The 127,112-nt window shown below is 46.1% G+C and overlaps 1 protein-coding gene across 5 annotated transcripts; it reads left to right on the top strand.

Moving 5' to 3' along the window:
- The first annotated feature begins 5,425 nt into the window (after window positions 1-5,425).
- On the top strand, window positions 5,426-81,468 carry SLCO2B1 (solute carrier organic anion transporter family member 2B1). 5 transcript variants are annotated; one of them, XM_069969472.1, is made up of 15 exons: window positions 5,426-5,500; window positions 30,329-30,423; window positions 30,992-31,129; window positions 33,723-33,885; window positions 34,296-34,517; window positions 37,671-37,769; window positions 40,375-40,505; window positions 46,575-46,677; window positions 54,263-54,427; window positions 55,166-55,364; window positions 59,084-59,243; window positions 63,744-63,913; window positions 64,208-64,272; window positions 65,976-66,096; window positions 76,329-80,075. In XM_069969472.1, the coding sequence occupies exons 2-15, from the start codon at window positions 30,352-30,354 to the stop codon at window positions 76,513-76,515; spliced, it is 1,995 nt and encodes a 664-aa protein (XP_069825573.1). In that variant the 5' UTR covers window positions 5,426-5,500; window positions 30,329-30,351; the 3' UTR covers window positions 76,516-80,075. The 5 variants fall into 5 exon arrangements, with proteins under 5 accessions (XP_069825573.1, XP_069825572.1, XP_069825575.1 ...); XM_069969471.1 differs by lacking the exon at window positions 5,426-5,500 and adding an exon at window positions 16,762-16,925; XM_069969474.1 differs by lacking the exons at window positions 5,426-5,500; window positions 76,329-80,075 and adding exons at window positions 23,707-23,945; window positions 81,023-81,468.
- The last annotated feature ends 45,644 nt before the right edge of the window (window positions 81,469-127,112 follow it).

Raw genomic sequence — 127,112 nt, 5'->3', positions numbered from 1 at the left:
GGCTATGTGGGGGAGGGGATGCACAATACTGCGGGCTATGTGGGGAAGGGGATGCACAACACTGCGGGCTATGTGGGGAAGGGGATGCACAATACTGGGGGCTATGTGGGGGCTGGAGATGCACAATACTGGGGGCTATGTGGGGAAGGGGATGCACAATACTGGGGGCTATATGGGGAAGGGGATGCACAACACTGCGGGCTATGTGGGGAAGGGGATGCACAACACTGCGGGCTATGTGGGGAAGGGGATGCACAACACTGCGGGCTATGTGGGGGCTGGGGATGCACAATACTGGGGGCTATGTGGGGAAGGGGATGCACAATACTGGGGGCTATGTGGGGAAGGGGATGGACAATACTGGGGGCTATGTGGGGGCTGGGGATGCACAATACTGGGGGCTATGTGGGGGAGGGGATGCACAATACTGCGGGCTATGTGGGGGAGGGGATGCACAATACTGGGGGCTATGTGGGGAAGGGGATGCACAATACTGGGGGCTATGTGGGGGCTGGGGATGCACAATACTGCGGGCTATGTGGGGAAGGGGATGCACAATACTGGGGGCTATGTGGGGGCTGGGGATGCACAACACTGGGGGCTATGTGGGGGAGGGGATGCACAATACTGGGGGCTATGTGGGGGCTGGGGATGCACAATACTGGGGGCTATGTGGGGGCTGGGGATGCACAATACTGGGGGCTATGTGGGGGAGGGGATGCACAATACTGGGGGCTATGTGGGGAAGGGGATGCACAATACTGGGGGCTATGTGGGGAAGGGGATGCACAATACTGGGGGCTATGTGGGGAAGGGGATGCACAATACTGGGGGCTATGTGGGGAAGGGGATGCACAACACTGCGGGCTATGTGGGGAAGGGGATGCACAATACTGGGGGCTATGTGGGGGCTGGGGATGCACAATACTGGGGGCTATGCGTGGGAGGGGATGCACAATACTGGGGGCTATGTGGGGGCTGGGGATGCACAATACTGGGGGCTATGTGGGGGAGGGGATGCACAATACTGGGGGCTATGTGGGGAAGGGGATGCACAATACTGGGGGCTATGTGGGGAAGGGGATGCACAATACTGGGGGCTATGTGGGGAAGGGGATGCACAATACTGGGGGCTATGTGGGGAAGGGGATGCACAATACTGGGGGCTATGTGGGGGAGGGGATGCACAATACTGGGGGCTATGCGTGGGAGGGGATGCACAATACTGGGGGCTATGTGGGGAAGGGGATGCACAATACTGGGGGCTATGTGGGGAAGGGGATGCACAATACTGGGGGCTATGTGGGGAAGGGGATGCACAATACTGGGGGCTAAGGATGGACAACACTGGGGGCTATATGGGGGATGCACAATACTGGGGGCTAAGGATAGACAACACTGGGGGCTAAGGATGGACAACACTGGGGGCTACATGGGGGATGCACAATACTGGGGGCTATATGGGGGATGCGCAATACTGGGGGCTATATGGGGGGATGCACAATACTGGGGGCTATATGGGGGATGGGAATGCACAACCCTGGAGGCTACCTATATGGGGGATGGACAACACTGGGGGCTACCTATATGCAGGACGGGGATGGACAACACTGGGGGCTACCTATATGCGGGACGGGGATGGACAACACTGGGGGCTACTTTTATGGGGAATGTGGGCCATCTAAAAGGGGAACTACACAGAGGGGCCATTTATGAAGGGGACTAGGGGGCATCTATAAGGGGAACTACACTGGGGGGGTTGACACAGAGGGGTCATCTAAGAGGACTACACAGAGGGGACCATATACTGTAGGGCAGGGATAGGGAACCTTGGCTCTCCAGCTATTGCAAAACTACAGCTTTATTTTTGACTGTCCATACATGATGGGAGTTGTAGTTTTGCAGAAGCTGGAGAGCAGAGATTCCCTACCTCTGATATAGGTGATGCACAGAGGGTGTCATCTACTATAAATGGATTACACAGAGGGGGATCTCTACTATAGTAGATGCACATGGGGCCATCTATATGGAGGACTGAACAAGGGGCAATCTATAAGCTGTCTACACAGAGCCTAATTTGTCTGTCTGGCAGATTCTGTGGATTCGTGGCTCGGAGTTCTTATAATGGCCCAGGACAGATGGAGAAGAAAATGAAAAGGAAACAACTCTGAGAGAAGGCGTCCCCTGTGAGTCACTTAATATAACTGCAGTGTAATTTATATGGTGTATAGAACCTGTGTAGAGCTGGGTGTGTTGATGGCATAGTGGTTGGTCGAGGAGGGGGGGGCCCCAATCAAAAGTTTGCTGTGGGGCCAAGCCATTTCTAGTTACGCCCCTGCCTGTATATACTATGTGTTCTCCCTGTATATACTATGTCTCTCTCTCTCTCTCTCTCTCTCTCTCTATATATATACTGTATGTGTATACACTGTGTGTGTGTTCTCCTTCCCCAGGTTCGGCCTCCTCCCATCCTCTCCCTGTATATACTATGTGTTTCTCTCTCTCTCTCTCTCTCTCTCTTTTTTTCTACATGATTGTTGGGGGATATAGCCGTACCCCGGGAGGACTGTACATCTAGTGGTGTGTTTTCCGCGGACCCAGCCCTCTTTTGGTTGCATATATATATATATATATATATATATATATATATATATATATATATATACCGTATATATACTGTATGTGTATACACTGTGTGTGTGTTCTCTCTCCCTCTCTCACACACATACACACACTCTCTCTCTCTCTCTCTCTCTCTCTCTTTATATATATATATATATATATATATATATATATATACATATATATGTATATATATATATATATATATATATATATATACTGTATGTGTATACACTGTGTGTGTGTGTGTGTTCTCTCTCTCTCCCCTGTATATACTATGTGTTCTCCCTGTATATACTGTGTGTGTTCTCTCTCTATCTCCTGTATGTGTATACACTGTGTGTGTGTGTATTCTCCCTGTATGTACTATGTAATCTCTCTCTTTATATATATATATATATATATATATATATATATATATATATATATATACTGTATGTGTATACACTGTGTGTGTGTTCTCCTGTATGTACTATGTAATCTCTCTCTTTATCTCTCTCTCTCTCTCTCCCCTATATATACTATGTGTTCTCTCTCTCTCTCTCTCTCTCTCTCTCTCTCTCTCTCTCTCTCTCTCTCTCTCTCTCTCTCTCTCTCTCTCTCTATATATATATATATATATATATATATATATATATATATATATACTGTATGTGTATACACTGTGTGTGTGTTCTCCTGTATGTACTATGTAATCTCTCTCTTTATCTCTCTCTCTCTCTCTCTCTCTCTCCCCCCTATATATACTATGTGTTCTCTCTCTCTCTCCCCTGTATATACTATGTGTTCTCTCTCTCTCTCTCTCTCTCTCTCTCTCTCTCTCTCCCCCCTATATATACTATGTGTTCTCTCTCTCTCCCCTGTATATACTATGTGTTCTCTCTCTCTCTCTCTCTCTCTCCCCCCTGTATATACTATGTGTTCTCTCTCTCTCTCCCCTGTATATACTATGTGTTCTCCCTGTATATACTATGTGTTCTCTCTCTCTCTCTCTCTCTCTCTCTCTCTCTCCCCTGTATATACTATGTGTTCTCCCTGTATATACTATGTGTTCTCTCTCTCTCTCCCCCCTGTATATACTATGTGTTCTCTCTCTCTCCCCCCTGTATATACTATGTGTTCTCTCTCTCTCTCTCTCTCTCTCTCTCTCTCTCTCCCCCCTGTATGTACTATGTGTTCTCTCTCTCTCCCCCCTGTATATACTATGTGTTCTCTCTCTCTCCCCCCTGTATATACTATGTGTTCTCTCTCTCTCCCCCCTGTATATACTATGTGTTCTCTCTCTCTCTCTCTCTCTCTCTCTCCCCCCCCCCTGTATATACTATGTGTTCTCTCTCTCTCTCTCCCCCCTGTATATACTATGTGTTCTCTCTCACTCTCTCTCACTCCCCCCTGTATATACTATGTGTTCTCTCTCTCTCTCTCTCTCTCTCTCTCTCTCTCTCTCTCTCTCTCCCCTGTATATACTATGTGTTCTCTCTCTCTCTCTCTCCTCTGTATATACTATGTGTTCTCTCTCTCACTCCCCCCTGTATATACTATGTGTTCTCTCTCTCTCTCTCTCTCCCCCCTGTATATACTATGTGTTCTCTCTCTCTCTCCCCTGTATATACTATGTGTTCTCTCTCTCTCTCTCTCTCCCCCCTGTATATACTATGTGTTCTCTCTCTCTCTCCCCTGTATATACTATGTGTTCTCTCTCTCACTCCCCCTGTATATACTATGTGTTCTCTCTCACTCCCCCCTGTATATACTATGTGTTCTCTCTCTCTCTCTCTCTCTCTCTCTCCCCTGTATATACTATGTGTTCTCTCTCTCTCTCCCCTGTATATACTATGTGTTCTCTCTCTCTCCCCTGTATATACTATGTGTTCTCCCTGTATATACTATGTGTTCTCTCTCTCTTCCCCCCCCTGTATATACTATGTGTTCTCTCTCTCTCTCTCTCTCTCTCTCTCCCCTGTATATACTATGGGAGGCATTTATTAAGTCCGGCGTTTTTTACGCCGGACGTAAAAATGCCCCCGCAGCTCCGGCGGTACGGGGATTTATGTAGAGGCGGACTGCCTCTACATAAATCCCGTGCGCGCCGTTGCGCACCGCCGAAAACCTACGCCAGCTGAGGACTGGAGTAGGTTTTCGGCGTACATTTTGGCGGAACGGATGGTGAATCGCGCGGACTCTGAGTCCGCGCCCTCCGTTCCGCCCCTTTTCCGCCCCCTTTTACTCGGCGGAAAGTGCCGATTTGCGAATATTTTATTCGCAAATCGGCCATTTGCGTATAAAAAAATACGCAAATCGGCACTTTCCGCCAAAAATCATCCGTTCGCTGGATGATACATGTGGCCCTATGTGTTCTCTCTCCCCCCTGTATATACTATGTGTTCTCCCTGTATATACTATGTGTTCTCTCTCTCTCCCCCCTGTATATACTATGTGTTCTCTCTCTCTCTCCCCCCTGTATATACTATGTGTTCTCTCTCTCTCCCCTGTATATACTATGTGTTCTCCCTGTATATACTATGTGTTCTCTCTCTCTCTCTCTCTCTCTCTCTCTCTCTCTCTCTCTCTCTCTCTCTCTCTCTCTATATATATATATATATATATATATATATATATACACTGTGTGTGTTCTCCTGCCCCGTGTTCGGCCTCACATCCTCTCCCTCAGCCACAAGTTCCTATATTCAGAATCCCGAATTATAAGGCGGTAAGAGGAGCGGCCGCCTGGATCCAACCCTGCAGCCCGATCACATCAGGGATCCTCCTCCTCCTCCTCATCCTCCTCCTCCTCCTCATCCTCCTCCAGGGAAGGAGACTTTCACTTTCTGTGGATTGTTACAGATGTGCAGCTCTCCTGCGGTCCCATGACGGGACGGTGAGTATACAGCGTATACTCCTCTGCTTACTGTGGGGGTGCCTGATGTAATGTCCCTCGCTATCTGGGCTACAGCCGGTCATACAGGGGGCTATAGTGGAGCCCCCCAGATGTGCAGCCATCAGCAGGGTTGGGAAACTTTTTACTTCTTGGAGATTTTCAATGTTTTAACAAGTTAGGAAATATTATATCCTGCTGGGGGTCTATGGGCTGGGGGGAAGGGGGGTGGGCATGAGCTTGGGGGGGTGTCTATCGGCTTGGGGGTAGGGGAAGGGGGTGGGCATGAGCTGTGGGGGGGGGGGGGGACAGTAATAAGATGTTCTATGGAGGCAGAGCATGCAGCTGCTGGGGGTCCAATGCGGAATAATTTACTTTAATTATTATTATTTCTGTAGTTATTACTTTAGTCCCTTTTGTTCCCTTTGGGACATTTATAGGGGAACCTCATTGATTTAAATCACCTGGTGTGAGAAAGTTATACAGATGTGTAAACTCCTGCTAACCTCCAGGCTTCCAGTACTCCACAGAGGTTTTCTATGGGGATTTGCTGCTGCTCTGGACAGTTCCTGACATGGACAGAGGTGGCAGCAGAGAGCACTGTGTCAGACTGGAGAGAATACACCACTTCCTGCAGGACATACAGCAGCTGATAAGTACTGGAAGAGTGGAGATTTTTAAATATAATTAATTTATAAGGCTATGTTCACACAACGTATCTTTTCGTAAAAGTACGGCCATTGTTGCAATCTGCAACCCGGATGGAGCGTATACACGTAGTACATATATACATACACAAAGAATACAGGATCTCTTGCGGCGCCGTACACAACTGACATGTCAGTTCAGGGAATAGCGGCCACAGAAAACCCTGTCAGTGTAGACTATGGAGCGGGCGACTCCGGCCGTACACTCCATAGAGTGCAGTGGAGAGTACCCGCACGGATGCGCCCGCTTCAGAATTCTGCGGCTGCTAAGATCATCTAGCCGGTACTGCCGGATGAGCTTTTCAGAGACTGGCCGGGTCACAGAACGTCCGGTCTCTTACGATGTGTGAACATAGCCTAAAACTGTATGATTTTCTTACCTTTCTTCAGAGTACCCCTTTATTTATATCCATACACAGTACATAGGTTGTATGGCAAGGGGCAGAGTACATGGGGGGCAGCAGACACTATACATGGGGGACAGCAGATACTATACATGGGGGGCAGGGGGCACAGTACATGGGGCAGCAGACACTATACATGGGGGGCAGGGGCACAGTACATGGGGCAGCAGACACTATACATGGGGGGCAGGGGGCACAGTACATGGGGCAGCAGACATTATACATGGGGGGCAGGGGGCACAGTACATGGGGCAGCAGACACTATACATGGGGGGCAGGGGCACAGTACATGGGGCAGCAGACACTATACATGGGGGGCAGGGGGCACAGTACATGGGGCAGCAGACATTATACATGGGGGGCAGGGGGCACAGTACATGGGGCAGCAGATACTATACATGGAGGGCAGGAGGCACAGTACATGGGGGCAGTAGACACTATACATGGGGGCAGGAGGCACAGTACATGGGGGGCAGCAGGCACTATACATGGAGGGCAGGAGGCACAGTACATGGGGCAGCAGACATTATACATGGGGGCAGCAGACACTATACATGGGGGGCAGGGGGCACAGTACATGGGGGGCAGCAGATACTATACATGGAGGGCAGGAGGCACAGTACATGGGGCAGCAGACATTATACATGGGGGCAGCAGACACTATACATGGGGGACAGGGGGCACAGTGCATGGGGGCAGCAGACACTATACATGGGGGGCAGGGGGCACAGTACATAGGGGGCAGCAGATACTATACATGGGGGGCAGGGGGCACAGTACATGGGGGGCAGCAGATACTATACATGGGGGGCAGGGGGCACAGTACATGGGGCAGCAGACACTATACATGGGGGGCAGGAGGCACAGTACATGGAGGGAAGGAGGCACAGTACATGGGAGGCAGGAGGCACAGTACATGGGGGCAGGAGGCACAGTACATGAGAGGCAGGAGGCACTATACATGGGGGCAGGAGGCACAGTACATGGGAGGCAGGAGTCACAGTACATGGGGCAGCAGACACTATACATGGAGGGCAGGAGGCACAGAACATGGGGCAGCAGACACTATACATGGAGGGCAGGAGGCACAGTACATGGGAGGCAGGAGGCACAGTACATGGGGGAGAGGAGGCACAGTACATGGGGGCAGCAGACACTATACATAGAGGGCAGGAGACACTATACATGGGGGGCAGGAGGCACAGTACATGGGGGAGAGGAGGCACAGTACATGGGGGAGAGGAGGCACAGTACATGGGGGAGAGGAGGCACAGTACATGGGGGGCAGGAGGCACAGTACATGGGGGAGAGGAGGCACAGTACATGGGGGAGAGGAGGCACAGTACATGGGGGAGAGGAGGCACAGTACATGGGGGCAGCAGACACTATACATAGAGGGCAGCAGACACTATACATAGAGGGCAGCAGACGCTATACATAGAGGGCAGGAGGCAAAGTACATGGGGGCAGCAGGCACAGTACATGGGGCAGCAGACACTATACAGTACATGGGAGGCAGGAGGCACAGTACATGGCAGGCAGCAGGCACAGTACATGGGGCAGCAGACACTATACAGTACATGGGAGGCAGGAGGCACAGTACATGGCGGGCAGCAGGCACAGTACATGGTGGGCAGCAGGCACTATACATGAAGGGCAGGAGGCACAGTACATGGGGAGAGGAGGCACAGTACATGGGGGGCAGGAGGCACAGTACATGGTACAGCAGGTACTATACATGGGGGGAAGGAGGCACAGTACATGGTACAGCAGGTACTATACATGGGGGCAGGAGGCACAGTACATGGAGGAGAGGAGGCACAGTACATGGGGGGCAGCAGACACTATACATGGAGGGCAGGAGGCACAGTACATGGGGGAGAGGAGGCATAGTACACGGGGGCAGCAGACACTATACATGGAGGGCAGGAGACACAGTACATGGGGCAGCAGGCACAGTACATGGGGGGCAGGAGACACAGTACATGGAGGGCAGGAGGCACAGTACATGGGGTACAGGAGGCACAGTACATAGGGGGCAGGAGGCACAGTACATGGGGGGCAGGAGACACAGTACATGGGTGGCAGGAGACACTATACATGGGTGGCAGGAGACACTATACATGGGGGGCAGCAGGCACTATACATGGGGGGCAGCAGACACTATACATGGGGGGCAGGAGGCACAGTACATGGGGCAGCAGACACTATACATGGAGGGCAGGAGGCACAGTACATGGGGGGCAGGAGACACAGTACATGGGGGGCAGGAGACACAGTACAGGGGGGGCAGCAGACACTATACATGGGGGGCAGGAGACACTATACATGGGGGGCAGCAGGCACTATACATGGAGGGCAGGAGGCACAGTACATGGGGCAGCAGGCACAGTACATGGGGGGCAGGAGACACAGTACATGGGGGACAGGAGACACAGTACATGGGGGGCAGGAGACACAGTACAGGGGGGACAGGAGACACAGTACAGGGGGGGCAGCAGACACTATACATGGAGGGCAGGAGACACAGTACAGGGGGGGCAGGAGACACAGTACAGGGGGGGGGCAGCAGACACTATACATGGAGGGCAGGAGACACAGTACAGGGGGGGCAGGAGACACAGTACAGGGGGGGCAGCAGACACTATACATGGGGGGCAGGAGGAGCAGCTGGCCAGCACCTGGGACAGCACAGCAGGCACAATACTGGATGAGACATCACTATATAGATGACATTACACTGAAAATAACCTGCACTTCCTCCCGGCCACCAGCAGGTGTCCCCCTGTGCAGCCTTAGCCAAGCTGTCCTGACTGGATCGGGCAATAGATGTCTGATCTCTGGGTTCTGATCCCTCGGTGCCCGCCCTGCTGGTATCTATTAACAAAATGCGCAAATTATCAGTGTAGATGAGAAATTGTCACCAGGGCAGTAACAGCGGAGCTGGGGTGGTAATACTCTCCCCAGCCTGGTGGCTGATACCAGAGAGCAGCAGATGCTCTCTAAGCTGTATAAGTAATGGAGGGGAGTGTAGAGTGTACATGGTTTTCCCTCCATCCTGTATAATTATTTCTGATGATATGTTATTGCTGTGTTTAGTCTCACATATAAATTACAGGAGAGTGACCTATAAATGGCGGGTTACCTGGGGGGTGGGGGGCCTATAAATGGCAGATTACATGTATCCTGGGGGGTGGGGGGCATATAAATGGCGGGTTATGTGTATCCTGGGGGGTGGGGGGCATATAAATGGCAGATTACATGTATCCTGGGGGGTGGGGGGGGCCTATAAATGGCGGGTTACGTGTATCCTGTGGGAGGGGGGGCTATAAATGGCGGGTTACGTGTATCCTGTGGGAGGGGGGGCTATAAATGGCGGGTTACGTGTATCCTGTGGGAGGGGGGGGCTATAAATGGCGGGTTACGTGTATCCTGTGGGAGGGGGGGCTATAAATGGCGGGTTACGTGTATCCTGTGGGAGGGGGGGCTATAAATGGCAGGTTATGTGTATCCTGGGGGTGGGGGGCCTATAAATGGTGGATTATGTGTATCCTGGGGGGGGCATATAGATGGCGGGTTATGTGTATCCTGGGGGTGGGGGGGCCTATAAATGGTGGATTATGTGTATCCTTGGGGGGGCATATAGATGGCGGGTTATGTGTATCCTGGGGGGGGGGGGGGCATATAAATGGCGGGTTATGTGTATCCTGGGGAGTGGGGACATATAAATGGCGGGTTATGTGTATCCTGGGGGGGGCATATAGATGGCGGGTTATGTGTATCCTGGGGGTGGGGGGGCCTATAAATGGCAGATTACATGTATCCTGGGGGGTGGGGGGCATATAAATGGCAGATTACATGTATCCTGGAGGGTGGGGGGCTATAAATGGTGGGTTATGTGTATCCTGGGGGGTGGGGGGCCTATAAATGGCAGATTACATGTATCCTGGGGGGGGGGGGGCTATAAATGGCGGGTTATGTGTATCCTGGGGGGTGGGGGGCATATAAATGGCAGATTACATGTATCCTGGGGGGTGGGGGGCATATAAATGGCAGATTACATGTATCCTGGGGGGTGGGGGGGCCTATAAATGGTGGGTTATGTGTATCCTGGGGTTGGGGGCCTATAAATGGTGGGTTATGTGTATCCTGGGGGGTGGGCGGCATATAAATGGCAGATTACATGTATCCTGGAGGGTGGGGGGCTATAAATGGCGGGTTATGTGTATCCTGGGGGGGTGGGAGGCATATAAATGGCGGGTTACGTGTATCCTGGGGGGGGGGGTTATAAATGGTGGGTTATGTGTATCCTGGGAGGTGGGGGGCATATAAATGGTGGGTTATGTGTATCCTGGGGGGGGGGGGGGCATATAAATGGTGGGGGGGGCATATAAATGGCGGGTTATGTGTATCCTGGGGGGGGGGGCTATAAATGGTGGGTTATGTGTATCCTGGGGGGGGGGGGGCATATAAATGGTGGGGGGGGGGGCATATAAATGGCGGGTTATGTGTATCCTGGGGGAGGGGGCTATAAATGGTGGGTTATGTGTATCCTGGGAGGTGGGGGGCATATAAATGGTGGGTTATGTGTATCCTGGGGGGGCATATAAATGGTGGGTTATGTGTATCCTGGGGGGGCATATAAATGGTGGGTTATGTGTATCCTGGGGGGTGGGGGCATATAAATGGTGGGTTATGTGTATCCTGGGGGGGGGCTATAAATGGTGGGTTATGTGTATCCTGGGGGGTAGGGGGCATATAAATGGTGGGTTATGTGTATCCTGGGGGGGGGCTATAAATGGTGGGTTATGTGTATCCTGGGGGGGGGGGGGCTATAAATGGTGGGTTATGTGTATCCTGGGGGTGGGGGGGCATATAAATGGTGGGTTATGTGTATCCTGGGAAATATAAATCACAGAAGCTTGGTGGCTGCAGTTCCCTCTAGGTGGCGCTAAACACATCCAGAATAGAAACTGGTCTATCTATCCCATAGGTGTAACTGTCCGTCAGGTCACTGTTACCTTCACAGAGACCTCAGATCCATGTTCACTGTAAACAGACCCCAGACAGTGACAGCTTCATAACTAATCACCCACAGCTTCATTACTGATCACCCACAGCTTCATTACTGATCACCCACAGCTTCATAACTAATCACCCACAGCTTCATTACTGATCACCCACAGCTTCATAACTGATCACCCACAGCTTCATAACTGATCACCCCACTTTTATAACTGAACCCCCCCAATTTCATAACTGATCACCCACAGCTATCTATCTCCTATCTATCTATCTATCTATCTATCTATCTATTTATCTATCTATCTATCTCCTATCTATCATCTATCTATCTATCTATCTATCTATCTATCTATCTATCTATCTATCTATCTATCTATCTATCTCCTATCTATCTATCTATCTCCTATCTATCTCCTATCTATCATCTATCTATCTATCTATCTATCTATCTATCTATCTATCTATCTATCTATCTATCTATCTCCTATCTATCTATCTTTATATCTATCTCCTATCTATCATCTATCTATCTATCTATCTATCTATCTATCTATCTCCTATCTATCTATCTTTATATCTATCTATCTATCTATCTATCTCCTATCTATCTATCTCCTATCTATCTATCTATCTATCTATCTATCTATCTATCTATCTATCTATCTATCTCCTATCTATCATCTATCTATCTATCTATCTATCTATCTCCTATCTATCTATCTATCTATCTATCTCCTATCTATCTATCTATCTATCTATCTATCTATCTCCTATCTATCTATCTCCTATCTATCTATCTCCTATCTATCTATCATCTATCTCCTATCTATCTATCTATCTCCTATCTATCTATCTATCTATCTATCTATCTATCTATCTATCTCCTATCTATCTATCTATCTATCTATCTATCTCCTATCTCCTATCTATCTATCTATCTATCTATCTATCTATAAAGTAACGATGATCAGCGGCACACCAGTAACGTGAAAAAACCGAAGTAATTTATTGTTCAAACTTCAGAACATTCAAAATATGCAGCACAGCAAAGCACTGTGCTTTGCTGTGCTGCATATTTTGAATGTTCTGAAGTTTGAACAATAAATTACTTCGGTTTTTTCACGTTACTGGTGTGCCGCTGATCATCGTTACTTTATTGATAGAAGTTCGTGGTCGGAACCATATCGGCTGGCACCCGCCGCGTTGTGACTTGGAGTGCCACTCGTTTCCTTATTCTATCTATCTATCTATCTATCTCCTATCTATCTATCTCCTATCTATCTATCTATCTCCTATCTATCTATCTATCTATCTATCTATCTATCTATCTATCTATCTATCTATCTATCTATCTATCTATCTCCTATCTATCTATCTATCTCCTATCTATCTATCTATCTATCTCCTATCTATCTATCTCCTATCTATCTATCTATCTCCTATCTATCTATCTATCTATCTCCTATCTATCTATCTATCTATCTATCTATCTATCTCCTATCTCTCTCTCTCTCTCTCTCTCTCTCTCTCTCTCTTCTATCTCTCTCTCTCTCTCTCTCTCTCTCTCCCAGTACTTTATCTCTCACACCTATGTGTCGGCCATGTTCCCCGGTATCCTCTATCTCAGCCCCCCACATGTGCTGCAGGCGCAGGGTATAATTCATCACATCTTGCTGGGGTGGGATATGAGATTTCCTGGAACGCGTCTGTTCCGTTGCGTGACCGCTGTGACTCGCTCGCTGTATAATTATCACTCACAGATCTCCTCTTCTCTCTCTGTTTTTTCCTACTTAAAGGGGAATTTGGAGGTGATTTTATGCTTGGCCCCTAGCACCCATATGTTCCCTTACTGTACCTGCTGCCTGTATATCAATGTTTTTACAGCATTGCAGAATATTATTTAACTGTGTCCCTATGACAACTCTTCCTGCCTTTAGAATTAGCGCTGTCCATCCATATCAGTGGTTTACTACAGTCATGATGTGAGAGTACAGGACTAGAAGTGTTGTCATGAGGACATAGAGAACATTCTGTAGTAATAATAGAGCACAATGTTTGTGCTATAAACCCGTTATTCTGGATCCACACTTGGCACTCGGCTTCCAGGGAATGTTGTAAGGAATTCTTCCCACAGACGAGGAGGAGCAGGCAGCGGCTTGTCTCCTCTGGCTTCTCTGCTGATCACTTTCTGGTCTTAGTTGCACAATAAGCTCATTATAATAATGTAGAATAGAAGAGAATATTTCCCAAGATTATAGAACCGCAATGGTGTCCACATAAATGTACCCGCCATAGAGAGCTCACAATAGTACTGCCAGACAGTGCATTAATACCATCTATATACCCTGACCTCTAGAGATGTGATGATAGGATCAGCCATTGTATCATCATGCCACATAATAATACCGTCAGCCGTTGTGGTATCATCTATAGATCCCATATAGTAGTGCCAGTCTGATATAGTGTCAGTCATGCCACATAATAATACCGTCAGCCGTTGTGGTATCATCTATAGATCCCATATAGCAGTGCCAGCCTGTAATAGCGCCAGTCATGGCACATAATAATACCGTCAGCCGTTGTGGTATCATCTATAGATCCCATATAGCAGTGCCAGTCTGATATAGTGTCAGTCATGCCACATAATAATACTGTCAGCCGTTGTGGTATCATCTATAGATCCCATATAGCAGTGCCAGTCTGTAATAGAGCCAGTCATACCACATAATAATACCGTCAGTCATTGTGATATCATCTATAGATCTCATATAGCAGTGTCCGTCTGATATAGTGTCAGTCATGCCACATAATAATACCGTCAGCCATTGTGGTATCATCTATAGATCCCATATAGCAGTGTCAGTCTGATATAGTGTCAGTCATGCCACATAATAATACCGTCAGCCGTTATATTATCATCTATAGATCCCATATAGCAGTGTCTGTCTGATATAGTGTCAGTCATGCTACATAATAATACCGTCAGCTATTATTTTACCATCTATAGATCCCATATAATAGTGACATATATAATGCTCCATCTACTGAATAATAGCACTATTTTCCACTACAATAGTATCATTATAGTGCCCAGACAGAGGGTCCACATAAATGTACCAGATATTAAAGGGGTATTCCCCTCAAACATAACCTTTGATATGTTGCTGCCCATGGTGAGACTAACAATTCCTTCAATTCCTTCCATGCTTCTGAGACGGCTGATGTAAACAAGTCTCTGGCATGCTGTATCTGCAACATTGTAGCTTCTTAGTAATGCTGGGAGGATTAACCACAGTTAGTTGATTAGGAGCTTGACCTCAGAATAACCCTCCCAGTATTACAATGTTGCAGATAAAGCCTGCCAGGGACTTGTTTACATCAGCTGTCTCAGAAGGGAGGGGGGAGGAGGGGAGACAGAGAGAAAAGCTCATGCACAGATTTTTGTGTCTTCAGCAGAAAGCAGCAACTAAGAAATGGGGGAAGGAGACTGAATAGATAATAACAAGTATGGAAGGAATTGTTAGTCTCATCATGGGCAGCAACATATCAAAGTTATGTGTGAGTGGAATACCCCTTTAATGTACTAGATACATACCCTTAGACTATGACCAACCAGTTTCTGTATTAGTGTGCCACCTATAGAAACCATCTAATAGTACCATATTCCCAGCCATTGTCCTCTATAGATATATAACAGTGTACATAGAGATTACACGTGACAGTACCAGCTGCAGAACCATCATGTAGGAGGATAGCCTCTATAGTAATATATATACTGTAACTACTTATATACTGGTATACATTCTCATGGAGCAGTTCCCATATACTCCTATATATTTCCTATAGAAGGGATACAGCTACATTACACATAGAGAAGTATGTACTATACATAACATACAGTATTTAAAGGGGAAATGCGCAATATATTTATTGTTGCAAACTATTTAACCCTTCCTCCCCCACCATTGTTGTCTGCTTTCCCTTCATCTCTCGCTCTGTTTCCCGGGGACGCCGCTCCTGCCGAGATCTGGATAATATTCAAAGGAAAAATGTACGAAAAATAATCGTCAGTCTCAGGCAACATGTTGTGTTCCAGGAAACCCCAGGTATCGCCCATTGTAGATTGTATTGTACCTCTTCTCTCTGTTATTACAGGTGTGTGTGTGTGTGTGGGGGGGAGGGGGGGGGGTTCCTGCCGGACCGACTTCTGGTAAAACCGCGACTTCGGTCAAGGTCATGACCGCAGCTTGTCTATGTCAATAAATCTCCCCCTTTTTGTATACTGTATGTTACCTGGAGTGACTTAAAGGGAACTTGACACATAAAAACCACACTTTAACCTGATGGTGCCATGTTATAGAGCAGGAGGAGCTGAGCAGATTGATATATAGTTTTATGGGAAAAACTTTAGGATAACTCGTCATTTATTCATGTAAATCTCTGCTCATTCTAGGCTTAGTAGTCATGTGGGCGGTCCTATTCACTGATCATCATCAAATCACATGTTTTACTGAATATTTTCCCATAAAACCATATATCAATCTGCTCAGCTCCTCCTGCTCTATAACATGGCGGCTACAGATTGAGCTGAGATTTCAATGTGAGAGGATCCCTTTAAGAATTGCATCATTTTAGTGGGAAACCAGTAAAGGAAAACCAGATAACCTAATGCAACAAGCAGCCGTAACCGTGTAGGACATGTTGTATATAGTTACCTAAATGTAGGGGCCCATTGATATCACTGGGATCTTATGTAATGCTGCTGAGGCATTGAGGGCCACTTTACCCTACAGGGGCCCCAGCTGAGGTTCCTATTAATAATTCACATTGTGTGTCATAGGACGACTTCCCTTTGTCTAATAAGAACCATTGGCACAGATGTAGTCATTGTGGACATCTGCAGGGATGGGTGTGAATACTTCTTCAAAGCCATATGTTCTGGAGGTCCCAGTAACCTGCAGAGGACGGTCAGCCCTCCCCGCAGGATACTCCCCCCTTCCCCCGTAGGCTTAGGCTGTGGTCCCGGCTGCTGACCAATAAAGCTTCCTGTATTTCCGGACGTCTGTCATTGAAAAGAGTCAGCAGAATAAATGGGAAATAGAAGAACAAAGAATAGTGAGGAAGAAGCCAGATCTGTGTTCTGTATCCGAGCGAGCTGGACGTTCTCTATGTGTCCGTGACTGAGGGGATACAGGAGGCCCCCCCTGACCCTGGCTGCCAATGTGGAGTTCAGCTCCGGCGCCTCAGATCTTCCACCCCCTGGGTCCTCCTGTGTGGATCCTGCCCGCCTGAGTGAGTGCCTCCATTCTTTACATTACTTCACTGTATAACCGGGTGGATTTACTATTCAGGGTTCTAGGAAAGCTGGGTGGCAACTTGCTGGAATGATGTTTATATTTGGGACAAGAGGGGCAAAAGTAGCAGTTGCCCCCGGGGCCTGGTGTCTGAGGGGGAACATGGGCCCCGATGCTACATGAGTCCTATAGTAATTGGGGACACCAAGTTATGTATCGGGACTGGCAACCAGGGGGCGACGCTGAGCAGCCGCCACAGAGACTCATTCTGCAGGAAACGAGGAGGAGGAGGGGCCAAACTTTGTTGTTTTACCCCATGTAGCGACTCTCAGAGGTGATGTATAGTTGCTGGATCCATTATCTGGACCCTTCTCTGGTCTCCTTCTTCAGGTCTCACGTTTATCCTTAGATCGATAGATCACAACCAGACGTGACGCTGGACAAAAAACTTTTCTGAACTTTTGAAAACTTTTTCTTGATCTTTTGCCCATTTTATAAGAAAAACCGTGAAGTCTGAAGGGAATAAGGAAGCGACCGGGGGCCGATGCTGCAGGCACAGTCTCCTTGTGTTCTATACTACAGGTCCGTATAATGAGTCTTTGATAAGGGGTTGTATTCCCAGGTGCTATGCAGGTGCAGAAATGTCCAATCACTGGTCACCAGAACCCTAAACTATGGTGTTAGATTATTCCACCTACTCCAGTACTTATCAGCTGCTGTATGCCCTGCAGGAAGTGGTGTATTCTCTCCAGTGTGACACAGTGCTCTCTGCTGCCACCTCTGTCCATGTCAGGAACTGTCCAGAGCAGGAGAGGTTTTCTATGGGGATTTGCAGCTGCTCTGGACAGTTCCTGACATGGAGAGAGGTGGCAGCAGAAGAGGAGAGAATACACCACTTCCTGCAAGACTTACAGCAGCTGATAAGTACTGGAATACTGGAGCGAATACATCACTTCCTGCAGATCTGTAAATGACTTCTGACACCAGTTGATCTGAAAACAATTTGTTTTCTCCGGAGTACCCTTTTAATTTAATGGTCCCGCTATATGGACTCTATATCTGGTACATCTATGTGGACCCCATGTCTGGACACTATTATGTAGTTGTATAGATGATAATATTATAGTGGACGATAGTACTGCTAGTCTTGTAGATGGAGAGAATACACCACTTCCTGCAGGACATACAGCAGCTGATAAGTACTGGAAGACTGGAGATTTTTTTTTTTTCCAAAAAATAAATAATTTTCTAATCTTTATAATTTGAAGGGGGTGGGTACTATGCTCCCCATCAGTCACCTGCTGTCACACAGAGCGCTGTCCTGCTGTCACACAGAGCGATGTCCTGCTGTCACACAGAGCGCTGTCCTGCTGTCATACAGACCTCTGACCGTCTCCCTCTCTCTTTATTTATCTTCCGCTTCATTGAGTTCATTGACCCCCTTAAAGGGACAGTCATGTTTCTTTGACCCTGTTAGAGGGGCAGTCACATTTCTTTCACCCTCTTAGAGGGACAGTCAGTTACATTTTATTGACCCTCTTAGAGGGACAGTCACATTTCTTTCACCCTCTTAGAGGGACAGTCAGTCGTGTTTCATTGACCCTCTTAGAGGGACAGTCAGTCGTGTTTCATTGACCCTCTTAGAGGGACAGTCAGTCGTGTTTCATTGACCCTCTTAAAGGGACAGTCATGTGTCTTTGGCCGGTAATGTAGTGTGAGACAGGCGCTGTGATCACAGACAGTCATTAGACCCTTGCAGCTTGTCTCCTTTGTTTTCTTAGCACAATGGCGGCCATTGTGTGGAGTTCATTGTTTGTGGCTCGTATTGATCTTGGTGCGAGGGGTCGGGGGGCTTCAGGTGAGAGTTTTTCTTCTTCTCTGCATATGATGAATGGTTTCTGGGCAGGGTGAGAGTCCGCACCATCATTATCATCACAATGGCCGCCTCTATTCCCACACTGTCTGCAGAGATGGGAGATGCACCCGCTTCAGGATGAGATTTTAGCCATTTTATGGAAAGATTCAACCACAGACAATGACAGATTATACAAAGAGCCGAGAGTGTGCGAGGATCAGTAACTACTGCGGAAGGATCAGGGATCTACACCGATGGCCGATACCTATATAATACATAGCATTGGTCAATAATGTATGATGGGGGGCTGAGGTAAATGGGGTGAGATAGAAAAAACTGAGGTAAAGAAAGGGAGATTGGAAGGGAAGTAGAGAGAAGCTGAGGTAAATGGAGTGAGACAGAGAGAGACTGAGGTTAACAAAGAGAGGCAGAGAGAGACTGAGGTAAATGGAGTGAGAGAGAATGAGGTAAAGAAAGTGGAATAGAGAGAGACTGAGGTAAATGGAGTGAGACAGAGAGAGACTGAGGTTAACAAAGAGAGGCAGAGAGAGACTGAGGTAAATGGAGTGAGAGAGAAACTGGGGTAAAGAAAGGCATGTGGAGAGAAGCTGAGGTAAATGAAGTGAGACAGAGAGAGACTGAGGTAAACAGAGAGACTGAGGTAAATGGAGTGAGACAGAGAGAATGAGGTAAATAAAAGTAAAATAGAGAGAGACTGGGGTAAAGAAAGGGAGGTAGAAGGAAGCTGAAGTAAATGGAGTGAGACAGTGACTGAGGTAAAGAAATTGAGGTAGACAGAAGCTGAGGTAAATGGGGTGAGATAGAGGCTGAGGTAAATGGAGTGAGATAGAGGCCAGGGTAAATGGAGTGAGATAGAGGCCAGGGTAAATGGAGTGAGACAATGAGATCAGCGAGTGAGTTTGAGAGAGGCTGAGGTAAAGCAAGGAGGTAGATACAGGCTGAGATAGAGACTGAGGTACAGAGAGACTTTCAGTGCCCATACCCCTGTAATGGCAAATGACTACGCCTGTAGTGCCCATACGCCTGTCAGGTGAGCACATTTGGCCGGCAGCTATGTCACCAATTGCCCCCATACATATGAACGTTGTTCTTTTCCTCAGAATCTGGAGAGGGGGATGAGCTGCTTCCAGACACCTGTAGCAGAAGGTTCTGTCATAAATAGGGAGTTGGGCATTTGAAATCCAATGATAGGGAGAGTATGAGGTAAATAGAGTGTGATGAGGAGAGTATGAGGTAAATAGAGTGTGATGAGGAGAGTATGAGGTAAATAGAGTGTGATGAGGAGAGTATGAGGTAAATAAAGTGTGATGAGGAGAGTATGAGGTAAACAGAGTGATTGGGAGAGTATGAGGTAAAAGTGCAATAGAGAGATGCTTAGGTAAGGAGAGTGTGATAGAGAGAGGCTGAGGAAAATAGAGTGTGATAGAGAGAGGCTGAGGTAAATAGAGTGTGATAGAGAGAGGCTGAGGTAAATAGAGTGTGATAGAGAGATGATGAGGTAGGGGGAGTGAGATAGAGAGATTCTGAAGTAAAGAGAGAGTGATGGAAAGATGCTGAGGTAAAGAGAGTGTGAAAGTTACTGAGGTAAAGAGGATAAGGTGGGCAGCGCCTGGGGTAAAGAGAGTGAGGGTTAGAAATAATAAGGTAAAGAGAGTGTAATAGAGAGAGGCTGAGGTAAGGAGAGTGTAATAGAGAGAGGCTGAGGTAAGGAGAGTGTAATAGAGAGAGAGGCTGAGGTAAGGAGAGTGTAATAGAGAGAGACTGAGGTAAGGAGAGTGTGGTGAAGAGAGTCTGAGGTAAGGAGAGTGTAATAGAGAGAGGCTGAGGTAAGGAGAGTGTAATAGAGAGAGAGGCTGAGGTAAGGAGAGTGTAATAGAGAGAGACTGAGGTAAGGAGAGTGTGGTGAAGAGAGGCTGAGGTAAAGAGGTTGTAGTAGGGAGGATATGAGGTAAAGAGGTTGTAGTAGGGAGGATATGAGGTAAAGAGAATAAGATTGATGTAGTCTGAGGTGAAGTGAGTGTGACAGGACGTCCTCGGGTCATATCAGCCGCACACCGGGAATTCCATGACTTTATGGTCCTGCGGGCGGATTCCCGACCTCCAAACCTTCTTGTTATCAGTTGGATTTTCCTTAATATGAAACCTCTAAGGAGCCGGGACTACAAATGTCTCCCCTAAAATATCCAGTGAATGGGGATTATATAGTATGGAGTGTATGTGTGATATCTATGTGACAGGATTGTTTGTAGTCTGGAGGGAGGAGACTTTATCACTGACTCCTCCCCCACTGGTCATCCCTGACCTACTGACCTCACATGCAGGGTAGTAACATCATCTATATCCTGTATTGTAGTGTTTGCTATCAATGGTCAAATCTATTATTCATCTGCATTGTGTATATATGTGACTGTTTATGTGGTCGGTCAGCGACCTGCAGCTGCCGTGAGGCCACAAGTCCCAGCATGCCTGATGGGTAACTGCACAGCTGTAGTGCCCCGGGCTGATGGATTCCTATACATGGGCTCCTATATTGAGCCCACACCCTGGACCATTCAGAATGAGGGACACACACACACACATATATATATATATATATATATATATATATATATATATATATATATACAGTAAGCGGGGGATACCAGGGTTTTCTGGTTTCCAGGAAGAACTATCAGAGGAAACTAGAGGAAAACAATAGAGGTGAAAAGGGAAACTTTCCCCCAAGAGTTTTTATAGTTGAGAGGAAGTAGCTGCTTCTTGTTGTGTCAGGATCTCAGTGAAGCCGCCTATAACATTAGATAAGTTAGTCTAAGCTGCCAACCACCCAATGTGTATGGGGGCCTCCTGTGTATGGGGGCCTCCTGTGTATGGGGGCCTCCTGTGTATGGGGGTCTCCTGTGTATGGGGGCCTCCTGTGTATGGGGGCCTCCTGTGTATGGGGGTCTCCTGTGTATGGGGGTCTCCTGTGTATGGGGGTCTCCTGTGTATGGGGGTCTCCTGTGTATGGGGGCCTCCTGTGTATGGGGGCCTCCTGTGTATGGGGGTCTCCTGTGTATGGGGGCCTCCTGTGTATGGGGGCCTCCTGTGTATGGGGGTCTCCTGTGTATGGGGGTCTCCTGTGTATGGGGGCCTCCTGTGTATGGGGGCCTCCTGTGTATGGGGGCCTCCTGAATCCCCCCCAGTGTAAAATTTTTGGGAAAGTCAGGCTTGCTGAATTTAAACATGGAGAATCCTTTTGTTCCTAAAGAGGTAAGAAGTGTCTGGCAGCGGCTTTCTCCCCATTTAGAATACTTATAGGCTTGCCTGAGTGTATACATGTGTATTCGGGGATCAGGGGAGATAGCAGTCCGCTTCAGGTGGGAATCAGGGATCACAAGTGAGCTGCTGTCACAGATAACCTCATCTCTGGCTCCTAGTGGGCGGTCACAGGCTTGAGACCCCTCCCCCGCTGTTTATTATCCCTTATATGGTAAGTGATACTACACAACCCCCTACAGTGGATTAGGGATGGGTGGAGTCAGTGTACTCCTGGTGATCGTGCAGCTGTGTGTACCGGACCTCTCTCTCCATGAGAAGTGGAATGAATAAAACACGATAAAAATTATGTCCGACCGACTTAAAATATCTTCCTGCTGAAAAATGATTCAAGGAGCGACAGAAGTTAATTGGATTTTCTAATTAATCCTAGACGTCTCCACAGATCCAGCGACAGATGTAGATGGATACTGATGTCATTGATATAGGGACTTTGTTCTGTGTCCTCCCACACGTCTATGTCAGGGAGGGGACAGGCATGTGCTCATCTCCCGGTTCATTATTAGTATACCAGGCTTATGATGATTATATCATTAATATTATTATTATTATTATTATTATTATTATTATTATTATTATATATCATCTCTGATTTCTCTAGAGTAGCTAATATATACATACATATAACATTCCTGGTGATCTGGAGTAGTTTATATGTTCATCAATAATATTCCTAATGATCTAGAGTCGTTTACATATTAATCAAAACTATACTCCTGGTGGTTTAGGGTGGTACACATGTAAGTAAAATCTCTGGTGATTTAGAGTGGTGGATAAGCTAATCAATAATATCCCTGGTGGTCTAGAGTGATTTACAGTACATGTTAGCCAATTATATTCCTGGTGGTCTAGAGTTTTTCACAGGTTTATCAGAAATATCCCTGGTGGGCTAGATTGGTTCACAGGTAATCAATAATATCCCTGGTGGTTTAGAGTGGTTCACAGGTTAGTCAATAAAAGTCCTGGTTATCTAGAGTGGTTCACAGATTTTCAGTAATATCCCCGGTGGGCTAGATTGGTTCACAGGTAATTAATAATATTCCTGGTGGTCTAGAGTGGTTCACATGTTCATCAATAATATTATTATTATTATTATTATTATTATTATTATTATTTATTTGATATATCGGATACATTTCTGTCCTTCCCACATGGCCACACCCCTGGATTAGTACCACCCCCATTATTATTATTATTATTATTATTTTGTTGTTATTTTTATTATTATTATTATTATTATTATTATTATTATTATTATTATTATTATTTGATATATCGGATACATTTCTGTCCTGCCCACATAGCCACACCCCTGGATTAGTACCACCCCCATCATAATAATAATAATAATAATAATAATAGTTGTTGTTGTTGTTGTTGTTGTTGTTGTTGTTGTTGTTGTTGTTATTATTATTTATTTTGTTCTTATTATTTTCTTGTTATTATTATTATTATTATTATTATTTGATATATCGGATACATTTCTGTCCTGCCCACATGGCCACACCCCAGGGTTAGTACCACGCCCCCTCAGGATCAGTGCTGGCCGGGATTTGGCTATACTTCATGCTTCTCCAGCCACAGTACTAGGGTGACAGAGTGTAACAGGATCCCGTCCAGGAATTTATTGATACATTGAATCCAGTGAGCAGGCAGCGGCCTATGGGCACTCTGCAGCCCTGGGCTATGATCCCTGCATGAATGTGGCAGGTCTGGTTACACAACCTCTGGCTATAAGAGAGAGCTGACTGAGTGAGGCTGGAGAGCGGACAGGTCCTGTGTGATGATCTATGGACTGCCAGGAAAGTGCTGACAACTCGGATCAAGGTAACAACTCCGACTCATGACTTTAGTATTGATCGCAGCAACTTCCATAGGAAGTGACTATAACTGAGCCTAAAGCGACGGTCAGCGACCTGTGACTGCAGCTGTGGTCAAACATCAGCGTCCCATCAATATTCACATGTATCATTACTCGGCTTGGTATACATTTACCTGTTTATGGGGTTGTTGTTTTTTTTTTTTTTAATAAGTATACATCAGTGATCTGCAACCTCTGATCTTCTAGCATGTCCTATCAATGTTCACATATTATTTATTTGGGGTTTGTATACATTTACCTGTTTGTGGGGTTGATAATATACATGTTCGTCAGCGATCTTCAACCTGTGACTCCGCAGTCTATCTGGCTATTGTAAAGCTACAAGTCCCAGCATGTCTTCAGTGTTTATGTGTGTTATCTGTGGCCTTTGTATACATGTTACTATTGATTGAGTTGGTTTACGTATTAGTATCAGTGATCTATAATCTATAGTTATTCCATTCTTTCTATATTAGGCTATGTTCAGACGCTGTATGAGACTGGCCGTTCCGTGACCCGGCTGGGTCAAGGAACGGCCGGTCACAGAAAAGATCATCCTGGCTGGTACTGCAGTACTGGGCCAGACGATTTCAAGCACCGTTGAGTTCTGCCCGCATCAGTACTCCCCACTGCACACAATGGAGCGTGCGGCTGGAGCCGCGCGCTCCATTGTGTGCACTGACAGGGTTTTCTGCTGCCGCTATTCAATGAATAGCGGGCGCTAAAAACTGACATGTCCGTTTTCTACGTCGCCGCTAGGCATCCTGGCCGGAGTGTATATACCCTGTGTATACACTCCGGCCGGGATTCCCTTGGCCTGCACCACAATGTAGGTGCCGTACCAATCACGGCCGTTGCAACAACGGCCGTGTTTAGTACGGAACTTACGTTGTGTGAACAATGGCTTTAGAATGTATACAATTAACTAGCTGTCGTTACCACTTCTTATAACCCCTCCAGGTATTATTACTGTGCATTGTATATACTTACCTGCTGGTGGGGATGGTTGTTTTACCTGTACACATTCAGTTATTCATAACTTGAGGCTAAAAGTACCGGCACTGATGGGGCTACACCTCCATGCTCGCGTGTAGTAGCTATGTGCTGTGTATACATGTAACTGTTTATGGGGGGGATTTTACACATACACACCAATAGTCTTTAACCCTTGCCTCTCCAGCTCCCAGCATGCCCTGACTAGGAACACACAGCCTGAATAGTACATGATAGTTGTTATTTCCAGATTCCCATGTATTATTTCTGTGCCTTGTATATATGTAACTGTTTATAGAGTTGATTTTATTTGTATCGGTGTCTCTAAACTTAGAGCCGTATTACACGGGGCGATTAGAAAATCGTTAGATCGTTCAGATTTAAGCCATAATTGTAATAGCAGACAATGATAAAACGACCAACGAGAAATCGTTGGTTGTTTGATAGAATTCGGACCTATTTTTAGGTTGCACATTGTTCGGCGTAATCTGAACTCGTAGCTGAAACATACGCAATAGCAACGACAAAACGACTACAAGAACGATCATAAGTAATGTTCATCGTTCCTTGTAATTGGGTGAAAGATTTCGGGTCGTTTGAAATCGATTATCGTTAATCGTTAGTCGTCAAAAAATCGCTTGGTGTAACAGTACCTTTAGACAGTAGAGATGTTGAGATACAAGCTGCAACAAGTCATAGCAGGCTTCATAGCATGCTGGGACTTGTAGTTTTCACAACAATTCGAGGGTTACAGGTTGTATTAGGGGTTGTTCTAAAGAACGGACAGCTCCATATACCAAGCGGCGTGGTCAGGTAATAAATCCAGCGTGGTACATAACTTTGTATGCAGCCAAGGAGAGTTATTAGATTTAATATGAATTTTTTCTATTGTAAAAAACAGAAAGAAGGGCAAGAAAAAAAAAAAAAAACAGCGCCACCCTTGTGAATGGTTATGTTTGGTATTGCAGCTCATCCCCATTAACCACTATAGCACCTAGACCGGGCTATAGTGGTTGTCGCCCAGTTACCCCAGGAACAGTAATAGCTAAGAGGTTGATAAGCCAAGCGGAAAATACTAGAATGTGATAGAAGAAGAAGGAGGAGAGCCAGGAGGGATTGATTGGTGATGACACAATGTAATAGAGTATATAGATGAAGCCGGGAAATCATCACCGGCACCGCGGCTTCATCTGTTACCTGATACAGGACGAGATGCTTCACGTGTTCCTCTAAATCACGTCTGACATCTTCATTCATCAAGATTCCTACACAACTTCCTCCGGGCGATGTAACCGGGGACTGGAGGATGGAAAGAGGAGCAAGAGAGGACCATATATACTGCCATATACTGCAATGTAACACATATATATATATATATATATATATATATATATATATATATATATATCCCCTATCAGACATCTGTAGCTGTAGCTTATATATCACCAGATCAAAGGATAAGGAATGAAGACAATCAGCGAGTCCTATCCTGTCATCAGGGGGAAGATAGAAGTTTCCAATACTTATAGATAATGTACCATAATGTAGCAGCAGTATTATAGTAGTTATATCACTGTATATAGGGGCAGTATTATAGTAGTTATATCCCTGTATATAGGAGCAGTATTATAGTAGTTATATTACTGTATATAGGAGCAGTATTATAGTAGTTATATTCCTGTATATAGGGGCAGTATTATAGTAGTTATATTCTTGTATATAGGAGCAGTATTATAGTAGTTATATCCCTGTATATAGGGGCAGTATTATAGTAGTTATATTCTTGTATATAGGAGCAGTATTATAGTAGTTATATTCTTGTATATAGGGGCAGTATTATAGTAGTTATATTCCTGTATATAGGAGCAGTATTATAGTAGTTATATTCTTGTATATAGGAGCAGTATTATAGTAGTTATATCCCTGTATATAGGAGCAGTATTATAGTAGTTATATTCCTGTATATAGGAGCAGTATTATAGTAGTTATATCCCTGTATATAGGGGCAGTATTATAGTAGTTATATCCCTGTATATAGGAGCAGTATTATAGTAGTTATATTCCTGTATATAGGAGCAGTATTATAGTAGTTATATTCCTGTATATAGGAACAGTATTATAGTAGTTATATTCCTGTATATAGGAGCAGTATTATAATAGTTATATTCCTGTATATAGGAGAAGTATTATAGTAGTTATATTCCTGTATATAGGAGCAGTATTATAGTAGTTATATCCCTGTATATAGGGGCAGTATTATAGTAGTTATATCCCTGTATATAGGAGCAGTATTATAGTAGTTATATCCCTGTATATAGGAGCAGTATTATAGTAGTTATATTCCTGTATATAGGAGCAGTATTATAGTAGTTATATTCCTGTATATAGGGGGCAGTATTATAGTAGTTATATTCCTGTGTATAGGGAGCAGTATTATAGTGGTTATATTCTTGTATATAGGAGCAGTATTATAGTAGTTATATTCCTGTATATAGGGAGCAGTATTATAGTAGTTATATCCCTGTATATAGGAGCAGTATTATAGTAGTTATATTCCTGTATATAGGAGCAGTATTATAGTAGTTATATTCCTGTATATAGGAGCAGTATTATAGTAGTTATATTCCTGTGTATAGGGAGCAGTATTATAGTAGTTATATCCCTGTATATAGGAGCAGTATTATAGTAGTTATATTCCTGTATATAGGGAGCAGTATTATAGTAGTTATATCCCTGTATATAGGAGCTGTATTATAGTAGTTATATTCCTGTATATAGGGGGCAGTATTATAGTAGTTATATTCTTGTATATAGGAGCAGTATTATAGTAGTTATATTCCTGTATATAGGAGCAGTATTATAGTAGTTATACTTTGGTATATGGGGGGGGGGGGGATTATAGAAAGTATTTTATACCCAGGTTATTGCAGTTTTTTGTTTCAGTAAGAAAACATTGTGATGGTATCTCGCCATTGTAGATATGTGTGGACCTTCTTCCTGTTTTCTTTCTGGTGTAGATCTTTATGGTCTCTGTACTTTGGTCCGTGTGATTGATCTAGTTTCCTGTTATATTACTCTTTGTTGTTCCTCTGCGGTGCGGTAATAAAAGGAATATCAGGTTAGGAGGAGATTCTCCATCGTTCCTCCAGTACAGGTATATATAGTGACTCATTACTCATGTTGTGCGGGTTAGGCTATGTTTACATCACACTCTGTGAGCACATTTGGCCTATGGCTATACAATCTTTAACTTACCTTGAATCTATACATCGGGGAATACTACTGGCGTTCACCTTGAGCATATCATTTCAGGCAGAGATTTTTATTGAGAATATAAAGGGTATGATGTAATAATCCAACCTGTTCCATCCTGGTTTGCCCAATATTCAGAGTTTGGAGACCTCCTGGTGTTCACCATTGATTCTATATTGTTTATTGAACCAACCGGAAACATTATGATGTCTATAGGGTTAGAATGGTGCTATGTTTTCAGACCTTCTTCAAGGGAAAATGTAGACTTCTTTCCTACCATCTCTTTACTGTATCTGGTGATCTTTGACTATGGATGGTCATATAATCTTCTGACATCATCCTTACTTGTGTCTTTAGATCAACTTCTCGACCACTGTATATGTCCTCCATTGATCCAAGACTCTTTTAATAGAGGAATCATTGGGAGAAACCATTTGTTCTCCTTGACACTTCATGGAAAAAGTATTTTCTATATTAGAAGATCCTATGACATTTGCCATGATCTGTGGTCAGTCATCTCCCTATGGCTCTTGAGATGCCCTCAGCCTTTATAGATGCTCAAATATCTGTTAAGAAATGAGCCTCTAAGACAGCATTCACGTCAAGTTTTGACCTTCTTTTCCACACGCACCTTGGCAGTATCGGCTGCGTAGATGTGCACAGAGAGAAATGGGCCCCAGTGACTTTAGGGACCTAAATGTAGTCAGCTATTGACAATTTTAGGGTCATTCTTGTAGCATCTACTGTATGTGTTTAGGCCTAGATGTTTGAACTTGAAGAAACCACTCTATTGGATCCAAGCATAAACATGTTCATGTTGACTCCGTTTGCCATGGCTGACTACGTTTGGGTCAGCCATGGGGCCCATGCCTGTCTGCTCAGGTATACCAGGAACCTCAGGCCAAGTCTTGATTAGAGATGATCGAACATCGGAAAATCTTTGGTTCTTTAGAACTCGAGCCTTGTCGAACTTTCCGCATTTGATTCCAGATGCCTTCCCGGTCCGTGGGGAAGGAGGAGACAGCCCGGGTACCGCCTGGAGTTCCGGGATTAAGACTATTACCTAGGCTGAATCCCAGAATTCCAGGCGGTAACCGCGCTGTCTCCTCCTTCCCCACGGACCAGGAAGGCATCGGGAATCAAATGCGGAAAGTTCAACAAGGTTCGAGTTCTATAGAACCTAAGATTTTCCGATGTTCGAACATCTCTAGTCTTGAGGTGACTGCAGCCTTATGTTTCTAGTCAGGTTTATGTCAAGTTTTATCTCTTACATAAAGTTGGAGGTTTGGGAGACCAAGATAGAAGAAACCAGAATTGGACAAGTTAAAGTTTTGCTTGCGCAGTTTTTTTTCCTTGTGACTGGTAGTGATGAGTGAACTTCCCGAAATGTTCAGGTTCAGAAGAGATTGTCAGAACCGGAACTCTCTGCATTTGACTCTTGGTGGCTGCAGTAGTTGTATGCCACCCAAGGAAGTCCTGGAATACATGGATTCAGCCATAGGCCATAGGCTGTATTCATGTTTTCTTGGCAGCATCCAACTTCTGCAGCCACCGGGAGTCAAATACCGAGTGTTCAGGTTCTGACAATCCCACCGAACGTTCGTCAAATTTACTCATCACTACTCTAGAGGAGGGTCTTCTGACCATGTAAAGTTATTAAGAAGACTATGATCCCGACTATCTATTTCTACCAGTCTATTGCAATGACTTTTTCTACATGGAGATGTAACCTAGAAGGAAGACCTTCACATGGTCAGGATCCGATCATTTTTTTCAGGTTTCTTTGCCATTGGCGATCTTCTCAACAATCCCCACCACCAGCATCCAAGTTCAAAGGCGTCAAAACTTTTCAGGTTCTTTTACATTCCATCCTTTATACCCACGAGGAATCCCCCAAACATCAGTGACTTTCCTAGAAATCTCAGGACTTTGTAAGATTGTTAACCTGAGGAGCAGAGTCCACGAGATTCCACAATGTGAACCTGTTCCGTCACGTTTTCTATGTTGTAAAACACATTTACAGTCTTGCTGTTTTTAAGATGAAGTCGAAAGGACAACAAGACGTCTGGCGGGAGATTCTTACACGTTCTCCATCTTTCTGCAGGAGAGTAAGGTTTTATCGGGACGATGACGGCCACAAATCAGAGCAAGTATGGTGAGAATCCGACAAGAGGAAGGAACCCGTTCAACAGCATCAAGGTAAAGGAGGAGGATGGACAGGCGGATGGATGATAATCTCTATGTTTTCTTACATAGGACTGCCGGAAACCTTAACATAAAAAAAAAAACTGTAAAAGCAACATATTCAGCTCTGCTACATCTCTTATATAACAATCTATTATATAACCTGATATTGAATAATGGGGTATCGGTTTCAGTAGATACGGTGAGAATGTAGGAGACCAGGACAGTCCGGTTTTGCAGGTCATGTAGCAGAGTTAAAGTGCGCGCAGTGACGTAGCTGCCATTGACCGTGAACTTGTAGCTGTGGGGTCAGGTATGTGGAGTTATTTGCACACTATCCTTGTATAACACAGCACTTTGTATAACATTTCATCTTCTCTACCTTGTGGGGCATGCTTCCCATTCTCACGGGTTCCCAGAGACTCCATTCATAGCCGTCACCTCTCACTATAACTAGGGTCACGTTCACACCACAGAATAGTGCAGTATAATCCTACCTGTGTTACTGTGATCTCTGGGGGCTCCTCGGGGGTGGGGACATTGGAGGAATGAATAAGTCACACATAAACTTTTACTGTTTCAGGTCTTTGTGGTTTGTCATGGACTCCTGCAGCTCTCGCAGCTTCTCCTCTCCGGTTACCTCAAGAGCTCCATCTCCACCATTGAGAAGCGATTTGGATTGTCCAGTCAGACGTCCGGGATCCTGGCGTCCTTTAATGAGGTGACTGCCCCTTTCACTACTCCACCCTCTTGGGGGTTCATTGGACAGTCCTTACAGCCAGGGTCCATCCTGCTCCTCTATATCTAGTTAGATGTGTGTCTTATGGAGGAGATTCATGAAGCAATGCTCTGAAGCCATCCCATCCCATTGTACTACCTGCAAGTGATTGCCTTAGTGTCACCACCACATGAGGTGGAACCAAAGTCTGGAACCACTGTAGTATCCCAGACCATCCCTGATAGTCATGACACCATTGAGGTGGAGGAACTCTTTGGGTTTTAGCAATAATTTTCTCTCCTGGCCCCTGATCTATGGAGGCTGCAGGTAAATGAACGTCTATGGGACTGGCCATTGCCCAATGGGATAGTCCAACCCCAGAGGACCAGTCCATTATTCTGCTGACCTCAGATTAGGGTGGGTTTTGCTTGACTGATCCCAAACCCTGATGGTTTTTCTCCAGAGTCAGAGGGGTGTTCCCGAACTCATGAAGTGCTGAGGGCTGTAATGCCTCCTCTCTCCCCCTCCCATTCCAATTCCTGCTTTATTGACAGTCACCTTGAAGTTGAGTCCCAAGCGGGAATAGAGGAGTGAGGAGGCGTTTCGGCCATCAAAACTTTGACGCTTTGCATTGGCAACTAGAAGAATTTTTTTGTTAGACGCAAAGCTCTGGAAGCACAGACAGATATATGAAAAGCACCAGGTGTCTCCTTGACCTTTAAGCTATCTAACATTGTCTGCAGTCTAGAACATGAATTACAGCTGACAGATTCCCTTTAAGGTTAAGCTCCTTGACTTTGGTTTCCTTAGATGACAGCACACTCCACATTGTGCGCAGGTGGTAATTGTATGGGGGGAGGGGTAACTGTATGGAGAGCGATTGTACCGAGGTTGTGGGGGGTGACTGGGTGACTGTATAAGGGCGGGGGGGGGGGGTTACTGTACAAGGGGTTAATTGTATGTAGGGTGACTGCACAGGGGGAGTATCTGTGTATGGGGGGTGACTGTATTGGAAGTGACTGTATTGGGAATGACTGTATATGGGGGGTGAGGGGGAGTAACTGTACGGGGGGTGACTGTATGAGAAGTGACTCTATGGGGGTGACTGTATATTGGGGTGACTGTTTGGGGTTGACTGTATGAGGGTGACTGTATATAGGGGTGACTGTATGGAGGGTGATTGTATTAGGGCGTGACTGTACTAGGCGAGTAACTGTATAGGGGTGACTGTACTGTATGGGAGTGACTGTATATGGGGGTGACTGTACGGGGGTGACTGTATGTGGGGTGACTGTACAGGGGGTGACTGTATTGGAGGAGTACGGGGTTCGCTCTGTGCACAGTGTGGGGTCACTAGTTGCTGTGTTTCGGGCGTTGCTCCTTCATACGTTGCTCAGCTGAGCTAATCTTTCCCTTTCACATTAATTCCACTGATTCATCTACTGGAAACAGCAGAGAGAGACGTCACTCAGGGCAGCGAGCCGGGCCGCCATCTCACACCCTGCCTGTATGGAACGTGCCAATGCTCTGCAGTTAACCATGAACAGACTGGATTAAAGGGATTTTCGGGAATACAAGATTACAGATCTATTATTATCAGAGAAAACGGGGAGACGTCCATATGGCCGTGTTTGGCACTACAGCTCACTTTTATTCACTGGAATGGGTCTGATATGCAGTACCACACACAGCCTCATGGACTTTGGCGGACTACAACTTTCTAATACACCTCTTCCTTTTGGGCTTCTGGTATACATGGGGCCATTGGTGATCACATGGGGCTTCTGGTATACATGGGGCCATTGGTGATCGCATGGGGCTTCTGGTATACATGGGGCCATAGGTGATCCTATAGGGCTTCCGGTATACATGAGGCCATAGGTGATCCTATAGGGCTTCCGGTATACATGGGGCCATAGGTGATCCTATAGGGCTTTTGGTATACATAGGGCCATAGGTGATCCTATAGGGCTTTTGGTATACATAGGGCCATAGGTGATCCTATAGGGCTTTTGGTATACATAGGGCCATAGGTGATCCTATAGGGCTTTTGGTATACATGGGGCCATAGGTGATCCTATAGGGCTTTTGGTATACATGGGGCCATAGGTGATCCTATAGGGCTTCCGGTATACATGGGGCCATAGGTGATCCTTTAGGGCTTCCAGTATACATGGGGCCATAGGTGATCCTATAGGGCTTCCGGTATACATGGGGCCATAGGTGATCCTATAGGACTTTTGGTATACATGGGGCCATAGGTGATCCTATAGGGCTTCCGGTATACATGGGGCCATAGGTGATCCTATAGGGCTTCCGTTATACATGAGGCCATAGGTGATCCTATAGGGTTTCCGGTATACATGAGGCCATAGGTGATCCTATAGGGTTTCTGGTATACATGAGCCCATAGGTGATCCTATAGGGCTTCCAGTATACATAATCTTTGGATCTACCGGCTGCCCCTCGCCCTCAGGGGTCGTACGGAGGGTAAAACTTCTCTTCCAGTTGATGAATGGTCAGACTAGAAGAGTCCAGATGACAATACAGGTCTCATGTAGTGGTGACTTCTCATATACCTTCTCTGTTACTCCAGATTGGGAACACCGTGCTCATCGTCTTTGTCAGCTACTTTGGGAGCCGAGTCCACCGGCCGCGGTTCATCGCCTGCGGAGCTCTGATCGTCTGCGCTGCCGGATTTATCATGTGCCTACCTCACTTTATTATGGGGCCGTATGAATACGACCAATCTATCGCCAGTAAGTAACGTCATGGCGAAGCTTCTGTATGTGTCCGCCAAGTGGACGGTGTAAAGTGTTCAGGTAGCTGGACGGACATGTGACCATCCAATATGCCCTGGTGGTCTGGGGTAGAGGAGGGTTAATGCCAGAATCTTAGATGATCTGAGGTAGCCCAGAGGTTTATTGTGGCTTCTAGTGTTGAGCGAACTTGCCCAAAACGTAGCGTTTCGCAATGTTCTCTGAACCTGAACGCGTGACATCGTGACATCTCTCCCCCCCCCCCCAAAAAAAAAGTTCTCGAAAACATGGATACAGCCATAGGCCATAGGCCCTGTAATAATACAACATGTCTTATAGCAGGTGTGGTCGGGGAATGAGGAAATGCCCAACAGTAATGTGCTGCTCATTCTTCTCCAATCTCCCACCAGGCATCCACAGCAACACAACCGATATATGTCAGCCCGACTCATTGAACCAAAGTCCCAGCAGTGACCCGTGTGTGACAAAGACTCAGAAAGGAAACAAGGATGTTCTGTCCATTCTGTTCCTGGGTCAGATCCTGCTCGGGATCGGCGGCGTCCCCATCCAGCCATTCGGAATTTCTTACATTGATGACTTCGCCAGTAAAAGAAACTCTCCTCTCTACATAGGTGAGATATTTATCTATTATCTATCTATCTATCTATCTATCTATCTATCTATCTATCTATCTCCTATCTATCTATCTATCTATCTATCTATCTATCTATCTATCTATCTATCTATAATCTATCTATCTATCTATCTACTATCTATCATCTATCTATCTATCTATCTATCTATCTATCTATCTGTCTATCTATCTTCTATCTATCTATCTATCTATCTATCTACCTATCTATCTATCTATCTATCTATCATCTATCTATCTATCTCCTATCTATCTATCTATCTATCTATCTATCTATCTATCTATCTATCTCCTATCTATCTATCTATCTACTATCTATCATCTATCTATCTATCTATCTATCTATCTGTCTGTCTGTCTATCTATCTTCTATCTATCTATCTATCTATCTATCTATCTATCTCCTATCTATCGATCTATCTATCATCTATCTATCTATCTCCTATCTATCTATCTATCTATCTATCTATCTATCTATCTATCTCCTATCTATCTATCTATCTATCTATCTATCTTCTATCTATCTATCTATCTATCTATCTATCTCCTATCTCTCTCCTATCTATCTATCATCTATCTATCTATCTCCTATCTATCTATCTATCTATCTATCTATCTATCTATCTATCTATCTATCTATTCTCTCTCTCTCTCTCTCTCTCTCTCTCTCTCTCTCTCTCTCTGGGCAGTAGGTGTGTATTTCCAGTAATATATACAGATGATAATAGATTCCGTTCCTCCGCCGCTCATCATTATAATGTATTCCATCTCGGTGGAGTCGGCGCTATGCTCGGCAGGATCCGCAGTTTATAATTTGCAGGATCAAATATTTGTCCATAAATTATATTTTCCCGAGCGACTTTTGTGATTGGGATAATCCCCAGATAACAAGAGGCGTCCTGCATAATGTGAGCGCCGCCGCCATAGATCACAGACAGCGAGTACAGAGGCTGGAGGACGATCGCTACCATCCTGTATGAGATGCTTCTTATCTGGTATATTATTGAAGGATTTTTTGATGTTCTTTTAGTTTTACCTTGTTGGACTTTTCATAGATACTTAGAATTATCACATGACTTATGGGAGGAATATCTAAGTTTTACCTTTGTGAGAACAGCAAAGAAATGGTGGCCTCCAATGATGTGAACGTGACCAGTGACTGTGACGGATAGGTGTAGATAGGAAATAACCTTCTATAACTCAATCATTGTCCTTCTATGGCTCCATCCCTGCCCTTATTTGACTTCATCATGGTCCTTCTATGGTTCCATCCATCTCCTTCTGTGGTTCCATCCATGTCTTTCTATGGTTCCATCCATGTCCTTCTATGGTTCCATCCTTGTCCTTCTATGGCTCCATCCATATCCTTCTATGGTTCCATCACTGTCCTTCTATGGCTCCATCACTGTTCTTCTATGGCTCCATCCATGTCCTTCTATGGTTCCATCCATGTCCTTCTATGGCTCCATCCATGTCCTTCTATGGTTTCATACCTGTCCTTTTATGGTTTCATCCATGTCCTTCTATGGTTCCATTCATGTCCTTCTATGGTTCCATCCATGTCCTTCTATGGCTTCATCAATCACTGTCCTTCTATGGTTCCATCCATGTCTTTCTATGGTTCCATCCATGTCCTTCTATGGTTCCATCCATGTCCTTCTATGGTTCCATCCATGTCCTTCTATGGCTCCATCCATATCCTTCTATGGTTCCATCCATGTCCTTCTATGGCTCCATCCATGTCCTTCTATGGTTCCATCCCTGTCCTTTTATGGTTCCATCCCTGTCCTTTTATGGTTCCATCCATGTCCTTCTATGGCTTCATCAATCACTGTCCTTCTATGGTTCCATCCATCTCCTTCTATGGTTCCATCCATGTCTTTCTATGGTTCCATCCATTTCCTTCTATGGTTCCATCCATGTCCTTCTATGGTTCCATCCATGTCCTTCTATGGCTCCATCCATATCCTTCTATGGTTCCATCACTGTCCTTCTATGGTTCCATCACTGTCCTTCTATGGCTCCATCACTGTCCTTCTATGGCTCCATCCATGTCCTTCTATGGCTCCATCCATGTCCTTCTATGGCTCCATCCATGTCCTTCTATGGTTCCATCCCTGTCCTCTTATGGTTCCATCCATGTCCTTCTATGGCTCCATCCATGTCCTTCTATGGTTCCATCCCTGTCCTTTTATGGTTTCATCCATGTCCTTTTATGGTTTCATCCATGTCCTTCTATGGTTCCATTCATGTCCTTCTATGGCTTCATCAATCACTGTCCTTCTATGGCTTCATCCATATCCTTCTATGGCTCCATCCATGTCCTTCTATGGCTCCATCCATGTCCTTCTATGGCTCCATCCATGTCCTTCTGTGGTTCCACCTATGTCCTTCTGTGGTTTCACCTATGTCCTTCTATGGCTCCATCAATGTGCTTCTATGGCTCCATCACTGTCCTTCTATGGTTCCATCCATGTCCTTCTATGGTTCCATCCATATCCTTCTATGGCTCCATCAATGTGCTTCTATGGCTCCACACATGTCCTTTTATGGTTTCATCCATGTCCTTCTATGGCTCCATCCATGTCCTTCTATGGTTCCGTCCATATCCTTCTATGGCTCCATCAATGTGCTTCTATGGCTCCATACATGTCCTTCTATGGCTCTATCCATGTCCTTCTGTGGTTCCACCTATGTCTTTCTATGGTTCCATCACGATCCTCAAATATACCCCTATCCTGCCTCACATCCTTCCCTATCCAGCTATTCATTTAATCCCTGATCTCTTGTAAGTTCCAATTCCGTCCCTGTCCTGACCTCACTCCCGCCATGTCTTACTCCTGCTCCAGTCTGTTGCCTCTATATTTTCCTCAGTTCACTTCATGTCCCCCTACTATATTTCACCTCTGCCTCAATGCAATCCCAGTCAGTGAGGCCGAACAGCGCTGCCAGTCACTCCTCATGGTCAGGTTTGTTACATTGTCCGTATTTTGTAACCGCGGGCAACTACTGTGACTAAATAACTCTGTATACGTTTGCCACAGCTCCTCCCACTTGTATCTCTTTCTATAAGTGTCAGTTAGAACCATTACAACCATTCAGGACTCATAGTCTTCCTCTTTTTTCTCCTCAGGCATCCTGTTTGCGGTGACGGTGATGGGTCCCGGTGTCGCCTTCATCCTGGGTTCCGCCATGTTACGTTACTATGTTGACATTGACAAACTGCCAGCTGGTGAGTGTGAGTGGTGAGCGGACATTGGGGAAGCCGCCATCTCCGCAGCCGCCATCTCTGCAGCCGCCATGACAAGGTGTAACGTAGAGCAAACATTGAGCCGCCATCTCTGCAGCCGCCATGACACAGCGTAACGTGGAGCAGCCATTGTGCTGAGCCGCCATCTCCGCAGCCGCCATGACAGGGTGTAACATGGAGAAAAGACTGGGCTGAGCTGCCATCTCTGCAGCCGCCATGACAGGTGTAATGTGGAGCAGCCATTGTGCTGAGCCGCCATCTCTGCAGCCGCCATGACACAGTGTAACGTGGACTAAACATTGAGCCGCCATCTCTGCAGACGCCATGACAGGGTGTAACGTGGAGAAAAGACTGGGCTGAGCTGCCATCTCTGCAGCCGCCATGACAGTTGTAACGTGGAGCAGCCATTGTGCTGAGCTGCCATCTCTGCAGCCGCCATGACAGGTGTAACGTGGAGCAGCCATTGTGCTGAGCCGCCATCTCTGCAGCCGCCATGACAGGTGTAACATGGAGCAGACATTGGCCGCCATCTCCACAGCTGCTGCTGATTCATACATTGTCTATGATGGGCCCGGCCGGCTCTCTATGTGGCATAAACCGCCGCCTCAGCATGAGAGACCTTTACCGTACAATGTGTTCAGTATCCGAGCCGCAAACTGCAGGATAGACGTATCCAAGTATCTAGACGTATCTAGGTCAGACAGAGACTCCTCATCCTCTGCGTGCTGAAATATATATTACCTCTCTTATCCACCATAGAAGGAGAGAGCCCCAGGAATAGTGATATATACCGTATTGAGAACAGGAATACCACCACTGCCACTACATTTAAAGGGACAGTACACATCCATATTAATATTGGTGCCGTTTATAACAGAACATTTCTTCGATCTCTTAAAACAGTGTTTCCAAACCTGCTGTTCTCCCATGGTTACACAACTACAACTCCCATCAGGCATGATAGCCTTAATCTGTGGAGATAGTGATTTATAACCTGCAGCCCTCCAGCTGTTGTAATCCTACAACTCCCATCATGCCTTTGGGGGAATCCTTTTAGCTGTGAGATTAATGTTGTCCAACCGGAAAATCTCTAACTGTTGCAAAACTACATATCCCATCATTCTTGGGCCATCAATGGTTGTCAGTGCATGATGGGGGTTGCAGTTGTAGCATAAGCTGGAAGCAGGGAACATCTATAAGGATTAAAGGGCAACTCTGGGGAAAATCTGTTTTCAAACCAACTGGTTTCAAAAAGTTACACAGATTTGTAATTTAGTAATATTTAATAATTTCTAGTCTTCCAGTACTTATTAGCTGCTGTATGTCCTGCGGGTAGTAGTGTATTATTCCCAGTCTGACACAGTGCTCTCTGCTGCCACCTCTGTCCATGTCAGGAACTGTGAAGAGCAGGAGCAAATCCCCATAGAAATCCTCTGCTGCTCTGGACAGTTCCTGACATGGACAGAGGTGGCAGCAGAGAGCGCTGTGTCAGACTGGAAAGAATACATAACTTCCTGCAGGACATACAGCAGCTGATAAGTACTAGAAGAGTGGAGATTTTTAAAAAGAAGTAAATTACAAATATGTATAACTTTCTGAAACCAATTGATTCAAAAACTCTTTCTTTTCTCTGGAGCACCCCTTTAATCTGGAATAGGCTCCTCTTTCGAGGGCCTCATAGTAGCTTCCAGGCCGGTGCATCTGTCTCATGAGCAGAGATCAGTCCTATTAAAATAAATAAAGCCAGAATAAATTCACATCAAATAAATCATTAGTAAAAAAAATAAACATAAATAATTCAACAAAAAGAAATATCCATCAAAAGATAAATAAGTCTAAATATAAATAAATGATCATAAAAGATGTAAATAATTCAGTTAAAACGACATCGACAGATTATAATTTCTTAATAAAACTTTATTTTCCTTCTTTTGGGCCTCCTCACAAATACAAGAAAACAAATACAGGAAATAAACGAATACTATAAAAAAACCAACAAATAAATACAAGAAATAAACAAATATAAGAAACAAACAAATATAAGAAAACAAACACGAGACAAACAAATATAAGAAACAAATACAAGAAACAAATATAAGAAAACAAATACAAGAAATAAATACTAAAAAAACAAATACAAGAAATAAACAAATATAAGAAACAAACGAATATAAGAAACTAAATACAAAATCAAATACAAGAAACAAATATAAGAAACAAACAAATATAAGAAACTAAATACAAAATCAAATACAAGACAAATATAAGAAAACAAATAAAAGAAACAAATACAAGAAACAAATATAGGAAAACAAACAAATATAAGAAAACAAATACAAGAAATAAACAAATACAAGAAACAAACAAATATAGAAAAACAAATACAAGAAAAACAAACAAATATAAGAAAACAAATACAAGTAACAAATAAATACAAGACAAAAACAAGAAAACAAACAAAAACAAGAAAACAAACAAATACAAGAAACAAACAAATATAAGAAAACAACCTAAATAAAATAACTGCATAAAAAATGTGCAGGGATGTGTAGACTTCCCATAGTTTATACTTTCTATGTCTCCCCAGATGAAATCGTCCTGACCCCCAGTGACCCTCGCTGGATCGGAGCCTGGTGGCTGGGCTTCCTAGTGGCCGCCAGTGTCGTGGCCGTGGCCTCCATCCCGTACTTCTTCTTCCCCCGAGAAATGTCAAAGGAGGTAAGTACTGTGTAATACCAGAGGACTGACTGATGCCGGTTTGTTGTGGTTCTGTCCCTTCCTTCCCAAGGTTTAGAACAGGAAAACTTACTGAGATAGAGCGCCCCCTATAGTGTGGCCTTTAAATTGCCTTTCCTTTATAATATGCTACAAGGTCCATTGTATTGTTTCTATACAATTTCATACACAATGGGGGGAGATTTATCAAAGTGTGTAAAGTAGAATTGTCTTAGTCACCCCCGGCAACCAATCAGATTCCACCTTTCATTTTTCAAAGAATCTGTGTGGAAAGAAAGGTGGAATCTGATTGGTTGCTAGGGGCAACTGAGCCAGTCTCACTTTACACCATGTTTGATAAATCTCCCCCAATATGTAGCCAGAGTTGTTGGAGAGGATCAGGTTGGGGATCACTGCGTGAGGAGGGGGCTGATACTAATGCTGCTCTGTAGTCCTGTCCTGGGGGGAAAGGAAGCGACTACCAGAGATCGGTGTACCCCACACCCCTCCAGTCCAGGTAAATCTCAGGACCCCCGGACTTCGGCCATCACTGTAAGCTCAATGTTTTTTCCACTGTCTGATCATTCAGAATGTTTACGTCTGGCTTCTTGCATAACGGAGTCCCGTGAAGAGACGCTGGAGTTCCTGAATCTTTCTGCAGTGTTAGGAGTCCGAGCAGATTGTGGTTTGTCTTTTTTGCTGAGTGAGATACAATAAACTATTGCTGAGCCAAGTAAATATCCAGAAGAAAGGGGCTACGAGGGTGCACAGACTTGCAGAACCCATAGAGCCTTGGCACACAATATATATGGATATGGAGAGGGTGGGATGGTGTCCGTTGGAGTACCCTCTATGGCGCCCAACTAATAAAACTATACAGTGCACACATAACACTGCCCTATCAATAACCATACAGTGCACACATAACAACGCCCCATCAATAACCATACAGTGCACAGATAACACCGCCCCATCAATAACCATACAGTGCACACATAACAACGCCCCATCAATAACCATACAGTGCACACATAACAACGCCCCATCAATAACCATACAGTGCACACATAACACTGCCCTATCAATAACCATACAGTGCACACATAACAACGCCCCATCAATAACCATACAGTGCACACATAACACTGCCCTATCAATAACCATACAGTGCACACATAACACTGCCCTATCAATAACCATACAGTGCACACATAACACCGCCCCATCAATAACCATACAGTGCACACATAACACCGCCCCATCAATAACCATACAGTGCACACATAACACCGCTCCATCAATAACCATACAGTGCACACATAACACCGCCCTATCAATAACCATCCCATACAGTGCACATATAACACCGCCCCATCAATAACCATACAGTGCACACATAAAATCGCCCCATCAATAACCATACAGTGCACAAATAACACTGCTCCATCAATAACCATACAGTGCACATATAACACCGCTCCATCAATAATCATACAGTGCACACATAACACCGCCCCATCAATAATCATACAGGGCACAGATAACACCGCTCCATCAATAACCATACAGTGCACACATAACACCGCCCTATCAATAACCATCCCATACAGTGCACATATAACACCGCCCCATCAATAACCATACAGTGCACACATAAAATCGCCCCATCAATAACCATACAGTGCACACATAACACTGCTCCATCAATAACCATACAGTGCACATATAACACCGCTCCATCAATAATCATACAGTGCACACATAACACCGCCCCATCAATAATCATACAGGGCACAGATAACATTGCTCCATCAATAATCATACAGGGCACAGATAACACCGCCCCATCAATAACAATACAGTGCACAGATAACACCGCCCCATCAATAACCATACAGTGCACACATAACACTGCTCCATCAATAAGTAGGGTCATGTGATCAGCAGACAGTGTTACAGTAGTTCTGACCTTACATAGGACTGCACATGTGTATTTAGACATGTGATGACGGCTATAGCCCTGCTCTATCTATATACGGCCGTCCCCTTCTTGTCAGTAACCACGGTTACACAATCCTTCATGGCAGCCGCTCTGGGCGGAGGGGAAGTGGCGGCACAGACACACTTCTGACTTCTTTATTTTAGTCAGATGATGGTAAGATCTCCTAGAAGTCTGCACAGAGCGGGAGGGTAAAGCTGCAGGGTGATGCAGGGGAGAAGCTGACGCAACCTTTACCCCAGACTAAATAAGGAAGAGCCCCGACAGATCACAGACTATACTGATCAGCAGGTCACACGGCCACTGATCCGGTCACTCCGCACATAAGAGATAACTCCAGCAACAACAAAACAGGTCAGAAAGTTATATAGATGTCTAATTTACTTCAATTTAAAAATCTTCAGTCTTCCAGTACTTATCATCTGCTGTGTGTCGTGCAGGAAGTGATGTATTCTTTCCAGTCTGACACAGGGCTCTCTGCTGCCACCTCTGTCCATGTCAGGAACTGTCCAGAGCAGGAGAGGTTTTCTATGGGGATTTGCTGCTGCTCTGGACAGTTCCTGACATGGACAGAGGTGGCAGCAGAGAGCACAGTGTCAGACTGGAAAGTATACACCACTTCCTGCAGAACATACAGCAGCTGATAAGTACTGGAAGACTGGAGATTTTTAAACAGAAGTAAATTACAGATCTATAGATATTTTTGAAAACAGTTGATTTTAAAGTAAAAGATTTTTGCAGGAGTTCCCCTTTAATCTTGGGGTTACCCCCAAAGTACATGCTGTAGAATGTGTGTCCATCCATAGACGGGGTCATCTGTATTATCAGTGTAGGATGAAGGACCTAGAGCCGTGTTCACACTGAGCCTGCTGGACTATCAATGAGAGTGTAATGGAATGAGATGCTGGAAAGGGTTAAAGGGGTAATCCGGCCCGGCCGTATTTTTCAGATAGCCCCGCCTCGGCCGCTGAATGGCTGAGCTGCCTTGAGACGTCACGTCTCGTGCAGCAGCTCAGACCAGGAAGCGGCCGCAGGACGGTGGTACGGGGCACCGCGATCCGGGACTCGGTGCTGGAACCGGGGAGGTAAGTGACCTCCGCCATCCATAACCACCCCCTCCCCGGCCATATCTGAAAAATACGGCTGGGCCGGAGTACCCCTTTAACGCACATTGCTGGTAAAGCTGTACATGAAGCCTGAGATGGTTTACAGTCACCGCCTGAGAGATCAGGTTACACTATGCTACAAACAAGAAGCTGTGCTGGCGTCCAACAGTACCGGACTCTGCAAACCTCTGATGCAGAAAATACTCGGAGAGATATCACTGTGTTATCTGTGGTGTTACATAGGACTGCAGGTGACATATACTTCATTATCTGTACTCAGAGATATCACTGTGTTATCTGTGGTGTTACATAGGACTGCAGGTGACTACTACATTATCTGTACTTAGAGATATCACTGTGTTATCTGTGGTGTTACATAGGACTGCAGGTGACATCTACTACATTATCTGTACTCAGAGATATCACTGCGTTATCTGTGCTGTTACATAGGACTGCAGGTGACGTCTACTACATTATCTGTACTCAGAGATACCACTGTGTTATCTGTGGTGTTACATAGGACTGCAGGTGACACCTACTACATTATCTGTACTCAGAGATATCACTGTGTTATCTGTGGTGTTACATAGGACTGCAGGTGACACCTACTACATTATCTGTACTCAGAGATATCACTGTGTTATCTGTGGTGTTACATAGGACTGCAGGTGACTACTACATTATCTGTACTCAGAGATATCACTGTGTTATCTGTGGTGTTACATAGGACTGCAGGTGACTACTACATTATCTGTACTCAGAGATATCACTGTGTTATCTGTGGTGTTACATAGGACTGCAGGTGACAGTTACTACATTATCTGTACTCAGAGATATCACTGCGTTATCTGTGCTGTTACATAGGACTGCAGGTGACTACTACATTATCTGTACTCAGAGATATCACTGTGTTATCTGTGCTGTTACATAGGACTGCAGGTGACTACTACATTATCTGTACTCAGAGATATCACTGTGTTATCTGTGCTGTTACATAGGACTGCAGGTGACATCTACATTATCTGTACTCAGAGATATCACTGTGATATCTGTGCTGTTACATAGGACTGCAGGTGACATCTACATTATCTGTACTCAGAGATATCACTGTGTTATCTGTGGTGTTACATAGGACTGCAGGTGACATCTACTACATTATCTGTACTCAGAGATATCACTATGTTATCTGTGCTGTTACATAGGACTGCAGGTGGCATCTACTACATTATCTGTACTCAGAGATATCACTGTGTTATCTGAGGTGTTACATAGGACTGCAGGTGACATCTACTACATTACCTGTACTCAGAGATATCACTGTGTTATCTGTGCTGTTACATAGGACTGCAGGTGACATCTACTACATTATCTGTACTCAGAGATATCACTGTGTTATCTGTGGTGTTACATAGGACTGCAGGTGACTACTACATTATCTTTACTCAGAGATATCACTGTGTTATCTGTGGTGTTACATAGGACTGCAGGTGACATACACTACATTATCTGTACTCAGAGATATCACTGTGTTATTTGTGCTGTTACATAGGACTGCAGGTGACTACTACATTATCTGTACACAGAGATATCACTGTTATCTGTGGTGTTACATAGGACTGCAGGTGACATATACTACATTATTTGTACTCAGAGATATCACTGTGTTATCTGTGGTGTTACATAGGACTGCAGGTGACATCTACTACATTATCTGTACTCAGAGATATCACTGTGTTATCTGTGCTGTTACATAGGACTGCAGGTGACATCTACTACATTATCTGTACTCAGAGATATCACTGTGTTATCTGTGGTGTTACATAGGACTGCAGGTGACATCTACTACATTATCTGTACTCAGAGATATCGCTGTGTTATCTGTGGTGTTACATAGGACTGCAGGTGACTACTACATTATCTGTACTCAGAGATATCACTGTGTTATCTGTGCTGTTACATAGGACTGCAGGTGACTACTACATTATCTGTACTCAGAGATATCACTGTGTTATCTGTGCTGTTACATAGGACTGCAGGTGACATCTACTACATAATCTGTACTCAGAGATATCACTGTGTTATCTGTGCTGTTACATAGGACTGCAGGTGACATCTACTACATTATCTGTACTCAGAAATATCACTGTGTTATCTGTGGTGTTACATAGGACTGCAGGTGGCATCTACTACATTATCTGTACTCAGAGATATCGCTGTGTTATCTGTGGTGTTACATAGGACTGCAGGTGACTACTACATTATCTGTACTCAGAGATATCACTGTGTTATCTGTGCTGTTACATAGGACTGCAGGTGACATCTACTACATTATCTGTACTCAGAGATATCACTGTGTTATCTGTGCTGTTACATAGGACTGCAGGTGACAGTTACTACATTATCTGTACTCAGAGATATCACTGTGTTATCTGTGCTGTTACATAGGACTGCAGGTGACTACTACATTATCTGTACTCAGAGATATCACTGTGTTATCTGTGGTGTTACATAGGACTGCAGGTGACAGCTATAAACTTATCTGTACTCAGAGGTATCACTGTGTTATCTGTGCTGTTACATAGGACTGCAGGTGACATCTACTACATTATCTGTACTCAGAGATATCACTGTGTTATCTGTGGTGTTACATAGGACTGCAGGTGACTACTACATTATCTGTACTCAGATATATCACTGTGTTATCTGGGCTGTTACATAGGACTGCAGGTGACATCTACTACATTATCTGTACTCAGAGATATCACTGTGTTATCTGTGGTGTTACATAGGACTGCAGATGACAGCTACTACATTATCTGTCTCAGGTATCTGGTCTCCTGGCTCAGGCCTTGGTTATGATGAATAGCTGTGCATTCTCCGCCTCCTATTAGCTCGGCTCTGCTGTGCGGCGGACACTACCCCATTTCTCTCTCTCTCTGAGACTTTTCCCTCTTTGTTTCCCGGCAGGTGACAGGTGAGAGCGGGGAGGAGAAGACCCCGGGCCTGATGGACGCCTTCACCAGTAACGCTGACACCAGTGACCCCCTGTCCTTGGCACAGTTCATTAGAGGTACGGACCCTCACTACACCCCTGAGGTCACTCCAGGGGGCGCTATTAACCCCTGCTCGCTGGGTTCATATGAAGGACATGAGGGTCAGGTATACAATCTGAGGATAGTCATTGGATCCAGGATTATAGTTAGAGGGAAGCCATAATCTCTTGTGTATAACCCCTTCTCCTTCTCCTCCCCGACCTTTGTGTCTCCTTTCCCTTTCACGTCCCGGACGTCTTACACCTCCCAGCATCTTCTATTCTCTGGGGTTTTCCCATCTCTCTTACTCTTCTTTCTCTTTCATGCTCTATTGTCCCTGCCTTTTCCCTTTCATTCTCTTCCTGATTACCCTCTCTCCTTCCTCCGTCCCTGTCCTCTCCCTCTCTCCTTACTCCGTCCCTGTCCTCTCCCCCTCTCCTTTCTCCGTCCATGTCCTCTCCCTCTCTCCTTCTGCGATGCCCGGGCCCCTAGGGGCCACTCCGCTGAGAGGATGTTGTTGCGGGCAGGAACCGGGGCAGCTGTAGGATATAGGGTTGTCACGGTTTTGGCACGAGGGTGATACAGCTGGAAACCGGGCTCCTGACCCTGCGGGAATACTGGGCATGCGATTCTTCGTTGTCCTTAGTCAGGGCACCAATTATCACACCAATGCCAAGGTTCAGAAACAACGGTAGTTTTATATTTATTGTAACGGTGGTAACTAGTAGCAACAGCCTCTCCGGATGCAACCGGGAATAAGGCAATCCTGGATAAAGCAGAATAATGGGTGATGCTGCAATAGGCTGTGAGAGTAGCGTGCTGAATGATGGGAGTAGTAGTGATACTGAGGTTGAGATTCTGGGCGGAATAAGACTGAGATGAATTCTTGCTGTTGATGATTAGAGAAGATAATGAGAGGAATGACTGATGAATCGGCACCCAGATCTTGTGGTTAGGATGAGAATCTTGAGGACTTGGGAACAGCACACAGCCAGGAACACTTCTTGTGGAACTGGAGCAGCAGAGCACACGTACCTCTCTCCTGGCAGGGGAGAGAGATCACACACAGAACCTGTCCCCCTGATGGTGGAGGAGAAGACAGAGGCAGAGAGGAAGTCACATGGTATCCTCAGCCAAAGCTCGATGGCCATTGGAGTTACCATGGAAGCAGGGGCAGTCACGTGACATCCAGCCATTGCATCATCACACCATTAGGCATATAGGACTAAATATACATGAGAAGTACCATACTTGAACACTGGGGGCGACATAATACCCTTAGGCACTGATAACTGAATATGCATACAAGAAATGAATGAAATAGCAGACCTGAACAGTGGACCATAGCTTTCCAGAACAGGAGTGGTTATAACAAAGATGTAGAAATAAAGTGACAGACAAATGCTCTATTCTGGGACACTGCACTTCCTCCATCCATGTCCTTTCCCCCTTTTCCTTCCTCCGTCCATGTCCTCTCCCCCTCTCCTTCCTCCGTCCATGTCCTCTCCCCCTCTCCTTCCTCCGTCCATGTCTTCTCCCCCTCTCCTTCCTCCATCCATGTCCTCTCCCCCTCTCCTTCCTCCGTCCATGTCCTCTCCCCCTCTCCTTCCTCCGTCCATGTCCTCTCCCCCTCTCCTTCCTCCGTCCATGACCTCTCCTTCCTCCGTCCATGTCCTCTCCCCCTCTCCTTCCTCCGTCCATGTCCTCTCCCCCTCTCCTTCCTCCGTCCATGTCCTTTCTCCTTTTCTCTTCTCCCTCTCATATCTTTTCCTTCTTCCCTTTTCCCTCCTGCTCCTCTTCCACTTTTATTCTCCCTCTTCCTTTCCCGTCCTCCTCCCTCTTCCTTTTCCCCTTCTTATCTTCTCCCTCTCTTATCTCTTCATCTTCCCTTTCCCGCCTCACCCATTCGGTTTTCACTTCTTCTCTTTTCCTACTTCTCTTCTTTAACCTTTTTACTTCCCTTCTTTTCTGTCCCTTCTTCCCTTTTCCCATCCTCCTCCCTTTACTTGCCTCTTCTCCATTTCTTACACTGTCCATTTCCTCCTCCCTTCCATTTCCCTTCCTTATTCTGCTTCTCCTGCTCCTCTCTTCCTCTTCTCCCTTCTTTTCCATCCCTCTCTTTCCTCTTCTCCTTTACTTTTCTTCCCTTCCTCTTTTCCTTCTCTGCTTTTTCCCTCCTCTTCCTCACATTATTCCTTCCCTGGGCCGCTCCATCTTCTCTTCTGTTACTCCTCTCTGCCTCTCTCACTCCTGGTCTCCTCCTCCTCCTGTCCTGCACCCTGTCATTTATTGGGTAAATATATAACGGCACGGCCGACACCGGCCGCTGGCTCCATCATACAGCTGGCCTAATATAACTATGTGAATTATTAATGGCCAGTCCCATCTGGCAGAGGAAGCGGGCCAGACCTCTCTTCCCCTAGGTCGGGGTGTCAGTGGTCGCTTCCTCCTTCCTGATACATATCACTGATACATTTACTCTATTTGTATATAAATTCATAGTTTGCTTCATTTCCTGTGTAATAATCAGACAGCAGCCCCTCCCCCTCCCTGCTGTATAGCGGAGGTCGTCTCCACCAAGGTTATCACATTAACCATCTCTCAGCCAATCTAAGAGGAAACCAGGAGGAAACGACACATAACAATAATAATCATCATCATCATCCTCATCATGTGACCCTCAGGCTCGGCACACCTCAGTGATCCTGCAGAGGGTTCCGTAAATTATTACTGATTTTACATTAAGTTAAAGGTTAAAAATTTACGTAAACAAAAAACCCCAATATACTATAATTAGATTAATGGGATTCAGAAATTTCCATGCTAGTTGTAAAGTTTCTCTAATGCCCTGTCACACAGAGTATATACAGGAGCAGGGACACCTGTCAGAGGTGAGGGGAGTCCCTGCTCCTGTACAGTGCACTGAGCACCCAGCCCAGCAGTGTAGTGGGTGTAAGTGATGTGTGACACAGGTGGGTTGGCTTTCTGTATCGTCCGGTCCTGGATCCTCCTCTAACATGGTCCCTGTGTAGTCTGTCCATGGTGGCGGTGTCCACCTGTCTCCTTGTTCCTCCTGGCCTGTGCTTTACCCGCCACTCCTGCAGTTCCACCTCTGTCCAGTAGGGTGTGCACAAGGCTTTTGGACTCCAGGGGCCGATGTGTCTCTCCCTCTTCTCCCTCCACTTATCCTTTGTCCTAATCACAAAAACTTTGGTTCCCAACTTTTTTGTAAAACTCAGAAGCAATCTAATTGTATGTCGTCTGTAATCCTGACCTTTACAATGAGGGCCGCTCCTGCGGTGATCACTCTCCTGTGACACTCAGCTACAACATCCATCAGGGATGTGTCCGCCATAGTTATTAGCTGGGGACGCCCCTCTCCGCTCTCCAGCAACCTCCTTCATCTTCCACTCTTTTCTCCGCTTTTTCTTTTTGTTCAAGTGATTTTAAGCATTTAATAATAGATTTGCAATTTACTGTACTTATCAGCTGCTGTATGTGTAGCTTTCTATTGCACCTGGGCAAAGTAACTCGTTCCAGGTGCTCACAGTGGGATATAGTCTGAGTGCATTCTGTCAGGGACCAAAAAAAACCTTTATTTCCTATGCAAGTAATGTCAGCTAACATGCAGTGCTAAGCTCCTAGGAGGAAGGACGTCCTCTGAGGATCACCTTGTCCTCACCAGAGATACTAGCCACAGAGTACAGGGCAGTGACCCATATCCAGTTAGCCACTGACCCCAGTAGAACAAAGCTGCAGCTCTTCTGCTTTTGGGAAGTCTGCTTCACCCAGCGCAGGGACCAGGGGCTTCGTACTTCCCTTATAGGACAGGTAACCCAACACTATAGGGCATTAGGCGGTACGTGAGTACAAGTTTTTCTTCTTCTTCTCTTCTCAACTACATTATCCAGGCAGAGTACAGGGCTAAATTAAACAGGGCCCTCAAGATGCTCCACTACTCTCACTTTTGTTGCTCCAGCTTCTTCTACCTCTCACCTGCACCTGCAGTTACTAAACCTTGTTTTGTATTTGCACTGAAAAAGTACCTTAGTAAACGAACGTTATTCTGGTTAAGCTACTGGACTTTGTCTATCCTTCTGCACCTACATACCAGGTTACACTTGGGTTATCCAAACCTGCGTGCGCAGTGCCTGTCTGACCAGGGGTAAGTACCAATGCCACTCCAGGCTACCGTGAGAAGTGCCTAAGTGAGCCTACACCCATCTAGCAGCCCCAACAACGCCAGAACTACCCCGACCAACAGGCCCCATGCTGCACCTGCCATATGTGTCCTGCAGGAAGTGGTGTATTCTCTCCAGTCTGACACAGTGCTCTCTGCTGCCACCTCTGTCCATGTCAGGAACTGTTCATGGACAGAGATTTTCTATGGGGATTTGCTGCTCTGGAAAGTTCCTGACATGGACAGAGGTGGCAGCAGAGAGCGCTGTTTCAAACTGGAGAGAATACAACACTTTTCTGTATTTTTGGTATTTCCTTTATATACTCAGTATATTTTTGTTATTTCCTCTATATAGTCATTATATTTTTGGTATTCCCTCTATATACTCAGTATATTTTTATTCCCTCTATATACTCAGTATATTTTTGTTATTTCCTCTATATACTCAGTATATTTTTATTCCCTCTATATACTCGGTATATTTTTATTCCCTCTATATAGTCACTATATTTTTGTTATTCCCTCTATATACTCAGTATATTTTTGTTATTCCCTCTATATACTCAGTATATTTTTGTTATTCCCTCTATATACTCAGTATATTTTTATTTCCTCTATATACTCAGTATATTTTTATTTCCTCTATATACTCAGTATATTTTTATTTCCTCCATATACTCACTATATTTTTGTTATTCCCTCTATATACTCAGTATATTTTTGTTATTCCCTCTATATACTCAGTATATTTTTACTCCCTCTATATACTCAGTATATTTTTGTTATTTCCTCTATATAGTCAGTATATTTTTGTTATTCCCTCTATATACTCAGTATATTTTTTATTTCCTCCATATACTCACTATATTTTTGTTATTCCCTCTATATACTCAGTATATTTTTGTTATTCCCTCTATATACTCAGTATATTTTTATTCCCTCTATATACTCAGTATATTTTTGTTATTTCCTCTATATAGTCACTATATTTTTGTTATTCCCTCTATATACTCACTATATTTTTGTTATTCCCTCTATATACTCAGTATATTTCTGTTATTTCCTCTATATACTCAGTATATTTTTGTTATTCCCTCTATATTCTCGATAAATTTTTATTTTCTCTATATACTCAGTATATTTTTGTTATTCCCTCTATATACTCAGTATATTTTTGTTATTCCCTCTATATACTCAGTATATTTTTGTTATTCCCTCTATATACTCAGTATATTTTTGTTATTTCCTCTATATACTCAGTATATTTTTGTTATTCCCTCTATATACTCAGTATATTTTTGTTATTCCCTCGATATACTCAGTATATTTTTGTTATTCCCTCTATATACTCGGTATATTTTTGTTATTTCCTCTATATACTCGGTATATTTTTGTTATTTCCTCCATATACTCACTATATTTTTGTTATTTTCTCTATATACTCAGTATATTTTTGTTATTTCCTCTATATACGCAGTATATTTTTGTTATTCCCTCTATATACTCACTATATTTTTGTTATTCCCTCTATATACTCAGTATATTTTTGTTATTCCCTCCATATACTCACTATATTTTTGTTATTCCCTCTATATACTCACTATATTTTTGTTATTCCCTCTATATACTCACTATATTTTTGTTATTCCCTCTATATACTCAGTATATTTTTGTTATTCCCTCTATATACTCCGTATATTTTTGTTATTTCCTCTATATACTCAGTATATTTTTGTTATTCCCTCTATATACTCAGTATATTTTTGTTATTCCCTCTATATTCTCGATAAATTTTTATTTTCTCTATATACTCAGTCTTGTTATATTTTTACCCGGCGGTTTCGGCGGTGGCGCTCACGTCTGGGGAGCTGAATTCTCCGGTGCAGATGTCAGGCGTCCTTGTAGTTTTTTTTTCTCTTCCCTATCACATATGAAGTGTTTTTTTGATCTTGACACTTCAGAAGTGTCTGGTGTTAGTCATGTGACTCCCCCAGGATGCAGCACACTTTTATAGGTTCATCCCCAGTCTGGTGCCTCGACGGAACGTTCTTCTAAATACAGAAAATGCCATCTCTGCTGCCGCTCCTCCGAGACTCAGGTGTTAAGATCTCGGTGGCGGAGACCTGGGAGTCTTCACACGTTCCCCAGATCTGCGTCTCCGCTGCATATGGCTTGTAGGGAATCGGAGGGATAAAGTGAGGGATGATGAATATACATTCGTTTAGCGGAAAACTTCAAGTACCTGTCAGATATAATGAGGGACTTATGATGTAGATAGTTATCAGGTCCCCAGCGGCAGCTGAATGTGTATTATTATACAGTAATTCTGCCGCATCTACCTGTCTGTGTGTGCCGGTACTGACTATACTCATTGCATTCCCTTCATGAACCAGGAGGCTCAGGATGAGCAGAGCTATAGGTATAGGAGTGGCCCTTGGCATGAAAATCTTGGCCGGCACCATTGGGTTTAGCAGTGTTATGGAGCCCCCTGACTCCTTTATGGTGGGAACTAGACTTAAAGGGGTAAATTTAACCCTGTTGAATTCCTACCCATAATTTAGGCTATTACATGAATTGGTCTGTTTGTCTGCTGTACATCCTGGAGCTGCAGAAAATCCTCACTTCCTAGTCCACATGATCCACCTCCTGGTCTCCAAACCTCTAATCTCCACCTCCCTTCTAAGACCAAAGTCACATGATCTGCCTCTTCTGGTGCCTGGCAAGCTGTAACACCTCATCTGTAACCCCGCCCACCACACCAATTAGTGAGCGTTTGGCCAAGGAGAAGGGAAATAACAGAATTGTGACAGCCTCCTGAGCATTGTAGGGAAAATAAAACATTGTTGTTTCATCTATCTCTCTCTTTGTAATCTATCTATGTAGATGCATAGATACTGTAAATAGATAGATAGATAGATAGATAGATAGATAGATAGATAGATATTTGTTTGACAATCATGGCCACTTTCTTCCAGAAACAGCAATACCCCTGTCTTCTTTTTGGGTGTGAAGTTTTGCAGTTTAGTTCTATTTAGGTGAATGGAGCTGAATTGTAATACCACACTCAATCTGAGGACAGGGGTGGTGCTGTTTTTGCAATAAAGTAGCTGTGTTTTTTTTTTCTAATCCTCGATAATAACCTGTTTAACAGGGCTCAGAGACTTAAACAGCTCCCCTAGTGGTGGCCTATGGTAGCACAATATGGCAAAACTGACCAGGAGGGCAATATAAACCCAGTACTGATTAATTGATGGGGCCACATTACTGCTAGCCTCACTATGATTTCAATGTAAACAGCTCCCCTAGTGGTGGTCTGTGGTAGTACAATATGACAATTCATAATGGGAACTGTGCAGAACTAGTATAGGGCACTAGGTGACATGGTAAGGACCTCATACAATGTAAGATTTATGTTATTAATGTATTTTTTTTTTTTTTTTTAGTATTTCCCAGAGTTTTACTGCGGACGCTGAAAAATCCAATCTATATTCTGGTGGTTTTGGCTCAGGCCAATCTGTCGGCCATGGTGTGTGGGCTGGCGACCTTCATGGCCAAATTTCTAGAGAGACAGTTTTCCATCACGGCGTCCTTCGCTAATCTGATGATCGGTAGGTGACCCCCCTTGACTCTCTTCTTGTTGCCCATAGGGTTCAATAAAGGTGTTTTATGGGGAAAAAAAACTCTTTAAGGGTGCATTCACACGTACAGGATCTGCAGCAGATTTGATGATTTAAAGTAAATCTGCTGCAGATCCTGTACGTGTGAATGAACCCTAAAGGGGTAGTTCACCCTTCATAAAAGGTCTTTCAAATCAAATGGTGCCAGAAAGTGCCAGAGATTTGTAATTCACTTCTATAAAAAAATCTAGTCTTCCAGTACTTATCAGCTGCTGTATGCCCTGCAGGAAGTGGTGGATTCTTTCCAGTCTGACACAGTGCTCTCTGCTGCCACCTCTGTCCATGTCAGGAACTGTCCAAAGCAGCAGCAAATCCCCATAGAAAACAGTTCCTGACATGGACAGAGGTGGCAGCAGAGAGCACTGTGTCAGACTGGAAAGAATACACCACTTCCTGCAGGACATACAGCAACTGATAAGTACTGGGAAAGTGCAGATTTTTTTTTAATAGAGGTAAATTACAAATCTCTGGCACCAGTTGATTTGAAAGATAATGTATTTTGTGTGAACTACCCCTTTAAGAAGCCAGGATGTCCTCAAAGAGAAGATCCAACATGGATGACAATCCAATAACCTAATGAAGAGCTGAGGATAGGAAGACACCAGGAGGGGATCCCACCCTCCATAATGTGCACCCACCAATCATCATGTGATCTTCTCCTTTCCTCAGGAACCATAAACATCCCCGGAGCGATGGCCGGCATAGTCTTAGGGGGCTTCATCATGAAGAGGTTCCGCTTATCGCTGCTGCAGTGCGGCGCTGTGTGCGTGGTCGGGATGCTGAGCTGCGTTGTGCTCGCTCTTCCTCTCCTCTTCTTAGGATGCTCAACGCAACAGTTTGCAAGTCCCCAGGCTGACCCCCACCTGAGGTAAGTGAGGACTCACAGAGATCACACTGCGCCATTGATAATGTGGGGTAGCCGTGCTCATAGAGGATAACATTGAGTCTGCCTCCTGCTGCCACTAGAGGGAGCTCAGGAGCTTACTGTATACTGGCTTATTATTCAACAGAATTAAGAATGTTTATGGTATTATTTATTATATTATCAAAAAAGAAAAGAAAAAACGAGCATCCGCTTTGATCCGTTTTTCCATTGACGTCCATTATTTAAAAAACAAATCAAAACGCATTGTTTTTTGTTTTTCTTTGCTTACACAAAAATACACTCATAAAAAACACTCAAAAAACAGATGCGTTTTGATCCACTTTCTGACTTTTTGATCCTTTTCTTTTTTTTTTTACTATAATGGAAGTCAATGGAAATACGGATCAAAATGGATGCTCACAAATCCTTCAGTTTTTTTCATCCGTTTTTTGGATAAAGTATATGGGGTAAAAATAAAAACGGATTGCAAAAACGCAGTGTGAACCCTGCCATCTCCAGTAGTAGCTAGTACACTGCAGGATCAGATCCTGAACTCGGTTGGGGATGGGTTAATACCATAAACATTCTTTTTTGGGTTGAATAATGAGCCAGTATACAGTAAGCTCCTGAGCTCCCTCTAGTGGCAGCAGGAGGCAGACTCAATGTTATCCTCTATGAGCACGGCTGCTACAAATACCTTGCCTTATCCCTGATCCTGAACATGAAACCTCCGAGATACTGAGGTCAACTGTGGCCTTTAGGGAGTCAGACAACAGGTTGCCGGCCATATAGTCCTTCCCTGGTTACCCCCCTCCACCACCACCACACAATGTGAGGTACCAAGTGGTTTAAGGGTCCCCCATGGTTAATGGTTATCACACATCCACGGGTGATCCACATGTCTCGGGTCATCTTTGCAGTTGATATCTTCAATATTCCAGTCCCATCCAGAGCTGCATTCAGAATTCTGCAGCTTCTATGTTTCAGGATCAGGATCAGTGGCGATATGTTAGGGCTGGGCGGTATACCGTGAAAATACCGATACCGTCCCTGGCGTCGGTAAACCGACCTCAACTTTGCCAGGGCGGTATTTGCGGTATTTCTCCTCCGCCCCCTCAGCTCCCCAGTGTCCCCGCCCCCAACCTGCCTGGGATTCCAGCCAGGGCGCACATTTACTATTGAGGCAGGTGACCTCCCATCCCCTGCCCTGCAGCAGTCTGACATTTGGCAGCAGCCCATCGCCCCCCATCTCCTCTCACCCCGAACAGTGGCTGACCCGCTCCTCATACCTGGCAGACACGCGGCATTCCCGGCCGCCCCCGCCACTCACTCCGCAAGAGCCGACCCGCTCTTCATAACCAGCACTGAGTTCACACGCGGCCCTCCTGGCCGCACGCACCCGCAGGTTCCCGGTCTCTGGAGAAGGAGGTTGCAGGGACCGCGGGATCGTGTGATGGATGGCGTCGCTGTGGGTGGTGAAGCTGTATAGCGGGATCGGGGGTCTGCACTGCGCCTCCACATCCCGCTATACAGCCCCAGCGCAGCGACGCCATCCATCACACGATCCCCCGATCCCTGCAACCTCCTTCTCCAGAGACCGGGAACCTGCGGGTGCGTGCGGCCAGGAGGGCTGCGTGTGAACTCAGTGCTGGTTATGAAGAACGGGTCGGCGACTGTCAGAAATGCCGCATGTGTGTCGGGTATGAGGAGCAGGTCAGCGACTGTTCGGGAGGGGGGAGGGGGGGGGGTGAGAGGAGGTGGCAGCCGTAAGGGCCAAGTGTGTGCCAGTGCTGTATCTTCTCCCTAGTGACAAGGGAGAAGATGCAGTTTATATCACCCCCAGCTTCTGCCCCCCCCCCTTCTGCCCAGATCACCCCAGCTTCTGCCCCCCCCTTCTGCCTAGATCACCCCCAGCTTCTGCCCCCCCCTTCTGCCTAGATCTCCCCCAGCTTCTACCCCCCCCCTTCTGCCTAGATCACCCCCCCTTCTGCCTAGATCACCCCCCCTTCTGCATAGATCTCCCCCAGCTTCTGCCCCCCCCCCTTCTGCCTAGATCTCCCCCAGCCTCTGCCCCCTCCTTCTGCCCAGATCTCCCCCAGCTTCTGCCCCCCCTACTGCCTAGATCTCCCCCAGCCTCTGCCCCCCTTCTGCCCAGATCACCACCATCTTCTGCCCCCCCTTCTGCCTAGATCACCCCCAGCTTCTGCCCCCCCCTTTCTGCCCAGATCACCCCCAGCTTCTGTCCCCCCTTCTGCCCAGATCACCCCCAGCTTCTGTCCCCCCTTCTGCCCAGATCACCCCCAGCTTCTGTCCCCCCTTCTGCCCAGATCACCCCCAGCTTCTGTCCCCCCTTCTGCCCAGATCTCCCCCAGCTTCTGTCCCCCCTTCTGCCCAGATCACCCCCAGCTTCTGTCCCCCCTTCTGCCCAGATCACCCCCAGCTTCTGTCCCCCCTTCTGCCCAGATCACCCCCAGCTTCTGTCCCCCCTTCTGCCCAGATCACCCCCAGCTTCTGTCCCCCCTTCTGCCCAGATCACCCCCAGCTTCTGTCCCCCCTTCTGCCCAGATCACCCCCAGCTTCTGTCCCCCCTTCTGCCCAGTTCACCCCCAGCTGCTGCCGCCCTGCCCCAGTTCTAATTGCAGTCCCCCTTGCCCCTGCTTCAGCTGCCCCCTCTTCTATTTGATGTGCTGCCAGAGGTTGGGGGGCTCATACAAAATTCATGGGGCCCCATGTATTTTTTTTTTTTTTTTTTGCTATGGGGTGTCATGAATCCTAGCTATGCCCCTGCTCCACCCCCAGCTGTCTTTTGTGATCCTCTAAGGGTGTATTTACACAGAGATTTATCTGACAGATTTTGGAAGCCAAAGCCAGGAATGGATTTAAAAAGAGGAGAAATCTCAGGCTTTGCTTTATGACCTGATCCTTGTTTATAGTCTGTTCCTGGCTTTGGCTTCAAAGATCTGTCAGTTAAATTTGCCTGTGTAAACGCACCATTAGACACATGAATGCTCAGCTTAACTGAGTGTGCATGTGTTTTTAATGTAGAACCTGCATAGCTGTATACCTGTGTATACACGTCTTGTATTGTGGACATACATATATAATACTGCCACTACAGGACGTGTATATACGGGTATACAGCTATACACACTACAGGACGTGTATATACGGGTATACAGCTATACACACTACAGGATGTGTATATACTGGTATACAGCTATGTACGCACTACAGGACATGCATACACAGGTATACAGCTATGTAGTACATAGCGCTATACCTGTATATACACGTCCTGTACTTTGTACATTGCTGTATACCCGTATATACATGTCCTATTGTTGCTGTATACCTGTATATACATGTCCAGGTTCTCTGAGACCCCCTAATTATAATAACAAATAATGACAATAGACTAAATGGCTCATCCTTGTGTTGCTGCTCAGTGAGTTACTTTTTTTTTACTCTATTAAAACAAAATATCCCCAGGTTGGCACGGTTAAGTGGGTGTGGCTTGCAGAAGGGTGTGGCTTACCTAAGGGGCGTGTCATAATTATCGTTCAGTTATCGTTACCGCGGCTACATGTACGATTAACCGCGATAATGATTTAGGTCAATATCGCCCAGCCCTACGATATGTAGACTTGTCCACCGCTTCCCTGCCAGGAGAAGCCTTTACAGGGCCCTGCCTGATCATTGCGGATATGTGTGTTCTTTTTTAGTGCTGGATTTTGGCACAATGTGACAGAATGCAGCAGTAAATGTCGCTGCTCCACATCAGCGTTCAACCCAATCTGTGGCGCAGACGGCGTTGAGTACATCTCCCCCTGCTACGCCGGATGTGAGGACCTCAACTTCGATGACAAGGAAGGTAAACTGCTGGTGAGTACTGGACACTGCCATTACTACTAAACCCTACCAGGGTCCGACACCTGCTGAGGGGGCAGGATAGTCATCATCTGATGTCAGGTAGGTGACTCCCCCCTTCTGCATCTCCCTCCTCCACTCTCACAGCCTGTAGCCTCATAGACACTTTCCCCTCCTCACCTCAAAGCATTTAGTCTCAAAGACACTGAGATAATAACTCTGTGCAGCTACATATCCTTCCTTCTCTCACAGCTTGTTGTATCACAGGCGTACTGAGGAAATACCCCCGTGCAGCTCCATCTCCCTCCTCCACTCTCACAGCTTGTAGTATCACAGACACTAAGGGGGCATTTATTAAGTCCGGCGTTTTTTACGCCGGACTTATAAATGACCCCGCAGCTCCGGCGCTACGGGGATTTATGTAGAGGCGGACTGCCTCTACATAAATCCCGTGCGCACCGCCGAAAACCTACGCCAGCTGAGTCCGCGCCCTCTGTTCCGCCCACTACACGCCCCCTTTCCGCCCCCCTGGCGTACTCGGCGGAAAGTGCCGATTTGCAAATATTTTATTCGCAGATCGGCCATTTGCGTATAAAAAAATACGCAAATCGGCACTTTCCGCCGAAAATCATCCGTTCGCCGAAATGATGCATGTGGCCCTAAGATAATACATTTTTGAAGCTGCATCTCCCTCCTGCCCTCTCACAGCATGCAGTTTGTAGACTACTGATGGAGAAATACTGCATCTCATAGGCACATCTCATATCTTCCTGCATTTGCATCTCCCTCCTTCCCTCTCACATCTTGCAATGTATATACATGCAGAGGGAGAGATATTGCAGCCATGCCTCTCTTTCTCTCTTACAGCTCATAGTCTTACAAACATAACCAGAAAGAACTACTGTAGCTGCATCTCTCTCCTCTCCATTCACAGCATGTAGTGTACAGACTGAGAGAATTTCTCTTTGCAGCTGCATCTCCCTCCTTCCCACTAACAGAATGTAGCAATGTATAGAATGAGGTAGAGATGCTGCAGCTGCATCTCCCTCCTACACACTCACAGCATGCAGTGTACAGACTAAGGGAATTTCTCCTTGCAGCTGAATCTCCCTCCTCCCCACTCACAGCATGCAGTGCCCAGACTAAGGGGGTGTCTCCCTGTAGCTGTATCCCCCTCACAGCATACAGTGTACAAAATAAGGGAGAGATACTGCAGCTGCATTCTCCTCCTCCCCACTTACAGCATGCAGTGTTCAGAATGAGTGAGAGATACTTCAGCTGCACCCCCCTCCACCCCACTTACAACATGCAGTGTACAGAATGAGGGAATGTCTCCTTGATGCTGTATCTCCCTCCTCACTCACAGAATGCAACAGTGTAAAGAATGAGGGACATATACTGCAGCTGCATTTCCCTCCTCCCCACTCACAGAATGCAGCAGTATACAGAATAAGGGACAGCTACTGCAGCTGCATCTCCCTCCTCCCCTCTCACAGAATGCAGCAGTATACAGAATGAGGGACAGATACTGCAGCTGCATCTCCCTCCTCCCCACTCACAGAATGCAGCAGTATACAGAATGAGGGAGAGATACTGCAGCTGCATCTCCCTCCTCCCCACTTACAGCATGCAGTGTACAAAATAAAGGAGAGATACTGCATCAGCACCCCCCTCCTCCCCCCACGTACAGCATGCAGTGTATAGAATTAGGGAATGTCTCCTTGAAGATACATCTCCCTCCTCCTTGCTCACAGAATGCAGCAGTGTAAAGAATGAGGGACAGATACTGCTGCTGCATCTCCCTCCTCCTCACTCACAGAAAGCAGCAGTATACAGAATGAGGGACAGATACTGCTGCTGCATCTCCCTCCTCCCCACTCACAGCATGCAGCAGTATATAGAATGAAGTTATAATGATGTAGTTGGTGGGTTCCCTTTAAATTTTTATATCCCAGTAACTGAGGCACAAGGCGACATAACACCTCGCAGTGCAGATCAGCGGCTCAGAATTTCCAGAATTTTTTAAGTTCAAAACAAGAAAGTAAAATCTCTGGTGAAAATGAATCATTCAGAGCGGTGAGTCACAGTGTTTGTGCTGATGGATGGGGCTCGCAGGGTTTCACTGATATAAGAATATAAGACGTGAGATCCTTATTGATGGTGACAACCCAGGTCCTAGCCCACAGTCTGGGAAAGTATGAGGAACGCAGCACACCTGCAGGATAGGGGGTGTAGGACAGGTATATACTATCTATTACTCTCTGGTATCAGCCATGTCAGGCTGGGGAGGTTACTGTAGGACAGGTATATACAATCTATTACTCTCTGCTATCAGCCATGTCAGGCTGGGGGGGGGGGGGGAGGTGACTGTAGGACAGGTATATACAATCTATTACTCTCTGCTATCAGCCATGTCAGGCTGGGGGGGGGGGAGGTGACTGTAGGACAGGTATATACAATCTATTACTCTCTGGTATCGGCCATGTCAGGCTGGGGGGGGGAGGTGACTGTAGGACAGGTATATACTATCTATTACTCTCTGGTATCAGCCATGTCATGTTGGGGGGGGGGGGGGTGTAGGACAGGTATATACAATCTATTACTCTCTGCTATCAGCCATGTCAGGCCGGGGGGGGGGGGGAGGTGACTGTAGGACAGGTATATACACGCTATTATGCTCTGGTATCAGCCATGTCAGGCGGGGGGGGGGGGAGGTGACTGTAGGGCAGGTATATACAATCTATTACTCTCTGGTATCAGCCATGTCAGGCTGGGGGGGGGGGAGGTGACTGTAGGACAGGTATATACAATCTATTACTCTCTGGTATCAGCCATGTCAGGCTGGGGGGAGGTGACTGTAGGACAGGTATATACATCTATTACTCTCTGGTATCAGCCATGTCAGGCGGGGGGGGGGGGGGGGGGGGGAGGGGTGACTGTACATACAGACCTTCTGCTGCATGTTGCATATGTTCCTGTAAGGGTTCCCCCTCCTCCTCCTCTTCCTCCCCCGCTGGGGGTCCCGCTGCTATCGATCCCCATCTGCCATACAGTGATATACAACGTCTCGCTGCCTCCGGCCACCGCTGGTGAACACAATAATGAAATAAAAATTACCGGGGAAAAGCAATTACCTGATGCCACAAAGTTTCCATTACTGTAAAGAATTGCTTCTCGCTGTTAGTCAATAAAAATCATTTCACTATCGACAAAGGATCAGCGGCCGGAGGGGAAGCGTTATAACCCGGAGCCGCTGATTATACACACAGGGACATTGGTATCATCTTATAGTGTGACTCCATACACCCCAAACCCCCCCACACACTGACTGATCCTCCCAGTAACTGACTGAGCTCCCCAGTATCTGACTGATCTCCCCACCCCCCAGTGATTGACTGATCCCTCATGATTGACAGTGCCCCTGGTGACTGACTGATCCCCCAAAGATTGACTGACCGACCCCTCCCATTAACTGACTGATCCACCGGTGACTGACCCCTTACTGATTGACTGATCCCCCCCAGTGATTGACTTAGCCCTCGCTGATTGACTGATCCCCCCCAGTGATTGACTTAGCCCTCGCTGATTGACTGATCCCCCAGTGATTGACTGATTTCTCGGTGACTGACCCCTCGCTTATTGACTGATCTCTGGTGATTGACTGATCACCTGGAGACTGACTGATCCTTTACTGATTGACTGATCCCCAGTGATTGACTGATCACTTGGTGACTGACTGATCCCTCACTGATTGATTGATCTCCAGTGACTGATCCCCCCAGTGATTGACTGATCCCTCACTCATTGACTGATTCCCTAGTGACTGATCCCCCACTGATTGACTGATCCCCAGTGACTGATCCCCCAGTGATTGACTGATCCCTAATGACTGATCCCCCATTGGTTGACTGGCTCCTCATTATTGACCGATCCCCCAGTGATTGACCGATCCCTCAATGATTGATCCCCCAGTGATTGACTGATCTCCAGTGACTGATCCCCCCAGTGATTGACTGATCCCCCGGTGATTGACTGATCCCCCAGTGATTGACTGATCCCCAGTGACTGATCCCCCAGTGATTGACTGATCCCCAGTGACTGATCCCCCAGTGATTGACTGATCCCTAATGACTGATCCCCCATTGGTTGACTGGCTCCTCATTATCGACCGATCCCCCAGTGATTGACCGATCCCTCAATGATTGACTGATCCCCCAGTGATTGACTGATCCCCCTGCTTACAGACCATGTTAGAGAACTGTTCTGTTGTCAGCGGATGGAACCCTGGAGTTTGTTACAATGTATCAGTGTTTCCTTAAAGGGGAATCCTAAGAATGGAGAAAATTGTAACAAATAGAAGCAATAGGGCTGCAAGTTCTCAGCATCTTCATATCAGCAAACATGTTTCCTTTCATATGACAAGCCCTTTAAGCCCTTTAATTATAAGAGATTGGAGCAGGTTATGGAGTGTATAGTATACTGGGCTCCTTCACAATCTTCTTCTCCTGATTCCAGAATTACACGCAGTGCCGCTGTATAACATCTCCAGGATCGGGGGGCTCAGCCCGTCCAGGGTCATGTGGGACCACCTGCTACCACCTGTTTGTGCCCTTCATGGTCCTGTCCTTCCTGGCCGGGGCGCTGGCCAGCACATCCCAGACCCCATCATTCATGCTGATACTCAGGTAAAGACCTATAGACCAAATAATACAGCTTCCAGTATATAATAGGATCCTGAGACCTGTTTTATACTCCAGAGCTGCACTCACTATTCTGCTGGATGTAATTCTAAACAGTCAGCAAGCTCAGCTGGGAGCCTGTAATACAGGGGCAGATTACTTGGTTCTACAATGCCCGGTGTAATGATGAAGCTTTCCTTATACTTAATATGTTCCATTTACACAGAATAACAATGAGCAACAAGGGGTTAATTCTGGTGTCTTCATGTAACCGTACTTATCGCCTGTCATATATTTCAGGAGCGTCAACCCAGCCGAAAAGTCCCTGGCAATCGGGATACAGTTCATGCTTCTGAGGATTCTTGGTAAGCAGCCTGGTATCAGATCGCTGATCCCCGAGACGTCCGACCGCACAGTGTTATATAGACTGAACATAGATTGTATCCTGCACCATGATATCTGCTGCCCCCCGGCCATGGGAACTTGTTACTGCATCCCCTGATAACGGTATCAACACACTGGATAAGGGGCCCTGGTGTGCAGTGGTTTAGTGTCTCAGTCCCTGGTGTCCAGAGGTTTAGTGTCTCAGTCCCTGGTGTGCAGTGGTTTAGTGTCTCAGTCCCTGGTGTGCAGTGGTTTAGTGTCTCAGTCCCTGGTGTGCAGTGGTTTAGTGTCCCAGTCCCTGGTGTGCAGTGGTTTAGTGTCTCAGTCCCTGGTGTGCAGTGGGTTAGTGTCGCAGTCCCTGGTGTGCAGTGGTTTAGTGTCTCAGTCCCTGGTGTGCAGTGGGTTAGTGTCTCAGTCCCTTTTAGTGTCTCAGTCCCTGGTGTGCAGTGGTTTAGTGTCTCAGTCCCTGGTGTGCAGTGGTTTAGTACCCTTGTCCCTGGTGTGCTGTGGTTTAGTGTCTCGGTCCCTGTCCTGCAGTGGTTTAGTGTCTCAGTCCCTGGTGTGCAGTGGTTTAGTGTCTCAGTCCCTGGTGTGCAGTGGTTTAGTGTCTCAGTCCCTGGTGTGCAGTGGTTTAGTGTCTCAGTCCCTGGTGTGCAGTGGTTTAGTGTCTCAGTCCCTGGTGTGCCGTGGTTTACTGTCTCAGTCCCTGGTGTGCAGTGGTTTAGTGTCTCAGTCCCTGGTGTGCAGTGGTTTAGTGTCGCAGTCCCTGGTGTGCAGTGGTTTAGTGTCTCAGTCCCTGGTGTGCAGTGGTTTAGTGTCTCAGTCCCTGGTGTGCAGTGGTTTAGTGTCTCAGTCCCTGGTGTGCAGTGGTTTAGTGTCGCAGTCCCTGGTGTGCAGTGGTTTAGTGTCTCAGTCCCTGGTGTGCAGTGGTTTAGTGTCGCTGTCCCTGGTGTGCAGTGGTTTAGTGTCTCAGTCCCTGGTGTGCAGTGGGTTAGTGTCTCAGTCCCTTTTAGTGTCTCAGTCCCTGGTGTGCAGTGGTTTAGTGTCTCAGTCCCTGGTGTGCAGTGGTTTAGTGTCTCAGTCGCTGGTTTGCAGTGGTTTAGTGTCTCAGTCCCTGGTGTGCAGTGGTTTAGTGTCTCAGTCCCTGGTGTGCAGTGGTTTAGTGTCTCAGTCCCTGGTGTGCAGTGGTTTAGTGTCTCAGTCCCTGGTGTGCAGTGGGTTAGTGTCTCAGTCCCTGGTTTGCAGTGGTTTAGTGTCTCAGTCCCTGTTAGTGTCCCAGTCCCTGGTGTCCTGTGGTTAAGTGTCACAGTCTATAATGTCCAGCATTATATTACTGTCTATATCATTGAATCTGTCTAATTAGATATGGAATCGGATGACGATTTAGTTGAGTCAGTTCCCTGATTATCGGATTGCCTGCACAGTACATTCAGGAGCAGGGACTCATGTCGAAGTCCCTGCTCCTGTAAAGAGGCAGCAATGACAGATGTGACACATAGAGCAGCATCACTCGCCCCCCCCCCCCCCCCCCCCCCCCCCCCCCCCCCCCGGCTGCTCAGGGTAAAGGAGACAAATTAAATGACAAAAAAAAATTCTTAGAATTCAAATTTTTTGGGGGAAAAAGCCATTTGATTTGCTCAACTTTACATGTGGGGTGTTCAAAAATGCTCAAACTATCTTCCAGCCTGGCTTCCTGGCCCCGTCATGTTTGGCAGTATGATTGACAGCACCTGTATACTGTGGGGGAAGAAGTGCGGAGCCAAAGCAGCCTGTCAGTATTATAACAACAATATGCTGAGACAACGGTAAGTGACATCCAGATCCTGAGTATCCATCATTATAACTACAGATATAGAAGGGGAATCACAGTCCTGGGATCTAATTATGTCTGTGTTCAGACAGAGGGGAAAGTTACAAATGTTCTGAGGTATATCTGAATAAACTACCCCTTATATATAAGTGTAACTACTATAATACTGCTCCTATATACAGGAATATACCTACTATAATACTGCTCCTATATACAGGAATATAACTACTATAATACAGCTCCTATATACAGGAATATAACTACTATAATACTGCTCCTATATACAGGGATATAACTACTATAACACTGCTCCTATATACAGGAATATAACTACTATAATACTGCTCCTATATACAGGAATATAACTACTATAATACTGCCCCATATATATAGGAATATAACTACTATATTACTGCCCCCTATATACAGGAATATAACTACTATAATACTGCTCCTATATACAGGGATATAACTACTATAATACTGCTCCTATATACAGGAATATAACTACTATAATACTGCCCCCTATATACAGGAATATAACTACTATAATACTGCTCCTATATACAAGAATATAACTACTATAATACTGCTCCTATATACAAGAATATAACTACAATAATACTGCTCCTATATACAAGAATATAACTACTATAATACTGCTCCTATATACAGGAATATAACTACTATAATACTGCTCCTATATACAGGAATATAACTACTATAATACTGCTCCTATATACAGGAATATAACTACTATAATACTGCTCCTATATACAGGAATATAACTACTATAATACTGCTCCTATATACAGAATATAACTACTATAATACTGCCCCTATATACAGGAATATAACTACTATAATACTGCTCCCTATATACAGGGATATAACTACTATAATACTGCTCCTATATACAAGAATATAACTACTATAATACTGCTCCTATATACAGGAATATAACTACTATAATACTGCTCCTATATACAGGAATATAACTACTATAATACTGCCCCTATATACAAGAATATAACTACTATAATACTGCCCCCTATATACAAGAATATAACTACTATAATACTGCTATATACAGGGATATAACTACTATAATACTGCTCCTATATACAGGGATATAACTACTATAATACTGCTCCTATATACAGGAATAAAATTATTTTGTAATACATAAAATACAATTCTTGTTACATATTTGAGGTCTGTCCCTATAAATATCCGGGTATGAACTCTCTGTGAGGTAATGTGTGACAGGCGGCGCAGTCACTCCTGGTTACTGGTTATTTGTTATTGCTCTGGGAGTCGTCTCCACATCTGTGCTCCGTCCCCTCAGTAATAAGCAGTGTGAGGGCAGTTCAATTACTCTCACTATCGCAGTTTTATGGCCGAGCTTTGAAACAAGCAACAAATCTCATTACAGACTCAGAGGCGTCTAAACTTGGGAACGAACTCCCCAAATAAAAATGTCTGAAAAAGATGTAAAAATGTACAAAGCAGAAAATGTATATATGATGTATTGGAAGGGGCAGTATTATACCGAGGGGGAAGGGGGGGGGGGGGGAGGGGGGATAAAAAGCAATAATACTACAGGAGGAAAAGTCTAATACACAACCTGCAACATTCACCTTCACTAATATACATCCAGGAACTAAGAAACTAAAGGCCCTATTCCACCAACAGATCTGACGACAGATTATCTGCCAAAGATTTGAAGCCAAACCCTGTTGGTGTAATAGGACCTTAACTCTAGTACACAGGTAATAGTAGCTGTATTGTAGCAATGTTTTCTTATACATAGGGGGCAGTATTATAGTAGTTATATTCTTGTATATAGGGGCAGCATTATAGTACTTATATTCCAGTATATAGGAGCAGTATTATAGTAGTTATATTCCTGTATATAGGAGCAGTATTATAGTAGTTATATTCCTGTATATAGGAGCAGTATTATAGTAGTTATATTCTTGTATATAGGAGCAGTATTATAGTAGTATATAGGAGCAGTATTATAGTAGTATATAGGAGCAGTATTATAGTAGTTATATTCCTGTATATAGGAGCAGTATTATAGTAGTTATATTCCTGTATATAGGAGCAGTATTATAGTAGTTATATTCCTGTATATAGGAGCAGTATTATAGTAGTTATATTCTTGTATATAGGGGACAGTATTATAGTAGTTATATTCTTGTATATAGGAGCAGTATTATAGTAGTATATCCCTGTATATAGAGAGCAGTATTATAGTAGTTATATTCCTGTATATAGGAGCAGTATTATAGTAGCTATGTTCCTGTATATAGGAGCAGTATTATAGTAGTTATATTCCTGTATATAGGAGCAGTATTATAGTAGTTATATCCCTGTATATAGGAGCAGTATTATAGTAGTTATATTCCTGTATATAGGAGCAGTATTATAGTAGTTATATTCCTGTATATAGGAGCAGTATTATAGTAGTTATATTCTTGTATATAGGAGGCAATTTTTATTGGTATAAAACAAACAGAAATACAGAAATACTTTTCCATCAGAAAAAATAAATAATCTTACACTTTAACTTATACTTGTGCATAATAAAATAAAATTATGCTAATTGTAACTTAAGTCCATTTTAACTAAAGGGAAATAAAAAGAAGTAAATAATAGCCTCCGTGACAATATACAATATACAATACATCAGTCCAGATGGACGTTCCTCCATAATCTGATGTTTTCCCCTTTTTTCCTGACCTCTAGTGCCTGGATCCACCTGAGCTCTGACATGATGAGGGATATGGCTTTGCTGTGATTGAATGGCTCACTATGTATGGAGACTCGTGTTCTTGTGTGCCAGTGATAGTACTTAATCACCGAGATGATCACATACAGGGTCCCCCGGTTGATATTATACCCATTAGATGTGACCCCATAGATGATTTCTGGGTATTTCAGGGACTGTAATGTGGGTATCTGTAGCTTGGTGGATATGTCATGCCAGATTTTCCATCCACCCCAGCACTCTGAGATGAAGTGATCCATGGTCTCCTCCTGCTGACAACCCAAGGGACACATGCGATCTGACACACTGAGGAACTTTAGGTTTCCCCTAACAAAAAGCTTCCCCTGTAATGATAACCAAGCGATATCCCAGAACTTAGGGGGGAGCCGCGGACCATTGAGAAGCCTCAGACTGTCCTGCAGGGTTGTAGTTGGACAGTCTCTAAGTACAGGCTGTATACAGTAGAAAGTCTTACACACTCTGGAGTATAGCTCTTTCCTGGTTTTACTCTCAATGAAACACTTATCAATACTCCATTTCTTGAGACATCTTATTCCGTACTCCCGATACTGGGGAAGGTGTCCAGGAGTCGATCTTCCCTTCTTGAGACTGCCGCCTCGCATCCAAGTTTCTGCAAAAGGCAATATCCAATCCCTGATACTATTCACCCACAGAGGACTGTTGTTTGAGTCCAGGCAACCAAAATTAACTTTTAGAAACATGGAGTCAAAGAACACCCTTGGATTTAACATATCTAGCCCACCCTCTCTCCTCTGCAGGTAAGTTATCCCTCTTTTTACTGGGTTCAACCTGTTGCCCCATAAGAGCTGGAAGAACAGGCTAAAGAGCCTAGCCGAGAAAGATTCTGGCAAAGGAAAGACGACAGAGACGTACAAGAAGACGGGGACCAGGTAAGTCTTCAACATTGAGATCCGCTCTCTATAGGTCAGCCTCCAGTTCTTCCATCGCTGAACCTTTACATTTCCGGCTTCCAACTTTTCCTCCCAATTTAGTCTGGAATTATCGTCCCTCCCAAATTTAACCCCAAGGATCTTAATATGGGTGGAGGCCTTGGCAAACTGCGGCAGATCAAAATCTGGGTCTCTACTCAATGTCCAGAAAGCTTGACTCTTCTCAAGGTTGACCAGAGACCCTGAGGCCTCCGAGTAACTTCTGATGGCTGCAGACAACATCTCCACCTCTCGAGGCTCAGATATCCCTACAGTCACATCATCCGCGTAGGCAACATCCAGGGGCAAGCAATGGGGGACCGCTACCCCCTGAAAACCACACCACTGCAGTGACCTCAGGAACGGATTGATAGCAAACACATACAGCAGTGGACTCAGTGGGCAACCTTGTCGCACCCCTGCCTCAACCCTGAACGTGCCACCCTGCCAACCATTGATCATAGGAAAGCTCTCAGCCTCACAGTACAAAGTCTTCAACCAATTTATGAATTGTCCCGGAATACCGTACTTTGATAAAGTGGCCCATAGATACGCATGATCTACTCTGTCAAAGGCTTTAGCCTGGTCAAGACCTACAACATATCTCCCACACCCAAGGGCTTTACATCTCTCAAACATCCTCCTGATGGAGAGCACCGCTCCAGAGATGTTCCGTCCTTTTACCGTGCCATACTGACAGCCTGCCAACAGTGCCCGGGACAAACAAACTAATCTAGAGAACAGAATTTTTGCCAGAATTTTCCTGTCGACATTCAAGAGGGAAATTGGCCTCCAGTTCTTGATGTCGCTAGGGTCATTACCTTTAGACAGCAGAATTAGCGATGAGACCCTCATGGATGGAGGCATCAGGTGATTTTCTAAACAATTCCTATATACATCCACAAGGATTGGAGCCAAGAGGTCTCTGAATTTCTTATAGAATTCTGCTGTTATCCCATCTGGACCTGGTGCCTTCTTCAGATGTAACTTATCAATGGCCTCTTTGACCTCCTCCACCGATAATTCCGCTGTCAAAGGAGAAAAGTCCAAATCATTAGTATCAGGCACTGGAGTTGCCTCCAAGAATTGGGTCACTTTTTCCTCATCCAAAACCTTCCTCTGAAACAAGTCAGTATAGTAAGATCTCACGACCCCCAGGATACCCTCCCGAGATTCCTGCAAACACCCTGGGAGTCAGTGAGACCCGAGATTAATTTCTTTGTCACTCGCTCCCGGCAATTCTCAAAGGGATCAGGAGACCCTAAGGACCCATAATCCCGTTCAACTACTAGGGAGGTATACCTACTGTACTGATACTGCCTCATCTCCGGTCAATCCTTTGTTGGTCACCCCCCCCCCCCCCACCCGCCGAATAGAGTGACTCCAATTCTTTACACAGTCTTAGATACTGGCCATACTTACTCTTCCCTCTCTTAACAGACAGTTTCCTCAAGAGGGAGCGGATCTCCTCTTTGACATCCTCCCACCAGTCAGCCATACTGTCATAGAAGTCCACTCTCTCACGTTGGTTCTGGAGGAGGGAGTGAACAGAACGCTGGACATAAACGTCATCCAGGAGGCTGGAATTAAGTTTCCATAACCCCCTACCAAGATCTGGGCGTTTAGCGACTCCCAGGCAGAAACACAAGGCTAGGTGATCGGAGTATGGGACGGCTTTCTCACTTATCCCGCTTACAGTTTCTGTGGGATTCACAAACGCTAGATCTATTCTACTCCTCCTATCACCACAGAAGTATGTGAATTTCGGCCTCCTCCCACCCTGTGCAAAGACATCACTCAGACCAGCCTGCAAAATGATTAAGTTATTAAGGACTGTAGAGTCCCTGACCACAGCTCTGCCGGAGGACCTGTCACCTGCTGACCGGGCAACGTTAAAGTCTCCAGCTAATACAACGGGAATAGAAGTGAATAGGTATGGCTTCACCTCATTAAGGACATGGATCCTTTCAGTCACTGTCTGTGGGCCATAGATGTTAATAAACCTGAGCCGTCTGCCGTGGACAGTGACCTCAAGGACCAGACACCTCCCCATAACAACCTCAGTCATCCTATGTACAGTCACGTCAGTGGTGTTAAACAGTATGGCTACTCCCGCATAAGGCTCTACAGCCAACGACCAAAAGGACGGACCAGATGTCCAATCTCTATGGGCCTCAGACAACAGTCCAGATGACGTAAGACGTGTCTCTTGTAAGAAGATGACATCAGCATTAAGGTGTCTCAGATGGTCGTATACCGCATGTCTCGTCCTTCTTACTTTTATACTGTTGGCATTACTGGAGATGATGTTTAATGAGAACCCAGCCATGAGAAGACAATAGAAGAAGACCATATAAGTGACTGTCATCATCACATGTCAGAGTCGCTGTCTCTACCTCCAGTCTCCATATCTGACTGTGTCAGAGTTTCTATAGTGGGGGTTTTCTTTTTTGTGCGGGGGAGCCCTTTGTCCTCTTCACACTCTTTGTCAATCCTTCCTAGCTCTTTCTCATAGTCACCATCTGATTCTGAGAGGACATCATATCTATTAGATAAGACCATGATTCCATCAGTGGTAGTGACTGGTTTCTTGGCCCTCTGGCCTGCGCTGGGACTCTCCTCAGGTTTGCGGGAGGACGGGTCTTTTTTCTTCCTCTTATTGCTCTTAATTTCCTCAAAAACAGATGGTGACTTAGCGGAGACTGTCTGTGACTGCTGTTGGTCTGAGGTGGCCTCTATGGGTGCTTGCACCCCCTCTGTGTGTCCCTGCACCCCCTCTGTGTGTACTTGCACCCCCTCTGATGATGGACCTGGTTCTATATTGTCTGACCCCCGCTGGACCTCCTGTCTGGTCAGTATTGTCCCTGATATTAAAGCCTCCTCCTCTAAGAGATCTCCACATATATTGTGCCAGGCATCTGGGCATTCCCTGTGCGGGTGGCCAATCCTGCCACATAGGTTACAGCGGATGTTCTTGCAGGTGGAACTGACATGGCCGACCTCCCCACACAGGTTGCACCTCAGCACCGTGCACACACTCGCCACATGACCAAGTTTATCGCACTTGAAGCATTTCCTGGGCTGCCCAGGATAGAAACAGACCCCCTTCTCTCTCCCAATGATGAAAGAATTGGGGAGATGCAGCGTGATGTTATTATGCTGCCGTAGTTTCACCAGTGCCCACCACCCGCCTGTCCAGATCCCATCATCATCACGGGCTTTGGTGAGGTCAGACATGAGGTCACAGTGCCGCCTGAGCCATACCACTATATCCTGGGGGGGAACAGACTAATTCCAGAAGATGATATTTACCGTGGCTGTATCGGGCTTAGAAATAGGAATCAGTATGAACTTACTCCAGCTGTCGGTGTCCCTAAACCTGGGAAACTGCGCCCAAAACCGATCCAGACTGGACATGAGCTTAAAGCTAACGTCATAGCCCTGTCTGTCTGATAGGTTTATTACGGCCAGGATGTCGGCTGGTGAGAACCCCATCTGGTGGCACAGGAGCTCCCGGATCACCAGTCTCCTGGCAGGGAGGTCTTCTTTGTTTCCCTTATGCTTGAACCTTACCACGTTCCTCCTCTTAAATGCCTGGCCGGTATAATGGGCACTGGGGCTGAATGATGGGGCACCCCGACTCCAGGCATTTCTGGGGGGTTCCTGACGGGGGGCACTCTCAGGGGGTTTAGGGTGAGGATCTGTACTAGAAGGGGCAGCCTCAACATGTGGGGGGGCTTAATGGGGGGAAATCACATGCAACATTATTTTCTATCTCCACCACCCCATCTACCATGGCATCATCAGATGGTTCCATGTCCCACACGGACTGCGTATCCCCTCCAACCCCTGACACCTCAGGTATAGCATGACCACCACTACTGTCCACAGTATGACACCCAGATGACTGTCCACTGTTGGTTGGGACTTGTGGTGCCAATGCTGTTATTCCTGGGACTTGTATTCCATGTGCTGCTGTTTGAGGGTAAGGTGAACCTTGACCTCCATCACTCTCCACCGTCTGACACACAGATGACGCTCCATTATCCTGCACCTGTGCAATGTAGTCTGGGACTTGTAGTGCCTTTGCTGTTACTCCTGGGACTTGTAGTCCATGTGCTGCTGCCTGAGGGTCAGACACAGCACGATCAACATTACTATCCTCAGTCTCACACACCGATGACTCTACACAGTCCTGCTGCCGTGCAGTGTTGGCTGGGACTTGTAGTGCATGTGTAGTCTAAGGGGTAGGTTGCTGCTCAGGGACAGCCAGAGATGTTTTTGGCTGCTGTTGTCCCTGCTGATGTTTCTTGCCCTCCTGGAACACAAAGCTTGGGGCCTGCAGGATGACACGTGGCCCTCGCTGGGACATAGACGCAGTGTCTGAGGGTCTAGACTGGGATGATACAGTCTGAGCTTGGGCAGCAAAGCGTTCCTGGTTGTGGTAAGTCTCAGCCAGAGGCCCCATCCTCTCCAGGACACAGTCCATCTCCCTCACCACATCAGCCAGCTCAATGCTCAGTGAGTGCAGTTTGGTATCATACAGAGTGTTACTCTCAGGTTGGACAGTTTTTAGATTATATATGCAGTCTATCTGTAGTTGCAGCATTTGCTTATGGTGTTTTAGCTCCCCCATTCTCCTTACCAGACCTGGGATCTCCTCGGCCATCTGCAGCTCAGGCGCTCTCTCTGGCTCCTTCTCTGCTGGTGCTGGACTCTGTGCTCTCTCTGGCTCCTTCTCTGCTGGTGCTGGACTCTGTGCTCTCTGTGACTCCTTCTCTGCTGGTGCCGGACTCTGTGCTCTCTGTGGCTCTGGTCTGTTCAGTCTCTCAGGCTGTTTGCAGTCACCTGGTTCCAGCTTTGCTGCAGATCTGGTCTTGCCGTGACCCACCATCCTGGAGACCATCACCTGCTGCCTGATGTTCTCCTGCAGGGTCTGTCTCTCCAGAGATGTCCTCTTCTGTCTGGGTGCAGGAGTGGGGGGCTGTGCACCTGCTGCTTCTCCTGCTTGTCTCACCATGTGCTCACCTTGCTGGCTTGGCTTAGGGCTTGCTGCTGCTGCTGTTTCTTTAGCTTTCTCGCTTACTTCCATCTTCATATCTTTACTTTTACTTGTGCCGCTTACTTTCTCTTCATTACTGGAAACTTTGGGATTTTCATCCACCTTAGAATGCTGGGAGTTGTCTCCCAGTGTAGGCCTTGGAGCCTGGGCCTCGCTTGGGGAGCTTCACCACCCAGGGTGGCCCCGCCCTGGGCTTTCTCCAGGCATGAGAGCAATGCAGGAGAGCTACAAACACACGTCCTCACAGATAGGAGGCAGTATTATAGTAGTTATATTCCTGTATATAGGAGCAGTATTATAGTAGTTCTATTCCTGTATATAGGAGCAGTATTATAGTAGTTATATTCCTGTATATAGGAGCAGTATTATAGTAGTTATATTCCTGTATATAGGAGCAGTATTATAGTAGTTATATTCCTGTATATAGGAGCAGTATTATAGTAGTTATATTCATGTATATAGGAGCAGTATTATAGTAGTTATATTCTTGTATATAGGAGCAGTATTATAGTAGTTATATTCCTGTATATAGGAGCAGTATTATAGTAGTTATATTCTTGTATATAGGAGCAGTATTATAGTAGTTATATCTCTGTATATAGGAGCAGTATTATAGTAGTTATATTCTTGTATATAGGAGCAGTATTATAGTAGTTATATTCTTATATAGGAGCAGTATTATAGTAGTTATATTCTTGTATATAGGAGCAGTATTATAGTAGTTATATTCCTATATATATGGGGCAGTATTATAGTAGTTATATTCCTGTATATAGGAGCAGTATTATAGTAGTGTATTCCTGTATATAGGACCAGTATTATAGTAGTTATATCCCTGTATATAGGAGCAGTATTATAGTAGTTATATTCCTATATATATGGGGCAGTATTATAGTAGTTATATTCCTGTATATAGGAGCAGTATTATAGTAGTGTATTCCTGTATATAGGAGCAGTATTATAGTAGTTATATCCCTGTATTTAGGGGGCAGTATTATAGTAGTTATATCCCTGTATATAGGAGCAGCATTATAGTAGTTATATTCCTGTATATAGGAGCAGTATTATAGTAGTATATTCTTGTATATAGGGAGCAGTATTATAGTAGTTATATTCCTGTATATATATAGCAGCAGTATTATAGTAGTTATATCCCTGTATATAGGAGCAGTATTATAGTAGTTATATTCCTGTATATAGGAACAGTATTATAGTAGTTATATTCCTGTATATAGGAGCAGTATTATAGTAGTTATATTCTTTTACAGAGTAATTAGTGCTGATAGTTTTGTACCAAAATACTGACTTGGCAATGTTATTTCTGTGTTTGGCAGATTTACAGTGCTGCTTTCCATGCATATTATTCTTGCTGTTATACTGTGTGCTGCTGGGTGTTCTGTGATCTTCACTTTTGCCCATCTGGCTCTCATTCTCTCCAGGTATATCGGCCTTCAGATCATCTTTGAAATTGGAGCTTTGATCTTCTTCTGTGCCGTTTACGGCGTGTTACGTCACCAGGACAAGGTCAAGAAAGAGAACGAGAAAAACCCAGAGACTCACAAGTTAAATGAACAGCAGGAAAGTCTGAAAGTTGTTCCAAGCCGGGAGAAGGAAGCGGCTACTTAGATCACCGGTGTGATGTTCCAGGGGGATGGTTATTCCGTGCTCTGTGGGACGGGGATTTGCCAGGACTACATTCTGCACACTACGCAGGAGACATTGCACAATCTCTTCAGGAGAAGTCTACAAGGAACGTCTCATCACTGTGAAGAACATTTTCCAACAATCTCCTGCAGACAGGGATTAAGTCATATTGATTTACAAACCTGTAAAATACATCAAAAACAGCACAAAGAATAGGATGTGTTTCAGGACCAAAGATTGTAATAGAGCTGGATGTAAAAATAGCCAAAAATCTAAAAGTTACCCAGCTCCGCTTTACTCCCAGAATCCCCAGCGAGTGGCTGACCTCCATCCTAAGTGTGCTTACCTTTTCTGCTTCCGGTCATTGCCCGGTTAAAAATACATCATTCCGATCAAGTTGCATAATGTTTTTGCTGATACAACTAAAGCTGATGAATTTGGTCATTGTTTGGTTATAAACAGGAATTACTTACAAAGAAGAAAACATTCCAGCAAGTTCAACCGGTTCCGTCTTTGCCTTGTTAATCCGGAAGAAACAATAGGAATAACTGTTAATGTTTCATGTAAATAGAAATACTTTATATCAAGCTCAGAAAACGTGCTCCAACTTCCATAAAGAAAACCTTACATCAGCTGCCAACCTTGCTCCAGTTGGCCTTTCCTCCTTTTCCTAATAATGGTGTGAGACTTTCCTCTGGTCTTGTCTTTGCCTGGTTGATCCAAAAGAAGTCAGAAGGAATCATACAAGTCACTTACAGAACTGAGGACCTAAAACAATCAAAAAAGTAAATACAAAACAGTAATACCTTGCATTTCATAAGGGAATCTTTCTATCAGCTTCTATCCTTGCTCCAGTTGGCCTTTTCGCCCTTTCCTATCGCTGTTTGTGCCTAACTTTGGCTTCTCTCTCCAGTAAGTTCAAGCAGTTCTGTATTTCCAATAGTCAAGGGGAATCATGAAAGCAAGTGACTGGACTGAGGACCTGAAACAATAAAAAAAGTATATGTTAAGTATATGTTTGGTGTGAGGCGCTGACTACAGGACTTACTTTTCATAAAGGAAAGCTGCTATCTTAGCTCCAGTTGGCCTTCCCTTTCTTTATTGATGTGACTGGGCATCTATTTCACTTACGTAGGCTGGAACCTTAGAAAACAAGGAAGATAGGAGATGGAAAGATGGCTTTGATGTCCATCGTTCCTACAAAACTGTATAACTTGAAGCTCTTGGGTCCAAAAGGAAAATCTGTAAAAAAGACTAATCATCAAATGCCCGATGCCTGACTTCCGGGCTAGGCTTCCTTCCCTTACGCTGCTTCTGGTCATTGCCCGGTTAAAAATATAATTTTCCGATAAAGTAAGGCAATGTTTTCAGCTGATACAACTAAAGCTGATGAATTCGCCCATTGTTTGGTTATAAACAGCAATTACTAAGAAGATGAAATCCCAGCAGGTTCAACCGGTTCTGTCTATGCTTTGTTGATCCAGGAGAAAGTCCCTGAAAATCCACCGGGGTTGGGGCCAAAGACTTCAGCTTCTACCCTTGCTTCGGTTGGCCTTTTCTCCCTTTCCCATTGTTGTGTTTATCTAGAAGAAAATCCCCGTGAAGCTGCAGAGGCTCAAGGCCAAAGATCTAAAACAATCAAAGAGTTGTATATACAAAACAATACTAGCTTTTAATCTTTATTGTACATAAGAATACTATACGGTATATCGAGCTGAGACGACTTGCTCTACATTCCATACAGGACACTGTACATCAGCTGCTATCCTTGCTCTAGTTGGCCTTTCCTCCCCTCTCCCATTGATGGTGTGAGACACCCTTGGCCTCTTTGATCCAAATAAAAGGAAGAGAACCAAAAACAATCTAAAAAGTAAAAGCTTTCAGACATCTATAATGTAAATGTAGTTTCTTAATATAATCTGATCTACCATATACCCTATGTGCCAGACATGTGCTCCCGCATCGTGCACCAGTACCGGGGTGTGACTGGTATCTCTGTACCTTTACCCTGAGGATGATACTGGATACAAACAGCCATTATACCATTGCTGTCATTGATGGTCAGACTGACGATGTCATCTGTTACAAAAAGACTTCATTGTTTTTGGGACTCCCTCTTCTCTCTTTATACCCCTGGGGGACTATGGATTCTTGGATAACAAATTTTTTGTAGGATAACAGCTCTTTATAGCGACTTTGTTACTCGTGATGTCATTATGTTTGTATTTCTTTGTAAGACAATCCTGGACTTATCTGTACAAGGTCTCCGAGGCTTCCCGACCTTGGCCAATACTTGTAAAGCTCTATGCCACACGTATAGCACTTTATGAAGGCATGACCGTAATACTCATGCCTTAAAAATCAGGGAACATGTTTTATGGAAAGAATAAATCAGTTTATCTTCAAAAAACATTGGTGATTGTCCAAACCGGCACAGACCCAGAGGTAGTCCACCACACATGGTGGGTGAGATGGTTGGAGACACATCAACTGGTACTCAGATCTTCACCATGAGGGTGGCACTACCAGCTCCATGAGGGTCTTATTTATCATCTCTTTGATCAAGCACTTCTACCTCCCGTTTCCTTATCCACCAAAGTTGAGTCATAAAACTGGACAGCAATTGGTGGTGTAGTAACCTGTGTGGGGAATGTGGTGACTTAGGATGCCAACTGGTGTCCTTTGTGCAATAGCTTCATTCCCAGTAATAAAATGAGCCACACTGTATAGACATGCATCACATCTCATCCTCACAATATTATATGTTCACAGTGACCCCACCAGCAGAATAGTGAGTGCAGCTCTGAAGTATACTACAGGATGTAACTCAGGATTAGTACAGGATCAGTAATGTAATGTATGTATCAAGTGACCCCCACCAGCAGAATAGTGATTGCAGCTCTGGAGAATAATAATACACTATATCACTCAGGATAAATGATTATATGTAGATTTATTCTATATATAATGTTATCGTTGTACAGGGGTGGTCGTTCCCTTCACATGTAATTAGTTGGTCTAGAATGATGGTGAGTGTTTTATATCCTCTTTTCTACATATATTGTAGTTTCCTTTAGAGTAATATATACTGTATATAACAATGTTCAAACTCTATAAAGAATTTCTTATTAAGCTGATGATATGATGTCCATTTAGCAATAGTCATTTTTCATGTCCAGTGTAATTGGTGGGTTGGATACATGTCTGTACAGAGACGATAACTTGTACTATAGACTCACAGATGTGTCCAGTCTCATCTAACCTTTCAGCTGAGTATACATAGCGATCTATGCTCTATGCTCTTCTCTCGCTTCTTGTGAACTCTGTTTAGCTGGTCAGAAAAGAAACACAAAGATCTAAACAGGTCGAGATATTGAGGTGAGGACTGTCGTGAAAAATGTCCTTCCTTAACTAAGGAAAGGATGAGGCTGACCACATCTGGATCATTCTCTGACTGTATCATATAATAAGAGTGTAATAACCTATGGATGCATCGCTGAGCCTTATTGTGGGGATTCACTTATTAAAATCTACAGATCTGATGGCTTCATTGTCATACTTCATCTCACTAATACATTGTAACAAACCTACAGCTGTGTATTTATATAGTTACCCATGTATAAACAGAAGACACAGCTGACTTTTCTTATCCAGATCGTGGTTTTTTTTTTTGCTATTATCGATTGTGATAGGAAATGTTATCTAATGGGGTTGCCGAAGTCTCAGGTGAAGGTTACCCATCTCGCTCCCTTCCTGATTTTTTTCCATTATGAATTATGGATTCACTTGTTTTATTTGCAAGTTAGCACAGTAAACACAAATACATGTGGAATATTTAAAGGTGCAGGACATGTCTCTAATCTTATCAGTTAAAGGACGTCCTGACATTACTGATCACTGTATGGTCAACAACATTATTCTGGGTCATTTAGGGGGGGGCAGCATGTATCTCTTCTGCAAGCAACAAATAGTACAAGGTACTGAATAAAGACAAGAAAAAGAACTAAAAAATATTTAACATATGAGAGAAAAATGTAGGGTAGGTGATCAGGCAGGTGGTTAACTTATCGCGTGGGGGGGGGGGGGGGGGTGACTGGGCAGTCGGTTACTGTGTGTGTGTGTGTGGGGGGGTCCACGCCAGAGGTTTTGTGGTGGGGCAGATGCCTTCAATCGGCCCTGAGGACACAATGCATTTTACCTGAAGTGAAAATTTTTTGAAATTCAGAGCAAATTTGAATTGTTTAGAATTCTCTACAGAGAACCTTGTAACCCCTTCTATTTTCTCTCCACCCCCTTCTCTTCAGCGGAGAAGATACAGACTCCATGCTGATATTGCTCATGGTTGGATTCACACCAAGGACCTCAGTTCTACAAGACAGCAATGCTTCACCCTGAGGCTTTAGACCATGACTTCAGATCTTTGAAACCTTGTGTGGAGTTTTTTATTTTTTTTTATTTTTTATTACTATTTTATTTTTGTTCTCCACAGTAAGATGGCAGGAAGTGGAGGAGAACAGAAACCAGAAGGAAAGTGATTGAGTGAATCTATGGCTATTGATGCATTCAGTGAGCAGAGGATGTGACGTCTCTTCTCTGGTTCCACTTCCTTTTTCATGGAGCTCGGTGACTCAGGATGCAAAGTGGCAAAATGACGTGTGGAATCCTCCAATATGAGACATTGTATCCTCCAACACTTCATAGAGATACCCTAACATTGCAAAATAGAGGTCACCAGGGGCAGATGGCTGACGTGATCCAGTCTTGTGATCTACGATTAGGACTGGTGAAAAACACAACTTGTAGACATCCCTACTGGTGCAACATTGGAGTCAAAACCATACCGAAATCTATCAGGATGCCTCATATTTTGTACACTTGTTGCAGTAAAAAATACATTTTTCAAGACTGGAAAGAAAAGGCTACTTTCTGTCAGACAGCAGCTCCACACCTGTCCTCAGGCTGTATGTGGTAGTGCAGCTCAGACCCATTCACTTCATTGAAGCCCAGACACAACCAATAGGTAAATATAGAGCTGTTTTTGGAACAATAATGACAGCTCTGCTCCCAATGGTTTCAATGAAAGTAGAGTTTAAATATCCAGCATGGCCACTAGACTTTATGGATCGGACTTGTTTCCCACAGATGATCGATGGAATTGAGGTTTGGGGAATCTCTTTCTTTGTCCTGTATAATGTCTGTAGTGCGGCCCCTGGGGCATTATCCATTACATACATGGTAGGAGGACTTGGTGTATATAATGGTCAGGTAGGTGGTCAGTGTCACAGTAACATCCACATAATGCCAGGACACAAGGTCTCCAGCAGAACATTGCCCATCACACTGCCCCCGCCGTCTTCTTCCAATGCATCCTGGTGCAATATCTTCCCCAAGTGACGCACAGGCACCCGGTGTCTACATGATGGAGAACGTAACTCATCAGACCAGACCTCTTCTTCCATTACTCCATTCTCCAGTCCTGATGCTTACTGTAGACACTTTCAGGCGTGGACAGGGGGTCACACAAACTCTGACTGATCGGCGGAGATGCCAAACTGTTTGGGTTCGGCAATGTTCTCCAAAGCCAAATACTCGGCATCTGACTCCCCGCAGATGCACAAGTGGGATGCCACCCTAGGGAGTCCTGAAAAACATTGATGCAGCCTATGGCAGGATGTAACTACATTGCTGAGCCTGTACAGTTCGGCATCTCCGCTCAACACAAGTCCTGGTTGATCTGACTTCTATCATAGCCAGCAGTTTGTTCTACAGAAGGTCTTCTGTGGGATCGGACCAGACTGGGACCTGATGTACATCAATGAGTGTTGGTCCTCCATGACCCTCCTCCTGATTGTCCTTCATTGGAGCACTTTTGGCAGCTACTATCCACATATATAGCGCCTCCTACTGGAGCCAACAAGGAAAATTACAGACAGGACACAGCAGGAATCTCATCAATACCAATGACCTCTTAATATTTATTGCTCTATTCTCCTTCTGCAACTTTAAGGAATATGCCGGGGACTCTGAATCCCAAATCTAATGTCTGCTTGAGAAAAGAGCTCAACGTCCGGGATCCTAAAACCAGGCTGCGTGGAAGATATATGTGGCGCCAGATGCTGCTCTGTGGTCAGGCAGTCAAGCAAAGCAATGAAGGTGAACATTAGAATCAATGGAGGAGCAGAAGTGAAGCGGCCAGAGATATATCACCCTGGATGGAAGATCCGCCGGGAAACAGATGAAGAGAAAGTTAATAAAAGGAATCAATCTTTACAGCCGCTCAGCGGATCTCTGGACCGGCTCCGATGTGGATTTGGGGGGATATAAAACATTGCAATATTCGGATCTGTGTTTTTCTTCACAAATCCTTATTTATTTACTAAAGTTCCCAAAAAAACTCTTCTCACTGTCTCCACTTTTCTAAGATTTTCTGACATTGAGGATATAAAGGTCATGATGGCTGAAAACAATAGCGATCATCCTGAGACATATACTGTAGAAAAATAAAAGATCCGTTCACTTCTATCCATGAATAAGAACAGATATCCAGTGTCAGACTGGCCCACAACAGGACCAGAGGGTCTCCAGCTTTAGAACCTGCACTACCACTGACTGACATGTAATTTCTCACTGGTTCTTCATTGGTGGGCCCCCAGGATCATTTCCTCTGGTGGGTCCCAGATACCCCAATCTGACACTGGATGCTACAGTATATCCTGCTGGCCGGATGCCATACAGCCGCCACACACAAGTTTTTACCTAAAGAAAAGTTGGCGGTCCAGCAATCGGGGCATGAAAATGAACGACCAGTCTCAAGCATGCTCGAGTCGTGCTCATGTCTATAGGTCACGTGAAAAACAGTGATTGCATAAAAAAGAAAAAGAAACACAGCATAAAATCACAAGTAATTATTATAACTGTAGACTAGGGTTGAGCGGAGATGCCGAACTGTTAGGTTTTGGCAACATTCTCCGAACCCAAACTCTTGGCATTTGACTCCTGTCATCTGGAGAAGTTAGATGTTCCCCTAGAGAGTCCTGGACACCATGGATACAGCCATAGGCCATAGACTGTGTCAATGTTTTTCTGCAGCCCTAGGGCGGCATCCAACTTCTTCAGATGCCGGGAGTCAAATGCCAAGAGTTCGGGTTCGGAGAATGTTGCCGAACCGAAACAGTTTGGTAACTCCACTCAACACTACTGCAAACTAATAAAAGTACATAGTATCTAACTTGTGATTTAGGCCCAAAGGAAATTGTGTCCTCTAGTCCTCTGTGCATGGCTGACACGTGACTCTCTACCCCCATGGCTGGCAGCACCTCACTGAAGCTTTTGTGCCTGTCTTTGAAGTGTTTACAGACATTAGAGAGGTTACATCTGGGATTACCGTCATTAACCTTGCTACCAATTTAAGTAGGTTGAAGCATGAAGTCCTTGCCCTGAGCGATAGCAGAAGAAAGGTCGTTTTTGTTCTGCAATGGCTACTCTGTTCACACTGTCCACCACAGTTCTGTACCCGGTGTGTGGGCCACCTTTTCCTTCTGGTTTTATTCCGGTGTGATGCCTATTCCTTAACCCATGTATAAGAGGGAGCTCCGAAAAGTGATCACCACTCATAGATCTCATATTGAAAGTTCACCTGGATTGGTGGTAGACGTCAGTGTCAGATAAGTGAATCAGATTGATAACATAGCTTGTGAAGTTTATCTCTTTAGTGGGGCTCAGGAGTCAAATGGATCATGGACATGTCAATTCTTTGGGCAGATTCCACTAGAGAAATCCCATAGAAGTCATTGGGGCTTGAATTTCTGCTTTCCGCTCGTAGAAGGTCAGACTATCTGGTCACACATTTCCGTAATACACAATTTACCTGGGAGCTAAGAACGCTCCCACTACTCTCACACACCTTACAAAACAAGCCGAGAAAGAGAGTGTAAAGAGCAGGGAAGACCTTTAAGTGCCCAACATAGAGATATCACCCATCTTTGTCAAGAGGTCCAGTTACCAATATGTTTTTTTTCTATTTAGTTTTATCTTTTCTCTCTTTTTTTTTTTTTTTTTTTTTATCTATAACGTCTTTTAAAACAAACACAGAAAGATGTAGTTTTTCTGTCAGGTGTTTTCCCGAGTCCGACAGATTCTGATAAATCACATTGTCTTTGGGCTTTTAGGTCAGTTAGAAGCGATTGATTCTCCTCGGGATTATGATGTTACCATCGATGGAACATTTCATTGTTGTCATCATTGACGTTGGGTCCATCAGTGATTGGTGGGAGAAGGTTTATTAGTTATCTAACAGGAGACTGAAGAGGCAACAGCCTAGGAAGTCTTCATTCATGGATGTGAGAGTGAGATGAACAGTAAAAGATCCCAACGTTGTACCATGTGGATTTCCATGGTGGCAATGTCACCTGTCCTCGATGGAGCTTACAGACCCATTTTCAGGTCTCAATAAAATATAATATAAATGACCCAGAACCAAGTGTACAGAAATAAAATGTACCTACAAGTATGGATTTTCCCAAAAGATTTGGACTCGTGGTGAGAGACTGGAGAACCGTAGAGAAGCTTATGGGAACATGAGGTGGACCTACAAATGCCACATCAGTGATGACCATGGTTGAATCCGCATCGCTAGTAGTTACTCTATCCCATACCATTGGAGTCATAACACTGACCTATCAACAATTTCCATCAGGTTGATCCTGCAGCCCTTTCTGTAGACTCCATGGGCAGTGGTGGACTTGACAAGGATCCCTTACACTAGACCAGGGGCGGGCTGGGCAGGGGGGCAGGGTGGCATATGCCCCCCGGGCCGGTCCCCCCACTACACCTAAGGGCCGCGGCGTCCGGATGTTGCTAGGGCCGCTCTGCCACTTTAATTCTTTCCACAGTAAGTGCGGCCGCTGCACTCACTCTCTAGCAGTCAGCAGCGGTGACAGAACGCCGCGCTGACTCTGCCTCACACTTCACTTTGCTCATTGGTGGAGCAGGCAGCCTGTTCCATCACTGAGCAAAGAGAAGTGCACAGCCCATGGAGGAGGACGCCTGCCGGGAGAAGAGCCGCCCACCGCCCGACTGGTATCTGGGGAGGGGGCCTGGGTTGTGGGGAGCGGGTCTGGGGGGGTTACTGTATAGTACTGGGGTCTGTAAGACACCACCACAATACAGTAGCCTAGGGCTGGCTGGAGCAGGGGACACTCACCTCCCTGTCTGGGCAGCCAGTGTTTCCTCCGTGATTCTGCAGTGTGATTAGCCCTGCCTGCTCCTCTCTGCTCTGGTCAGACCTAATCAGAAGAGGCCAGAACAGCAGAGAAGCATGGACCAGCTTGTGAAGTAAGTATATGGGGGGGGGGGGGGGGGGCATTGTGCTTTGTCCTATCTACAACATTTGACTCTCCAGTTATTGCATAACTACAACTACCATTATATCCTGGTGGCAGGACATGATAGGAGTTGTAGTTTGGCAACAGCTGAGGAGTCACTGGTTAGGAAGCAATAATTTAGGTAGAGTTTAGGTAGTGTTCTCCAACCTGTGACTGCTCAGTTAGTGAAACACTACAACTCCCATCATGCCCTTCTAGCAGGAGATAATGGGGATGGTAGTTTAGGAACAGCAGGAGGGTCACATGTTGGAGAACACCACACAAAATAAACTGTACCCCTAAATCAATGCTTCCTAACAGTGGCTCCTCAGTTGTTACAAAACTACAACCCCTATCATGCCCTGCTGGCAGGATATAATGGGGGTTGTAGTTAATTAACTGCAGAAGGGTCAGATGTTGGAGAAATTACACTAAATAAACTGTACCCATAAATCATTGCTTCCTATCCAGGCGCTCCTCAAGTGTTACCAAACTACAACTATTATCATGTCCTGCTTGCATAATGGAAGTTGTAGTTTACGAACATCTGAGGAGCCACTGGTTGGGAAGCAATGATTTAGGGGGCTCCGTGGTACGTTACATTAGGGGGTCAGTGGTACAGTACATTAGAGAGGACAGTGGTACAGTACATTAGAGGGGACAGTGGTATAGTGCATTAGAGGGGTCAGTGGTACAATACATAGAGGACAGTGGTACAGTACATTAGAGAGGACAGTGGCACAGTACATTAGAGGGGACAGTAGTACAGTACATTAGAGAGGACAGTGGCACAGTACATTAGAGGGGACAGTGGTACAGTACATTAGAGAGGACAGTGGTACAGTACATTAGAGGGGACAGTGGTACAGTACATTAGAGGGGACAGTGGTACAGTACATTAGAGGGGACAGTGGTACAGTACATTAGAGAGGACAGTGGTACAGTACATTAGAGAGGACAGTGGTACAGTACATTAGAGAGGACAGTGGTACAGTACATTAGAGGGGACAGTGGTACAGTACAATAGGGGGGACAGTAGTACAGTACATTAGAGGGGACAGTGGTACAGTGCATTAGAGAGGACAGTGGTACAGTACATTAGAGAGGACAGTGGTACAGTACATAGAGGACAGTGGTATAGTGCATTAGAGGGGACAGTGGTATAGTACATTAGAGGGGACAGAAGGACAGTACATTAGAGGGGTCAGTGGTACAGTGCATTAGAGAGGACAGTGGTACAGTACATTAGAGAGGACAGTGGTACAGTACATAGAGGACAGTGGTATAGTGCATTAGAGGGGACAGTGGTATAGTACATTAGAGGGGACAGAAGGACAGTACATTAGAGGGGACAGTGGTACAGTACAATAGGGGGGACAGTAGTACAGTACATTAGAGGGGACAGTGGTACAGTACATTAGAGAGGACAGTGGTACAGTACATTAGAGAGGACAGTGGTACAGTACATAGAGGACAGTGGTACAGTACATTAGAGAGGACAGTGGTACAGTACATAGAGGACAGTGGTATAGTGCATTAGAGGGGACAGTGGTACAGTACATTAGAGGGAACAGTGGTACAGTACATAGAGGACAGTGGTACAGTGCATTAGAGGGGACAGTGGTTCAGTACATTAGAGAGTACAGTGGTACAGAACATTACAGGGACAGTGGTACAGTACATTAGAGGGAACAGTGGTACAGTACATTAGAGAGGACAGTGGTACAGTACATTAGAGGGAGCAGTGGTACAGTACATAGAGGACAGTGGTATAGTACATTAGAGAGGACAGTGGTACAGTACATTAGAGAGGACAGTGGTACAGTGCATTAGAGGGAACAGTGGACAGTACATTAGAGAGGACAGTGGTACAGTACATTAGAGAGGACAGTGGTACAGTGCATTAGAGGGAACAGTGGTACAGTACATAGAGGACAGTGGTATAGTGCATTAGAGGGGACAGTGGTACAGTACATTAGAGAGGACAGTGGTACAGTGCATTAGAGGGGACAGTGGTACAGTACATTAGAGGACAGTGGTATAGTGCATTAAAGGGGACAGTGGTACAGTACATTAGAGAGGACAGTGGCACAGTACATTAGGGGGTGATTGGGACAGTACATTAGAGAGGACAGTGACACAGTACATTAGAGGGGACAGTGGTACAGTACATTAGGACCGACATTGGTACAGTACATTAGAGGACAGTGGTACAGTACATTAGAGGGGGCAGTGGTACAGTACATTAGAGGGGACATTGGTACAGTAAATAAGAGGGGACAGTGGTACAGTACATTAGAGGACAGTGGCACAGTACATTAGAGAGGACAGCGGTACAGTACATTAGAGGGGACAGTGGCACAGTACATAAGAGGGGACAGTGGTACAGTACATTAGAGAGGACAGTGGTACAGTACATTAGAGGACAGGGGTACAGTACATTAGAGAGGACAGTGGTACAGTACATTAGAGGACAGTGGTACAGTACATTAGAGGACAGGGGTACAGTACATTAGAGAGGACAGTGGTACAGTACATTAGAGGACAGTGGTACAGTACATTAGAGAGGACAGTGGTACAGTACATTAGAGAGGACAGTGGTACAGTACATTAGAGAGGACAGTAGTACAGTACATTAGAGGCGACAGTAGTACAGTACATAGAGGACAGTGGTATAGTGCATTAGAGAGGACAGTGGTACAGTACATTAGAGAGGACAGTGGTATAGTACATTAGAGGGAACAGTGGTACAGTACATAGAGGACAGTGGTACAGTGCATTAGAGGGGACAGTGGTTCAGTACATTAGAGAGGACAGTGGTACAGAACATTACAGGGACAGTGGTACAGTACATTAGAGGGAACAGTGGTACAGTACATTAGAGAGGACAGTGGTACAGTACATTAGAGGGAACAGTGGTACAGTACATAGAGGACAGTGGTATAGTACATTAGAGAGGACAGTGGTACAGTACATTAGAGAGGACAGTGGTACAGTGCATTAGAGGAAACAGTGGACAGTACATTAGAGAGGACAGTGGTACAGTACATTAGAGAGGACAGTGGTACAGTGCATTAGAGGGAACAGTGGTACAGTACATAGAGGACAGTGGTATAGTGCATTAGAGGGGACAGTGGTACAGTACATTAGAGAGGACAGTGGTACAGTGCATTAGAGGGGACAGTGGTACAGTACATTAGAGGACAGTGGTATAGTGCATTAAAGGGGACAGTGGTACAGTACATTAGAGAGGACAGTGGCACAGTACATTAGGGGGTGATTGGGACAGTACATTAGAGAGGACAGTGACACAGTACATTAGAGGGGACAGTGGTACAGTACATTAGGACCGACATTGGTACAGTACATTAGAGGGGGCAGTGGTACAGTACATTAGAGGGGACATTGGTACAGTAAATAAGAGGGGACAGTGGTACAGTACATTAGAGGACAGTGGCACAGTACATTAGAGAGGACAGCGGTACAGTACATTAGAGGGGACAGTGGCACAGTACATAAGAGGGGACAGTGGTACAGTACATTAGAGAGGACAGTGGTACAGTACATTAGAGGACAGGGGTACAGTACATTAGAGAGGACAGTGGTACAGTACATTAGAGGACAGTGGTACAGTACATTAGAGGACAGGGGTACAGTACATTAGAGAGGACAGGGGTACAGTACATTAGAGAGGACAGTCGTACAGTACATTAGAGGACAGTGGTACAGTACATTAGAGAGGACAGTGGTACAGTACATTAGAGAGGACAGTAGTACAGTACATTAGAGGCGACAGTAGTACAGTACATAGAGGACAGTGGTATAGTGCATTAGAGAGGACAGTGGTACAGTACATTAGAGAGGACAGTGGTACAGTACATTAGAGGCGACAGTAGTACAATACATTAGGGGGGTCAGTGGTACAGTACATTAGAGAGGACAGTGGTACAGTATATTAGAGGATAGTTGGGGGGGCAGTGGTACAGTACATTAGGGGGGGTCAGTGGTACAGTACATTAGAGGACAGTGTTGTGGGGGGGAATGGTACTATTTATTATAGACAGTTCATAAGAGGCACAGTTTATCTAGGGGACAGTAGTACAGTTCATTAGGACAAATGGGTGCTATTCACTTAGCACAAGGAGAGGGTGGGGCTAACTGCAGATGGGGACACAAAGGGGGGCCTAACTAAAGATGAGGGCAAAGACAGGGGGCACAATTACAGATGGGGAACAAATAGGGGGTCTCATTACATATACAGGCATGAAGAAGGGACCTAACTTTAAAAAGAGGCACAGAAAAGGGAAGTGACTACAGATTGGTCTTTAAAGAAGTTCCTGTTACTGTTTAGGGGCACTATGATGGAGAGTTTGTATAAAAGTGGGTAAAGGTGCTGTAAAAGTAAGGTGCTGAAGATGTTTGTCTGGCAGATACTGCTGAGATGATTTGTGGTTGGAAGAATTATTCATGATCGAAAAGAAAAGGAAACCTGACCGACTCAGAAAACGTCATCTGTGAGTCACTGGATGTGTTTGCACTGTACTTATATGGTATACAGAGCTTGTGTACAGCTGGTATCTACCGCTATTTGGTCACCGTATGGGGTAATATTGGCCCCTGTGTGGTGGAGTGTAGTACCAGTATAGTAGTAATGCTCGTGGTGTGACGGTATTAAGTAACCTTTTATAATGTAGTTACTATGTGATTGTAGTATGTGGTCATGGTATGGCGGTATTATTTGCCCCTTGTATACTGATATTATTGGTTATATAAGTATACAGGATTTGGTCAGTAATAGTATGATGTCCATGTCCATACAAGGTATAATCCAAGCCAGAGCAGATTAAATTCTGGCCTTACATAAAAATCCTGGGGCGGCAGAGGTTGGAGGAACATAAAAAAGAATCTATACTTACCCGTCCCTGTGCCCCTGCAGTACAGGTTCACCACCTCTCTCACAGCTACTGTTATCCTGCTCCTCCCATTCCTGCATTGTCAAGTCCGGCAGGAAGTACCCGCTCGCCCCAGTGCGTGACGTTGCAGGACCAGGAGCTGCAGGAACCAGTCTGTGAGCAGTGACGCTGCACTGCGGAGGCATTGGGACAAGTATGGATTCTTTATTATGTTCCCCTCACCCCCGGTCGGCTTGGGATGTTTAGGTTCGGCCCTGGCGAATATCCGCTACTCATGGGCCACTGCTGTGTACTTGCCCCCCAGGCTAAAGTTTGCCAGCCAGCCCCTGCACTAGACACATGGCTAATGGCTCCTGGACAATGGTTCAGATTGAGAACCCCCTCCTCTGATATGTTTAGCAAACCCTGCATCATGGCTGCCCCCATTCTTTCTTTAGGGGTTTAGTTCGTAACTGAGCTCTAGGATGTGATCCTTGTATTCAGTCACTGACCCGTTGCTACAAATATTAGTATTAAGGAACTAGGCCTGAGCCTTAGGAAGTAGGGTGTGCATTAACCACAAGCACTTTGTACCTACTATCAGCTTAACACCAAGAGTGAATGAAGTAATGGTGGGACCTGGGGACCTGCCAGGTCTCATAGATACTCCAACCACGGCCACTAATATAGCCACAAAGGAAAAGTAGGGTCACATCTATAATGTTTCCAAATGGCTCTTCACTATAATACAACTGGGCTTCACCTATAGGATTTACCTATCCTAGGTCCTAAGTGTAGCTCCCAGCACCCAGCTATCCCCCAGTTCTTACAGTAGAGCCAACCAGTATAGCAAGCAGCTAGTCAAAACAAGGATTCCAGGGTTGGCATCTGGATTACCAGGGCTGTCAGGACTAGTCTGCCACAGTGCTCTCTTCTGCCACCTCTGTCAGGAACTGTCCAGAGCAGGAGAGGTTTTCTATGGGGATTTGCTGCTGCTCTGGACAGATCCTGACATGGACAGAGGTGGCAGCAGAGAGCACTGTGGCAGACTTGAAAGAATACACCACATACAGCAGCTGACAAGTACTAAAAGACTGGAGATATTCTAATAGATGTAAATTACAAATCTCTGGCACTTTCTGGCACCAGTTGATTAGAAAGAAAAAAAATTGGGTGGTGAACTACTCCTTTAAGCTATAATCCGCACAGTCCTGCAGCCAGTGAGGATAATCAATGGGAACTCACTCTAACCCAATCCAGGGCTGACAGTAAGGATAACTGATCCAGAGTAATTGATCAGCTGTGAAACCATTGCTAACCACTGCCTGAAACACACTGGAGAAGGCAGACCAGCTGATCCCTGATCTGTGCTGGTCGGATCCCTGTCCTGTGCTCGGCCTCCTCAGTGCGGATTATTGGGCTTTATTAGCCATTGTTTATCAGGAGCCATTGAGCTCCTGAGGTTGCGGATACGCTGAGCCTGATCTGTATATAGCGGATCCCTGATCTGTATATAGCGGATCCCTGATCTGTGCAGTGCGGATCCCTGTCCTGTTCTTGGCCTCCTCGGTGCGGATTATTGGGCTTTATTAGCCATTGTTTATCAGGAGCCATTGAGCTCCTGAGGCTGTGGATACGCTGAGCCTGATCTGTATATAGCGGATCCCTGATCTGTATATAGCGGATCCCTGATCTGTGCAGTGCGGATCCCTGTCCTGTGCTCGGCCTCCTCGGTGCGGATTATTGGGCTTTATTAGCCATTGTTTATCAGGAGCCATTGAGCTCCTGAGGCTGCGGATACGCTGAGCCCGACCTGTTATCCCATTCTGCTTATGGAGGATTTTCTGTATATCTGACAGTTCTGGATAAAACCTGCTCAGTATAGAAGAAATAATGCTGACCTCTCCCGCGCCGCATCAGCGAATCTACGAATGAGGAACAAGAAATGTCAGAAAGCGGAAAATCTCATTCTATTGCCCCAAACAATAAGCTGTCACCGGAAGACTGCTAAAGATGGATGAAATCTATTATAAGGCGTCGGATTGTAGATAACGTTACTGGTGTACGAGTCTATCCACCAGGACAGACCAGGCTGCACGAATACGTACAGAAATGGCGCAAAACGGGCAAAAACAGAGGGTGAAGCAGAGAAAAGAAACATGGGCTCTATGTGGTTTATATAAAGAAAGAACAGAGATCAGAGGGGAGGGGGACGTCTATGGGGCAGTGACGTGACAGGACGCCATACTACATGTAACCCACAGGGGGGGAAGGGTTAATCACACTGACGTCAGGGGTAATGTAATGTACAAGATAGATCTACACTAATGACTATCACTCACAGGATTCTAATGTAAGGAAAGGGTTAACTCCGAGCAGTCAGCATCTTATACATGAGGATTACTGGGAGGGCGAGTGTCCCCGGGAGATGTCTGTGTCACCAGCTCTAATAGTAATTGTGGTGTATTATATGTTATCTATCTCCTATCTATCTATCTATCTATCTATCTATCTATCTATCTATCTCCTATCTATCTCCTATCTATCTATCTATCTATCTATCTATCTATCTATCTATCTATCTCCAATCTATCTATCTCCTATCTATCTATCTCCTATCTATCTATCTCCTATCTATCTATCTATCGATCTATTATCTATCTATCTATCTCCTATCTATCCATCTATCTCCTATCTATCTATCTCCTATCTATCTATCTATCTATCTATCTATCTATCTATCTCCTATCTATCTCCTATCTATCTCCTATCTATCTATCTATCTATCTATCTATCTATCTATCTATCTATCTCCTATCTATCTATCTATCTATCTATCTATCTATCTCCTATCTATCTATCTATCTATCTATCTCCTATCTATCTCCTATCTATCTATCTCCTATCTATCTATCTCCTATCTATCTATCTATCTATCTATCTATCTATCTATCTATCTATCTATCTCCTATCTATCTCCTATCTATCTATCTATCTATCTATCTATCTATCTATCTATCTATCTATCTATCTATCTCTCTATCTCCCATCTCTCTATCTATCTATCTATCTATCTCCTATCTATCTATCTCCTATCTATCTATCTATCTATCTATCTATCTATCTATCTATCTCCTATCTATCTATCTATCTATCTATCTATCTATCTATCTATCTCCTATCTATCTATCTATCTATCTATCTATCTATCTATCTCCTATCTATCTATCTATCTATCTATCTATCTATCTATCTATCCCCTATCTATCTATCTATCTATCTATCTATCTATCTATCTCCTATCTATCTATCTATCTATCTATCTATCTATCTATCTATCTCCTATCTATCTCCTATCTATCTATCTATCTATCTATCTATCTATCTATCTATCTATCTCCTATCTATCTATCTATCTATCTATCTATCTATCTATCTATCTATCTATCTCCAATCTATCTATCTATCTATCTATCTATCTCCTATCTATCTCCTATCTATCTCCTATCTATCTATCTATCTATCTATCTATCTCCTATCTATCTATCTATCTATCTATCTATCTATCTATCTATCTATCTATCTATCTCCTATCTATCTATCTATCTCCTATCTATCTATCTCCTATCTATCTATCTATCTATCTATCTATCTATCTATCTCCAATCTATCTATCTATCTATCTATCTATCTATCTATCTATCTATCTATCTATCTCCTATCTATCTCCTATCTATCTATCTATCTCCTATCTATCTATCTATCTATCTATCTATCTATCTCCTATCTATCTATCTATCTATCTATCTATCTATCTATCTATTTCCTATCTATCTATCTATCTATCTATCTCCTATCTATCTATCTATCTATCTATCTATCTATCTATCTATCTATCTATCTATCTATCTATCTATCTATCTATCTATCTCCTATCTATCTCCTATCTATCTATCTATCTATCTCCTATCTATCTATCTATCTATCATCTATCTATCTATCTATCTATCTATCTCCTATCTATCTCCTATCTATCTCCTACCTATCTATCTATCTCCTATCTATCTCCTACCTATCTATCTATCTCCTATCTATCTATCTATCTATCTATCTATCTATCTATCTCCTATCTATCTATCTATCTATCTATCTATCTATCTATCTATCTATCTATCTATCTATCTATGTTTGTTCTATTTTCGCCCCCTTCCTCTCTCCTGACATCTTGGTCTCCTCTATGGATATACTCGGAGTTCCCTGCGGTAATACAGAACAGGGGGCAGAGGGCTCCGCTTTGTATCTTGCTCCAGTTCTCATCACAAGGGCCGGAAAATGTCAACTGAAATGCTGCATTGTGTGAATCTCAGCAGATCCCCTATAGCAGTACAGATATAACTGTATACACCCCCCCCCCTCCCTATCTAGTCTATATCCCCTATAGCAGTACAGATATAAATGTATACACCTCCCCCTCCCTCCCTAGTCTATATCCCCTATAGCAGTACAGATATAAATGTATACACCTCCCCCTCCCCCTATCTAGTCTATATCCCCTATAGCAGTACAGATATAAATGTATACCCCTCCCCCTCCCTCCCTAGTCTATATCCCCTATAGCAGTACAGATATAAATGTATACACCTCCCCCTCCCCCTATCTAGTCTATATCCCCTATAGCAGTACAGATATAAATGTATACACCTCCCCCTCCCCCTATCTAGTCTATATCCCCTATAGCAGTACAGATATAAATGTATACACCTCCCCCTCCCCCTATCTAGTCTATATCCCCTATAGCAGTACAGATATAAATGTATACCCCTCCCCCTCCCTCCCTAGTCTATATCCCCTATAGCAGTACAGATATAAATGTATACACCTCCCCCTCCCCCTATCTAGTCTATATCCCCTATAGCAGTACAGATATAAATGTATACACCCCCCCCCCATCTAGTCTATATCTCCTATAGCAGTACAGATATAAATGTATACCCCTCCCCCTCCCTCCCTAGTCTATATCCCCTATAGCAGTACAGATATAAATGTATACCCCTCCCCCTCCCTCTCTAGTCTATATCCCCTATAGCAGTACAGATATAAATGTATACCCCTCCCCCTCCCTCCCTAGTCTATATCCCCTATAGCAGTACAGATATAAATGTATACCCCTCCCCCTCCCTCCCTAATCTATATCCCCTATAGCAGTACAGATATAAATGTATACCCCTCCCCCTCCCTCTCTAGTCTATATCCCCTATAGCAGTACAGATATAAATGTATACCCCTCCCCCTCCCTCCCTAGTCTATATCCCCTATAGCAGTACAGATATAAATGTATACCCCCCCCCCCCCACACACACACACACACACACACAATGTCTATACCCCCGTACAGTGTAAATACCAGAAATATTTCATCTCTATTGTTCATCACGGGTGCTGCTATGTAGTGCTAACCCTGGAGGTGGGGTAACTCTCACCTGGGTTCAACCTTGCCTACGCCAGGGATCAAAACTAGACAGGACTATCCAACACCAGGATTAGTCTGCAGTGGAGCAAAATGCACAGAGCTGAAGTACTCCATTGGATCTTGCTCGGCTTACTCGGGTAATCTTGAGAGGTTAGCTTCACCCAGTAGTTCCAGCTTGGGGCGCATACTACCAAACCTCATACATAGCTTGTTTGGCAAAAGGCGGTCGTCTTCTTCTTCACCACTTATTCTAATCGTCAGGGCCGTCTTACCCATTGGGCATGGTAGGCGGCTGCCCGGGGGCCCTTGCGTCCTAGGGGGCCCCTGCCCGCTGTCACAGCGGGCAGGGGCCCCCTAGGACGCAAGGGTCCCCAGGCTGCCGCCTCCCATGCCCAATAGGTAAGACGGCCCTGCGCGCCCCCCCTTCCCCTTCTCTTGCGACCGCAAGCACTTTCTTGCTTGCAGTCGCAAGAGGAAATCCGGCCCCGGCTGATGCGTCGCTCCCTGGGGGATTCTCCGGTAGCGCACGCATCAGGAACCTCAGTGCGCGTCGCTGGTGCTTCCTGTACCGGAAGTCCCGGCCTGGGCGCACACTGAGCTTCCGGATGTGTGCGCTCCCTGAGAATCCCCCGGGGAGCGACGCATCAGCCGGGGGCAGAAGAGGAGAGGAAGCAGCGACGGGGGAGCGCTGGTAGGTGAGTTGGGTGTTTGTTTTTTTTATCTGCTGTGCAGGGGGCCATCTATAAGGGGGGAATACGGGGGAGCCATCTATAGGGGGGATACAGGGGGGAGCCATCTATAGGGGGGGATACAGGGGGGAGCCATCTATAGGGGGGATACAGGGGGAGCCATCTATAGGGGGGGTACAGGGGGGGAGCCATCTATAGGGGGGATACAGGGGGAAGCCATCTATAGGGGGGGATACAGGGGGGAGCCATCTATAGGGGGGATACAGGGGGGAGCCATCTATAGGGGGGGATACAGGGGGGAGCCATCTATAGGGGGGATACAGGGGGAGCCATCTATAGGGGGGGATACAGGGGGAGCCATCTATAGGGGGGATACAGGGGGGAGCCATCTATAGGGGGGATACAGGGGGGAGCCATCTATAGGGGGGGATACAGGGGGGAGCCATCTATAGGGGGGGATACAGGGGGGAGCCATCTATAGGGGGGATACAGGGGGGAGCCATCTATAGGGGGGATACAGGGGGGAGCCATCTATAGGGGGGATACAGGGGGGAGCCATCTATAGGGGGGGATACAGGGGGGAGCCATCTATAGGGGGGGATACAGGGGGGAGCCATCTATAGGGGGGGATACAGGGGGAGCCATCTATAGGGGGGGATACAGGGGGAGCCATCTATAAGGGGGGAATACGGGGGAGCCATCCATAGGGGGGATACAGGGGGGAGCCATCTATAGGGGGGATACAGGGGGGAGCCATCTATGGGGGGGATACAGGGGGAGCCATCTATAGGGGGGATACAGGGGGGAGCCATCTATAGGGGGGATACAGGGGGGAGCCATCTATAGGGGGGATACAGGGGGGAGCCATCTATAGGGGGGATACAGGGGGGAGCCATCTATAGGGGGGATACAGGGGGGAGCCATCTATAAGGGGGGAATACGGGGGAGCCATCTATAGGGGGGATACAGGGGGGAGCCATCTATAGGGGGGGGATACAGGGGGAGCCATCTATAAGGGGGGAATACGGGGGCGCCATCTATAGGGGGGATACAGGGGGGAGCCATCTATAGGGGGGGATACAGGGGGGAGCCATCTATAGGGGGGGATACAGGGGGGAGCCATCTATAGGGGGGGATACAGGGGGAGCCATCTATAGGGGGGGATACAGGGGGAGCCATCTATAAGGGGGGAATACGGGGGAGCCATCCATAGGGGGGATACAGGGGGGAGCCATCTATGGGGGGGATACAGGGGGAGCCATCTATAGGGGGGATACAGGGGGGAGCCATCTATAGGGGGGATACAGGGGGGAGCCATCTATAGGGGGGATACAGGGGGGAGCCATCTATAGGGGGGATACAGGGGGGAGCCATCTATAGGGGGGATACAGGGGGGAGCCATCTATAAGGGGGGAATACGGGGGAGCCATCTATAGGGGGGATACAGGGGGGAGCCATCTATAGGGGGGGATACAGGGGGAGCCATCTATAAGGGGGGAATACGGGGGCGCCATCTATAGGGGGGATACAGGGGGGAGCCATCTATAGGGGGGATACAGGGGGGAGCCACCTATAGGGGGGGAATAAGGGGGAGACATCTATAGGGGGGAATACGGGGGGGAGCCATCTATAGGGGGGATACAGGGGGGAGCCATCTATAGGGGGGCATACAGGGGGAGCCATCTATAAGGGGGGAATACGGGGGCGCCATCTATAGGGGTTGATACAGGGGGGAGCCATCTATAGGGGGGGTACAGGGGGAGCCATCTATAGGGGGGGATACAGGGGGGAGCCATCTATAGGGGGGGATACAGGGGGAGCCATCTATAGGGGGGATACAGGGGGAGCCATCTATAGGGGGGATACAGGGGGGAGCCATATACAGGGGGGAGCCATCTATAGGGGGGGTACAGGGGGAGCCATCTATAGGGGGGATACAGGGGGGAGCCATCTATAGGGGGGGATACAGGGGGGAGCCATCTATAGGGGGGGATATAGGGGGAGCCATCTATAGGGGGGATACAGGGGGAGCCATCTATAGGGGGGGATACAGGGGGGAGCCATCTATAGGGGGGATACAGGGGGAGCCATCTATAGGGGGGGATACAGGGGGGAGCCATCTATAGGGGGAATACAGGGGGGAGCCATCTATAGGGGGGGATACAGGGGGGAGCCATCTATAGGGGGGATACAGGGGGGAGCCATCTATACGAGAGGGGGGGGATACAGGGGGGAGCCATCTATAGGGGGGGGATACAGGGGGGAGCCATCTATACAAGGGGGGGATACAGGGGGGAGCCATCTATACGAGAGGGGGGGGGGATACAGGGGGGAGCCATCTATAGGGGGGGGATACAGGGGGGAGCCATCTATACAAGGGGGGGATACAGGGGGGAGCCATCTATAAGGGGGGATACAGGTGGGAGCCATCTATATTAGGGGGGGATACGGGGGGATACAGGGGGGAGCCATCTATAGGGGGGGGATACAGGGGGGAGCCATCTATACAAGGGGGGGGGGTAACAGGGGGGAGCCATCTATAAGGGGGGAATACGAGGGAGCCATCTATAAGGGGGTAATACAGGGGGAGCTATCTATAAGGGGCCAATACAGATGTGCAGTGTGTAGAGAGATGAGGATGGTGACAGAGTGTGGAGCCTAATATGTCTGTCTGGCAGATTCTGTGGATTCGTGGCTTGGAGAAGTTCTCATAACGGCACAGGGCAAATGGAAAAGAAGATGAAAAGGGAAGAACTCCGATCAGAGAAGACGTCTCATGTGAGTCACTTGATGTATCTGCACTGTAATGTATATGGTGTACAGAACCTGTGTAGAGCTGGGTACCTCTATATGACTGGATGAGGTGATAGTGATCTGTGTACAGTGGATTAGTCAGTAGCAGCGGTGGTGTTAGTCAGTATGCGGTGGTAATATTTGTTGCTTGTTATCTGGCATATATATAGAGAAGGGCAAAACAACATGTCTCATATAGACAGAGGAGCAACAACATGACTATTATATTATATATGAGACATGTTGTTTCCCTGTATATTGTATTATACAGTATACATACAGGGAAACAACATGGTTCTCATATATAATAGTCATGTTGTTGCCCCTCTGTATATATGAGACATGTTGCACTGGTGTGACAATAAACCCTGCAGATTGCTGTTGGAAGTGCTGTCTCCATTGCGTTTTTTGGATACTTTGAAGCCAACCTGGTCTGGTTTGGTGCGGCACGCACGCACGGTTGTTTTTTGTTTTTGCGCTGCTGAAAGACTGTATTGTGAATTAAAGTTTATGTTAACAATAATTAGTATTCTTTATTGTACGTAATTGTACTGGCTAGGGGCGGGGTTGCAAAGATGGGGGGGGGTTTGATGGCGGCGGCCGCGGGGGGTGGGGCCCAATTCGCACCTCTGCCCAGGGGCCCATAATGCTGTTAAGATGGCCCTGCTAATCGTGAGTACGAGAGTTTTCTGCTTCTTCTAGACAAAGTCACTACAACCCATCCTGGCTGAGTACTGTACTACTTAAGCAAAGACCCCATGACACCCCCCCCCCCCCCCCCAACCTACTTAACTCAGCTATACTACTTCACCTCTTACCCACACTTTAAGCAGCCGTTCTCTACCCTCCATCAAGAGAAAGGACGTTGTATTTTTGTGATTATTTTTGGTCCTCTTTACCTTTTAAAAGTCTTAACTGTGTTGCACTGAAGATTCTAAGTAAAGCTATAGTTTGGTTAAATGCTGGACTCACGCATTGTGCTTCCCCTTATAAAGCCCAGTGCCAGTGTGTCTGGAGGTGGGTATCACCACTCCTGGCCACCATGACATATCACACCAGCTAGCCCTCTACTGTGACCACTCAGCAATCCCAGGCTACGGCGCCTTATCCACTGGAGCAAGGGAATCACCCTCAAGGCAGTGAGGAAGGTGCTAGAACCACTATGCTCCACTCCACCTCTATGTCAAAGCTCGAGCACAAACATTACGCTCCTTGACCGATGTACACTTACTGGTAGCTGCCCATTGGGTTCCTAAGATATAGGCTACCCTCTACTAACAGCATGGCCTCTTTCTAGGGTGAGAGCGCCTACCCTCTACTAACTGCATAGTCTCTCTCTAGGGTGAGAGCGCCTACCCTCTACTAACAGCATGGCCTTCCTCTAGTGTGAGAGCGCCTACCCTCTACTAACTGCATAGTCTCTCTCTAGGGTGAGAGCGGCTACCCTCTACTAACTGCATAGTCTCTCTCTAGGGTGAGAGCGGCTACCCTCTACTAACTGCATAGTCTCTCTCTAGGGTGAGAGCGCCTACCCTCTACTAACTACATAGTCTCTCTCTAGGGTGAGAGCGGCTACCCTCTACTAACTGCATAGTCTCTCTCTAGGGTGAGAGCGCCTACCCTCTACTAACTGCATGGCCTCTCTCTAGGGTGAGAGCGCCTACCCTCTACTAACTGCATAGTCTCTCTCTAGGGTGAGAGCGCCTACCCTCTACTAACTGCATAGTCTCTCTCTAGGGTGAGAGCAGCTACCCTCTACTAACTGCATAGTCTCTCTCTAGGGTGAGAGCGCCTACCCTCTCCCTCTACTAACAGCATAGTCTCTCTCTAGGGTGAGAGTGCCTACCCTCTACTAACAGCATAGTCTCTCTCTAGGGTGAGAGTGCCTACCCTCTACTAACAGCATAGTCTCTCTCTAGGGTGAGAGCAGCTACCCTCTACTAACTGCATAGTCTCTCTCTAGGGTGAGAGCGCCTACCCTCTACTAACTGCATAGTCTCTCTCTAGGGTGAGAGCGCCTACCCTCTACTAACTGCATAGTCTCTCTCTAGGGCCTCTACTAACAGCATGGCCTTTTCTTCTTGCTTACAGCCAATACAAATACAAACACATAATCAGGAAAAAACAGCATATAAACCGAAAAACAGCCTAAAGACATCAGAACGGGCCACAAATCAGCCCCTGTGGGTCACGTTGTGGGACACTGCATATACACAGTGATGTATATATATATATATGTGTGTTTTGTTTACGATTGGAGTTGGAGTCGTTATCTTGTACGTTGACACTCCAGCGTCATTGCTCATATCCCGTATCGTGTACGCAGCTCTCAATGTCATTTGTATAAACATTTTATGAAGTCAATGAGGCGGCGGTGAGCGTTCTCCTCCGCTCTGCCGCCGCTCTTATAGTTACATTGTCTTTCTAGGGGACTTAATTAAAAATGTTCTAGCAATGATCTGTCTGCGAGATAATTACCGAGCCCGACCTCATCCATCCTCCCAGCTCCCATCACACTCCTGAGATCTAAGACTCCGCACTTCTAACCATTGTGGAGGCCACAGAAAGATAAAGGGGGGCTGCCGTTGTCCTGGGGCATTGGGGGGGGGGGGGCTGCTATCATGGGGCATTGGGGGCGGGGTAGGCTGCCGCTATCCTGGGGCATTGGGGGGCTGCTGTTGTCATGGGGCATTGGGGAGGGGGGGGTGCCGCTATCATGAGGTATTGGGGGTCTGCTGCTATCATGGGGCAGTGGGGGGTGCCACTTTCATGGGGCGGTGGGGGGTGCCACTTTCATGGGGCATTGCTGCTGAAATAAGGGGCATCAGAGTATGGAGACTGATATGTGACTGGCATGGGGGAGTATTGAGGCCACCTTCGATATACTGAGACTAGGATGGGGGTATTATGGCGGTGTGGGAGACACTCTTCCCTTTTTGGTGGCACTGTAGCTGTTTCTTGGCAAACATGGGGTTTTCTGATTATAATGGTGGGTTTTGTAGTATACGTGGGGGGCAGTGTGGCTGTATTGGGGTCATTGTGGTTTCTATGAAGGTATTGTGGCTGTTATGGTGTAATGTAATTGGGAGAGGGGCCATTATGGTTGCCATGGGGCATTATAGCTGCCATGGGGCATTATGGTTGCCATGGGGCATTATGGCTGCCATGGGGGCATTGTGGATATAACTGGGGGCATTGTAGCTGCCATGGGGGCATTGTGGCTTTAACTGGGGACATGGTGGCATGTTTGGGAGGAATTTTGACTGGGCTAGGGGTATTAGGACTGGTGTAGGCGGCCTTCTTGAGGGCGCTGTAGTTGTATATTGGATGGGGGGCATTGTGGCTGTCCTGGGGGTATTGTGGCTGATGTAGGAGGCATCGTGTAGCTGTATATTGGCTGTCATCGGGTATCGTGGTTGGAATGGGGGGCAGTGGGAATGCCTTGGCAGCACACACTAATGAACAATATATTTTGTCCAGGGCAGATATAATGGACCAGGAAGGAGAGGGACTCCTGTCAGTGTATGACACTGTTATTTGGATGCCCTGTGTATGGGGGTTATAGTCAGCCATGGTCCATATATATATATATATATATATATATATATATATATATATATATATATGGTGAGCAGGATCGGGGACCTCAGGGCTCTACACCTTACACAGAAGGTCGTCACCTAGAATTAAACACAGCAGAGTCTTAAAGTGACAGTGACAGCTCAGACGATGATGGATTAGGCTGCACTGGGTGTACGGTGACACAACGTGGCGGTATGTACCATTATCCGTCATTGTCAATGATCTTGTAAGATGTTGATTAGAACATTTCATCTGAAGGCTTTATCCTCTCTACATGAAGAAGACGGATCACCCAGCGTCCCCGGCCCTCAGGAAATGTACGGGAGGAAGATGAGATGGTGTCAGTGCAGTCTGAGCACCCTGCGTATTACACCTGGGGGACCCCCACATACCTGTACTTTCTGAGGATAGTGCCACCTACATTAACCCTTCATAGTAGTGACAAGATGATATTACTTCTCTCATCGCCACGTGAGCCCCCTCCATAGTGTGTAGACATTTCTCGTTCTCTGCATTTTAGGGAGTGGGACCAGAAGTGTTTGCCCATAGGACACATACAGGGCTTCCTTATCCTTAATTCTCTGGCCAGTAACAACATAGCACCTACTCCTCTCTGCTATGTCAAATTATAAAACTTGTGAATGTGCACAGGACTAACAAGGCTGCACTGTGTTGAAGATTATACTATAGAGGGGGTGAAGGGGTTACTGATACACTTGGTTCTCAAGGTTCTATGTTAGCTGAAAGGAAAGAAGCAGTGACACAGCAAGGAAAGGGTTAGACTAAGCACTGGTGATAATAATAATGTTGACACACCTTCAGACTAAAAGGGGGTGTGTGTTGCATTCAGGAGGCAGCACTGTACACCGCCAGTTCTAGCTCTCCCCACCTAGGCTTACTGATGCACTGGGTCTGTAAGGTGCTGTCGCTATGTGAGCAGAAAGGAGAGAAACAGCATCACAGCAAGGAAAGGGTTACACTAAACACTGGTGATATGAATAACGATGACAAAACTGTAGACTAAAAGGAAGGGGGATTACATTCAGGAGGCAGCACTGTACACCGCCAGTTCTAGCTCTCCCCACCTAGGGTTACTGATGCGCTGGGTCTGCAGGGTATTGTGTGAGCAAAAAGGAAAGAAACAGCAGCATCACAGCAAGGAAAGGTTTACACTAAACACTGGTGATAAGAATGATGATGACAAAACTCTAGACTAAAAGGAAGGGGGATTACATTCAGGAGGCAGCACTGTACACTGCCATTTGTAGCTCTCCCCACCTAGGGTTACTGATGTGCTGGGTCTGCAAGGTGCTGTCGCTATGTGAGCAGAAAGGAAAGAAACAGCAGCATCAAAGCAAGGAAAGGGTTACACTAAACACTGGTGATACAAATGACAATGACAACAATGTAGACTAAAAGGAAAGGGGATTACACTCAGGAGGCAGAACTGTACACAGCCAGTTCTAGCTCTCCCCACCTAGGATTACTGATGCGCTGGGGCTTCAAGGTATTGTGTGAGCAAAAAGGAAAGAAACAGCATCATCACAGCAAGGAAAGAGTTACACTAAACACTGGTAATATGACAATAACAAAACTGCAAACTAAAATGAAGGGGGGATTACATTCAGGAGGCAGCACTGTACACCACCAGTTCTAGCTCTCCCCACCTAGGGTTACTGATGCGCTGGGGCTTCAAGGTATTGTGTGAGCAAAAAGGAAAGAAACAGCATCATCACAGCAAGGAAAGGGTTACACTAAACACTGGTAATATGACAGTAACAAAACTGCAAACTAAAATGAAGGGGGGATTACACTCAGGAGGCAGCACTGTACACCACCAGTTCTAGCTCTCCCCACCTAGGGGTTACTGATGTGCTGGGTCCGCAAGGTGCTGTGTGAGCAGAAAGGAAAGAAACAGCAGCATCAAAGCAAGGAAAGGGGTATACTAAACACTGGTGGTATAATTGATGATGGTAAAACTGCAAACTAAAAGGAAGGAGGGATTGCATTTAGGAGGCAGCACTGTGTAGCCCAAGTTATAGCTCCCCCCATCTCTTCCTTTTATAATCTGTACTAGGAAAAGCAAAGCTTAATACCAACTCATCAATATAAGAAGTGAGCGGGGTCCTGATAACACTGAGTAGTCGGAGGACTACTATGTTCTTCTAGCTTTTTGGTTGTTTAAGCTTTTCTTGACATTTTGTTTTTTATATTCAAGCCCAATCATGTAATGATCTGGTCTAGGAATGAACTCTAGCAGTGAGAATCCCGCCTTCCCTTCACACATATTTTACCTTTAGCCAAAGAAAATTCCAATTATGTACGGCCGATGGTTTATGGTTCGGTGTGGGCCGCTCTATTGCCTCAGTATATTGCCGGTGACATGAATAAGATAGTGGACGGAGGCTCCACCTCACTGCACAAGATCCGAGAAATATCTACAGTCATTGTAATGTGGAGCGTCTGAGAGCGGGGTAGTAACTCTCTGCAACACCGGGACCAACATAAGTGCAGCCCCCGGGGATTTACTGCGATGTGTGAACCGGGATGTGTCTGCAATACTGCGCTATTTACCCGAGCTGAGCCTGCTCTGAGTATATATATATATATATATATATATATATATATATACAGAGAGAGAGAGAGAGAGAAAGAGAAAGAGAGAGAAAAATATACATATATATATATATATATATATATATATATATTTTTTTTTTTTTTTTGGAAAGACATTTTGTATAATGACACAGTTATAGACGATGTAGTGCTACGGCAACACTGCACCCCCACCCCCTTACTCAGGATTGGTGGGAGTCCCAGAGATCAGACCTCTACAGTCACCTTAGTGATATGCTTTCATCGAATAACCCTTTAAATCAAGGGCGGATTAACTTTACCATAGGCCCCGGGCTGTTCACCAAGCCTGCCCCCCCCCCCCCCCCCCACTGTAACTATGGCAGCACTAGCCTGGCGTTCATAGTACAGGATAGATAATGTCATGATGTCCTGATTTGTGCAAAATTGCCATAAAAAACAGTGATTTTTTGCAAATCATGGCAGAAGAGTAGCCAGGAGACAGTACACCACTGAAAGTATAAGTCTTTGTGGGTGGTCATGGACCCCCCAGGAGCTCAGGGCCCCGGGCTGCCGCCCGAAACGCCCCTATTATAGTCCACTACTGCTTTAAATACCTCCTTTAGTCCACTTTTTAATATCTTTCATCAGATGACTGTGGCTTCTACATAAGGCTCTAAAGTGTTGACCCTCCAAGACCGAGCCGGTGATGACCTTTAGAAGTCGAGTCCTATTATTCCTCCTTTTTTAGCTTCTTTCCTTTCCCATTTTTATCCCGTGGAGGGAGAGAGCGTAGAATCAATCAGGACGCTTCCTGACATCCGCAGACAGGGTGACGGATGGCACCTCATATTATATGAAATCCTATTATTGCCTAATGTGCCTCTTGTCGTCCCACATTGTAATTTTGTTGATGGTTTTGTCCAGTTAGAGCGAAATTTCATTCTTTTTTTTCTAGAGTAAAACTTGACAAGTGAGAAGATGATTAATTTAGAGGAACTTTCCTAATTAAACCGCAAAAAAAGTTTTTGACCCAAAAGAATCCAACGGCTGGACTTTTCCATCAAAGGATCCAAATTGGGTCTGACGTCCATCAGAGGATCCTGATCTGGTCGGACTTGTCTATCAGAGAATCCTGATCTGGTCGGACTTGTCTATCAGAGAATCCTGATCTGGTCGGACTTGTCTATCAGAGGATCCTGATCTGGTCAGACTTGTCTATCAGAGGATCCTGATCTGGTCGGACTTGTCTATCAGAGGATCCTGATCTGGTCGGACTTGTCTATCAGAGAATCCTGATCTGGTCGGACTTGTCTATCAGAGAATCCTGATCTGGTCGGACTTGTCTATCAGAGAATCCTGATCTGGTCGGACTTGTCTATCAGAGGATCCTGATCTGGTCGGACTTGTCTATCAGAGAATCCTGATCTGGTCGGACTTGTCTATCAGAGAATCCTGATCTGGTCGGACTTGTCTATCAGAGGATCCTGATCTGGTCGGACTTGTCTATCAGAGGATCCTGATCTGGTCGGACTTGTCTATCAGAGGATCCTGATCTGGTCGGACTTGTCTATCAGAGGATCTAGATTGGGTTGGACTTGTTATTATAGTATTTTGATCAGGTAAGATTTGTCCATCAGAAGATCCTTACTAGGACGGACTTTTCCATTAGAGGATCCTAATCAGGTTGCACTTGCCAATCAGAGGATCCTGACCAAGTTGGACTTGCCCATCAGAGAAGCCTGGTCAAGTGGGACTTGTACATCAGGGGATCTTGATTCGGTCAGATTTGTTCATCAGAGGATCCTCCAGAAGGTCGAGGTTCTGGAACTGAAAGGGCTGCAAATGTCCAGCAGGAGGCGACCTGATCACCTTCCAACTAGATCTATGTCTCATGGAAAGATTCAAAAATAATGGCACATGACAAATAATAGTATTATAAATGCAACATGGTAGGTGGGGTACCTGAGGGGCTCAAGTTTATGTGCCATTGATGAGAGGAGAATGATGACTATTAAGGTGGAACAGCTCATTGTCATAATGACCCAGGAGGCTACCAGACATTTCTATCTCACCAGTTCAGGGATCCCTACAGTGTATGGGGCTACGGAGCAGACTAGATGTATATGGTCACTGGTCCGCTGATAACCAACTTACATCGACAGAAAAGGCTTCAGCATCCCCATCAGTTTCAGGATTGGACTCCGCAGATTGGCTGTCTTCTCCGATTAGTCACGTTTTTCTGCTTCATGGATCAGATGGACATTGGCGTGTCAGGTGAGAAATATCGGAGAACAAACACCCTGCATCCATTGCTGGAAAAACACGAGCTGGTGGTGGCAGCACTATGCTCTGGGGTTCTCTGGGCCGCACATCCAGGTGGAGGTTCTCTCAGCCAATCCAGGTATGAATCCATCCCTGAAGATAACGTACACCAATACATACTGATTTCCTCCTCTGGGAATGCTACTATATATTCTGAATGTGGAAGATCCCATCCCAACAAAATGAGAACATAGAGAACTTGCCCCATAGTCGCTTCCTTCGGCCTTGCACAACACTGTCATCATAACAAGCTGATATTGATGGACATTCCCAATCTTGCAATATTTTGTTGCACATTTTCTTGCCAATTTTTTGAAAATTTCGTTGCAAATTTCTCTATTCATCTGGACTGGGTTGTTTTGGCAACAAGTGCACAGATTTCTGATGAATGGGACAGAATCCTAGATTTCTGCAACAATCTCCTGTGTGTGGATCCACCCTAATACTCGTAATCTAGCACTAACAATAACCTTCCCTTTCCATTCTGAAAACCTATTTTTGTCTGTCACCACTTCTCGTCTCCATTTCCCACTTACATCTCTTTATTAATACAAACCTTCTGTTTTCTCACAGTGTCAGCAGCAATTAGAAGTTAGGATGAAGATTCGCTATGAAATATGTCGGCATAAGATGGCACCATTCCGAAAACCCAGAGGATGGAGATCAGCGTCACAGGTCATGTCTGCTCTACAATATTGTCTGTCAGATGAGAAACAAATACGATGCGAGTGGAATTGCTTTGGGTTCCTGGACACAGTTTTGTCAGCAGTTATCGCTATTCGAGCGTTGCGGAGACATTATCTTCTCAGCAGAATGTTATATTAAGCAGGTGAGATACAATTTGGACTTTCTTGAAGTGATTTCAGGTACTGTAACTGTTAATGTACCTTCAGAGCTAAGCCTTAAGCCACAGCATTGACCAGTCTGTAACAGTGCCTCTCATCTACCATATTTGTATGTGCCGGGGTCCTTTGACCTTCTCAGGAACTATAGGTTGGGCATGACTGCTACTTCTACATCCTCCATAGCAGTAAATTACAAATTATGGCCTTTCAGCTATTGCAAAATTACAACTTCCATCATGTCTAAAAGCCAAACATACGGTTCTTTTCAGGTTTCTGTCAGCTGCCTCAGGAACTGCTCTACATAACATCTACACCCTTAACAGACCACCATCTCACATTATCTCTTAAAAGGCCACCATCTCAAGAACTGCTCTACACGTATCTACACCCTGAACGAGACACCATCCACCTTAATATACCTCAAGAACTACTCTACATAACATCAACACCCTTAACGGGCCACCATATGCCATCATCTACCTCAGGAACTGCTCTACATCCCAACTACACTCTAAACGGGCTACCATCCTTCATAATCTACCTCAAGAACTGTTCTACATAACATCTACACCCTGAACGAGCCACCATCTACCATAATGTACCTCAGAAACTGTTTTACATTACATCTACACCCTTAACGGGCTACCATCCACCATTATCCACCTCAAGAACTGATTTAAATAACATCTACACACTTAACAGGCCACCATATGCCATCATCTACCTCAGGAACTGCTCTACATACCAACTACACTATAAACGGGCTACCATCCACCATTATCTACCTCAAGAACTGCTCTATATAACATCTACACCCTGTACGAGCCACCATCTACGGTCATCTGCCTCAGAAACTGCTCTACATAGCAACTACACTTTTAATTGGCCACCTTAATCCACCATCCACCAACATCTACCTGAGGAACTGCTTTACACAACATCTACACCCTGAATGGGCTACAATCTGCTATCATCCTCCTCAGAAATTGCTCTATTTAACATCTACACCCCAGGAAACACTTTGGTTTCATCCCTACTGTGGCCACCTATGACTTTACTTGCTCCTGGATGAGTTGTACTTTAACTACCATGAATTCAATATTTTAGCATTACTCTACATCCAGCTGTAACCAAGGAACAACTCCCCCCTCATCAATGAAGAGGAGGAGGACGAGTAGTAAACATGAGAGGCATCTCCTCGCTGTCTTGCCGTCTCTTCACTTTCACATGTTTACTGCCATCCGTGGATTCTCCCCGTTAAATCAAGCTTTACATATTGCTTTGTAATTGCTTTAAAATTGGGTAATTAGCTGCCGAGAACAAATCACAAGTTATTGATATGTGCGTTCTCATTAAAATGGAAATTCTCCGACGACCGCCAGACTCGAAGCCAGCACGGGCCGTCAGCTTTATTAATGCTCTGACTTGTAACGTTCAACTTTATAGCTTTGGACTTTGAACAATTGTTGCGAAAATTCAAAGCGGATTAGAAAGCTTGGGAAAAAGTTAAAATTATTAGAAAGCTAATTTGCATATACTTTTCTCCCAGGGAGCATTGCATTTACGTCAGCTGGTTATCACTTCAAGGTTTCCCAGCACTGCATGGAAGTAATCCCTTTAAGAGGTCAACACGTCTCCCATGGCTCGTTGTTTTTCCAAAAATGTGCAGAATTATAAATGCAGCTCTAGGACTGCTATACACATGTAACTCAGAATCAGACCCCCCCCTTGAATTTCCTCCACTATCCATATAACCTAAGGTATAATGGTTTCACTATGTCACATACATCCACTTGTTCCTCGTCTCTCGTTTCTGCTGTTTTCCTTCTAATTAGATTATTAGATACAGGAGGAGGTTGGATCCCCCGGAGTGTACCGCGGCCTTGGTCCATGAGGTGACTGGTGTAATTTATGGGGCGGCTATCCTGTCAATAATGCAATTTATAGGAATGACGTCCCTTACTCCATACCAGCCCATCACCATGAATTACTTGGAGTGACGTCTCCTCGGCACACAATATTAACCCTTTAAGAGCCAAGCTTCTGCGGCGTAACCCTACGCGGACCGCACTTTTACATTGCTACAAAAGAAACCCTTACACATCCCAGTCATAGGAGTCAGTGAAGCTGAGATTGATGATGCTGTTTACAGAGTCATTGCACTGGAGGAACAGAATTAGATCTGATATGGAGGGAACGAGGTTGTAATCAATTTCTAGAAAGGAAAAAAAAATTTTTCCCACAATTCACAATTTTACTGCTTGGCTGACGGGAAAACGTCCTCCTTTGTAAACGCGTTTCCCGATTTATGACAATGGAGAATTTCACGTCCACTTCTTCTCCAGCAACAATGACCTTAACAGGCAAAAATATGGCGAGCGGAGAAGGTGCGCGCGTGCGATAAGAGGGCCGCGGGCCTGACCGGAGGTAAATCAGCCCTTCAATGCGAGGTGCTTGCAAACAGGAGTATAAATCTCAGCTTCTTGAAGCCAAACTCTGCGCTTTGTAATGGATTTGTTGTTTTGTTCGCCTCAATGTCATTTTAAGAAGTAAACAGTAAAAAACTTGTTGAAACACGTATCGTGGACAGAACGGTTGAGGTCTACTAAAAAAAAGGACGCAATGGGATTTGGTGGAGATGATGAGGTTGTAGTCACCAAATACCATAGAGCAGCTTGAACCATGGGAGTCTACAATCATCAGACATCAATGTGGATGGTGTTGTAGCGGTGGAACGGACGGTCACTTGCTAGGTGGAAGTGTGACACCACTCCTGTGGTGGATGGCCGAGATACAGCCGGACCTTAAGATTTTGTCACGTGACGGCAGTGCCAGGTGGGCACACAGGTGTGATGGCACGCCTGCTTTTAAGGTGTAAGGCCGGTTGTATCCTTTTCCCCTATGGTCGATGTCCTGTCGGGTTGCTACCAGGTCCCTTGGAATAGTGTAGTCATGGATGATATAGTCACAGGTGGTCAGAGCGGTGTAATGACCCTCCCGGATAGTAGGAGCCTCCACCCACAGAAAGGGGAGATGTCCCAAGGTTGGGGTGTATATGCTATGCAGGTGGTGGTGAATAATCACAGACTCTGTGGATAACGTTGACTTGATTTACTATTGGCAAATGTGCAGCAGGTAATACAGATGAGCTCGGATGTACACTTGATAAAGTTCAAACCACCAGATCTGTGTAATAAGTGCTGAATAGGATGTAGTAGAGAGAAGGGTGCCATGAGAGTCTCAACCCAAGTAGTAATGTGCTCTGCCGGGATGTTGGAGTATATAGAAGAATACTTGTAGAAGAAGAATGAGAAAACCTGTTCTTGTGTAATGACCTTTCTAGAGTCTTCATACCACCTTATGCCCACTAGCGTTGGCTGAACCGTACTAATAGGTGACACAGGCCCCAGACCTTGTTACCTGGGATGAGCAGAGTGCTGAGGGTTCACTGGCTGACACTAACGCTGCGAAATGCAGTTCCTAGACTTTTACAGTAACTTTGCTCCACCCGGATCAGTTCCTAACTCTTTGGCTCTTTAGTGGATACTGTCCTGCAGTGTTTTTTCTCCTAGTCCACGGTGTGGGTTGAGGTGATCTGTTGGCTTGTTCTCTCCTGAGAGGTTTAAAACTTCATCATACGGGGTATAGGCACTGATAGAGAAGTTTGTTACAGAGCACTGTCCTGCGTTCTACCCATGCGGGGCACTGCAAAGACTACTCCTCTTCCTGTCTACCGTGTGGCTAACTTCCTATCCAGCGTCTAAGGCGCGCTGTGGTTGGGTGAAAAAAGTGCAACAGAAGAACAGAGAAAAGAGGTGATAGGATAAAAGAAAGTGAAGATCCTAATGGCTCACAGATTCTGGTACACACAAACACAATAACCCTTTGAGACACTTCAGCTGTGCAGCTTCTACACTTCAATACATAATATAGCGACATCTAGTGGTCATCTCTTAACACTACTTTGGCTGCAATAAGACCACAAAAAGTACAGATCTTTGCGAAGGGTGTAAACAATAGTAACACCCCTAGTGGGACCCACAAATGTCCATGTCCATAAGCCTGGAAGGAGGGATGGAAACGGGACCCTCTCACTAGTGACATCCACCATTGGGTTTAGGGCGTTCTGGATCATCACTGATGGAAACTCCAGGAACGTTAGGTCAGATGATAAAGCTGTAAGGTCATATGTTTAGATGTCCGACTCTTATAGGGGTTATCTAAGGAGCAGAACAGGCCCAACTTCTCCATCTCAACAGATCGGAAGTATACTGCCAGAGACGAGAGGGTAGAGGGTGGATGTCGTATGTGGGCAATGTCCTGCATTTATGTTTGTGATGTTCACCTGCCCCCCTCTCGTCTCTTTCCACACATGACTTGGGCTATCACAGTCTACCGCAGGAAGAGAAGACCATTGTGTCATTGTGGGTGGAAGCTTCATCTATTTATAACTCATGATGGGGATTTTTCTCGTTTTTTTTCTTGCCACTAGTTTTTCTTATTTTTTAACAATTACACACAACAGTTTACAGACACGGCGGTTTGGCGGATTAATGATAATGAACGCCTATTAAGCCGTGAATATGGCGCTAAATGACAGAGCTTGGGCTTGACTGGCAGCTACAGGGGGTTTATTTCCCTCCGGCGGGACGTAATGCGATTCAATCTCCCGATCACGGTTATTAGAGTCATGGCGGGGGAAGTCTCGGTCCATTCTATAATTAGCGTTGTAAATGAGGACAGTAATCGGATTAGGTGTGGCCGCTGTCTGCCATGCGGAGGGCTAATATGGTTAGCGGGGCAGGAGAGCCGGGGCTCTGCATTACTCCCAGGCCACCGTATACTGGCTCCATTCAATTAACAAATTCAATCATTCCTTCTGTTTCGAGGATGGAGAATGTCCAGCTACACGACCTCCATAATCTCCAGGATTTACGGCTTTCTCATTGAAGATAAACATGAAGAATATTCGGATGAATCCATTGTCTCATAGGACAATATAGAAAATCTACTCACCTCTTAGATTCCGTATGTTATCGCTTGACAGGTCGCACCTGACTATAAGACGCAGCCCCGGCTTACACAACTGAGAAAAGGACGAAAAAAATACATGTTTTATGTTAATAAACTTCCCTGGGGGAAAAGGGCAGTGTAGGGGTTAATGCTGTGAAGGGGTGAAAGTATATTAAAAATGATGGGGCAACTTTAACACTCTCTATGACCTGACTTACACAGCCCTGCAGCATGCTCAATACCCAACCGACTCTGCTGCATCATACACACCCAGCTCTGCTATATCAAAATACACACACCTCTGCTACATCACAATACACAAACAGCACGGCATTATACACACTCAGCTCTGTTATATCAAAATACACAAAAAGCTCTGCATCATACACACCCAGCTCTGCTATATTAAAACACACATACCTCTGCTACATCACCATACTAAAAAGCTCTGCATCATATACATCCAGCTCTGCTACATCACAATACACATAAAGCTCTGCTAAACACACACCTCTGCTTCATCACGATACACAAGCAGCTCTTCTACATACACAGACACACCTCCGCTATATTGCTATACACAATCAGTTCTGCTACATGCACAAAGACAGACACAACTCTGCTAAATCACCATACACAAACAGCTCTTCAACATACACACAGACAGGCACACACATCCTCTGCTACATCACCATAGACAAAAAGCTCTGCTACATACACACAAACACACCTTCTGCTACATCACCATAGACAAAAAGCTCTGCTACTACCATAGAGATACACATCTGCTACATCACCATAGACAAACAGCTCTGCTACTACCATAGAGATACACATCTGCTACATCGCCATACGCAAACAGCTCTTCTACTACCATAGAGATACACATCTGCTACATCGCCATACGCAAACAGCTCTTCTACTACCAGACAAATACACATCTGCTACATCGCCATACACAAATATATCTGCTATATAAAGGCAGTCAGGCACACTTACATTTAATACAGTTTGACTCTACTTACAGTATGTACAGGGAGCCCTTCTCCCAGTCATGTGACTAATCACATGACTGTGACATCACTGAAGGTCCTGCAGGTCCTATTTTAGGTAAGGCTTGTACTTGTAGGCATGTGGAGGTGATGCGTCTGTCTCCTGCCGGGCTCTCATCTCACTTAAAAGTTAACTCCTTCTTACCAGGTGTCGGCTGGTGACATTAAAGTGAATGTACCATCAGTCCCGGGCTGAAGCACTGGAGGCGGGCCGACCCACCCCCAATGGGAGGAAACCCTAGCCCCTCTATAACCCGGCTCCATTAGAATCAATGAAGCCGTATCATAGAGGGGCGGGGGTTTCCTCCCACTGGAGGTGGGTTGGCCTGCCTCCAGTGCTTCAGCCCGGAACTCATGGTACATTTACTTTAAGCACAAGAGTCATTATTTCACAGTATACAATCCTTGTTCACAAGGCGGTTTAGCTTGGCTGCGGGTCGGTCTGGTTATTCCCCTTTAAGATACAATTAGAGATGAGCCAACCGGGTTCGGGTTCGAGTCGATCCGAACCCGAACGTTCGGCATTTGATTAGCTGGGGCTGCTGAAGTTGGATAAAGCTCTAAGGTTGTCTGGAAAACATGGATACAGCCAATGACTATATCCATGATTTCCACATAGCCTTAGGGCTTTATCCAACTTCAGCAGCCACCGCTAATCAAATGCCGAACGTTCGGGTTCGGATGGACTCCAGCTGCTCCAGGTTCGCTCATCTCTAGATACAATACATCTGCTGTATGCAGGTTACCGGAGACTTAGGAAGACTCCGACTTTAGAATTGGGCAGGAATACAGTCTCTGACTTAAGGTGTTTGGGTAGACAGAGATTTGTGGTGGGTGTAGCAGGGCGACCATGTGAGGGGAACTGTCTAGTAAGTATTGGTATTCTGCTGGCGAGGGTCTTTACAGCTTTGTGGGGCGGCACTGTAATACAGAGAAAACAAGAACTCACAGAGGATCCGACCTTGCTGTAATACGACATTCATTGAGCCATACAGGATGACTTTGCCCAAACTGGGAAGCTGGTTGGAGCCGTCCTTGGCATTAGCTGCAAACAGAATTTGGTGGAGCAGGGAGGCCCGATTGGCGAGATGCAACTTCTCCTCCCTGACTAGACTGTCCTACTTCAGTATATTGCAGATGATGACCCTCACAGCGTGGACATGCTGGATCCCTCAGTGGTAGTCGCACCTCAGGGGTTTAGCAATGCATACTACAGAAACTGAGGAACAGAGAAGAATAGGAGCACACAGCAGTCTGTACACAGCTTCTCCAGACTATTCTGAGCACACAGCCCTCTCCATCCCTACATACAGACTCAAGGGGCTTGTTCCCAATTGGTGGAGAGAAGGCTAAGGTTACTCGACAGCCCATTGGCTGAGAAAGATGAGGAGACTAGACTAGGGCGCCCATAGGCTTAGAGAGGGGAGGAGACCTGGAACAAACTGGCTCCAGCAAGCAGATAGCAGATTTATACATGCAGAATACAGAGTACCCAGCTACCCCATACAGTGCCTCAGCATCTGCTAGCTGTCAAGGAATAGAAACTTTTGGGAAAAACATAACTGTGTAGTATATACACCACACAGAATATTTGTATACCAAAAATAATGGTTAGAATGGTGCTGCCCTACACATAAACAGTATATATACATTCAGCTGCTACAAGCAGGGTTCTGGGATACTGACACTGTATTATACTTCAGAGCTGCACTCACTATTCTGCTGGTGGGGTCACTGTGTACATACATTACATTACTGATCCTGTAGTGATCTGGAGTTACATCCTGTATTATACCCCAGAGCTGCACTCACTATTCTGCTGGTGGGCTCACTGTGTACATACATTACATTACTGATCCTGTAGTGATCTGGAGTTACATCCTGTATTATACTCCAGAGCTGTACTCACTATTCTGCTGATGGGGTCACTGTGTACATACATTACTGATCCTGAGTTACATCCTGTATTATACTCCAGAGCTGTACTCACTATTCTGCTGATGGGGTCACTGTGTACATACATTACTGATCCTGAGTTACATCCTGTATTATACTCCGGAGCTGCACTCACAATTCTGCTGGTGGGTTCACCTGATAGGTGTGGTGTTATTCATCTTTGTCGTTTCCTTAATCCTGAGGTAGAAGCTTCCGGAGTTTGTAGGGGCTGAGGATCGGTGATATGAGGCGACCAGATCATTCTGCAGAGCATTATGCTCCCCTGGATGGAGCGCAGCTCCTGCCTCCCGTATAATTCATCCTAATCATTCCTTCCATTGTGGATAAAAGCTACAGATCTATTCTAACCTAATGTACATCATCTAGCAGCAGCCTATTGTCTGGGTGGAAGGTTCCGGCCCTCAGACAGAAGCTGGAGATGAGAGCCCACCAGACCCCGGCTCCTGACCCCGGCCCGTACGTCGTATACAGAAAGTTTTCTGTTGTTGTGAAATCTCGGTTTCCATCTTTAGCCGGAGAAGCTTCTCGGCATCTCATAAATAGCCGCTGAGCCCATTACGGAGCGTCATTAAAAAGCAATCCGGGGAAATGAATGCCGCACCAGCTCTTTGTTACCGATTTATCTCCAGCAGACTCTAAATATAAACCTTCCGGAAAAATCTATTGTTTACAGAGAGCGTCCACAATGGGATTAGATATTCACGCTTTCGGTTTTATAAAGGTTACGCCGCTCCTTCTGGTGGATTGAAAGCCTTCTCTTCGGCTAAAGCACTGAGGCCCTTTGTGATGGACAATGGCAGGGGAGAAAAGGGGGGGGGGGGGTAGGGAGAAAACGAAGGGCGGGGGGCACTTTCCACAACAGTCGGTAATTTTCCATTAAAGAAAAAAAGTCTGTTGGGGGGGGGGGGGGTCGTAATAAAAAAACACCCTTACCCACCGGGTGTCCTCTTTTCCTTGGTTCCGGGTATGTCTCAACCCCAATTAAACATCACAAGTGGGTGGGATTTAGCCTGCTCAGCCAATCAGTGACTGCAGCAGTGTCCTGCCCTGGTCACTTACCTGGTATCCCTCAACCAGGTTGGGATGTCGCGGGAGGAGAGCTAAGAAGACAGCTGGCTGGAGTCCAGAAGCGGGATGCTGCACTGCGTGGGCACCGGGACAGGTGAGTATGACTTCTTTTTTATGCTTCTTCAGCCCGGAATAATTTTTTGCCCGGCGCCGGACTTCCCCTTTAAGAAGTTTGACATACAAAGATGACTTATGAAGCCATATTTTATTTGGGGTTACTTAATACAAAGAACAGAGTTACATATCCAGACTCGGAGTGGCCCAGTGGGCTATTCCCCGGTGGGCCCTGAGCTAGAGATGGCCTCCCACGTCACTTGTAACACCTGGCAGCTAACTAGGTGATCCTAGAAGTCGGGTTTCCCTTTAACTGTAGGTGTTGTGATTGCCAGAGTGATGAGTCATTGGCTCCCCGCTCTGCCAATCACTCTTGTGGCCACAGAGTGTACCTACCGTGGGGGAATGGGAGGTTGTATGGCCTTTCCATGTTCTTTGCCATGCCATTCCTGCTGTTCTTTCAACCAATGTCTGTGAAGACCTTTACAGCAGATGAGGCCAATCTGGGGCCCCTCACTGTCCTAATGGCATTACTCATGGGTGGAGCCAAGATTTAGTGTTGATTGACCCCAGGGGCACTTGAGTGAGGTGTCTGGGGAAGTATCAATCATGGTAGTATACTGGTAATGAGCAAAGAGGAGTGAACATTACCGAAAGTCCAGCCGAGAAATCCCCCTCACAGTACAGGGTTGTAAGGTGACAATACTTACGGATGGATGGGTGGAGTTGCTCTCTGATTATTTTCTATGCACTTTGAGTTGCTGGTGGAGATGTATATAGAGTCCGGTTAGATCCTTCTCTGGTGTACAGGACCCATCATAGGCCGCCCAGTCCTCTGCGGAGAGAGGGTGGGGAATTGCTTTGCAGTGATTGGTTCTAAGTCAGAATAAGGGGCTGATCCTGGGAAGCTCCTCCCTTATTCTCCTAGCAGACGCTGTCACAGGAAGGGTCATGTGACCAAAGCTCCATGGTAGTTGGGCCCTCTGACCTGGGATGAGGGGCCCCAACCACTATAAAGTCCCAGCTAGGTGACACTCTCCACTGCATAGAACTATAAAGCTACAGTATGTCCTGCCTCCTCATCCCGGAGAGGTATAAGGGGTGACAACCAAGAGAGAGGCTGATTACATTCTGCCCTTGACTTTGGCCCCAAGTGACCCTGGTTGGGTGGTACAGTGGGGTCCCAGCTGCTGATCATTATACATTGATGCTCCATCCTACATTTCATCTTCACTACCTCATAGCAATCACAGCATCTTCCCAGTTAAAGGGGCTTTACACTAATAATACTTATCACCACCTATAGGATAGGGGCCGAGCATCTGATCAGTGTGGGTTTGAGCACTGAGGCCCTTACTTATCATGAAAATGGGAGTCCTGGCACAGTACATGGGGGGGGGGGGGGGGGGGGATAGTGGCACAGTACATGGGGGGGGCAGACTGGCACAGTACATGAAAGGGAGGATAGTGGCACAGTACATGGGGGGGTAGTGGCACAGTACATGAGGGGGAGGATAGTGGCACAGTACATGGGGGATAGTGGCACAGTACATGGGGAGGATAGTGGCACAGTACATGAGGGAGAGGATAGTGGCACAGTACATGAGGGGGAGGATAGTGGCACAGTACATGGGGGATAGTGGCACAGTACATGAGGGAGAGGATAGTGGCATAGTACATGAGGGGGAGGATAGTGGCACAGTACATGAGGGGGAGGATAGTGGAACAGTACATGGGGGATAGTGGCACAGTACATGAGGGGGAGGATAGTGGCACAGTACATGGGGGGGTAGTGGCACAGTACATGAGGGGGAGGATAGTGGCACAGTACATGGGGGATAGTGGCACAGTACATGAGGGAGAGGATAGTGGCACAGTACATGAGGGGGAGGATAGTGGCACAGTACATGGGGGTATAGTGGCACAGTACATGAGGGAGAGGATAGTGGCACAGTACATGAGGGGGAGGATAGTGGCACAGTACATGAGGGTGAGGATAGTGGCACAGTACATGAGGGTGAGGATAGTGGCACAGTACATGAGGGGGGGATAGTGGCACAGTACATGAGGGGGAGGATAGTGGCACAGTACATGAGGGAGAGGATAGTGGCACAGTACATGGGGGGTATAGTGGCACAGTACATGAGGGAGAGGATAGTGGCACAGTACATGAGGGGGAGGATAGTGGCACAGTACATGAGGGAGAGGATAGTGGCACAGTACATGAGGGAGAGGATAGTGGCCCTGTACATGGGGGAGAGGATAGTGGCACAGTACATGAGGGGGGGGATAGTGGCACAGTACATGAGGGGGAGGATAGTGGCACAGTACATGAGGGGGAGGATAGTGGCACAGTACATGGGGGAGAGGATAGTTGCACAGTACATGAGGGGGAGGATAGTGGCACAGTACATGAGGGGGAGGAGAGTGGCACAGTACATGAGGGGGGATAGTGGCACAGTACATGAGGGGTATAGTGGCACAGTACATGAGGGGGAAGATAGTGGCACAGTACATGGGGGGTATAGTGGCACAGTACATGAGGGGGGAGATAGTGGCACAGTACATGAGGGGGGAGATAGTGGCACAGTACATGAGGGGGAGGATAGTGGCACAGTGCATGAGGGGGAGGATAGTGGCACAGTACATGAGGGGGGAGATAGTGGCACAGTACATGAGGGGGAGGATAGTGGCACAGTGCATGAGGGGGAGGATAGTGGCACAGTACATGAGGGGGGATAGTGGCACAGTACATGAGGGGGGAGATAGTGGCACAGTACATGAGGGGGAGGATAGTGGCACAGTGCATGAGGGAGAGGATAGTGGCACAGTACATGGGGGATAGTGGCACAGTACATGAGGGAGAGGATAGTGGCACAGTACATGAGGGGGAGGATAGTGGCACAGTACATGAGGGGGAGGATAGTGGCACAGTACATGAGGGGGAGGATAGTGGCACAGTACATAAGGGGGAGGATAGTGGCACAGTACATGAGGGGGAGGATAGTGGCACAGTACATGGGGGGGGAGGATAGTGGCACAGTACATGAGGGGGAGGAGAGTGATACAGTACATGAGGGGGGATAGTGGCTCAGTACATGAGGGTGAGGATAGTGGCACAGTACATGAGGGTGAGGATAGTGGCACAGTACATGAGGGGGGAGATAGTGGCACAGTACATGAGGGGGAGGATAGTGGCACAGTACATGAGGGTGAGGATAGTGGCACAGTACATGAGGGTGAGGATAGTGGCACAGTACATGAGGGAGAGGATAGTGGCACAGTGCATGAGGGAGAGGATAGTGGCACAGTACATGAGGGGGAGGATAGTGGCACAGTACATGGGGGATAGTGGCACAGTACATGAGGGAGAGGATAGTGGCACAGTACATGAGGGGGAGGATAGTGGCACAGTGCATGAGGGGGAGGATAGTGGCACAGTGCATGAGGGAGAGGATAGTGGCACAGTACATGAGGGAGAGGATAGTGGCACAGTACATGGGGGGGAGGATAGTGGCACAGTACATGGGGGATAGTGGCACAGTACATGAGGGAGAGGATGGTGGCACAGTACATGAGGGGAGGATAGTGGCACAGTACATGGGGGTATAGTGGCACAGTACATGAGGGGGAGGATAGTGGTACAGTACATGAGGGGGGATAGTTGCACAGTACATGAGGGGTATAGTGGCACAGTACATGAGGGGGAGGATAGTGGCACAGTACATGGGGGATAGTGGCACAGTACATGGGGGATAGTGGCACAGTACATGGGGGATAGTGGCACAGTACATGAGGGGGAAGATAGTGGCACAGTACATGAGGGGAGGATAGTGGCACAGTGCATGAGGGGGAGGATAGTGGCACAGTACATGAGGGTGAGGATAGTGGCACAGTACATGGGGGATAGTGGCACAGTACATGAGGGGGAGGATAGTGGCACAGTACATGAGGGGGAGGATAGTGGCACAGTACATGGGGGGTATAGTGGCACAGTACATGAGGGGGAGGATAGTGGCACAGTACATGGGGGGTATAGTGGCACAGTACATGAGGGGGAGGATAGTGGTACAGTACATGAGGGGGGATAGTGGCACAGTACATGAGGGATATAGTGGCACAGTACATGAGGGGGAAGATAGTGGCACAGTACATGAGGGGGAGGATAGTGGCACAGTACATGAGGGTGAGGATAGTGGCACAGTACATGAGGGAGAGGATAGTGGCACAGTACATGAGGGAGAGGATAGTGGCACAGTACATGGGGGGTATAGTGGCACAGTACATGAGGGGGGAGATAGTGGCACAGTACATGAGGGGGAGGATAGTGGCACAGTACATGAGGGGGAGGATAGTGGCACAGTACATGAGGGGGAGGATAGTGGCACAGTACATGAGGGGGAGGATAGTGGCACAGTACATGAGGGGGAGGATAGTGGCACAGTGCATGAGGGAGAGGATAGTGGCACAGTACATGAGGGGGAGGATAGTGGCACAGTGCATGAGGGGGAGGATAGTGGCACAGTGCATGAGGGAGAGGATAGTGGCACAGTACATGAGGGAGAGGACAGTGGCACAATACATGAGGGGTATAGTGGCACAGTACATGAGGGGGAGGATAGTGGCACAGTACATGAAACAGTACATGAGAAGAAGGATAGTGGCACAGTACATGAGGGGGAGGATAGTGGCACAGTACATGGGGGAGAGGATAGTTGCACAGTACATGGGGTGTATAGTGGCACAGTACATGAGGGGGAGGATAGTGGCACAGTACATGAGGGGGAGGAGAGTGGCACAGTACATGAGGGTGGATAGTGGCACAGTACATGAGGGGTATAGTGGCACAGTACATGAGGGGGAAGATAGTGGCACAGTACATGGGGGGTATAGTGGCACAGTACATGAGGGGGGAGATAGTGGCACAGTACATGAGGGGGGAGATAGTGGCACAGTACATGAGGGGGAGGATAGTGGCACAGTACATGAGGGTGAGGATAGTGGCACAGTACATGAGGGTGAGGATAGTGGCACAGTACATGAGGGGGGGATAGTGGCACAGTACATGAGGGGGAGGATAGTGGCACAGTACATGAGGGGGGAGATAGTGGCACAGTACATGAGGGGGAGGATAGTGGCACAGTGCATGAGGGGGAGGATAGTGGCACAGTACATGAGGGGGGATAGTGGCACAGTACATGAGGGGGGAGATAGTGGCACAGTACATGAGGGGGAGGATAGTGGCACAGTGCATGAGGGAGAGGATAGTGGCACAGTACATGGGGGATAGTGGCACAGTACATGAGGGAGAGGATAGTGGCACAGTACATGAGGGGGAGGATAGTGGCACAGTACATGAGGGGGAGGATAGTGGCACAGTACATGAGGGGGAGGATAGTGGCACAGTACATGAGGGGGAGGATAGTGGCACAGTACATGAGGGGGAGGATAGTGGCACAGTACATGGGGGGGGAGGATAGTGGCACAGTACATGAGGGGGAGGAGAGTGATACAGTACATGAGGGGGGATAGTGGCTCAGTACATGAGGGTGAGGATAGTGGCACAGTACATGAGGGTGAGGATAGTGGCACAGTACATGAGGGGGGAGATAGTGGCACAGTACATGAGGGGGAGGATAGTGGCACAGTACATGAGGGTGAGGATAGTGGCACAGTACATAAGGGTGAGGATAGTGGCACAGTACATGAGGGAGAGGATAGTGGCACAGTGCATGAGGGAGAGGATAGTGGCACAGTACATGAGGGGGAGGATAGTGGCACAGTACATGGGGGATAGTGGCACAGTACATGAGGGAGAGGATAGTGGCACAGTACATGAGGGGGAGGATAGTGGCACAGTGCATGAGGGGGAGGATAGTGGCACAGTGCATGAGGGAGAGGATAGTGGCACAGTACATGAGGGAGAGGATAGTGGCACAGTACATGAGGGGGAGGATAGTGGCACAGTACATGGGGGATAGTGGCACAGTACATGGGGGAGAGGATAGTGGCACAGTACATGAGGGGGAGGATAGTGGCACAGTACATGAGGGGGAGGATAGTGGCACAGTACATGAGGGGGAGGATAGTGGCACAGTACATGAGGGGGAGGATAGTGGCACAGTACATGAGGGGGAGGATAGTGGCACAGTACATGGGGGGGGGAGGATAGTGGCACAGTACATGAGGGGGAGGAGAGTGATACAGTACATGAGGGGGGATAGTGGCTCAGTACATGAGGGTGAGGATAGTGGCACAGTACATGAGGGTGAGGATAGTGGCACAGTACATGAGGGGGGAGATAGTGGCACAGTGCATGAGGGGGAGGATAGTGGCACAGTACATGAGGGTGAGGATAGTGGCACAGTACATGAGGGTGAGGATAGTGGCACAGTACATGAGGGAGAGGATAGTGGCACAGTGCATGAGGGAGAGGATAGTGGCACAGTACATGAGGGGGAGGATAGTGGCACAGTACATGGGGGATAGTGGCACAGTACATGAGGGAGAGGATAGTGGCACAGTACATGAGGGGGAGGATAGTGGCACAGTGCATGAGGGGGAGGATAGTGGCACAGTGCATGAGGGAGAGGATAGTGGCACAGTACATGAGGGAGAGGATAGTGGCACAGTACATGAGGGGGAGGATAGTGGCACAGTACATGGGGGATAGTGGCACAGTACATGAGGGAGAGGATAGTGGCACAGTACATGAGGGGAGGATAGTGGCACAGTACATGGGGGTATAGTGGCACAGTACATGAGGGGGAGGATAGTGGCACAGTACATGAGGGGAGGATAGTGGCACAGTACATGGGGGTATAGTGGCATAGTACATGAGGGGGAGGATAGTGGTACAGTACATGAGGGGGAGGATAGTGGCACAGTACATGAGGGGGAGGATAGTGGCACAGTACATGGGGGGTATAGTGGCACAGTACATGAGGGGGAGGATAGTGGCACAGTACATGGGGGGTATAGTGGCACAGTACATGAGGGGGAGGATAGTGGCACAGTACATGGGGGGTATAGTGGCACAGTACATGAGGGGGAAGATAGTGGCACAGTACATGAGGGGGAGGATAGTGGCACAGTACATGAGGGTGAGGATAGTGGCACAGTACATGAGGGAGAGGATAGTGGCACAGTACATGGGGGGTATAGTGGCACAGTACATGAGGGGGGAGATAGTGGCACAGTACATGAGGGGGAGGATAGTGGCACAGTACATGAGGGGGAGGATAGTGGCACAGTACATGAGGGGGAGGATAGTGGCACAGTACATGAGGGGGAGGATAGTGGCACAGTACATGAGGGGGAGGATAGTGGCACAGTGCATGAGGGAGAGGATAGTGGCACAGTACATGAGGGGGAGGATAGTGGCACAGTGCATGAGGGGGAGGATAGTGGCACAGTGCATGAGGGAGAGGATAGTGGCACAGTACATGAGGGAGAGGACAGTGGCACAATACATGAGGGGTATAGTGGCACAGTACATGAGGGGGAGGATAGTGGCACAGTACATGAAACAGTACATGAGAAGAAGGATAGTGGCACAGTACATGAGGGGGAGGATAGTGGCACAGTGCATGAGGGAGAGGATAGTGGCACAGTACATGAGTGGGATAGTGGCACAGTACATGAGGGAGAGGATAGTGGCACAGTACATGAGGGGGAGGATAGTTGCACAGTACATGAGGGGGGATAGTGGCACAGTACATGAGGGGGAGGATAGTTGCACAGTACATGAGGGGGTATAGTGGCACAGTACATGAGGGAGAGGATAGTTGCACAGTACATGAGGGGGGATAGTGGCACAGTACATGAGGGGGGATAGTGGCACAGTACATGAGGGGGAGGATAGTTGCACAGTACATGAGGGGGGATAGTGGCACAGTACATGAGGGGGTGCATGGTGGACATGGTGACATAGTGGGGGCACAGTGGTTTCCCAGTTAGTTTCTTCAGTATACTATCCTCATCTGTTATATCCCCGCCATATCCCATATGCAGTTCTGCTGCCCTGGCCCTCCATGTCACCTTTTTTTTTTTTTACTTCCCTGCCCGGTCACTGGCTTTATGGATCTTCTGCCATCTACTGGTGAGGCCGGTGACTGCAGGGCATACAGCACATCATGTCCGCAGGGAAGTAGCAGAGATGAAGCAGCAGCGGGCGTAGGGGAGATAGAACAGATGAGGAGACCATATTACATTTTTTTTTTAGATAATTCAGACCCTTTAGGAGGCCGTGGTGACATAATGATCAGGGGTCACATCATAATGACATGATGATCAGGGGTCACACAGGTGGCAATGTGTGACTATAGTAGGAGACAGTAAGGAGATGGGACAAATGGGCAAACTCAGAGATGCAAGAAGACAGTGAGAATGAATGATTCAGATCAGAGAAGACGTCACTTGTGAGTCACTAAGTATAACTGGATGGGGGGGGGGGGGGGGGGCAGCTGACATTTTGCACCAGTGGGGCCCAAGAGCTGCGCCCCTGCCTACAACCAAAGGTCACCAATACGCCAGCCCATTGCAGATGTCATGATTTGTTTCTATATGAATCTGCGGAAAAAGCTTTCTGAATGACATTGAGACATACAAAGATCTAGCATTGGCCTCTAGCAGTGTGTATTATATTATATTACAGGAGAGTACAGCACAGTATAGGACTATAGCAGTGTGTGTATATTATATTATACTAGAAAATGTATCCCGGCGCTGCCTGGGTATAAAGTGTCAGTGTGTTAATTTGATTTGTTCTAAGGTGCCCAGGAGGCCAAGCTAAAGGTATTGTTTCATCTGAGTTAATCAGTGGAATTAGTGTATACCTGTAGTGCATAGTTGGAGGGGTTCTGTATACCCACAATGTATAGTTTTTAGGGGTCTCGCATATCT

This window comes from Dendropsophus ebraccatus, chromosome 5 (genome assembly GCF_027789765.1).
Source record: "Dendropsophus ebraccatus isolate aDenEbr1 chromosome 5, aDenEbr1.pat, whole genome shotgun sequence".
Taxonomy (NCBI): Eukaryota; Metazoa; Chordata; class Amphibia; order Anura; family Hylidae; genus Dendropsophus; species Dendropsophus ebraccatus.
Note: the sequence above shows the minus strand (reverse complement) of the source record. Positions and strands in the feature narration are given on the sequence as shown.

Coding starts and splice junctions, on each gene's coding strand:
- SLCO2B1 (XM_069969472.1), top strand. CDS start 30,352: ATGACGGCCACAAATCAGAGCAAGTATGGTGAGAATCCGACAAGAGGA. Junction 34,518..37,670: donor AAACTCTCCTCTCTACATAG/GTGAGATATTTA, acceptor TTTTCTCCTCAG/GCATCCTGTTTGCGGTGACG. Junction 59,244..63,743: donor ACAAGGAAGGTAAACTGCTG/GTGAGTACTGGA, acceptor TCCTGATTCCAG/AATTACACGCAGTGCCGCTG.